Genomic DNA, 144,179 nt, shown 5'->3' on the forward strand with positions numbered 1-144,179 from the left:
TCCTCCTGTGTTTCTTCCTCTTTTCCAAGATTTCCTCCTTTAATTTCCAGGTGTTTTTTTTTTTTTTTTTTCTACAGCAGCTTTGAACTTAATTCTTTGACATTTCAAGGCAACAAAATTGCTGTTTTCCATTTGAATTTTAGCCACTCTGTAAAGTAAAAACTGGGGTTTTAGCCACTCTGTAAAGCATATGCTTTATGCTTTCAGGGTGAAACTGTACCAATGTGAATCTCATCCTTATTTTATTTTCTTCAGTTTCTGCCAGAGTTTGTTTGTTTTCTGATGTTTTATGATGGTACTTTTAAAATATTTTTCTAAAGCTTACTATTTTTATCTGCAGAAATATTAGTCTGATATAAGCTTGTCTACCATTGCCAGGACCAGAATTCTAAAGTGTATTTTATGAAGACATTATCCAAATAAGTCATTGATAGAGGTTTTAGCAATATTGCTATTGGAAAGCATTTTGCTAAACAAAAATCAGAGACACCATATGTCTGACACATTTTTTAAAAGATTTTGTTTCATTTATTTTTAGAGAGAGGGGAAGGTAAGGAGAAAGAGAGGAAGCGAAACATCAATGTGTGGTTGCCTCTCGTACGCCCCCTGCTGGGGACCTGGCCCACAACCCAGGCATGTGCCCTGACTGGGAATTGAACCAGCGACCCTTTGGCTCACAGCCCGCACTCAGTCCACTGAACTATACCAACCAGGGCTCTAATCATTTTTTATATTAAAGTAGCAAGTTAATTTTTTGATTCAAGTTATTTGTTAAAGAAAATAACTAATTTTGATTATGCAATACAACACTGAGTCCTGCATACTGAGTTTGCCCTCAAAGTGCTCTACTGAACAATAAACAGATTGTGTGACATATGTTAAGTATTAAATATTTTTAAAATAAGATTTTTAACTAGGAAAAAAAGGGGTTGTTGAAATTTGACAAAAACATTCTTATTTCCAAAACTGACATGTGATGATGTATTTTGACATGTGATAGGTTTTTAGGTACAAATGTTCTGTATTTATGATGATATTTTCCTGTCTGCATACAATAACATTATCAATAATGAGGTTGATTTGGGAATCAGTTAATGAGCATATAAAAACTTGTAATTAGAAATAGAAACTTAGAAAATGTATAAGAAACACAGGTAATTTTCAATTTGTTTCATTCCAGTTGTTTGTAGAAACCAGAATGACTACATGATAAAACACAAGGTTGCCCTTTTACTCTCATTTTCCTGTCTTTTTTATTGTGGTTTCTTGTGGTTGAGAATTTTAAGACAGGTGAGAGTTTAAGTGTATATTGCATTTTAATAAAGAGAGAAACCAATGCTGATTGTAGAAATTCTTTGTTTCATGAGCTATCTGCAAACTGTTCTCCTAATGTAAGGTTGTCACTGGTTACCTGGGTTCCTAATATACTAGAAGCTCCCCATCCAGGGTGGCTTCTCTAAGTGATAGGTAACATTCTGTAATTTGCAAAAGGGTTAGAAAGATCTTCTGTAAAAGATACAATGGTGGGATTCATAATTTTTCATCCTTTCTTGCCCCTCACAGACATTTCATGCACATTCTTCATACACAGAAAGCTCAAGACCACATACTATTATTTATCTAGGTCCAGAGAATGATATTAGGTATAAGTGATTACAAGATTAGAGAGTCACATTACTCAATTATTTTTGAAATGACTGAGCATTAATTTGTCTTTTTCAGCTTGGCCAGGTTTATGGCTTCTTTACCTTGACTCAAGGTTCAGACATGACTGGATACTCCTATTTTCACGAAGCTTTAGACCAGTATCAGGCTATCTGCTGTAGGACCCATCTGAGTGGGGGGTAGCAAGCCTCTTTTCAGTGTGGGCCCTTGGTGTGTTTTAGGTCAAACCTGGCCTTGCTGTCCCCTTGACTTTGTCCCTAGACTTTGATTGTCAATCAGTGCTTTTGGAGACTCCTCTGAAGTTGTTGGCTGGTTCTGTGACATACTGTCTACACCAAGTTTGAATACATTGGTTGTCAATATATGAAATTGTACTGATAAAATTTTATCAGTTCTAAGAAAGCTGGGTAGGGCATTCTCTGTTTGTGGAATTCTGACCACCTGAGAAATGTGTGAGATGGCCTTCAGCAAGTCCAGGTTCTAACTGTGTGTACCAGCCACACACTTGGGGATGTTTATTACAAAAGCATTTCCTTGGCTTCAATTTTATGTATTCTGATGTTGGTTTTATAAAAAGACAAAACAAAATTAAATGAAAAAACAAATATAGGGTAGCAAATATGTTGAGCAGTGAGGATAGATGAAATTCTTGTTAGGTTTTCCAAAAAGGAATGGAGAGAAGTTAGTACAAGGACATAAAGAACTGGCTGATTAGACAAAATAAGCATAAATATCATAGAGAAGTCATAAAAAATGTTTAAGCAAAGTTTTAAAAACTTGCATGAATGCCCAGAAAGAATCTTTCATTCTGGGGATAAATTGCTAGGCAGAAATTACAGTCTTTCTCATCCAGCTTGATGAATGACATCATCTCATATCACACAGCTTGTGAAACTGACAGGGACCTAAAAATGCCCTGTCAGGAGCTGTATCAGGGTCAGACCCCTACTACCAACTGGCAGTTATGCTGAGGCATTCAAAAAATGCTTACATAAAAATTTACCTAGAAACTTGGCAGAAATGTATGTTTTGGAAAATAGATTTAAGAAAGCTGGATAAAATATATCTGAAGCAAAATATTGTTTCTATTCTTTGGAATAAATAGGAGTCTTTAAAAAAGATCTGCTTTATGCACATTGCTGGGGTGATAGATACCACCCTCTCTGTGAAGCGAAGACCTTATTGTTAAAAGATGTATCTGGAGTCATGAGTCATGGGAACAGTCTGCTGACTTCCAATTCAGGGATTATATTGCATCTGGTATTCTTGAGGAGATGTTTGGAAGCTCCAGTTCCTGTAAAAGAATGTAGGCCTTCTGCCTCACTGGGCAGCCCTCCTCAGGACACACACACACACACACACACACACACACACACATACACACACACACCTCTCCCTTTAGAATGAGAACTAGAATTTTTGAACAATGAAAGAAAATGATATTTAAACTATTCTGATAAAACTAATGTGAGCAACATAAGAAGATTCTTAGCTCTTGGTAAATAAAGTTGGGATCCCAGAAAATGATTGTAAAGTCACTATAAGCTGAAAACACTGACATATTTTGCTTCTGTGGCCTCAAGACAATGAAATAAAACAGCAATGGAATGCAAGGAATCACTAAGAAAGACATGGGAAATGAAAATAAACACTATTTTGACAGTTTGTCAAACCTTGGAATATCATATATTTTGGTCATTGCATTAAAAGAAATAAAACAGCCTGGCTGGTGTGGCTCAGTGGTTGAGTGCCAGCCTTCTAATCAAAGGGTCACCAGTTCGATTCTCTGTCTAGGACACATGCCGGCTTTGCAGGCCAGGTCCCCAGTAGGGGGTGCAGGAGAGACAACCACACATTGATGTTTCTCTCCCCCTCTCTCTCCCTTCACCTCTCTAAAAAATAAAATAAATAAAATCTTTAAAAAGACAAAAGAATAGAGGAGACTTTGATATGCAGAGATCAGAGACAACCCCTTCCCTCCAAGAAAAGCTTAGAGGCAGATGAAACTCCAATCCATAAAATAGAACAGACTGGCTGGATAAACAGACTCACCAAGAGCAATTTACCAGACCCAAAGATCTTGTAAAATTAGGAAAGGTGCAAATTGGGACAAATAAAAGGGAGCTGCACTTTACACAATGCTTAGTAAGTTTTATACAAATCTTTACTTCAAAGTAGTACTCATGGCAACCATAACACCAAGAAAAGCTTAGGGCATGTGGATGAGTAACACCATAGTTTTGGGTATGAACTTTGGCATTAGATGGTCTTGAGTTTGAATCCCAGTTAGAGCATTTGCTATGAGTAACTTTAAGCAAATTCATTAATCTCATTGAGTTTCATATTTCTTGTGTATAAAACAGATGTCATGTCATTGTCTATTTCACTGGGTTGTTGTGAAGATTAAGTCCAATAATGGATAAAAACATGTAACACAGGGTCCAGCACATAGTCGGAGGTCAACAGAGGTTAACTAGCAATGTTATTCCTGGTAAGAGTTCCTGTAATGTGATTAGTAGAAGAAACTTTGTGGCTCTGATCCTGTGTAGAAATTCTTATATTCTAAAGTTAGCATAGGCAGCTAGTTGGGTATTAACAAAAGAGAAGGGAGAAAGCTGACTAAGCTTAATTAAATTGGAAGATGACAGCTTCCTAGACACCCCAAGGGACAGCCACATCCTCCAGCATCCTCCATGAAAGGGATGGTTAATTCTGAGCAAGCAGGAAAGACCTGCTCTCTGTCTCCCTGGGAAATAACTTGCTGTTAGCCTGGATTACTGGGGGGAAGGAGAACTAGCAAGGGGAAATTCCTTTGCTGGGTGCATGAGTAGTAGAAGCCAAAATGGTGACATAAAGGGGGCAGGATTCTAGCCAAGAAAGGGATTGGATAGGGGGTGGTGGATAGGGGGTGGCACCCGCACAAGCCCACAATTAAGAAGATTGGTGAATTTGAAAGAAAGCTTATCTTTTCCCAAACCCAAGGAGATACAATCAAGGCTTAACAAAGGCCTCAGGCGTGTTGTCTCCTAGCAGCCTCATGGACCAAGGTGCGGTGCCAGTCGTGGCTGGGCGCCGTCGAGCCTTGGTGGTGGATGTGCAGACAGGGAAGTGAGACACAGAAGTTCTGCATCTCTGAGCTCTGGTCCCCCTGGGTCTGATGGGCTTGGGTGCGGCCCGGCGGCCCCTCAGGCTGGACTTCTTTTGCTGAGCCACTGAGTGGTAGACGACACATCCGGCACGTGGGGCAGTCCTCTGTTTTTGCTCCAGTGAGTCTTGCTACTGTACCCCAAATCCTGCTATGTGTGAGTCCCTGAAATTCCTTTCCCATGACTCTGTGAAAGAATCCTATTTCCTCCAACAACACGAAGACAGGGGTCAACACATTTTCTGTAAGAGACAGATTGTAAAAAATTTAGACTTCGTAGGACATACGGTCTCTGCCAAAAATACTCAACTTTACCCTTTAGCATGAAAGCAGCCAGAGACAATCTGTAAATGAATTGGTATGCTTATGATCCAATTAAATTTTATTTATGGACAGTGCAATCTAAATTTCACACAATTTTCAGGTCACTAAATATTTTCTTTTTTCTTTTTTTGTCTTTTTTTCAATCATTTAAAAATGTAAAAAACCGTTCTTCTCTCCTGGGATATACAAAAACAGGTGGTGGGCTGGATTTGGCCCAGGGCTGGAGTTGTCGCTCTTGGCTAAATTAATGAGGGGGTTCTGAATTACCAACCCCAGAAGCACCACTTTGGCATGTGGATTATTTTGAGCTGAAGGCAATCAAAACTCAGCTGACTCAGGAAAAGCTTTTTTCCTCTCCCTGGCATACCAGGAAGAGAGCTATTACCAGTGATAACTTTTTAATCTGAGAGACTTATCTACTCTGCAGGGCAAATATTTATTTACCAAATATTTGCTCTTCTCACCTTCTTGCGAATTGCCTTTCTCCCTTTGAAGCCCCAGGTCCCTATCCCATTTTTTAGCTTCAATTGCCTGGCTGCCTTTTGAGTCTTATATCTTTGTGGGGTTCCCATACACATAATATCATTTGTTTTTCTCCTGTTAATCTTTTTATTACAGGGGTTGTCAGCCAAGAACCTAGAAAGGTAGAGAAAAGATTATTTTTTGCTCCCCAACAATAATAACTCAGTTTACTTGGTTTTAACAATATCAGAAGCAGTCCTCAGGCTCTCTAGTTTTGTTCCGCTCCCTCGTCGTGTCGGAGGACACGCACACGCTGCTACCTGTGCTGCACGGCATCTCCGTGTCAGGTTACAGTGAACTGGAATGTCTCTGGAAAAGAACAGGAAATTTCAGGATTACATAGTAGATTCTGACCATCCCTAGGCCAGTAGAGTAAGGTAAGGAAAAGTAAATTAGAACTATGAGGACAAAGAAAATTATAATAAATTTTCTCTTGGTAATAAATTCTGAAAATGACAAATGTGAAATATTATAGAAGCCATTGCCAATCTTATGTCTTTCTGTTTGTGATTCAGTGGATCATAAGACTGGATACGCAATCAACAGCTGAAAAATATTATGATAATGAAGCCCAAGATTCTGAAGGTAGCTCTGTAAACATCTTTTAAAATGGTCTTTCTTATGACTAATGCTAGGACATCTGCAGCAATGTTTGCAGCAAAGGACAAGATTTATTCTTGATATGGTATTTCTGTTAGTGTGCTTAAATAAATTTCCCTTTAAAACTGGAAACTGTAACCCTCTATTACTACAGTATTTTGGTGACTCATGTGTGGGAAATGACACTTCCCTTCACATACACTTTCCCACCCTTCAAAGTGAATGGAGATCCAGTAATCATGGCTGAGAGCTGGAAGCCCAGGGCAGTGTGGACACATGGGAGGAAACACGGTGGAGGATTTTCTGCAAACCTCGATCTCCTCAATATGGTGTGCTCACCGCTAATATACCCACCCATCTCCAGGTAGTTAATGGGCACCTCTTAACAAGGTTGACATGCATTAGGCTCCACAAGCACAGCATCCAGGGCCAACAATGTTTTTAAGGGTCCATAAAATGTTTAACTTCTTTTAAAATCAGAAGAAAAATAATAACTCTTAGGTTGAAAAACTTTTAAGTGTATAATGCTAACATATTTGTCCTTTATACAAATACAAGAGTAAAATATCAATTTTAATATTTTTATGGAGGAAGAGACCCATGAAAATAAAGTTCTTAGGGCCCTCAAAAGTCAAAATGTGGCCCTGCCTTAGCTCTCCGAAATGAGCTGCAGAGGAAAAGCAGAAAACATAAGTTACATTCTGCTCGCCTTTCTTAACCTTACTCCTTTGGTTTTAGCCACTCTATGTGGCCAACCAAACAAAATGGGGAGAAGGTGTCCTGGATCTCGGCCCTGAGGTTCTAGCAAGCTACTGAGTTAAATATCTCCCAAAGTGAGCTTTAAAGGGTGCCTTCACCAAAAGTGCCTCCTGACAGACTTATGGTGCAAAGTAGGTGGCATGGACTCAGTACAGCAGCCTCTCTGTGTGGAGCAGCACCTCAGAATCCTAGGAAACTGGAAGCAATTCTGAAACTGTGGAGCCAATCTTTAGGAGAATGTCTGGCCAGGGGCTTGGTACACCGATAAAGGGTTCCATATGCACAGAGCCTCCTGAAGCTGCTCTAGATTGACTGGGTCCACTCCCTCATCATCTCTATAGGCTGCATGTAGATCTTTTAATTTGAGACTTTCTGGACACAGTTTCTGAAAGGTGAATTCATTCCAGAAAAGAAAAGAAGACAGAGGTGGACGTTAGGGATGGGCAGTGTAAGCAGTGTATGTAATGCAGATGGTCCCTATACTCACAAAGGGTGCCCACCCCAGTGGGTGAGTCATCTGGCATCAGCACTTGGCAAGTGCCCGGTGTGTGATGGGAGACTTGGACAGCAGGTTTGCCTGAAGCTCAGGGACTGCACTATGGCCTAGTCCTATACAAGACCTCCTCCCCTGCCTCCAGGGGCTAAAGACCCTAGAGCACACTGTCTGACCCTGGCAACACTGGCTAGTGTCCATTTTAAGAGCAACAGTAGTAGCCATGTCACAGTTTGCACAAGCACCTTGCTAGTGTGTGTGGTTTTGTGGGGGAAAGTGGAGCAGGGAGTGGAGGAGTCTGAATCCTCAGTCACCATGAGTGGGTCAGCTCTTCTTCTCTCAGCCAGCTGGAAGAACTGGTGCTCCATGAGGGTTCTGCAATGGGGGCTTCTCCAAGAAAGCTGGTGGTGGCAGCTCAAAGGCAGGTGGATCACCAGTGCACCCTGATGGATTGCTGTATTTCCCAATGTGGTAAAGGTTACCACTGGAATCTGTAATCTTTGTATGTAAGTTGCTATGAAGAGAGACAGCTTTTTATAGTCCACTTTATGGGAGTGAGGATGGTTGTAATTTCTTCCAGGAGGCAGTCTCTATATTTATAAATCAAGAGTACACTTCTGTAATTTTGTTTAAATGAACTGAGAATAATTCAGTAGCATATTTAGGGGCCTCTTTTTTCATGAACCTGGTTAGGATTTGGACGATTGGTCTTGAACCTTTTTTGCCTGTGGCTTCCAGGAATGGTGCTGCTGGTGATGCATGCCAGTCCTCACTCAGTGGATCTAACAGATCAACAGGCACGAAAGTTGCAAGGTCAGGAGCCACACAGCACGGCTCTCCTGAGGCAGATCTGTCACTGCCCAGCCAATGCCATCCAGGAGGGCTGGGGTGGCAGAGTGAGCCTCAGATCAACCTATGCATCCGTCTGGTTTATATAGGACATGAGACCACACCCTCCACGTTATAGGCAGTGGTCACCGCCCACCCTTCCTCAACCAGGAACTTGCCTTATTTCATAAGGATGATAACCTCCAGAATGGAGATCATATCCCAAGTGGCTGGCAACTTGACATCATCTGTACACTTTAAACAGCATTCCTGGAGGACCAACTGATGAGCACAACTGTCAATATTTCTGGTAAAGCTCATTGTAATGTCTAGATTGGGTCTTACAATCACCTCCTTTTTTATTCGCTTGAAATGGACACCATACAGGACTGCCTTGGCTGTTTTTAATAGCTTTTTGGTGCATTTTACCTGCTCTGCCATATTAGTTGTTTTATCCTCTCAGATACTAATAGTGTATGGCACCACTGAGAGTTGGGCTGCTATGGTAGTTTGAGTGATAAGGATTTGGAAATCACTGATAAGGCTTATTTGCTTTCAGAAACTGGAGAAATTGTGGGCAGGATAGGAGAACAGAACCCTGAGTTATGCAGATGACTGGCTTTGGGCATGAGAAGTGTGGGTTGACAAGGTCAGCATTGTAAACGCAAAACCTAAAAGCCTCTGTTTTTTTAATGCCAGAATTGCTTCAGCTATGGAGAGATTTTTTTGCCAAAGTGGTGGCCCTATGTAAAGTTCCCAGCTGCATACTAAAGGGAGCACAGAATTGGTGAACCACATGTGGTTTTGACCACAAGGGGTGGCTGCAGCATCCCCCAGGCACAGTGTGACCAAGCGTTGTGGAGAAGCAGAGTCGAAGCTGGTTCAGAGCATCCTGTGACTAAGAGATAACAAACATCCTTCAGAAAACAAAAGAATGCCTGAACTTTCACTTTGATAAACTAATTGGAAATGAAGAAGAGGATGGGGTTGCCACAGAGATCCTCAGAGACTGCCAGGGTGGCACCAGGGTACACCTGGGGAGCCAGAAATGGCGACCAGTTGGTTGGTTGTGGAACATGAATGAGTAGGTTCCTGTGCCCCATCCTGAGCTCTCTCAGAGTCTCGGTGGGGCTTTGGTCACAGTGTCCCCTAGTTTGCTTCTAATGTGACTGGGTGGCTGTGGGCCTCCAACACAAATCCTTTAATGTGTAGGAGATCTCAGCTCATGAGAAACTGATTTGAATCTTGATCGATGGAAGTAACTACCATGTAGGTTTAGCTTTGACAAAGAGAGACATCTGATAAACAGCTGCACTGTACCCTAAGGGGAAGCAAACTTCAGCCAACCCTGGAAAAGAAGCAGACCTTGTTTGGGGGTAGGCTGTGTGTATTAGATTAACTGTAGATGTTGGTGTGTTTCCCTGCCATCTAGTTTCAAATTTCCTGACTCCTAGATTTTCTAGAATGTGTTTTGCAAACTGTAGTTCTTAGCCTATAAGTGGATTGTGAAATCAATTTAGTGGGGCATGACCAACATTTTTGTTTTGCTTTAAAATTTTTGTTATGGAAGATATCGAATATATGAAGTCTGAGAGAGAATAGTATAATGAACCGCCATGTGCCCCACACCCAATTTCAACAGTTACCAACTCATGATCAATCTTGTTTCACCTGTACCTCACACCTCTGTCTTAGTTATTCTGATGCAAATTCCAGACCTCATAGCATTCATCTGCAAATACTTTGTATATATGTATCCCTAAAAGATGATGATTATTGCCATTTTTTAAAATCGTATTTATTTATTTATTTATTTTTAGAAAGAGGAGAAGGGAGGGAGAAAGAAAGGGAAAGAAAGATTGATCAGGAATCTCTCACATGCCCTTAATTGGGGACCTGGCCCGCAACCCGGGCATGGGCCCTGACCAGGAATTGAACCAGCGACCTTTTGGTTTGCGGAACAATGCCCAACCTACTTAGCCACACCACTCAAGGCTGATTGTTACCATTTTTAAATGTCATACATGAAATAGAAAATAGAGAGTGAAGGTTAAGTAATATTTTATTAAGCTTTTGTTTCCCTTGTGTGTGTGAACAATCTGTATACTTGGCTGAAATAACAATGCATGTCTTATAATAAGTCTTCAGGAAAGTTCAAAGGTCATTGTTTTAGAAAAATATTCTGAAGGACCCATCCTCACAAGCAGCCTCAGCGTCTTCCACCCAAGCCCCTCCCCTCCCTTCAGGGATGTCAGAGGAGCATCCCACTGAACCCAGTAGGAGAGAAGGGGGAAGCATGCTGGGTGGGTTATGAGTGTAGAAGGTGACCTGCAAAGCTTTCACTAGGGAGAATTTGTGATGAACTTAAATAAACTTTTGCAGCCTCCCTCTTCCTCCCCTTCTAGAGAGGCCTTGGAGCCTGGCTTTGTGTTACTGCTGAGAATAAAAGATGAATTGAAAGAAGCATAGAAAGGCTCAGTGTGTCTTCTTAGTGAGCAGAAGAGGGGAGGTAGAAACAGCCACCCCTGGGGGTGTTCAGAAGGAGAGTTTGTGCAGAGAGAGTGGGAAGGTAGCCAGGAGAGATTTCTGAGTGGCTGCTGTAGAGATGGGAGTGGAAGGCTGAGGAGGGACTTTAGGATAAGTTGCTGTGAATCATGCCATACACCTTGGTTTAGGCCTGTTTAAAAAAAAACTTCAGGAGAGTTTTTAAATCCTTTTTAGTGCTTTTTGGTTATCGAACTAGTTCTTCACTGACTGCCACCCCAGGAAGAGGAGACTCAGGTTGTGTGGGCTGGAATTGCCTACAGTCTCTTCTGCCCCCTACACTATAGACTTGATTTTCACTCTTCTTCAAACTGCAGTTCAGGGAGCATTGTTTCCAGAAAGCCCATCCACAGGGCTCCTATATCCCCTGTGCCTATCTTGTTCTCACACTTCCATACCCCATGGAGTTGAATAATGGTTGTAGGCTGGTCTCCTCCCACTGGGCCATGAACAAGCCAAGGGCCAGGACCCTGTCTCACTCACCACAGCAGTCCCTGGGCTGCTAGCATGTAACTCAGTCTATGGTATTTCTCTGTCTTCAAGGAAACGATCTTCTCACTGTGGTGGGGGGTGGGAACAGGGCTTGTTGTCTCAGGAACAGCAAGTAAAAATACAATTTGGAATAAAAGTAAAAATTAAATTTGTGGTATGGACAATGCTGTTAGCTCTATGAGTTTAGAACAGAGAAGATGGAGCCATAACAACCACAGTAGTAAACACTTCTTAGTGATTTCAATGTGCCAGGCACTGCCTTAAGTACTTTACATATATTAACTCATGGAATCCTCACAAGAACCCTATGACTTGGATACTATGATTATTCCCATTTTGTAAGTGAGGAAAACAAAGCACAGAGAGGCTAAGTGAGTTGACCATGATCCTGCTACAGATGAAAGGTGGAACTGTACAATCCAGCTCCAGACTCTGAGCTCTTAAGCATGACCATACACTGAGTGATGGGCAGATGCTTTATGGAGGAGGACAACTTAAATCACTGAGAGGAGAAAGGAGGTCCTTCTGGGCCAAATGCAAAAATGCTGGAGGGAATGATTTTGGTGTGTTCATTGTTTATGAAGTAGTATCCTTCAGAAGAGGTGCTGGTAGATCAGTTTAGAAGAGAGGTATGAAGCCTGCTGAAGGGGTTTAGACAGGATGGTGCTTTGGGCTGAGAAGCCACTCAAGTCTTTGGTTGGAGAAGTAGGGTGATGAAGGCCACTTCCTAGGAATATTTAGTGTGGACCATAGGCTAATGGGATTGGTGTGTATGTGTGTGTATGGTGAAGAGGATCGGGTAGGGGAGAGTAGGGGGTCAGACAGAAAACCATCACAGGATCTAAGATGAAGGCCTAAAAATCTGTATGACACAAAGGTGTTCATCTCTGCCACCTCCCCACTCCCTGTTTTTCTATCTTTCTCCTTTTTCTCCTTTGATCTTTGCTTAACTGCCATGCCACCTTCTCAAAGAAATGGTTCCCGATACATGACTGAAACTAGGTTACCCCCCTCATTATTTTCCTGTAGCACCCAACACTTTTCTTTATAATCCTTACTACACTGGTGATTGTTTCATTTGGTCAGTTGGCAGATGTTTATTGAGCACCTAATATGGGGCCAGGCACTATTCTGGGTATTGGGAAGGCAATAGTAGACAAAGACAAAGCACCTATACTACTGTAAATGATAGCTGAGAAACAGATAAGTTAAAAATACATTTACATGAACCCTGCTTTCATGTAATCAGTGCTATGCAAAGCATTCCATCATGCTAGGTTGGGTAGTCTAGAAGGAGACACTGGAACAAAAAGCTGAACAGCAAGAGTCAGCGAAGCTGAGGCGAGGGGTTAGTAGCTGGAGCAAAAGCCTAATGTGAGAATGAGCTTGGCCTGTACCAGGACTGAAGTAAGACTTCATAGCTAGAATGTGGTGGGTGGAGGTGAGAGTCATGTTAAATGAAGTCTGAGAGGCCAGATCATGGAAATAAGGACAGAGAGTTTAGAAATAAGGATACAAAGATACAAGCTTTCTAAGTACAATGAAAACCATAGGTGAGCCATTAAACAGAAGAGTTACATGATTCAATTTATGTGTCTAAAATATACTCTGCATGCTATAAGAAAAATGGATTGTGGAGGAACAAGAGTGGAAAGGAGGAAGTTTGAAATTTCAGCAACCTGGTGAGAAAGGATGGTGGTTGGACCAGGATGGAGATGCTGAAATTGAAGAGCAGTGGGTATGTTTTGGAGGTGGACTCAATGGGTTTGCCTGCTGGATTAGATGTGGGGGTGAGAAAGGAGAGCAATCAAGGATAATTTGCTTAATTTAGTGATGGAATTGTGAGGAAGTCATTTACTGGGACAGGGAAGACTGTGAGGGAGGTTAGGCTACAAACAAACATCTAGAGTTCTGTTGGGTCATGTTAAGTTTGAAACATACTAAACTGAGGCGCCAGGAAGGTGGCTGAATAAATAACAGTCTGTGGTCCTGGGAATGGATTGAGGCTGGAGATATGGATTCCTGGGACCATCATCCTAAGGATGGTATTTCAAGCCAAGAGCCCATTTGAGATCATCTGAAACTTGCTTGCATTCTGATGAATTGATGGGGGAAGAGGAGGAGGAGGAAGAAGAAGAGAAGAAGAAGAAGGAGGAGGAGGAGGAGGAGGGGGAGAAGGAGGAGGAGAAGGAAAGAGAGGAGGAGGAAGGGGAAGGGGGAGGGGAGGGGGAGGGGAGGAGAAGGAGGAAGGAGGAGGAGGAAGGAGGAGGAGGAAGGAGGAGGAGGAAGGAGGAGGAGGAGGGGAGGATTTGGTATCTAGCTTGTGACATCAATCCATTTATCTTAAAGGTAAAGTCAAATTCTCAAATGCATTTATTTTTAGAGACTAGTAAGTCTACTTGATAAAATTAATAGCAGTTGCTGCTTTATCCCTACATGGAGTGGAACCATGAATTGTTCTGCATGGGTTTCAGTGTCTACTTACATCCAAGGTTGTTCTGGTTTAGTTCAGGTTCCAGCCAGTGACAGTGCAGGTGGTTTCAAATGATTCTCATACATAGCATCATTCACATACCCCACTGTAATGCTTGATTAAATTTCAGAAAACCCTAAAAAATAATAAGTTTGGTTTGGTTCTGAGATTGAAAGAAGATGACAGTTATGCCAGATTTAAAATTGTGTTTGGGCTGGAGTCAGTTATCTGGCTCGTTCAATCATTTTCTTTTTTCTTTGCCAATTAAGCTAATTCCCAGTTACACTTTATCGGAGTCTCAGCTCTCATTGAAAAATGAGATTTTTATCTTTGCAGAGTTAGAAAAGGGAAAGCATAAAGCAGAGGGGCTGTTGAAAGGAAAAGGTGACTTCAGCGTCAAATGACAGGACTGCAAAATGAGGGTGTCAGAGACTCCAAAGAGGAGACAGCCAGGGGATGGAGAACAGAAGGTAGCGGAGCATGATGGGTGGGAGAGGAAGTCAGATTATCTCTGTTGATCTGATGTTTTCTCTTAGAAATCAGATATAGCAGCACTGTACCCTTGCATCCAAGGCAAATATTTATTGCATCAATTTATTTATTATGGAATCATACAGTGTATGTGCTTTTTTAAAAAAGATAGAAAAATTAAAGTGTAGTTACAACCCTTTTATATGAGCCAGAGACTATACATATGTTCCCGCTCTTACACAGACTTTTCATGTCTTCTGCTCCAGGCTCAGAGTTAAGACTGAGGTCCGAGGCTCAGATTTGGTCTTGAGTATGTGAACTGTTTCTGAAATCAATTAATCTTAGTTTAAATTGTATTTCCCATGTTGAGATGGCTTCAGACATGGGACATTATCATTGACGCTTACTGTGGATGCTGGGAATTGCTTCCAAGCTCATCAGTCCTCACCCTTCATTTAACAGATGAGAACACACAGTCACCAGGAACTGAGTGATGAACTTATTCACGTTATTTAAAAGATGGCGAATTTCATATGAGACTTTGTAAATAAAAATGTATAGATCCCTTCAAAAGATTGTTATTAGTCAATGCATTATTCCCCTTTTCACCATTCAGATAAACTCATCATTGTCATAAATGTTTTGAACTAAGTCATACCAAAATGTGATGTTTTGAATTTCACTTCTAATGTCTCTGAAGTCACTATTCTGGGCTTTGTAAACTTTTTGACAAAATTAGTCCTGTAAGTAAGTCTGAATAGAAAGTATCACCATAGTTGACATTGTATTAGTTAGGGTAACCTCACTGCTGTAACAAATAGAACTTCTAATCAGTGGCTTAAAACAATAGTTGTGCTGTTGGGAAGTTATTTATCTTTTTTTGTGGATCAGTTTCCTCATCTATAAAATTGGGAGCATATTAGCACATGTTGCACAATGTTGCTTTGTGTATTAAATGAATATAAAAGGCCTTAGAATAGTGCCCAACACATAGCAAATCAATATAACTGGTTGTTGAATGAAAGGATGGATGGATGGATAAAAATTTGTTTCTTGCTCACTCACAGGCCAGCATGGGTACAGCTCCTGGTCTGTTGGTTTCCCCTGGGCTCATTTAGAGGCCCAGTCTCCCTCCTTCTTGGGACTCCATATTTCTTGAGGTATTCAGGGTGGTGGCATCCAGCCTCAATCCCCGCAGTGGCATCCAGCCTCAGGAACTGGGTATGCCCTCCCTTCCCTGACATCAGGTTTGGAAACGATCTAAAATTTGCTGACTGGGGAAAGACCCTGAATGTGCCGTCACTACAGAAACAGACCTTTATCTGAGAGATGTAGACCTCATTGGGCTCTTCTGAGAATTGTACAAAACAGCGTTTATAAAGTGCCTGGCACAGCACCGAACACATGGTGGCCACTACTAGTCTGCCATGGTTCGTTTACATTTGTTTTCTCTATTTTAGCTGTTCTCTCATTCTTTTTCCTCCTTCCCCGGCCTTTCTTAACAGGTGCATGTACTTGGCATTATTTTTGTTGGCATTTAATGACACTTTTCGAGGGTTAGATATGTTAGAGTGTTTTCTCAGCACGTTTCTCCCTTTATCTGTGCTTTCTCAATTGTTTTGCCTCTGGAAGAAACCTGCTGGATAAATGTGGGTGTCAGACAAAGGTCTCCTCTTCCTTAGCAGAGGTGCTAATGTGGCTGAGCTTTCAAGCTGAGTTCTCCTTACTCCTTTCTCACACGTGACTCCTGGTACAGGATGAGAAACAGTGATGGGGAGTGAAAGAGGGTGTAGAAAGGGAGGTTTTATGTTCTTATTTGTTTTTTTCAAGGTGATTTATTTTTAGAAGTACTGTAATCATTTAATGATAAGAGTATTTTGTAAAAAAATTCCCCCTAAAACCTTTGTAATCATAGTTACAATTTCTTGGCTGCTTACTTATATCCATTTTGTGTGGATTTCGTAAGTTTTGGCTTCAGATGGAACATTATTCCTTATTTCCAGGTGCTTGCAGGAGGTCAGGCCTCATGGGCAGGCTTCATGTGTCACACTACTTGGTAGTTTCTAAGACTTTCCCCTCAAAAGCAGTTTTAGTACATTAACATTATAAGGTACAGAGAATTCAAACTACTGTCTTTGAAAATCTGCAGAGCTCCTAAAATGACTACAGACACTTAGACTTAATGTGTTGCTAGAATGATTGAAGGAGTTGATAGCCAACAACAATGTCCCAGTTACCTCAATGACAATGCAGCCAATGTGGTTATTTCCCCAAGGACGTAGTGCAATATTGAAAGTACTATGGTTCAGGTCTCACCTGGACTCAGAGTAGACTCTCTGGAGATGAGATCCAGACACAGGCTCGTTTTTATTCACGCTCCCAATCCTAATGGGTTGCCAGGGTTGAGAACCATTGTGGTAGACATTCATGATTCTTCCTAAGTTCATATAAGAGGCACTGATTATTTTATTTTTCTACTAGCGGAGAGTGTACTGCCCATTTATTATATATACGAGAAGGCACATAAAGGTGGAATGCCCGAAGACAGTAGGAGCTGGATATCAAGTCCACTCCCTGCGTCAGAAGTCCCCACAGCGTTTGCAAAGCCAGGTGAGATTCACCTCTCTGAAGCCCAGGATCACCTAAGACTGGGGAACGAGGTTGGGTAATGCTGCTGGTGTTATCGCTGAGAGTTCTGAGACCGGAGTGTCTGTGGGGGTTGGAGCACCATAATCATAATAGGTGGCTTAACCTTGACATCTAAACCGACTATATTTTGCTGTTATTGGTGAGCCCTCTCCCCTCTCCCTCACCCTCTCATTAACCTTTTATTTAACTGGTCATTGTGATAAGCAAGGTTTACTAATCGTATTTCCACCCTGATTAGATCCTCCATATTACTCAGGAAAATTTGTAAAGGATAGCTATTGGAGGGAGGTGGTATAAGGAGTAAGGCAGTTATTTGCTCACATGGGTGGATGTTTACACAAATATTTTCTAAGCACCTGCCATTTTCTGTGTCCAGGTATTGTGCTCAGGACCAAGGCCAGCAGCACCTGCTAGGAATTTCAAATTTCTAGGCTCCTCCCCAGACCTACTGAATCCTGGTTCCTGGCAAGGGATACTTTTTTTTTTTTTAAGGTAAAAACATCTCAGAAAAAGATATAGTGACTTAATTTATTAATGAGGGGATCGCCAAAGTGGTAAAGTTGGTTCAAAAGAGGACAGGAAAAACTGCCAAATGTAACCAGAGGGGAGGGGGAAGGGCGATAATGGAGAGGGATCAGGGGAAGGGTCATCAAGGAACTCGCACAAAGGACACAGGGACAAAGCCAAAGGGGAGAGGGATTGAGGGTGGGAGGTGGAAGGTGGGAGGTGGGGCGGGCGAGGTGGGCAGGGAAAAGTGGTGGCAGGAAAATGGAGACAACTGTACTTAACAACAATAAAAAAAACTACATATACAACATCAAAAGAAAGCAATAGGTTTAAATGTCACTGGAGTAATTTATTAAACCAGAAGAATCTAAACATTTATATTTCAGCTATGGGAAAAATAATATTTTGTAATCTTCTCTGTTTAGTACGATTATAAAATTATTTTTATTGTGTGTTCCTTTTGAAATGTTTTTAATTTGGTTTAAATTAAAATGTCATTTAAATTAACTTCTCAAAAAAAGAAAAAAGAAAGAAAAAAATGCTGGAATAAGATTGCAAGGTTCAGTACCAAACTGGTTAATGTCTTACAGGAACCCCAAAACCTTAACCTTTGTCTTTATTAATTTATTTGTTTTAATTGAAGCTTTCCTCTTTATTGGCTACAAATCATTATCAACCTTCTACAAATTAATATATTTTTTAAAATTATTTTATTTTATTTTATTATTTTTAGATTTTATTTATTTTTATTTTTAGGGAGGGAAGGAAGGGGGGGGAGAGAGAGAGAGAGAGAAAGAAACATCAATGTACGGTTGCTGGGGGTTATGGCCTGCAACCCAGGAATGTACCCTGGCTGGGAATCGAACCTGGGACACTTTGGTTCCCAGCCCGCGTTCAATCCACTGAGCTACGCCAGCCAGGGCTACAAATTAATATTTAACTTTCCAAAATCTAGCTTCTAACCAAAGGATAGTAATAAGTCAAACAAAGTGACTTTCTTTTTGGGCCTGCGTGTTAGATAATGCTTGAGTATGACTTAAAAAGCTGTGGTTATCTTGTTTAGGATGCTTTTTAAAATTCAGAAAGGACACGGATCTAGAAGCACATATTGCAGTAACATGTCATAGGTAATGATAAGAATAGTCAACATTATGGAGTGCGGGGCACAGTTCTAAGTATTTTCACATGTGAGCTCTTTTAGTCCCTGTTACAATGCCAGGAGGCAGGCAGGCCTGTCACTGTCCTCATTTCTCAGAGGAGGAAGTTGAGGCAATATGTCTCGGAAGCCTGTGTGCTGACCCGCCTCCCATGAACAAAACAGCTATGGGCACAGTAAGGTATCTGTGGTGTGTGCGTGTGTGTGTGTGTGGATTTGATTGAACTGGAAATATAGGCTGATGTTGGAATAAGATACAGTCCAATTTTTCATTTCTAATCTAAAATTTGAATCAGGCAACAAGATATAATGTGACCATTGTCTGTTATGTGGACTGCCTGGAAACCCCCAGAGGGTTTGTTTAGACTGCTAGATATATATTGCCAGTAGGGACCACCACTCCTGGTAATCACACCTGGTGTGTTAGCCTATTACACTGTCATTCCCAGTCCTGAAGCTGAAGCAGTTATCTTGGCATGCCTAGTAGAGACAGACAAGGGGAGGGAGATTTTCATGTACATTATAATTCAGTGGGATGGGTTTCAGTGTTCTCAGTGAAGAAAAAAAACACACACCAGAATTTCATTAGAATCTGGCATCATCTAAGGGTTTGCATGCTGAATTAGAGGGCTTTTTGGCTTGATTTAGTAATAGAACTCACTTTAGCAGAAGGCCCAGAAGAGTTGTTCTTTTCTTTTTTTAAGATTGTATTTATTTATTTAGTTGTTAGAGAATGGGGAAGGGAGTGAGAAAGAGAGGGAGAGAAACATTGATCAGTTGGCTCTTGCACATGCCCCATCTGGGGACCCCTTGCAACCCAGGCATGTGCCCTGACCAGGAATCTAACCAGCAACCTTTCACTTTGTGGGAGGATGCTCAACCAACTGAATGATGCTGGTCAGGGCTGAGTTGTTCTTTTCTAATTAAATAGATCCATAATCTAATTGTGTAGAAACACATTAGTATGGAGTGGAAGGAATGCTGCAGCCTGTAACACCCAGTACCCTGTCCCGCTGTTCTGTCTCTTATAGCTGGAACACGCTTGAAGCTGGCATTACGACTTGATGAGCCAAATTGTCCTCTCCAGCCTCCTTTGTTTTGTCACTATTAGTTGCACGTGCAGACCTGTTTTCATATGTAATTGCTCCCATGAGGGGGTAATTGCACCCAAAAGTGCTTGGTTGCACCAACGGCAGGAATAATTAGTAACAAAAATGCAAATAATTGTAGGCATCCAAATTGCAGTCTTAAAAAAGGGACACCCGATGGAAGCTTAGCTAAAGATTTGGCCTGCTGTCTTCTCCCACTGGAAGTGTATTTGTTATTTGAAACCAATATTGTAATCGCTGGACCTGTTTGACTTTCGACACCTCGAGGGCCTCTTGGAAGTGGTGTACATTACAGGACAAGTGAAAAACCAGACTGATTCCAAGTGTCAGCTCATTTGGGAACTAGAAAGTGGAGTAACTTTGAGACAAAATTATATTTGGTGGGTGGAAGCACAGGCAATTGAACACATGCATTTTCCCTTTATTTTTATTTTTTGAAAAATTATCATAATTTATTAAATTATGATAAATTATCCCATTTTTGGATATAAAGATGTTATTTATGTTTGTTAGGTTTTCTTTTTTCCTATTTTTATTGTTGTTCAATTACAATTGTCCCTATTTTCTCCCCATTACCCTCCTCCGCCCTACCCATTTCCACCTCCAAAATTCAATCCTCCCCCACCCCTGTTGTCTTTGTCTGTATGTACTTTGTACATGTTCCTTGGTGACCCTTCCCCTCCTATCCACCCTATTACCCTCTCCCCTCTGGTCACCGTCAGTTTGCTCTTTATTTCCATGTCTTTGGTTGTATTTTGCTTGCTTTTTTGTTGATTAGGTTCCAGTTAAAGGTGAGATCATATGGTATTTGTCTTTCACTGCCTGGCTTGCTTCACTTAACATAATACTCTCTAGATCCATCCACGCTGTTGCAAAGGGTAAGAGTTCCTCTTTCTGCTGTGTAATATTCCATTGTGTAAATGTACCACAGTTTTTTATCCACTCATTTACTGATGGGCACTTAGGCTGTTTCTAGCATTTGGCTATTGTAAATTGTGCTGCTATGAACATTGGGGTGCATAGGATCTTTTGAATTGGTGTTTCGGGATTCTTAGGGTATAGTCCCAGCAGTGGAATTACTGGGTCAAAAGGCCGTTCTGTTTTTACTTTTTTTGAGGGAATTCCATACTGTTTTCCACAGTGGCTGCACCAGTCTACATTTCCATCAACAGTGTACTAGGGTTCTTTTTTCCACAACCTCACCAGCACTTGTTGTTTGTTGATTTGTTTATAATGACCATTATGACTGGTGTGAAGTGGTATCTCATTGTGGTTTTAATTTGTACCTCCCTGATGGCTAGCAATGCTGAACATCCTTTCTTATGTCTATTGGCTCTATGTATGTCCTTGGAGAACTGTCTGTTTAGGTTCTTTGCCCATTTTTTAATTGAATTGCTTGTCTTCTTGGTATGGAGTTATGTGAGTTATTTATATATTTTGAAGATCAAACCCTCGTCTGAGGTTTCATTGGCAAATATGTTTTCCCAAATGCTTGGTTTCCTTTTCATTTTGCTGATGTTTTCTTTAGCCATGCAGAAGCTTTTTAATTTGATGAAGTCCCATTTGTTTATTCTTTCCTATATGTCCCTTGCTCTAGGGGACCATCAGTGAAAATATTGCTGTGTGGAATATCTGAGATTTTCTTGCCTATGTTTTTCTCTAGTACTTTCATGGTGTTGTGACTTATATTTAAGTCTTTTATCCATCTTGAGTTCATTTTTGTGTATGGTGTTAGTTAGTGGTTGAGTTTCATTGTTTTGCATGTAGCTGTCAAGATCTCCCAACACCATTTGTTGAAGAGGCTATGTTTACTCCATTTTATGCTCCTGCCCCCTTTGTCAAATACTAATTGACCATAGAGACATAGATTTATTTCTGAGCTCTCTACTCTGTTCTATTGATTTATGTGTCTGTTCTTATGCTCATACCAGACTGTTTTGATTACAGTGGCCTTGTAATATAGTTTGATATCAGGTATCAAACTATATTATCAGGTATCTATATCATGTATTTGATACCTGATATCAAACTATATTACATCCCTCATACTATATGTGATCCCTCATACTTTGTTCTTCTTTCTCAAAATTGCAAAGGCTATTTTGGTTTATTTATGGTCCCATATAAATTTTTGAAATATTTTTTCTATACCTGTGAAATATGGTATTTTAATAGGGATTATATTGAATCTGTAAATTGCTTTGGGTAATATGGACATTTTGATGATGTTAATTCTTTTAATTCATGAGTCTGGTATATGCTTCTACATATTTGTTTTCTTTCCTCCTTAATGTCTTTCTTCAGTTGAACACATGCATTTTTATCATAAGCATGAATCTCTGTTTCTCCACACCAAATCTGGGGAAAACAGAGTCACAGAAATAGTAATAATTAGTTTTCTTGATTCAGCCTCCAATCACAGAATTACAGGAACTCTGGCAACACACAATTCCCACCCCTGCTTCCCACCAAGTTATTCTCCAATACTGCAGGATTCTGGCAGCCCCAGTGAGGTGTGACCATAGTGTCTTCATGGCTTTGCACATGCTCCCTGTGACATCCTCGTGGCTTTCTCCATCCAGACAGCACAGGGCCCTGCCTGTAGCTTTGCCTCTGTGACTCTGGATAGCAATGTTGGGCTCCCAGGTTGCCCCTAACATTGTTACCATTTGTGTTGCATTCTGTAACACAGAGCACAAGGTAAGGAATAGTCTTTTTGCTCTCAAAGCCTTCCAGTGGTTTTATTGAAACACTTCTTTGTTTTTGTATTTCAACCTCCCCAACAAATGTGAGCCAGAAACTTGGAGAAGAGGGAATAGGAGGAAAGCTAGGCATGGAGGTGTAGCAGGAAGGCCGATCCAGAGGGCAGTGTGAACTTCACGCTCTCCATCACCCTTCCACTCACATTTGCACACACACACTCACTATCTTTTTTTTAAGGTGTCTCTTCCCATTAGTTTTTGTACCTTCATACAAATGGACTTTCAAATGAGCTCCTCTTATTGGTCCACAGTGTTCCAGAGGTACTTGGACATGCCTGAACTTTCCTGGAAACACAGCCTGAACTGTGTTCCCTAGGGACACCAGCCACAGTGGTACTAGTTGGCAGAGAGACATTCATCTCAAGAAGATAGGAAGGGGACCATTTATCATACAGTAAAATGTTTTACAGCACGAAAATAATAGCAAACTCCTATTGATTACAGGCCCATAGGGACCAATGTCACCAACAGAATGAAGAAAATAAACTCTGATGTGTGTATTCTTTAGCATTCCCATATTAACACAGCCTTTTCCTCAGGGAATGAGTTTGCTACATGAATCAATGTCAATCCAACCCAAAGAATGTGGAAGAAATAAAGACATGTATAATGCATTTCCCTCCCCTACAAATACACTTTTGTGTTGCTTGCAGGGCAGAGGTAGAACTTGCAACCCTTTGGGGTGAGCTTATTTGTTGACAAGAAATAACTTGGAGAAAACATTGGCCAACCTGTGGGCAGAATGTATTTAAAAACCGAAGGTTGGCCCAGCAGTAGGATCTCACCACTGCTGCTCTAGGTGTGAGCTCTTAGTCCACTTAATAATAGCTTTCCCTGCCCAGTGCTGGGGAAGAAATGTCGTGTTCCACTTACTCCCACGGTTTGTAGCATCTGCGGTGCTACTCCATCATCCTGCCAATTTAGCTCTCCCTCCTTCATTGCTGCAGGCAGCCATCATCCAAAAGGTTTACTTTGAAGATAAACGAAAAGGAAATAAGTGGTCAAAAGTGACTAAGATAAGGGGCTATGAAGTGTTTTTGCTACCACACAGAGAGGAAGTATATAGAAAAAGAGAATTGTTTAAGAATATTTAAGAGAGCTGCCCATATATGGTGACAGTGGGTTAGATGCGGTTGGGCCAGCTATTTGATTTGGGTAACCAGAGAAAGTAAGATCATCCTGAGTCCTCATAAATCCCCTTGGGGAGAAGCAGCTGCCCAAAGGCCGTCTCAGGCCTTTAAAAAACCCTATGACTGTTTGTGGAAGGAATTTTGTGCACAGGAGTCAGTCAGATTCTAATTTTCTACCTGAATGATCCGGCATGTAGTCGGTGGAAGGGTTTGACGTCATTGGCTCTCTGTGACAATGGCTAGCACAGAGGAAAATGGACATCTGTGGACGTTCCTGTTTTGCAGAGAAGGCCTCCCTCCCTGTTTGATTATGTTAGAATAAATTTACTCTGGGAATAAAGGTTTTAATTGCTTGCTTAGACTTTAAATCCAAATGTTATTGGGAGGCAGTGCTTAGCAAAAAAAATGACATTAAAATGTTAATGATTGACATGTACTTTTAAGTCACAGGAGGCTGTGGCATAAGGGAGCAACAGAGCAGAAGTGAAATCTGTTGAGATCTGTGGATAGGCTGATGCAGGCCTGTTGGGCGTACAGTGGTCATTTCTGAAGACTGTGAATGAGAGGGAGTACTGGGTCGGCAGGAGGAGAGGAGCAGAGCATGGCAGGATGTTATGGCACCTGTTGATTTCACCTGGTTAGTATTCTGTCTTCTTTGTCAGATTAATAGCATGCTGTTTTCTTCAGAGCACTCTGCTTCTCATACTCCATGTGGTCATGGAAGGATTATGGTCCCTCGTGACCTTTCCCACCTTCCTAAGGCCCCAGATATCCAATCAGAGGTCTCAGTTCTTCAGAGCACTGGCCTTCCTTATGACATGATGTATGAACATGGGAAAAGAAAAAATGTCTATTTTATTCTGGGGTTTCTTATTGTACAAATTACATGAACCTGGGTCTGCCAGAGGCAATTTCCCCAGGAGTGTGGGAGAAACTGCCAGCAGGATGGAGTCACCACACAGAGAAAAGCAGAATCAGGAGATGGAAAGACAAACACACACACAGCTTTGATGGCATTTCTAAACATGCTGGATCCAGCAGTACCTGAAGGGAGACACTCCTAGTTACGAGAGCCTCGACACAACCCTTTTGTTTTGAGAAAGTTTGAGTTGGATTTTTGTGATATGAAACAAATGCACAGGGAATTAGCAGGAGAGGCCAGTGGATTTTAGTAAGAGTAGATACAAACTTTGTTTTTCAAGGACCTACAAAATAAAAAACACATCTTTTGTGTTGCTTTGAATGTGACTTTGCTCTTGGATGGAAACATGTAGGTTTTGGCTTTACTGGGAAAGGTATTTAATCAATTTGTTCCTTCTTTTGTAATATAAGGCAAGTAGTAGCTCCTGTCACTGACTGGTTAACCCACGCAGAACCCTTAGGATGGTGTCTGCACGCAGGAAGTGTTTACACTTGTGCCTCCCACTCTCCTTGCATTTCCTTTCTCTCCTTGCTCTCCTCTCCCCCTCCAAGTCTCTATCCACCAAATAGGTGGAAGAACTAGTCTGGTAAAGGCAGAACTTAAAGCTGGGAAATAACTGAACTGGTGATGGCAGAAGCCTTTTTAGTGAATAGGGATGGAAGAGAGTCTGGCGAGAACACACATTCATGAAAAATGCTAAGTCTGTCACTTGTGGATTAAATACAAACACATCATTTTATTCATGCTGGCCCTCAATGTCTCTTAGCTAGTGAAAAGCCAGTGCCTGCACATATTTCCTGGTATAAGATTTTAAACACAATTTACAAAAGGTAGAGAATTCATTCAACTAGATTGCCCATGTTAATACCTTGGATCAGTGAACTGAGTGATCCTAGCAAGATACCAATATTAGCAAACCCAAAAAGTCATAGGTATTTAGGCTGATGATACTTTATTCAACCCAGAATTAAAGACACTTGATTACAAAATATTGGAGATTTAAAGTGAAAAGAAAATTATTTTCGGTCAGATACTTTATTCCTTTTATACTAAAATAATGCTATGGTGAAAGGCAGAGGCAACTTACAATGAAGCTTAATGCAGCTTAAATCGCAGGGACCCTCTGAGTATGGCCCTTACAAGGCCCTGAAGGAACATAAACTATGTATTCTCATGTTTATATATTTTTGTAATATTTATAAAAGTAAAATGTTTTTGCATTTTTTTAAAAAAAGAGATGCCAATATTCCATAAGCTACAGGCCCCATACAATTTGGACCCACCCTTGTTTAAGGCCCTGCACTATTACAGTAGGTTCCCTGGTATGTTATTAAGAAATCATTGGTAAAAACTTGGAAATAAGACCAAGAGAGTTTTATTTGGCTCATTGAAAGACACAGCCTTTCAACATCATGTTGGGGCATTGCTTTAAAACCCACCAGTGAGTATTTAATTGTCTAGGGCAATGTATCTTTATTTGACTCACTTTTTACTAATGTTTAATGGTCCCAGATTTTGTGAAATTACATGTTAACTTGTAGATTTTTTTTTGTCTGGTAGAGATGCAAATCAGTTTTGTCTGGTAGAAAAGATATTCTCAAAAATTATGGGTTTATAGCCAATTTTGTATCTAATCTAGCAATCTCTTCTATTGTTTATAATTTCCTGTAAATACCCAGTTCTTCCAACACTCTGTGCACCAGATTTACCATCTTAAGAGTTTCCTCATTAATGATCTAAATAAAATCTTTGACATGTGTTTACCTTATATTTATACAAATGTTATATTTTTAGATTTTTGAAAATTATACTGTGACAGTATGTTAAACTCTCTGAAGAAAATCATTCTGTTTATAATTTACTAAGACATGTACAAGTATATGAAACACATCTGTGTGATTACCTTTTGTGCTGCTCAAGATTCTGGCACAAAGTCCCCCACTTGAAGGAATGTATGTAACCTTTCTAAAGTTACAAGATAAATTATGACATTGTTTTAATTAAGTGAAAAGAAAAACATATCAGATAAAATTGGGCTTAGAGGAAAATTTATAGAATTAAAAATATGTTAAAGAAGAAATATCTTTAAGCATTTAGTCTAAGAATATTTAAAAAAGAGCAAATTAATCTGAAATCAAGCCAAAAGAAGAAAATATGAAAGAGATTGTATTTATGGTTACAAACCATTCAATAATGAATAATCCAGGCCCAGATGGCTACCATGATGAATTCTATCAAACCTTAAAGGAAGAAATAAGACCAATTCTATACAGTGTGTTTCAGAAATTAGAAAAGTAGGGGGATACTTCCCAACTTGTTTTATAAGGCCAGTATTACTCTGATACCAAAACTAGACAAAGACATTACAAGAACACGACAAACTAATATTCCTACAGAGCAATTTTCCTAGACATAAATGGCCTTCAACACAATGCTAGCAAATAGAATACAGTATTATAAAAACAGCTTTCTCTCCCTCTCTTTCCCCCTCCCCCTCTCAAAATAAATAAATAAAATCTTTTAAAAATAAAAATAAAAAGATAATAAATACATTATGACCAAGTGGGGTTTATCAGAGGAATTCAAGTCTGGTTCAACAATTGAAAATCAATCCGTATAATTCACCTTATCAAAAGAACAGAAAAGAGCCCTGGTTGATGTGGCTCAGTGGATTTAGCCCTAGTCTGCCAACCATAGTGTCACCGGTTTGATTCCCAGTCAGAGCACATGCCTGGGTTGTGGGCCAGGTCTCCAGTTTAGGGTGCATGAGAGGCAACCACACATTGATGTTTTTCTCCCTCTCTTTCTCTCTCCCTTCACCTCTATCTAAAAATAAATAAATAAATACATACATACATACATAAATACATAAATCTTTAAAAAAAAGGAACAGAAAAGAAACAGCACAAGATCATTTCACAGATGCAACAATGCATTGGAACAATCAACATAGATCCATAATAAAACTTTCAGCAAACTAGAAATAGAAGGGAAAGTCCTCAATTCGATAAAAGCCATCCTTGCCCTTAGGACCTAATTTTAAAATTTTATTTATTTTTCAATTACAGTTGATTTCCAACATTGTATTATTTTCAGGTGTCTTTTGACCTATGTTACACCTAATAGCAGAATACACATTTTTATTAAGTGCACATGTAACATATACTACAACTACTATATACCTACAGCTACCATAACATTTAATGTTGACAGACTGAATGCTTTCTTCCTAAGATCAAAGGGCAATAAAGTCCACTCTCACTACTTCTATTCAATATGTAGTAGAGTTTCTAGTAGTGTAATAAGGCAAGAAAAAGAAATAACATGCATATAAATTAGAAAGAAAAAAAACAAATTGTTTCTATTCATAGATATCATGATTGTCTACATGTCAAAGAATCTCCAAAAATCTACCCAATGAAAAAGCTTATAACTTTGCAAGATTCAATGTCAACATAAAAAAATTAATTCTGTTTCTATATGCTATCCATAAGTAATTCAAAATTGAAATAAAATATAACATTTGCACTAATATCAAAAACCACAAAACGTTTAGAGATATAAATCTAACAAAATATATGGAAAATCTGTATGAAAGAATTCACAACTGATAAGAATTCATCATCATAGACAAATCTCAAAAGCACTATGTTAAGTGAAAAAGCTGGACACAAAAGACCACATACATTAAACTGTAGTAACAGAAAGATATTAGAGGTTGCCAGGGTCCAGTTAGAGGGGGAGGCAATTGTCTGCAAAGAAGCACTGGGGAACTTTTTGGTGTGATCGAAATGTTGTAAAATCTTGATTGTGGTGGTGGTTATATAACTGTATATATTTTCAAAATACATAGAACTGTACACATAAAATGGTGAAGTTCATTGTATGTAAAATGTACCTGAATAAGGTCAATTTTAGAAAGATGCAGAGCGGGAGGCCCCTCTCTTTGCCACAGAGGATGGATTGATGAGGATAATCAAGATTAATTCTCTAGATGCTAATTATTTAGAGATAGAAGCTAGGGTTTAAAAAATTGAACTTGACTGAGAAATAAGGAGAAAGTCCAAAAAAAAACCAAAAATGAAAATACAAAAGCACATAAGCAGATGAATTACTTGACACAGACTTTGTGCCCTAAGATAGCTTAAAGACAAACCACAGACCGGTGTGACAGCAAGAGCAACCTGGCTAATAGGCCCCTTATTTCTCTCTCTGTCCCACCTTGGTCTCACTTGGATGCTGTGCTAAGCTTCTTGGGCTAACGCTAAATAAGGTAGGCTCATGTTAATACCACTGTTTCATATGTAGAATAAGTAGCATAGATGGTAGGTAGAAAATAGACAAGGGGAGGGCAAGAATAGTATGGGAAATGTAGAAGCTAAAGAACTTATGACACATGGACATGAACTAAAGAAGGGGAATGTGGGTGGGAGAGGGTGTGCAGGGTGGAGGGGAGTGAAGGGGGAAATGGGATAACTGTAACAGCATAATCAATAAAATGTATTAAAAAATAATACCTCTGTTTCAGTTTGCTAGTTGCATTTGTGGGGCTCCCTAGGACCTGTTCTGCTGTTGGCAGAATTTGGCTCTCAGCTACTTTTTGAGGCTAGCATGTCCAGGGGCCAAGTGGATCCAGTTGCTACTTGTTCACTCTTTTGGTTGGTGAGCCCATATTCCCATGAAGCATTCACCCAGTGGCCACTTCTTTTCTTCACATGATTCCACCTTAGTAGTGTTGTCCCATGCAATATTTTGAACTTGTACTATTCATCTAAAATTTAAATTGACATGGACTGCCTGCATTTTTTGTTGCTAAATTTGGCAACACTTACCTCAGGCCACTTCCCCTAGGATTCTACCTATTGTCCTTTCCAGATAATCTCTCCAAAACTGTTTTTCCTATATCTTATCCCTTAAGTCTACAGTGACAATATGTTTACACATCCAGAAACAAAAACAGACTCCTGTCCTACAATCTGGAAGAGGAGTTTGCCCTTTCAAGGTTCAGGCTAGTCAGAAGAATGGGGTAATTTTTCCCCTAAGCAGGTGTTCTGTCCCCTTGGCACAGGTAAGCAAAAACTGCCATGTCCTATCTCCCTACCTGTGGGAGGAATATTTCTTTTGGATATTTAGGGAGAATTAAATTAAATTTTTGCCTTAGAGTAGTAGCAATAAGGTAAAGATGTGATCAATCCAATCTAAGATTGATTTATTTCTTTCCCCCAACCCTCCTTTTGCATAGAGTTTGTACAGAAAGACCCTATACAATTTGACTTTTTTCCAAGTATGTCTGAATCTAGCTTGAAAGCAATTTAATACCAAGAAAAACATCCTGAATCATGGTATTTGGTTCAAGAACTAGAAATTCTTTACTGTCTGATTAGCGTTCAAAAGTGCTTTACTCATGAATAAACCACTAATTAAACCTCAAGCATAATCAACTGTATTATTTGAAATCTGTGAGCTTATATTTGCCATGTACTTGAGCATGTTTTTCCTTTTTGTAATTTCCCTTTATTTTTGTGTACTTTGTTTTATTTGTTTATTTTTATTTTTAATTGAATTTACTGGGGTGACATTCATTACTTAAATTATATAGGTTTCAGGTGTACAATTCTATAATACATCATCTGTATATCATATTGTGTGTTCACCATCCCAAGTCAAGTCTTCTTTCATCACCATTTATCCCCTCTATACCCTCTTCTACCTCCCCCACCCTCTTTGAGCACTTTTAAAACTCCCATTAATGATGAAACAAGACTGTTAATAAAACTAAATGACATGGCTAGGGTTATAGTGAGTCAATTATTACAGAGTACATGAGTCAGAAATTCTTGGTTCTGTAATTGGTGATGAGAAATCTATCTATCTGTCTCTCCATCTATCTATCATCTTCTGGTTCTCTACTTCTCCCAATACCCTACAAATCCTAAATTAGAAACATAAATAAAAATGCTTATGACTTAAATATTTAAGAATTGGGTTGAACAAGTCATCCATGGATTTGTCACCCAAGCCACATCAGCCAGGGAGACTTTTCTATTTATGATGGAGGCTCAATAGGGTAAACAGAAAATTACTGTAGTGGTTTCCAATAAGGAAAATAAAAAGAAATCGTGTGTGTATGTGTGTGTGTGGTGTATAATGAAGACAGACATAGATTTTGAGCTAGCACCTCTATGCCCAGAGCAGTTATGATGCAGAGAGACTCTACACTTTATTATAAACCTGAATAACACATCTTCTGGTTTCTTCAATCCACTTGGGTGGCTTCAGTTATGCAGTTAATCTCATGGCCTCATGTGCTCTCACACTGAATGGGCAGAGGTCCTGTTGTACCTCTGGTGGTGGATGCTGCTTTCTGAAGGAATTAGATGGTGAGGGGGAGACACGTTGGCTTAGTTTGGCCATAGCAAGCATTTTCTCCATTAATGATGAAGCATGAATAAATCAAAGGCCCTTTCTGAAAGTTTTGAAATAAAGCATTGATCTTAAGCTTACATTTAGGAAGGAAAAAAGAAAAAAATATTCTGGTTTCTCTTCATGAATCACTTAAACCAAAAAAGAGGTAAATTTGTGAATAGCATGCTAGGTAGACATTCTAATCATGAAAGAGGCAATATGGTGAAGTGACTGAAAGCAGAGACCCCGGAGTCAGGTGGCATGGGTTCAAACTTCAGCTCTGCTCCGTTTGGCCTCCATACCTCAGCATTCCTACTTATGAAGTGGGGTTCATACATTTACCTCATGGGGTTGTTGTGAGGATCACATGCATAATCTATAAAGAAACTAGATTAGTAAATACTATGTGTCTGTGTGCTGCTGTTATTTTAAGAGGTTAATGTGCTGAGAGTGACCACCAGCTTACTCTTCACCGCTCAGGCAGAGTCAGAGGGAATAGCCTAGAAAGCAGCAGGAGGGACTTCAGTTAGAAATAAGAGAACTTGGACAGTTCTTGTTGTTTTGTAAATTCTGGAATAGTATATAAGGAAGTTCTATGGGCTTGAAAACTAAATACCTTTAAAAACAGGGTTACTCCTTTGATCAGGGTAGTTTTCGTGAAAATCTGTTATACTAGAGCCATTTCAGGGTGAGCACCAACCTTCCTGATCTGGGTGGTTTGGAATCTCACACAGTTGTCACGGTCTCTTCTGGCTTTCAGTGAGCAATGTCACTAGTGGTAATGGTGGGTGGTTTGTCATTTCCTGAATGTACATTTGCCCTGGGGGTGGACCAATTGCATATTAAATGCCTGCAGAAGAGACTGGTACTGAAATAGAGTCAAAGTTGTTTTAATATTCCAGATGGTGATTTACAAAGAGCATTTTGACATTCATTTTGACTGTTCGGGATGATTTTCCATGTGAGTTAATGCCTTTGAACAAAATAGAAAGTATGTTAATGTTTTCCTAAACCAAGCTGTGTAACTTGATACATGTTCCTCAGTTGTTTTTGGGGGAAAAAAAACTGTACAGAATACACTGTACAGAACAATTAAAGTAAAAATGTTAAAGTAGGTTTTGGACTGTCTGTGAGCTCCTAGAGGTTTGCCACCAAGAACTAAAAATGATCTGTAGTCAGTGAATCTTTTGGTTGCAGTGATGCATCAAAGGATGCTTTCAGATAAGAGAAGTAAAGGATTCCAAGTCATGGGGCCTGGTTGGTTTTGCAGGTAACTCTTCCCTAAAAATCAATATACTTACAAATAAGCAAAAACACGTAATCGCTAAGAGTTATATTTGACTCCAGTATTGTCACCATAGAAAGAGTAATACAGCATTTAATCTGTGCTTGTATTCTATTCAAATCGTAGAATTGAAAGGACCTTAACGATATCAAGGTCAATCGTTTCCCCCATTTTCCAGATAGCAAAACTGAGGCTCCAAGAACATAAGAGTTTTATCCAAAGAAATACAGTCAGCTGGTGGCACAGCTGAGGTAGGAACTCCGAACCCCTGCCCAGCCCCCAGCTTCACCCCATATGGCTTCCCCTCGCCCTCATCATACCCCAGAAATGGCTGTCTTCATTCTGTTCCCTGACAGGCCAGGCTTGGTCCCACTTCAGGCCTTGGTACTCACCTCTACCTTGTCCCCACCCATATACTCCTGTGGCTCCTTCTTCTGTCAGGTGTCACCTCAATTAGGATTTTTTTGTATCATAATAATCTTCCCTAATAACCCCCGTCTATTGCATTGCCCTGTTTAATTTTCTTCCCAACCAAGAAATACTTGAAATCATTTTTTTTGGTTAATTAATTCCTTTTCTATTGTTGTCTCTCTGCCATGTGCAGGTGACCTGCCAGAGAGCTGGAGCCTTACCTGTCTTGCTCCCTGCTGTATTTCCTGCTTTTAGGATGGTGTCTGATACAGCATAGGTGTTCAATGAACACTGGCGACAATAATAATAATGAAAAGCGTTTTAAGAGTCCTCTGTTAATCTGGGTTTTCTAATAACATTGTACTGCAACTTTAATATAGCATGATAATAATATCTGCTATTTATTGCGGATGTGCTGTATTTTCAAACATTATGTTAGGCCTTTTTCAAGTCCTGCTTTATGTAATCTTCACAACAACCCCAGGTGGTAGGTGCAATTATTCTTGTTTTAGTGATGCAAAAGCTGAAGCTCAGAGAGTTTAAGTGGCTCAAACGAGTGTCAAACCCATGCTTGTCCAACTTGACAGTAATCATACCTAGGACTTGCAGCATCCTTTGTTTATGATATGTGTTCCCAAGTGTTCCATATCAGGGCAATATCAATAAACACAATTATAGGACACTTACCAGATTGTGAGAGCTAAGAACGGGTTTTAATTTCACATTAATAATGAAGCAGTCTGTTGAGAGTACAAAGATGCTTATAATTGCATCGATCTTTGAATGTTCAAGTAAACTTTGGCATCCTCACTTGTTTAGATTTTGATTTGTTTGTTGTGTCTGCTAGGGCCAGAGAGAGGAAAGGAGAAACAAAGTGTCTATGAGGAGAGAGCTGCTGACTCTGGCCTCAGGCCAGGAGGAGTTGATGCAAAGCTCTGGGTTCAGCTCTGCAATTGTTCAGGAGGCTTCACGCAAAGGACACAGGGTTGGGGGTTATTCATTCAGCTATGAATCAGGATCTAAAGAAGACTCGAAAACAGACCCACAGCCTAGTCTAGATTTCTGTTCTGACTGCTAGTTACTGACTGCCCTCTGCTCCCCAATCTGTGAATGTGGAGAGCTGTGCAAATGTTGACTGACAGTTTGGAAGATAGTTGAACATCGTTTTGGACTGGAGACTTTTTTTTGCTTTTTTCAAGGCTTTCTGCCTTGATTCTTACATACTGGACATTATTGGAGAAGGGTAGTGGGGTGCAGAGGAAATCAAACTGTTGTTCCCTTCAAGTTCAAGGATGTTTCCAGTCCACCCAGAGAGCACCAGGCAGAGAAATTTCGGGAGTGGTATTACTTGTTGAGTCAGCTGCCTCTACTCTTGGCTGTGGACATGGCTTCAGGCGCAGACTGTCAGGCACATTTGTGACCACTCTTGTGGGCAGGCACTGTGCCCCAAAGGCCTTCTCCCTCAGGTTACTCTGTCCCCTCCCACCCTGGCTCCTCAGTCCCTTACAACATGTTATCAGCAGTCCCTTTCTGCTAGCCTATCTCCTGTAGCACATTGTGCAAAGAGCCCCTTCCCCAGCCTGGAATCCCAGTGCAAAAGCCCACTTCCACAACTGTAGTGTGAAAAGGCAGTGACCACTGCATTTGTCGTTATCCAAATATCCCTTTTAGAAAAATCCTGCATTGAGGCCCACCCTAGTAACACAGGCATGTACAAAGGATACCCAAGGACTCAGTGGAAAGGAAGGAAAGTTCGGTTTAAGAACTCTCTAAAGTGTATATGTTTTTTGAGTGTGGGAAATAGAACTGCAGGGAGCAGGTCCTGAGCCGGCCTTATGCTCTGTGGACTGCTGGGTCATGCCAGACAGAAACTGCAGTGAAAGACATAAATTTGGATTTTTAAACATATTAATGATAAGAGGAGAACACAACTTGTGCATTTAAACATAAAATGAGAGAGGTGAAATATTTTTCCTTGGCAGACTACCTTGCACCTTTAGGAGGGGAATATGGAAGAAGAAAGCAAAGTGTGATGTTTTATTAATGAAACGCTGTGGCTTTCAGGAGGAAAACCAAGTGAAGAGCCCTGGAAAGAAACCAGGGTATGCTGACCGGGACCAGAGGTTCATCTGAGAGAAGGCAGTGTAGGATTGGAATAGACAGGAGGCTGGTTTAGGGAATTTCTGCCCGAGAATCCTGGGGTGTCAGCGTGCCTGGGGAGGCTGCATGTGTTTCAAGGTCAAGGAGTGAACATGGGACTTAGGAAAGGACTCATATATGTTACCCCAGGTTTTCAAGTGGTCAGGGCTGGGGAGGATAGGCAGACTTTTCAGGTGAGTACATGGAGCACCTGAGCCCTGGGTGACAGATCAGCCGTGTGGCTCATGGGAGTAGCACAGACACAGTAAGCTGCTCTCAGAGATGGCTGAGCCATTACCAGGGGTCAGTGGAAGCCTTAGCTTTGGGCAGTCAAGGAGTACAGTCTGGGTGAAGTGCTGCCCAGACTAGGGTGTACTGCCCAAGGTTGGGGAGGGGCCCAGAGGTCAAGAAGAGGTTCATGAATCCAGATGTCTGCAAGAAAAGAAGGGAGTCCACTTTAGCCTCCACAGGAACTTGAACTAAAGCACATCTTTGCCATACTTTCAGGGGCTCACTCCCATTCCTACCCTGGTAAGAGCTGATCTCTGAATATGCCGCTTAGGGAGATATGTAAAGCAGCTGGAGAAGCCCTTATTATAAAGGCAGAAATAGTGTGTTTCATTTTGTCAAGAGCTAGAACCAGAGGCTGCTGACTGGAAGGGACCAAAGGTGGGTGGTCTGGAACAGACTGGGATGGTGTCTGTTTATGCTAAGTTACCAGGATATCTGAAGCTATGGACCCATCACTTACCACTCCCTCTCACTTTTGCTGAATTCATCTACAAGGTTGAAGAAAACTCACAAAACGGCTCATTAAGATTCTTCTCTAACTTCAGAGAAAGTTAAGACAGCCCCAGATACCACAAGCTGACTAAGTGTGGGTGGTGCCAGAAGAAGGCACAGATGTGTTCCTGGTAGAAGGTCCCAGTGTGATCTTTCCGGAGGGAATGCACTCCTGGGACCAGGATCCGCCTGCAGGCTCAGCTTCCCAGTCCCCAGGAGCCAGAAATGTGCCCTGAGGCTGCTCTGTGAAGCACTCCTTGCTTGGGGCTTAAGAAGCTCCCCCTCGTCCCAGTGAAGAGTTGCCTGCAAAGGAAAGCTGCACAAATAGGCAGTGCCTTTCAGTGGCCTGATGTCAGATAGCGAGGGAAGCAGCTCAGTATGGCTTCTCTCCCACTGGCTTGTATTTTCTCCAGTGTTACAATGCAAGTGCGGAGTGATGTGTGAGCATGCACCCTAAATTATATCAGTTATCGCTTTGTGTGAATGTGTTCATCAAACCCTTGCCTGAGAGCAGGTTTGGACTTGAGGAGAGGAGGGGGAGAGCATGCATGCACTGGTCAAACTGGCTGGGGAAGGAGACCTGGAGGGGAGAACCCACAGGGAACAGTTGTTGCATGTTGGCGTCTTGATGGACACTTCTCATACATTGTCCTAGTATTTCCTGAAGAGAGTGTGAAGAATGCTAGTCTGGCAAGAGACAGGTCTCTAAATGTTTTACCTCACCGACTTTTTAGGAGAATTTTGAAAAATCATGTCCCCTCTTACACATTTTTAAGTTAACACCTAAAATTTTTCCTTGTAAGTTAAAGATTTTTTAATAGTGTAAAATATAAAACATTTGAACATAAACCCAGGTTAGGACTGATCACAACTGGTATAAACATTTCATAACATGACTTGCTCAGATAAATTTTGACTAGCTTATTGAATGAAGAACAAGTCTGAAAAAAGCATTTAAAATTTTTATTCATTAGATTTCTTTGCTACATCTCAAAATTTGCTGATCTCAGAAAACATCCCAATTACAGGCTAGAGAATATACATCAGAAACCTGCGCCACTTCAGCTACTCAGAGCATCTCAGCATGCCCCAAACACCACATTAATGCAAAGCTTCAGGCTTAACAAAAGTCTGTGTAAGACAGGGAACCTTATGGGTTCCATGATTTAACATTAAAGGAGCAGGCAATCCAGGATACTTGTACCACAGTGCAAAGCCTCATGTTAAGATTTGGGATGAGTGAGAGAGCAGGTTGTCACTTATAAAGGAGAGAAGACCATAGTATTGGCAAGGCAATCTTAGTATCAAGTAGATCAGTTTTATTAAAAAATATAGACTTTAGACCTGAAAATTGATTCCTTTTAAATGATCTGTATCCCTTGGGAAGTCTTCTGCGCTCCTGAGGTACCTGTACCCCAGTACCAAGTCAAACCTTGTATATAGCTCCATGGCTGTAGTAGTCCGAGGTTAAGTTAATTTGGGGAATGATGCCAACTTCCCTTTTTGGCTTCTTAAAGGCTCTGAGAGGATCTACAGTAAAGAAACACTTAAGGTTAAACCTTCTTTAACCTAGAGTTTTCCAAGTGTGCTTATTTATTTTTGTTTAACATCTGTTAGCATTGCCACAAAACCTTTTGGAATAGTGTTATTATCCACATTAAAGAACAGATAAAGAAATTGAGGTTAAGTCACTTGCTCTAGGCACGGGTCTACAGACTTTTTCTGTAAAGGGTCATATAGTAAAAGTTGTAATCTTTGACAGTCTATGGTCTTTGTATTGCTACTCAGCTCTGCTTTTCAGTGCAAAAGCAACCATCAATGAGTGCGCCTGGCTGTAGGTTCCAATAAAACTTTGTTACCAAATCAGGCGGTGGACTGGATTTGGCCAGCAGGCTACATGTAATTTGACAACCCTTGCACTGGACCATATACCGAAAGGGATTTGAAGTCAGGTCTGATGACTTCACCATGTAACATCATTGTCCTCACATCACTCTGGTGAGGTGTCATGGAAGGACACCAAGTAGGAGGCTGTGGCACAGGACACACATGCATTCTCTCAAGCATTTTGCCAAGAGCCGGCCCCTCCCAGCTCAGCTGGTTCTGAGTTCAATCTGGGTCTCTCCCTCAGGGTAACAGTTTGCCTTCTGTCTCCTCCCATCTTTAATAAGAAATAGAGAAGGATCTCAAGGCCCAAAGTCGAAGTATCCCCACAGGCCTCAGTTGCCAAGTACAGAACAAAGTGCACAAGTCACCTTCCAGGTCAAACCGACACCCAGGCAGGTCTGGGCTCCACGGGGCCCATGCATATTTCTCTCTCTTACTGTTGAATAGACTTGTCCTTGAGTCAAGAGCTTATGAATAGTGTGGGTAATTAGATTGGCCATTTTTATTTTAGTTCTTCAAAGCTTTCATAATGTTAAAAAGTATTCATAAACCTTCTGCTGTCAAGGTACATGTTATTTACCTGGGAAGGGCTTGCCACGTGTGACCTGCCCTGATTGGAAGCCACACTCTTTCGTAGGGCTGACCTTGGGAAGACTCTAAGAAAATTCATTTCTGGACAGAACCAAATGATGATTATTATTATTTCTGGGGCAGAGATTGCTCCCTGGAAGTGGAAGTCATCAGAGCATCTGCAAAATGCTGGAGTGTTCAGCAAGCCCTCATCATGGAGGTCTTTTACAAAGACCTTTACTACGTTGTTAACTTCTGCAACAATGGAAAGAACTACTTTCATTTTTCTGAAAATGGTAGAAAGGTAGAATGTGATGCGGGTCACATCATCATAGCCTAGAGCTGCCATACTAAGGAAGTCAGATTGGATACTGCAGACAACTGCTGAAGAGGGGAATGACTGACTGGCTTGCCTGGCTGGATATACATTAGGAGAGTTCCTCCAGGAGTCAGGATGAAGGGGAGGACAGTGGGAGGGTTTTATGATAGTCTAGGAGAGAGGAGATGGGGGCCTGCCTTTAGGCTGTGACTGTGGGGGATGGGAAAGAAAGGATAGGTTCAAAAGAAGAGAGTCAAGGATCACTCATATAGCTAGTGAAACTGTAGGTCGAAATAAACATTTGAAATCAATTGAAAAATTGGTTTGACAGTAAAATGCTAAAAGCAAACAAAACTTTCCTTGGGAGGAGTGGAAAAGATTCCAGATCATGACTAAGCTAAGCAGGGGTTGGGGAAGGGGGTTGTGGGGGTTAGGGGGACTTCAGTCCCCACACACTCTCTGAGAGGGTCTGCTGAGGTTACTCCGTATTGTGGCAGGTGTTGTGCAAATGCAGCTTCCAGCCTCCTCTTCTATTTCCAAACATATCAGCAACCTGAGCCCCTCCCACACAGAGATTTGGGAGCCACCCTTACCACTAAGCACTGTAAGTGCATGGATTTTGCAATAAGCATGATACTCTTCAAAATGAAGATCACTGACCTTGGCTTCTTGCTTAAATATAAATTAAACAATCCTTCTGCTTTATAACCATTACCCCAACCACAGAGTAATATCTAGATGAATTACTTCCTGAAACAAAGAACAAAAAAAGTGCCTTTTACAACATAGAGTGTCAATTACAAAGCAACATCACGAAGAAGCACTCATAGCTTAGTTATGACAGACTATTTCCAAAATAGCCTCTGAGACAACAATCTTAAATATGGAAATCCGCCTGCAAAGGCAACTGTCTTTTCTGCCCTCTCAAAGTGTGCCAGGACTTAGAGACTGTGTCATAGATCAGTGCTACCAAAACCAAGGGGCAAGGACTTCTGGTAATTGCTACCACTTCACCGATTGTTTCCAAGGCATATCAGGCCTTGGCAGGGAGCTGCAGGCCGACTCATTGCTTTCTTTGAAGCCTCTCTCCTTTGCTCTGGCCAGTTCATTAGCTGCCAAAAGGCTGCAGCCTGGCCGCCCTGCTGCAGCCACCTGACACCGCTTTGGGCTTCATTCCTGCACCGCTGGAACTGGATGGCAAAATCAGATCCAAGTCAGCGTTACCGCGGGGACTGCAGAAGTACCTTGTCCTCAAGTTTTAGTGTTCCTCCGCATTCGGATTCTCCTGCCGCCACCCCCATGACATGTCTTCTGAGCTCCAGCTTATTTCTGCTGACTGCCCGCCACAGACCAGATCGACGTGGGGCTTAGATACTGGCCTCTGCCCTCAAGGATAGAAAAACCAGCTGGAGAGAGAGGAATGTGCACATGGAACACTCTCTTAAGAGCACGTGACTCTATGTTCTCTGGTCTCACAGAGAGGCCCTCTCCATGGGTCAGTGTGGGCAGACGTACCCAATCAGAGGTTCGATGTGAGAAAATAAAATATTTCTTCCTGGGGGTCATAGAGAGCCTTCTGTCAGGTGCATGTGAGAGTGTAGACAAGTGTGGATAATGTATAACTGGCTGGTGTTCAACAGGGAATAGGAAACCCTCCCGTGCTGGGACAGGATACCTTTCAGTAAGGTGGATCAGGTCCTTTTTATGTCGTATAAATGCTAGTTGTGGTTTGAGGGAATTTTAAAATTGTTTGGGTGGCTAGACCCCAGGATCACAAAAGGCCTCTCCGGAAGACTAGGTAAATGTGTGTGAAGGATGGAACAGGTGTCTATTTCTATGTAAACCTGAACAATACGGTTCCAACAAATCCTACTCATGTTTTGTTTCTCGTCCTCCCCTGCAAGGGGTTCCTTCCTGCAAGGTGACGCAGGAATGAAACCAACAGAAAGCGTGAGCAGAACTCCCAAGGAGCTTCCAGTTCTTTTTCTTCATCCACTGATCTCTCCACACTGATGAAATCATATTTATGGGGGGACACCAAAAAACCAGAAATTTATTTATAAAAATTGTGTATTTATTCTCACATGTTTAAACTTAAGTCACCTTCAAAATACTCTCCATTTGCTGCAATACACCTATCGAGACATTTTTCCCCCCTGCTCAAAATGGTTTTGAACTCATTGATTTTGACACCTTTTAGTGCTTCTGCCGTTTTTTTGTTTCACCTCTTCCACATTAGCAAAATATTTCTCTTTGAGGATTTCTTTCATCTGGGGAAACAACAAAAAACGTCACTGGGGGCCAGATCAGGTGAATAGGAGGAGTGGGGTATGGGGTCATGCCATTTTTGGTCAAAAACTATTGAACACTCAGCGTGGTGTGGGCAGGTGCACTGATAAATCATCCATCTTGAAATGGGCAAACGTGTTGAAAGAGTCTTCAAAAAAATTCACTAAAGCTGAATTCTGCCTCTCACAACAATGCCATCTAGTACACTGATACAGATGGGTTCCTAGAACACTTACCTAGCAGGGGAAGCCTGTACTGTAAGGGCCAGTCCTCCAGAAGGTAACTCCTTTTTGGGGTGGGATTCCCACTTGTAAGCCCCTAGTGAAACTTGTTCACACAGTGTTCCTTTCAGACTTTTGTCCTGTAAGGGAGAAAAAAGGGATTCCAAAGAGCTGATTTTACTTTTATTGTTGGAGGCGTCTGAGTTCTGTCTGTGCAAAGAACATTCCACTAATTAGTCAGCCAGTCAGTGAGTTAGGGCTGCTTGGCTTTTAAGGGAATAAGCATTGTACAGAGTGTAAGTACCACTGACAGTTGGGATTTCTGCTTTTAGTTTGCTAACACTGAGTTCCTCTCTGTCGTGATCAAAAAAGTCCAGCCCTTCTGTGGTTCCAGGCAGCAGTGAACATTAGAACACAGGCCTGTGTGTGGGATGGAAGAGGAAACCATCACAAGACAGGTCTGGGATAAACTGCAGGGCTGAGCAGCGAGAGAACAGACTTTGTACAGATACCAAGGAGTGAATCAGAATTTTTTGGCTCATTTACACCAGTCATTTGCGCTGGCTTGGCTCATTGTCCTTGGTCGTCTTTAACTTTTTCCTCTGTTCTCATGTGACTTGTCATAATCAGTAAAGTGTAGCACATGGGTTTAGAATCAAACAGACATAAGTTCCAATCCAACTCTCCCTGTCTCCTAATCTAAGCCTCAGTTTCTTCATCTGAAAAATGGGGATAATAATAGCATCTAGGGTTACCGTGAGGATTAGCCACAGTAACGGATAATGATTTCCTGGCCAATTACCTAATCAATGATGGTTACTCAGGAGTTTGTTGCCCTCCCTGGTCCTGATTTTGCTGCCAATTGCTGTGAGACTTTTAGCAACTTATTTAAATGTTCCTGGCCTCAGTTTTCCTTATCTTTAAATTGGGTAGAAGACCACAAAAATGCCTGCTCCCTGGAATGTTCTCAGGTGTGTCTGGACAGATGTTCCTATTGTTGTGGATGATGGCCACCACTCTCACACCTGCCCGATAGCTCAGTGGTGGACTTCACAACCACGGCCATTGTGCAATGGAAGAGTGTCAGGCTTCTGTCTGAGATGTCAGGAAGTATGTCTTTCTGGAGGTGAGAAAAACCTGTGTACATACTCTTTGCATGTGGATATCCTGAAAGCAAATAGTAAAATTGTTTGCCTTTGCAAAGTGTGATGGTTAACATTTATGTGTCAAAGTGACAGGGCCACAGAATGCCAGAATTCCTGTCAAACATTATTCTAGGTGTATCTGTCAGGGTTTTTCTGGATGAGGTTCACATTTGAATCAGTGGAGTGAGTAAAGCAGATTGCCCCACCCAATGTGGTGGGTTCCATCCAGCTGAAGGCCTGAATAGCTCAAAAAGGCTCAATCTCCCAGGACTAAGAGGGAACTCCTTTTGACTGATTGCTTCATACTGGGATGGCAGTCTTTTCCTGCCTTTGGATTTGAACTACAACATCAGCTCCTCCTGAGGCTTGATCCTACTCACCTTCAGACTGAAACTTACACCATCAACTCTCTTGGGTCCAGTTTGTAAATCTTGGGACTTGTCAGTTGATTCCTCAGAATAAATCTTTCTCTCTCTGTGTGTACATATATATATATGTGTGTGTGTGTATATATAAATATATACCTACATATAATGTCTATATATATAGTGAACTCTCTCTATATCTCTAATATGAACTCTATTGGCTTTGCTCCTCGGGAGGACCCTGCTATAGAACATCTCTCAGGTGTCATCTTCCCTCTCTCACTGCTTCTGTCTTAATCCAGGCTCTTCTTATTTTAAATACAAACAACAGCAGTAAAACTGATCTTTTAGTTTTTAGCCTTTGATGAATCTTTCTAACATTTTAATTACCTCTCGTCTTTTTGATACAAAAATACCCAGTGGTTCCATCACATCCTAGACAAACCGAGGACCACTCAGTCTGACATTTAAGACCCTCTAACTGGGCCCACTTTATTGTACTTCCTGCCGTCCCCCTCACAAACTCCTCATTCATCCACTAGGATCTCATTGCTATTTTTCAAAGACAAGGTGCATATTCTCAACTCCCAGCTTTTGTCCATGCCATTTGTTCTGCCTGGCATTCCTTTGACTTCAACCTATCCGAACTACAACCTCATTTTATTTTTTAAAAAATTTCATTTACTTAATTTTAGAGAGAGGGAAAGTGAGGGAAAAAGAGAGGGAGAGGAACATCGATGTGAGAGAAAAACATGAACCTGTTGCCTCTCATATGTGCCCTGACCAGGGACTGAGCCCACAACCCAGGCACATGCCCTGAATGGGAACTGAGCTGGTGACCCTTTGCCTTGTGGGATGACCAACTGAGCCAGCTAACTGAGCCCCATCGGTCAGGGCAACATGCCCTGGTTTTAGCTGTGAGGTCATTATAGCCATTACACCACTGGTTTGGGAAGCAAGTGCCTGAATTTCCGAGCTCCAGAATGGCCACAATAAGTGGAACAGGGAGGAGAAGCAGAGATGATAGGGCAATGATCTGATAAATCTTTGAGATGTTAAAGTTATGGCAATAGCATTTTTTTTTGTTTGTTTCTTTTTTCAAAATCACATTGGATTTCACTGAAAGACATGTTCAGGAGATATGTTTCTTAAGACTTTCTGTTTCATAGGCATCTGACAATCTTCTCCAATTCTAATTTAAAAAGTAGGAATAGTTTTTATTCTAGTTAGAAAAGAGTAAGGAATGAAAAGATAAAACTAAAAAATTAAGATTGGAAACAAAGATTTAGAAAAGTAACAATTACCTTATTACCCATATTTCTACAGACATTACTACTGATATTTCAATGTATATCCATTTTGGCCTTAAAAGTGACATTTTAAAATTTTTTTAAAAAGAATTATATCATGTATATATTTTTTAAAGCTTTTATTTATTTATTTTTAGAGAGGGAAGGGACGGGGAGAGAGAGAGGGAGAGAGAGAAACATCAATGTGCGGTTGCTGGGGGTCACGGCCTACAACCCAGGCATGTACCCTGGCTGGGAATCGAACCTGCAACACTTTGGTTCACAACCCGTGCTCAATTCACTGAGCTATGCCAGCCAGGGCTCTCATGTATATTCTTTAATACATTTTTGTACATTATATTTAACAATATTGTGAATGTCTTCCATATCAATAACTATAGATCTAAATAATAATTTTAGTGACAATTTAAGTGTATACTGGAATGTATTTAATCAATTCTGTATTGATTAATATTTAGCTTATTTCAATTGTTCAGTTTCATATACTACCCCATCATGTACCAATTATCTTCTTGAAAGAAATTTTTCAGCCCTGGCTGGTGTGGCTCAGTTGGTTGGAGTGTTGTCTCATAACCAAAGGTTGTGGGTTTGATTATAGGTCCAACCACACATCTAGGTTACGGGTTTGATTCTCGGCCTGGGTGTGTACAGGAGGCATCCAATCAATGTTTCTCTCTTATATCAATGCTTCTTTCCCTTCCCCTCTCTCTAAACACAATGAAAAAAAAAATGTCCTGGGGTGAGGATTTAAAAAAAAAAGAAAATTTTTCAATGTATGGCAGTGTAATTTTTATAGTAGGTTTGGAAAATTGTATTAATTTTTAGAAAGAAAATTTGTAGGTGTTCAAAAACAGAGGCAAATAGAGAGATAAGCAAAAAGAAAATAAAATAACTCACAAGTCCATTCCCTAGAGATAAGCTACAGCACTCCATCCTGGAGTTGCTGGAACACTTACTGCAGTATTCTACTGATTTTCTACTTTCCTGTGCCCAAGTGGTCAAAATTTTATCTGGACACTCATGTTGTAAAACTTATTGATGCCTTCACATTTTACACATTACTATTTTTCTTTCAGGGCTTATATATTAGGTATTTCAGCAAAATCAAGATTAATTCTAGCATGATACATTACAAATGTTAAGAGGGAAAAATCATACTTCTACTGCTCCATGTGTTATCATCTATATATTTTTAAATTTTGGCATTTTTATTGTATTTTTCCATTGTATTTATCCCCCCACACCCTCTTCCACCTGCACCCGCCCCCTCCCTGCTACAATCACCACACTGCTGTCTCTGTGCACGAGTTCTTTCTCTCTCTCTATTTTTCTTTCTTTTTTTAAGCTTCAGGTTCCTGACTTGGAAGATGGGACAATGCCACACTGCTGTGTCACTGCTCTCCAGACACACAGAGGTCATCATGCTGGGATTATGTGTTAGGAACTTTCCACCCACACACATCATTGGCTTTCTGAGGAAACAGTCTAGCACTTATCTCTGGATCATTCCATCTCTTTATCTCCTTTTTTATTGCCCTCCATTACCCAGCACTGTGCCTGGTGACACCCTGAGTTCAGGGACCCCTCTCACTCTTCTTTAGATTTCACTCTGTGTAGCATGGTGCCTGACTTATAGCAATTTGAACCAAATTATCCATTGGAATAATAATGGATGATAAGAGAAACGGAGACACATGACTTTCATGGGACCTTGTGTGTTCATGGGGCTTTTTCTCCTCTTAAAAAAGGTTAAAAATCATATTTTATAATTGTAGTGGTATAAAGATGAAGATCATTTGGGCCATATGCATCAGTATATTATTCCATTTTCTTCTGCTTTTTAAAATAAATAAAACACTTTCATACTCACTGTGTCTAATGGGTAAGGTGCCCATCTGTGTATTGAAAGCTAAGGTCAAATATATGCAATTCCAGAGAGAAATTCTTCTGGAATTGGCCAGAGTTTTTCACTTTCCCACTATAAGAGCTTGCTATAGTTCAAGCTATCTGCTTATCCATATTATTCTCATGAAATAATTATGCCATCCCTGTGTTAATTACTACTATGATTTCTCATTTTACAGAAAAGTAACCAAGAATACAGGCACAAAATTAAAGCTGAAGTCATTTGGTGGGGCTGGAGGAGTTTGCATTTATCCTAATAGTTATGAGGAGACAGTAGAGGGTTGTTAGCAAGGACTGAGAATCATTGCAAAACTGGGGTATTAACAGAAGCAAGAAATCAGGAGGGTACTGGAGATGGAGAAAAGTGGCAGGGTGGAGAGATGATGAGGAAGTTGAATGTTCGGGGCTTGGTGTCCAGGTGGATGTCAAGGTGGTAACAGAGAGTTTGGGGTTCGTGTTCTAGCATCTGAAACACCCTGTGATCTCTCTTCCCTGCATCTCTGCATGTCTTTTAACTGGACCCTTCTTCCTCCCTGTTCACCCAAATCACGCTGTTCACCATTCCACACTCAGTGCAGGCATCTTCTCCTTGGAAACCTTCCACAGCTGCCAGAATCCAGCGGGAAGGAAGTGACTAGTTACATAGGTGTGAACAGGGTTCAAAGAAACCAAAAAGTGGTGGTACAGCACCCACAGCTGGTACTACTGTTACCATCCCAGTGGCTAGAAAGGGTCAGGGGAGAGAAGTCTCTAGACCCCAGAGGAAAGGGTTGTATGGTGAAATCCACTGGGCAGGAGCTACATTCTTCAAGAGGTGGGGGCGAGGGATACAGCCACTCTGCAATGACCTGAAATGAGGAACTCCAGAGAGTTAACACCCCAGCCTTGCCCTCATCCCTCTCGCTCATCTCTTGCTGGGGCTTCCCATTCGTCAAGTCCAACTAGAAGCAGCAGGCACTGAGAGCACTGATGTCATCCCTGCAGGCCAGCCCCCAGGGCACAGAGTGGGGAGAGTGGGAGGGGGAAGACCCACACACTTTCCCTGCCTCCCTGCCTCCAGTTCCAGCCTTGGTCAGCAGCCTCTCCTATTGGGCCCCACAACTCTGTGTGGTTCCCACCTTCACAGCCTTGCTGTGTCCCCCACATCCCCCAGGCCCCATGCACACACATGCACGCTGGACTGTGCATTCCTCATGGGACTGTCTGCCCCATCTTATTCATCTTTGTATCTTTCATGCTTAACACAGAACCTAGCACATAGCAAGGGCTCCAAAACTGTTGAATAAAAATCCCTTTTTATCAAATGCAGATTTTGTTTAGAAAGTAACTTCTTAGTCTATTATCAGCTGGCACCTCAGGAGGGTTTATGGCAAGAATGAACAAGTTCCAGTATTATAGGTTTGAAGTTAATGTCCTCAGAAGACGTGTACTTTTTGGGTTGATTTCTTTTTTTCTCCTCCCTCCTTCCCTCCCTCCCTCCCTTCTTTTTCGTGTCATCAGCCAACTAGCCTGCAGCAGCTTTCCTTATGGGGAGGATGAATTCTTACCAGAAATTAACACATGTGGGCAATGACTTCTTCCTTTTGTAACAGAGCTAAGGTGCAGTACTGTAGCTGAAAGCAACAACACCATTTCCTGCAAATCTCTGTAGGATGGGTTACATGGAAAGGTGCATTGGGAAATTAAATTACCAGGTATGTAATTGCAGTAGCACAGAGCTCATAGTTGTTTGAGAGTCTGCTGTGTTTCTGGAAAGAAACAATGTAGCCGTCAGGCATGAATAGCAGTCCAGGCTGTGGACCCTGGCAGTCTATCCCGCCTGCCTTGCTTCTCTATGTTCATGGCCATCCCAGGTCACCTCCTCTTTCTACCTGTCCTAACCGAGAAGTAGGGGAGATTGTTTTGGGAGCAATTTTCATCACAACATACTACTCTCTAGCTTAGTGTTCAAACCCTTTTGACAAGTGTTTCCCACTCCACCCTTGGTAATGTAACATGTCCCTTGTCATTGGTTCTCAGTCATACACCTGCCACTCCTCTTGCTGTCTATGATTAAAAGCAAACCTCTGTCTTCACTTCACTGTGAATACTCACCACTCCCCATACTTAGTAGGCACTCAAGGGGGATTTCTGATTAATAATTCCACTTAGCCATTAACCTACTCCATATAAGTCACCATAGTAACCCCACACCTTGCTAAAAAATGATGGCAGTAGTGTGTAATGACTTGGTTTCTTCAGCCACTCATCCTGCAGATGAATGACTTTGTCCCCCCCGCCCCCCTGCCCCCCACCACACACGCCACACAAAGCCTGGAGAGCTCTACACACCCTGAAGATTCAGAAGTGCTGCCAGTGCACTACCTGATTCCTCTCTGCCTTCAACCAGAATGTTAAACAATCTCCTGTTTCCACGCCGCACAGAAATAGAGATTGTTCTTCAACTTCAGAAATGTCCTTGGCATGGAATGTGCAAGCCTACCAGTCATGGGAATTCTCTCTCTCTCCACCTTGCAGGGCTGAGGCTGTGATCTTGGTGGTCCTATTCAGGACACCCACCACGGAGTGAATCTCTGTCCCGATTGTCTCGTGTTAAGAAGGGAGTAAATGTTCCCCCAGAACCTGAAGCCAAACCTACAGGAACTCAAGGACTCATTCCATTTTTCCTTCCCTGAGATCCTTCCCCCAGGCAGAGCTGCCATGTCACACATCTCTAGGTAAGGGGTGCTCCCAGGTGGTCAGATGTGGTGGGCCTGATGCCGAGCACTGTCTTGAAATGCAGCGAGCCCAGTGACTATGCTGTATGTCTTTGCTCCTTCAGATGCACTCTTTCATCTTCTCTACTCTGCTCTGGGTCCCAGGAAGCAGACCTGTATGGATTGTATCAACTCTTTGAGCCTCCAACTTCCCATTGGATTATGGGAAGCACTGGCAGGAAATGCAAAGGTAGGGCAGGAGGGGATGGCCAGACAACCTGCAGGTTGTCTGCAGGTTTGTGGGTTTGCAGTTGAAGGCCACAGCTCCTGCCATGCAGCCTTTCCACTCAGCTACTTTCTCAGAATCCTGGCAAACACTCTGATTACCTCAGTCTTTCCAGCACCAGGGGACTGTGTTAGCCCTTGTTACCTTCCTCATTCTAAATGGTTCCTTTAGTAACCTCTTTTCACTGGACGCAGTGTAAGTGTGCCATCCCTGCGTTCTGGCTGCAACCCTGACCTATATAATGGTAAATAAGTCAGGGCTCACAATAGCATGCAGGAGAGACAGACAACAAACACAATAGCAAATACAATTTATAGAATGTTCCATAGTGATAAGGGCCCAAAAATGCTAAAATAGGGTAATAGAAGGAGAGGATCTAAGGGAGACGGCTCCTTGCCTAAACTGGCCTGGGAGGGCCATTCTGACGAGATGACATCAAACCTAAGAATGTGATGAGAACGACAGCTGCACAAACATGTGAGGAAGGAACATTCCAGGTGGGGGACAACAAATGCAAAGGCCCCCTGATGGGGAAAAGTTTGTACAGGATGGAACCTAGTAGATAAGAGAAAAGGAGGAGAGGAGGTCAGGGAGATGGGCTTAAAGGAGTTTGGATATTATCCTAAGAGCACTGACAAGTCATTATAGAATGTGTGGCAGGGAATTTGTGATGGTCACTAGACTGACAGGAATCAGAGTAAACAATGAAAGGGTTTAACTGAAGAGAACAGAAGGGGAGGACTACAAACCTAGGAGTGGGCAGGGTTAGGAAACCCAAAACGGTGGTGAAGCACACAGGGACTTGCAGCAGAGGGAAGCTGTCACCAGCCCACACCTGGAGGGGCTGAGAGGAAGCTTCCCTGGCGTCTGGGAAGAAAAGGAGCCATGCCACGGTGGCCACCAACAGATGTGTCAGGTGGTGACTCCCAGAGTCTGTTAGGAAGATTTGTAGAGTGGAGATGGAGTGGGGTTAGGACATGGCCCAGCCACATGAGGGAAGAGTGCCGGTGAGGATGGGTGACACAGGAGATCAGAAGGAATTTCTCTTCTGATGACCACCATTATTTGCCAGCAAATATTTGCCAGTTCCAATATTTGCTGGCAAACCCTAACAGTTTCCATGAATGATACCACCTTCAGGATTCAATCAGGAAACTGAGATAGTTAGGGGAAGTCAGGAACAAGCAGCAGGGACTGGGTAAAAGGGCATGCCAGCCCACGGAGGTGGTTGGGGGCCAGGCATTCCACTGAAGTGTTACACCAACTGGATTCAGGAGGTCCCTGGAGCCAAAACACAGTGTCAGGGATGATTTGTTCAGTCAGCTTCCCAGACGTGCAAAACTTCCCCAATTACTTTTACTGATGTGCTCCTATTGCTGATGGCGGCCAGGAAAGGCATCAGATGCTAGTTTGGGCTGAAGGGAGGCCTGGCTGCTTGGCACGCACCTACGTGCATGGGGAGGGGCGTCCTTCTACTGGCCCGCCCAAGCTGGCAAAGAGAGGTGGCGTCCAAACCTTTGTTCCTAAATATAGAGAGCACAGGGCTATTATTATGACTAAATTGTAGGGAAAGAAAACACTTTGGGAGTTACTCAGGAAAAGTAAATGTATATAGTTTTTTTTCTCCTCTCTTCTGGCTTCTATCTTGTAGTAAGATATATCTAAAAAACAACAACACCAACAATAACAAAGAGAGTGTTTCTCTCTTAAGCAACCTCAGCGGCCCTCCACTCACATTGACCTTATATGGTGGTTTCCAAATGTTTTTAGCAGCAGAACTCTTTACAAACAAAACCTGCCACAGAATCTTGATATATAACACAGGCCACAGTCCTGAGCCAGTTCCTCGACCCCTGATTCCAGCCAGTTCTAGCAGGGTCATCCTGAGTGTGTGTGAGCGTCAGTGAGGCTCATTGAGGTATAATTTGCATACAGTAAAATTCACCCTTTATAGGATTCCAGTTAGATGGGTGTTGGCACAGTCTTGTAATAATACCACAATCAAGACCCTGAACAGCTCCACCACCACCCAAATTTCTCCATCCCCCACTAATCTGTCTGTCCCTGAAGTTTTGCTTTTCCAAAATGGCAGATAAATGGAGTCATACAGTATGTAACCTTCTGTGTCTGGGTTCTGACACTTGGTCTAACGCCTTTAAGATCCATCCATGGCTTTGCATGTATCAGTAATTTGTTTCTTCTTATTCCTACACAGAAGTCTATTGTTCTTGTGTGGTTTCCAATGTTGTTGTTTAGCTTCTGATTCTTTTCTATGTAACATAGAAAGCTCTCTATTCAAAGAATTTTCTTTCTTCCTTAAAAATACTGAGACTGAAAATGCACATATGGAATGAGGACATTTGACCCCAGAAGTGTCACCACTATGCCACATTTTTACATCAGATAAAAGAGCTGGCTCCCTTAGCATCCCAAGTACCTCTGACTCTTCCCAGGACCAGAATTCCTGGGAATTTTCTAATTGAAGCTAAAGAGTACTGCTTGCTTTTAATTTTTTTAAAATTATAATTAACAGATGAGTCTTTAGGCTGGGGAAAGAATGCAGGGGAGTGCATTTGTTCAGAAGTAGGTGGTGGCTGCTAATGGCCTTCCCAGGACAAAGAGATGTGGCCCAAACACAAATTCCATATGAAAACTTCCCCTTTGGCCACTGTTCATGTGGCCACAGAGTTACATGAATCTTTTGGATTCTCAGTTCTGCTGTCTGACAAATAGCTTTTGTTTTCCTCTCAAAGACCATGCCACCCTCTGACCACATCACTAAATTAGCACCTGTGTGTGGAGAATGACGTGGGGGAGGAGGTGGAGTGGGGAAGTGCTCAAGGCCAAGTCAGAGAGTCTTGGGTGTCCTGCTCCAAAGTTTGGATACTGCCCTATAGCAAACAGGAATAAGCAAAGGGGTCCGGGTAGAGGAGTGTCAGTATGAATTCTGGAAATCCTTCTTCTGTCTAAAGGAGGGACATCTGTTGGAGGATCTGCCGTGGTTCCCATGAGAGACAATGATCGGCAGGATGATACAGAGAAGAGACTCCATTCTGGGGATACATGGGATGTAGAATTGACAGGAGTCAGGAAGAAGGGTGAGAGAAAGGAAGGTGCAAACAACTTCATTTAGCTGCCTCAGTAACACTGTAATGTGGGTGTCATTATGCCCACTTTGCAGATGGCAAAACTGAACTGAATGAGGTGAAATAACTTCCCTGTTGCTTACACAGTCAGTAAGCTAGAACACATAGCACAAAGTATTGAGACACTGCACACAGGCATTACTCAGGCATGTGTGACAGAAATGCATTTAATGAATTGTAGAAAACTACCTTAAATAAACCAGAAACTATGCTTTGGGGAGAGTATCCTTGAGTCATTGGAGAGCGATATTTGGGCAATATATATACTACCAGTGAGATTTTAAAAGGGTTTGCCCTGTTCTCATTCTCTTCACTCATCCTCTGTCATTTTGTCCTTCCTCCTGCATCTGGGAAAGAGAGATTTGTATAATAATGTGTTAGCATTTGAGGGCATTTCAGGAAGCCTGCTGCCAGCTGCCTCTTCGGACACAGACACATTCCCCCACCATTATTTTATTCTTTTTGGGTAAGTGGCCTCCTCCCCACTTCCCGACTGCTTTGGAGATAAAAGACGACAGTGAGGAATTTACCCTTTCCCCCATAATATTGTGGCTGTAATTTAAAGCAGCCATAACTCATGTACAGAACTGTGACTATAATATCATGGAGAAAGCCATCATTCAAAACCCAAAGGAAGAAACGTGGAGTCCTGTTTCTTCCAGCTATAAATTGCCTCAAAATCAGCAGTCAGCTGCTGGCATAACCAGACAATGGAAAGTAAAGTTCTGAAAAGTCACCCATGGTAAATTGGTTTTTGTTTTCCTTTTCTCCCTTTTTCCACATCTTCCCTAGAGTCAACATAGTTTTCTGTATTGGAACATGACCAGGACTAGATCATTGATCCTTACTGAGCTAGAATGTGACTTTCCAAATTTGGGTGATGTCCTAAAAGATTCTTAGAGCTGGATTAAATTTGCAGAGACTAGAGCTTGGTCAATTTGGCTTGGGTAAAACCAAATAGTTCTGTGAGGATACCAGTCTGGATTCTGCCAGGAGCCATGGTGTCTGTTTTTCTATTGTTCCTAGGGCAGGGTGTTCCAGATCAGTAATTTCTCCCACCTTGTTCTGGTCCATGCTTCCCAGCTGTGGGCAGATAGAACAGTCTATGCTATGGTAAAAATTCACTGCTCTAGTCACACTCTGGTGAGCTCACATAAGCATTCATGAATCCCCTAAAACCTGCTCTCCTCATGTCCTGCCATTGTTAGCTCTCTCAAGTATGCATATTTATACATGGGTATGAACACCTTCCATGCCTTGAGAACATTCTGGATACTTTTTGCTCATTATATTATCTCCTTTAATCTTTGCTATAACTCTTGACAGTTAGATATTATCATTCTCATTTTATAGTTGAGGAAATTAAGTCAATGAATGAGTCAGTGAGTAAGGAGAAGAAAAGTTCTAACTTAGGTCAATGGAGCTCATCAAGCAGGTGTTCTTGTCTCTCTTGGTTCACAATTCTGTCAAGGGGTAAGAGGTATAGGACCTCTGTTAGAAAAAGGAGACAAAATTATCATAAATGCTATTGAATGTATAAATGTTTAAATCAAATATTACCTATTTCTGAGATATTATAGAAGTTCATAATTTCCTAATGTGCTTATGCCTCCAGACTTGTGAGTTCAGGCTCTAGGATTAGATGGCTTGAATTCAATCTCAGCTGTCACTTCTTACCAGTGTGACTTTGGGTAATAAAATCAGTAACTTCTCTGTGCCTAGGTTTTCTCTTCTTGAAATGCAGATTCTAAGTAGTATTCACTTTTATAGGGTGGTTTTGATTTTTAATGAGAATAACTGATGCAAAATGTCCAACACAGGCATGGCACATAGGTTGTGGGGTTGACTGTTACACTGGTGGCCCCAAATGAACCATGTCTCTGTGTTTGAGTCCTCATGTAGTACCTGCCCTGCCACTGTCTCTGCACTTGGCTAGGGGACTTGCTTTGGCCAATGGGATACTAGCAAGTGGAATAGATAAAGAGTCTTTTTTAAAAAAGATTTTATTTATTTATTTTTAGACAGAAGGGAAGGGGGGAGAGAGAGAGAGAGAGAGAAACATCAATGTGTGGTTGCCTTTTGAGCACCCCTCAACAGGGACCTGGCCCAAAACCCAGGCATGTGCCCTAAGTGGGAATTGAACCGGCAACCCTTCACAGGGCTCACAGGATTCACAGGCCAGTGCTCTATCCACTGAACCACAAAAGCCACAGAGTCTTTTATTTTTTGAAGATTTTATTTATTTTTTAGAGAGAGGGGAAGGAAAGGAGAAAGGGAGGGAGAGAAACATCAATGTGTGGTTGCCTCTCATGTGCCTCCTACTGGGGACTTGGCCTGCAACCCAGGCATGTACCCTGACTGGGAATTGAACCAGCAACCCTTTGGTTCGCAAGCCCATGCTCAATCCACTGACCTACACCAGCCAGGCACAGAGTCTTAATAAGTGGGTGCACACAGGTGTTTGTCCCTTTGGAACACTTGCACCTGGAGCCTTGAGCAACTATATAAAGAAATTAGGCTAAGCCCTGGCTGGTGTGGCTCAGTGGATTGAGTGCTGGCCTGTGAATCAAAGAAGTTAGGCTATCCTGTTGGTGAGACCTCCTGAAGAGAGAGAGAAATGTCATGAACAACCCTAGGTGTTCCAGCCATCCCAGCTGAGGCTCCAGGCAGTCATCTTGGATATTCTAGCCCCAGCAGATGCCATGAGGAGCAGAAGAACCACCAGCTGAGCCCAACAAACCCATAAAACCCTAAAAAAAATAAAATATTGTTTAAAGTCACTGCATTTTGTAGTGGTTTGTTACACAGCACTGAGATAAAATGCACTCCATAAATGTCAGCTGTTTTTAAAGTTATCATTATTATTCATTGACTTTTTAAAAAAAATAACATTAAGACATGGAAGCTATGTTCCTCTTTTAAAAAAATTAACATTAAGACATGGAAGCTATGTTCCTCAGTAACTCATTCACTCAGCAAAAATGTACTGTGTTCCTACTCTGGGCAGAGCAACGAGGTCTTGTCTCCCATTTTTAAAGTATGGTGTTTTCTCCCCAAGTGTTCCTTCATAGGAATTTTGAACTCTTAGAGTTACAAAATAGAAAAATTGAAATATCTCTTCCTGTTGCAATTATTATTTATTGAGCAACTGCAATGTTTATTCATTTTTTAAACATTTTAAAAATGCATGAGGGAATTAGTAAATAACAAGACCTTATTTTTTACATATGGATTCTTCTTGATAGGAAGTTCAAAGATACTGAACACTACATCAAAACCATAGACTCTCCTAGATGAAAGGGCCTCTGTAAGGTCAGCCAGTCAGTTCTACTCTAGGTAGGCTTTCATCTCTGCTCCCCTGAGAGCTTCCAAGGCTCCTGTTTTTAAAGTTCTGGGAGCAGTGAGCCCTGGGTAGCAGCCACAGAGCCCTTCCTGTGCAGGGCTGGTGTTTTCAAGGGAAACAAGGGGCACTGTTAACTTTGCCTCTCTTTCAGGCTCCTACATTATGGGCTGCTGTAATTTAGGGTCATGTTTGTAGCTGTTAAGTACCATTTGGTTGAAAGTCATCCACTCCTTACCAGTCACACACAGCTTCTACTGGGCATACAAACAAAATGAGTTAAAATTGTGCACAGAAGAAGCTTACCCTTCCTCCCTGCGGTTCTTTCTTTGCCGGGACCTACTGGCCTTCCTTCATCCCCTTGAAGATTGGTTGGATTTCAGTTGTTTACTGGACAAATGAGTTTTGGCCTTGCATTATTTCCCCTCCTAATGTTTGCATTTTTAGCTATATATAGATATAGATATCTGATATATGTAAACATATATAAATCACCCAATTATAGAATTAAAGGTTTAGTGCCCTATTAATCTAATTTCAAAATCAGAGAGACAGAAAGTGGAGTCTATTCCAATTCCTCACATTTATTTGCTCAGTCATTTTAATTTATGAATGGGGGTAGGAGTGGGGGTCAGAAAGGGACCAGGAAAAGCATTTGGCCTGGAGACAAACATTCACAATAAAACTCAAATTTAGACTTTTGACATTGTTTCCAAATGAGATTATAAATAGTTATAGACACAGATGCTTTTCATTTGACTCTGAACTTATGTCCCATGATTGAGCTGTGTTACCTTTTGGGTGCTATGAACTTAATTAAAGAAAAACAACTCTTTTAATTACCTGTGAGTGGCACAATTATATGTCATTGTGTTTTTTGAATTAAAATTACAATGTTAATGTAAACATTAAAATATACCACAGTTTTAGGATCCTGCTTTGATGGTTCCTTAAAGTAACAATAGCTAAGTATTTATGAGTCTTTATCATGTGCTAGGCACTTAGCAGGATACTCCACAATAAGCCTGTGAAGTAGGAACTACCATCCCAGTTTACAGCTGAGGAAACTGAGGCTCAGGCACCTTAAGAATTATGCCCAACGGTCCACAGGTGATTAAGCACAGAGTTGGGGTTTGAGCACAAACACTCTGGCTGTAAAGCTTAGGTGTCCAACTTCCCAATCTGCTGTCTCAGTTTCAAAATGCTCTGTGCATGGAGAGGGCTCCTTGTGTCTCCTAGAGCAGGAAAAGAAGGAGAAGACAGGCATGGGAGTGATGCCAGAAAGGACGGGCCAGGCACGGCCTGTGGGGCTGCTGAAACACCATTTGCAGCACCTGCTGGAGCAAGGTGGGTGAGTTTTCAAGACTCTCCCAGTCCCGAGCCTGTCTCCCTGGCAGTCTCCCAGCCTTGGCCCTTCACTATGCTCCTGCTCCCTTCAGTTTCTCCCTCTTGTTCCCAGCTCTGTCCTCAACATTTTGACCAAAGATTGCATATTCTGCAAAGATTGCAGGTCAAAGTCCTGCATATGGGGGTCCTGAATCCTTCCTTGTGCATGGCATTCTCTCTCTGGCCTGAACTGCACCCCACTCTCAGATCCTGTCTCTGGCCTTGGGCTCCTCTGTAGAGGCCACACCAGCCCCTGTGTTAGCTGTGGAAAACCTGGAGCCAAGGATTTCTGTTATCTCAAGGTTGGACCTGGCCCTCCCAAACCAAGGCTCCAGGGAGTGGAGGAGTGTGGGAGAGGAGAGCAGCCTGCTGGTGAGAGGAGGGCAGGGGGCACAGGAAGCCCTGTCTGCACACTTAGGGCCTTGTAAGGAGGGGAGTGTGGGGGAGGTGAGTATCTACATCGTGGGCTGTGTCCTAGAACTCTGCTAATGCTGCAGCAGCTGATATTACTTCTGTGTGCATGGGCAGTGACGTGGAGACAATACCATTCACTGGGCTGCTGGCAAGCCTGGGCTACACAAACATGCCTGGTCTCAGCCACTGGAATCATGGAAGTCCATGGGAACAGATGTTGCCGGCATTGCAATGGCCTACAAAATGTTGAGGCCTGAAAAAAGTAATTGGTTAAGCAACAGAAAAGGAAATCATAAAATACAAGTAGATGTCTAATTAATGGCCTCTAACCCATAACAGCATATCACCAAGTCAGCCACAAGTCAACTCATGTGTAGATAATATGTATTTAATATGGAATGTGAGTGATTTCCATGTGATTTAATATGTTCGCAATGTTTTTAAACTGACACTGACATCAAAGGGCTAGGCCCCTCTGAGGAAGCTAGCAGCAGGGACAGGATGACATGTATTGGAGGATTCCTATGGATGGGAGGTCACAGGTGGGCACCATAGATCCTTAGAAAGGCAAAGTGAGACAAAGCATCCCTATCAAAGATGCCCATGTGTTCCCCAAGTGAGCCCCTTTCTTTGGCCCCACAAATCATAAGTAAAATTCCAAAATTTACAATCTTGGTGCAATTGAATTTCTTGCAAGGAGAGTAGGTCAGGGATTGGAGGAGAGTAGGTCGAGAGTAGGAGGGTGGAAGTTGCCTCTCTCAGGATCTTTGAAACTGAACCCACCCCCACCCGTTCCTACCTGTGTGTCTAACACCTTCTTGTAGTTTCAGGAGCCACTATCTGACTCCAGGACAATGGCAAGTACCTCCTACAGTGTCTTCTGCTTTCTTCTAGTCTTCTTTCCACAAAACAGACACAATAGTCTTTAAAAAGCATAAAGCAGAGCCCTGGCCAGCGTGGCTCAGTTGTTTGGGAGTCGCCCTGCAGACTGAGAGGTCACAGGTTCAATTCCCAGTCAGGGCACATGCTTGGGTTTCAAGATGTGTCCCCATTGTGGCTTGTACAAAAGACAACCAATCAATATTTCTCTCACACATTGATGTTTCCCTCCCTCTCTTTTCCTCTCCCTTCTTCTCTCTCTAAAAGCAATGAAAAAAATGTTCTCAGGTGAGGATAAAAAATTCATAAGGCAGACTCTTCAGCCCCCACCCCCCAACACTAAGAATAAACTCCCATCTCTTTCCTTGGGTTTTGACAAAGTCATTGGTGATCTGGTCCCTGACAGCTGCTCATCCCTCATTATCAGCCCCTCTTTCCCCGGTGCAGCAGACCTAGCCACACTCACTCTCCCTGTGTCTTCTTCACTGAGGCCCCCAAAGCCTTAGTGGTTCCCTTTGCTTAGAACCCCTCCCTCACATCTGCCCGCCACCAAGCTGAGGTCACAGGCATTGGCCAACCTGTCAGGAAGGACTTCCTTGACTTCACCCAGGGGAAATTCACTGCCTGTACCTTCTCTACATCACAGGGCCTCATACTATGCTGTTTCATTTTCCTCATCAAACTTTTCACTATCTATAACTATCTTTTCATGCACAGTATTCTTTTACTTTTGTTTGCTTAGTATTCTTTTACCTTTGTTTGCTTGTTTGCTTATCTCCCTCCTACTAGATGTAAGTTCCACCAGGACAGGGACTTGCCTGTGGTTTTCACCATTGCATTACTATTGCTTTATAATAATACCTGGGTGTTGCTGGTGGTGGATAATTGCTTGTTGAAAGCATGAGTAAAACAGTAAATACATGAGCCTGAACTGATGTGGCCCATAGGAGCATCAATATCATGGGGATCTCTGAGGTCCTTGGATTGGAGGTCAACTAATTTTAACTAAATCTCCAAGGGATCTTCAAGGAACATCTGGTTTGTGTAGGTATTTACTTATACCATATCTCATTGCAAAAGAATTTGCAGTCATTTTCAAAGCTACAGGGCAATAACATTTTAAAAAAGGAACTAAGCATGGAAAAAAACTAAGATAAAATGAGGGCAAGATAAGCAATTAAAATACATATCACAAAGTCTTTTCTGCCTTGCCAGAAGTAGACTGCAGATTTAACTTAATAGCTAGTGGCAGCTCATCTACACTAAAGTTCTTAAAAGGGAGAAAAGTGTAAAGCTTTACTTATTGAATTTTTACCTTAGCCATGAATCATAACAGCTATGAGATGTGTTTCCAATTAATTTTACTGATCTTAGTTATAGCACTAAATATGACTTGCTGTCAATCAATATTTATTGAACATCTGCACTCAAAAGGTTTACACATTCCAATGGAGTCACATGTCTTTCTCATGTGCTGCCATAATAACCTGTCAGGATTCTGATGAGTCAAAGCATTTATGAGGAGTTAGGCCTGCAGGAAGGACAGCTGACAAGCCCCCTGGGTAATGTGGGCCTGTTACAGCCTACTCCCAGTCAACAGAAATTCTTACTTGAGTTTACTTTATAGGCTCCTTAATAATATTGAGGTTCATTTTCTTCAGACTGCCTTCTCAGCCAATTTTTCCAGAGTAAAGACTTTGAATTATTTTTTTTCTGAAATCTATATGTTTTTCAAAATTTTGTTCATCTTTGTTTCTCCATTTGGAAACTTTTTGTGTTCTTTCTCTCCCTCTTTTTTTTCCTCTTTCCCTCTTTCTTCCCCCTCTCCCACTCACACATATTTGAAAGATGGTGCAGCAAAGTGTTGAAAGCCACTGAAAATTCCATGAGTCATGAAATACTGGCCACGTTGTTTAATATTTTTTTGCCTCAGTTATCTGTTTGCAAAACTGGGGCAGGGGTGGGGGTGTATAATTACATTTACCTCCCAGAGAGGCTGTGAGGCTTAAATGCATTTGTATATGTCAAGTGCTTAGAAAAGAGCTTGACACGTGGCAAGCACTTTGGGAACTTTAGCTATTATTATGATTACATGACATTCCCTTTAAAATGATCCCCTCCCCTTTTTCTGTGTTCCTCGGCAGAAACTATATTTATTCCTGTTGTCTTATATTTTCATTTCTCTGAACATTACTAGAATTCCTTCCCCTCTTCTTTGCTTAGAAAACTCCTAGTCATCTTTCAAAACTAATCTTTTGTGTTTCTTTTGAAACTTGAATTGACGCACCTGACTCCTCCTCTGGTCTTCCCTAGCAGCCTATGCCTACCTCTCAATCACAGCATTGCGAGTGCCATGAGGTGTTATTTGTTAGCTTATCTGTCTCCACTAAGGACTGTTGAGACAAGGGCTGGAACTAGCCCCTAGGTGTCTTCAGTGTCTTGCACATTGTTTGCTACATAGTGGTTGTTCAGTTCAAGGCTGGTAGATCTAAGTGCAGAACTGGTGCCGTGGGGAAATCCAACAACAAAAGGACAGCAGTACATTTTTTACACATTTTATACCTAAGCAATTCAGTGTCATGCTTGCTTTTCTACTGGGGCTAAAAGAAATGACTTATTCTTATTCTTTATAATTTAAGGATTTTAACTCATTATTATGGAAGACAAAGCCCTATTTCTCTTGTAAAATATATTTCAGGAAGCAGCATAAAGTGTTGGATAATACTCTTTCTGGGCACTCAATTTCAGCTCCATTTCTGCCCGTCCTAGCTGTGAGATTTGGAGTAAATTAGCTCCTCTTCCTGGACTTTGGTGTCTGCATTAGTAAAATGAGTGTTACAACGCTCGCTTGTCTTTCTGTCTCATTGCCTGTGAACATCAGGTGTGATGGTACATGTGAATATGCACATCACCCCTCTGCAGATGTGAGATAATATGTTATTTGGGGAGAAATATTATTATTTAGACACAGTTAGGCACTTATCCAACTAAGGAGTCAAAAACTATTCTGGCTGCAATGCTAACTGGAGATAATATTCCTTTTGAATCAAGATTCAACTGTAAAGCAATTTGCCCATACATATTTTCAGTTACACCATTTCGTTAGATGTTAACATAAACGGCACTGCTTCAGGAGGCAGGGTGCTAGTGCATCTCAGAGCCATAGTATCTCTGTGGGGCATGTTGAATTTTCCTAGTGCAGATGATGAGTATGTAATTTCACCAAAAGAAGGTGGGGGCAGGGCTGGACAGTCTGGGCAAAGGCCAGGGTGCACACTCCAAACACAGTGCTGTGTGGATTGTGGCTATTTTTATGTGGCAACCGAACCACAAAAACTTACACGCATAATGATTTGTCAGCCAGAAGACATCTACATGCCAGTCCTTTAATTTTTCTTTGCTGCTTTCTAATTTTACTCTGATAATAACAAATGAAACCATAGCACTCCCATCAGAAACCAGAGCATGTCCATGAATAACTAACAGACTACATACAGTTTTCCCAGTGAATGTTCAAAGCCAAACGTGGGTTGGCTTTTGTATATAAATTGCCAGTGCGCCTTTTCCATTCCGGTGGGAGTCCTCCGAAGGGAACATTACAGCTGTGATGAATAACAGTCCCTCTAAAGAAGCTGGCATGAGGCATGCGTTTCATCCCACTGAGTGGAACACTATGCCTGTTGCCAAATGTGCCATGTCTCCCACGATTAAATAAATATATACATATGTCACTTGGCTTTGTTTCCAAGTTCTAGGTGCTATAGAAACCAAGCACTTTATTACTATTGATAATGTTATAGTTATAATAGATGCAAAGCCAAGGAAGGGTGGTTTGTCCTTAGATAGTGCATTTGATCAAATTTCCCACTGTTTGTTACTTAATTGTTACTCATAACATCCTTTAACTCCTTGTGTACCATTACAATAAATGGTAGTATTTTTTCTAATATAAGTTACATCTATGCAGTTAATATTTTAATTAGTGAATCTATAAATATAATGTTTACACCACAGACAATAATAATTAACATTTATTATTTGCCAGGTATTTTCTAATCATGATTAGTCCCATTTTACAGATGAGAAAACTGAGGTTTAGAGAGGTTAAATGACTTCTCTAAATGAAATAACTAGAATTTGAACCAATACCGTTATGTTCTCAAGCTTTTCTATGTAAGTAAAGCATAAAAGTGTTGTTCAATAAATCATTTTTCTTTTTTTCCCAAGCAGTGACAGAATCATAACTCTTTCTACATATAGACTTTTCTTTAGAGGCAACACTCATCAATGATCTCTCAATAATTGTGGTAAGATGTTTTCTTTCTTTTCAAAGTGTTATTAAAAAATAACTCAGGGTATCAGTTAGAATTAAATAGGAGACTATGAGGGCAAATATACAGTTTTCTGTTTCTTTTGAAAATTGCATCAGATGTAAATTTTTGTTGTAAGATATCATTACCTGGCCTCTGGATTATTCCCATAAACTTTAATCTATCTTTCGACTCCACCCTCCTCACCCCACCACTAACCTGAAGGAGTGCCCAGAAGCTTCAGTTTGATGGCCTGGCCCCCAGCCTCACATCTACTCCATTTCCTCACACTTCGCCCCACCCCCAACCCCCACCCAGCCCCAGTGGGCCGGCCGATTTCCTGTGGAATCAAATCCCAAATCCTCACGTCCAAGCCATCATCAATGTGGCTTCATCTTACTTGTCCATTCTTATTCTCCACCATTCAGCAGCTTTTATCCCGACTTTCAACTAAAGCCACTCCTCTGCCTCTCGGACACACGCTGCTCATTCCTGGGTCCACCTTTGCCTATGCAGTCCCGCACTGTGGAATGTTCCCCCAGTATGTGAAGAAGCTGCAAAACCCCTTTCTTCTTTGTTTTCCTTTGAACTTTTTCCTATTGCATATATAGTTATTAATAGTTGAGCTATCAATTATTCCTTTATTGCTGACAGGTAAAGTTTGGACCACCAAATATTATTGTCAGTTCTTTAGGGACGGGTCTCAACTTGTGTTTCCTTTTTGTATCCTCTAGAATATGCAGCACAATGCTAAAGAAATATTAGGTGCTCCATGTGTACTCATTAGGGAATAAATATTAGAATTAGTCAAACTTGGATTTTAAAATCTTGGGTTTCTAATTTGTAATGCACTTATTAACTTTATAATAATTTTATTTCAGTAATGTTCTAAAAGAGTGATTTTCAACCTTTTCCATCCCATGGCACATAAACTAATTACTAAAATTCTGCAGCACACCAAAAAATATACTTTTGCTAATCTGACACAAAAAAAATGGATAGAATTTTGACTCATTCATACCAGATGCTATTATCATGTTGGCTGTTGTTATTTTCTCATTTGACAGTCGAAGGGAAAACATGCCAGTGCCCCTGACTAAATAAATAGTTAGGTATTGCATGTTTTAAAGATCCTTGCTGCACATCAGTTGAAAAATGCTGTTCTAAACAATCTGAAGTGTAAGAGTAAGTATTGAGTTACATAAGGAGTGACACACCCATACAATGAAATACTATGCAATCATTTTAAGCAGTGTTCTTGAAGAAATATTATGGTGTCAAATTCTTTGCACTATACTGGTAAGCTTTTAAAATGTTATAAAAAGTATATATGGAGTAATCCCAATTTGGAAATGAAAGCTTTACTATTAAGAGGATATTAAAGAGTACTAACTGTAAAGGAAAAGACTGATAAAATAGAGTTAACAAATACCTTCTGTTTATCAAAAGATACCTTTAACAAAGTATAAAGGCAAGCCTGACAAGAGAACACAATCTAAAACATAAAAAAATAATTTCTATAAAAAAGAAGACACCACCATTTAAAAGTGAGCAAAAGGCTTGAACAGGAAAAAAGAAGATATTCAAATGGTCAACATCAAATGAAAATGTGTCCAACATCATTCATTATTGGAGAAATGTAAATAAAAACCGTAATGAGATGCCAGGACACACCCACCACATGGCTAAAATAAAAAAAAAAACAACAACAACAATGACAAACAAAACCAATAATATCAAGTATTACCAAGGGCATGAAGCAACTATAACTCTCAAACATTACTAAAGGGAATATAAATTAGAACTATAATTTTGGAAATTTTTTTTTACTGGAGGAGTTCCAGAGATCTCTGACTTCTTCCAATTGGGCCACAGACGTTGGCTTTGGACTTCCCCCCTTTCTGGAACTCCTCACAGTTCCCTTGTGATGGACCCCTTGTTTCTTTGATTCATTGAATTTGATATTTCTTAGTTCATTTCCTATTTTTCTTGGTATATATATTCTTCAATAATTTCCTAAGAAAGGATTGATGGGAGTTAAATTTTTGAGGCCTCCTAGAATTTTGATGGCATTTCTCCACTGCCTTCTAGTATCTGGCATTGCTGTTAATAAAGCTGAGGACATCTTGATTCTAGTTCCACTGAATGTAAACTTGGAAGAAGTGGTTACCAGAAGCTTTTAGATCCAGCTTATCCCTGGTATTCTAGAACTTTTCAATGATTTGCCTTAGTTTGCCACCGCACCCCCCCCCCCCCCCCCATTACCCCTGTCGTCACTATCATTGGCTTCCTGGAGCCCATTCCTTTTCTAAAACTCACACCGTTCGGTTCTGGAAAATTTTTGTATAATTTTCTCCATCTTCCACCATATATCCCTTGTGTTCCTTTTTTGGATTAGAGCTGGCTCTTGAACCTTCTGGGTATTTATCCTTTTTTATTTAATTTTTAAATTTGTGTCACTCCTCTTTGTTCTACTTGCAGTAGATTTCCTTGACTTTATCATGTCACTTTTACTAAAATTTTCATTTTGGCTATTGTATTTTTAATTTCTACGAGTTCTTCCCTCTTATTTGATTATATCTTTTTTCCCAGGTTTGATTTTTTTAATAAATAGATGCAATAGCTTTTTTCTTGGAAGATATAAATATTTCCGTGTTTTCTTCTGCCTTATTCATTATCTCTTATTTACCTACATTCCTTTAGTCTGTATACACATATTCCCCACTTTTTGAAAATTTGTTTTACATCACTTTGCTTTTATGAAAGACCTACATTAGTACAGTTGACACTCAAATAACAAGTTTGTACTGTGCAGAGTTTTTTCAATAAATGCAGTTGGCTCTTGTTCTTGGTATATTCAAGTGTTTTGCCTCTGCGAATTCAACCAGCTGCAGATCAAAAATGGTATTTTTGAATTCCCAACCAGGGATTCCCAACTGGGGACTCACAACTGTGTATCAAAAATACTGTTTCAATCCGAGGTTGACTGAATTCATGGGTGAGAAGAGCCCACTGTAGAGTTAAAAGCTACATGCAGATTTTTAGCTGCATGTGGAGTTGGTGCCCCTACCCCACACATTGTTCAAGCGTCAACTGTACCTGTTTGTGCTAATTGAAAGAAATCCTAAGAGGATTTTTACTTTTACAAAAAAAAAAAAACAAAAATAAAAACAGGCAAAAAGCAAAAATAGAGTTCAGAGCCTATTTTGGAGCAAGCTGTCCTAGAGGCAGCTTACATTGATAAGTGAAAATACATTGTGATACATCATTTCTACTTTATATGGGCTGCGTATTTATCATATCATTCCTACTTTTACTATATGTTAGTACTATTTGGTATGATTTGGTAGGTTATTTTTGGGAGTCTGGGAAAGCTCAAAAATTTTCCACACAAATTAATGATAATTGCTTCTTCGCTTTACACCATTTTGGGTTAAGAAAGGTTTCCTAAGAATGCTCTACTTTTGCATAGTGGGGGAAACCTGTATTTGTTTTGGGGTCACTCTCGTCCACATGAAGCATTTTCTCGATGTTGGTGATCCTTGACCTTTGTTTATATTTCAGGGGGAGGAATCAAAGTGTGTGAAAGCTCTGGGCCTGGGAGCAGTGTGCACCACCTATTGGGCTTCTCTGTAAATGAAAAATGGAAAATTTTAATGAACACTGTCCCTGAAATGATTTCCAAGGAAAAAAGCAGGCCATTCAATATCAAAGATTCATGAATAATGACAATTCTGTTCATGAAAAGAATGATTGGGTAGCTGCAGAGGACACTGATTATATTGTAGACCCTATATTCTGCACAGAGATCCTCAGTACAGCAGCTCCACAGGTCATAACAAAGTATAATAGCTCTTTGGTTCCAAACAGGTAAACAGAGCTTTTAAAGCAATTTTTTCTTTTTTAAAAATTATTTTATTGTTGTTCAAGTACAGTTGTCTGCATTTCCCTGCCACCATTGCCCCCGACCCCAGCCATCCCCACCTCCCTCCCCTGCTGCCACCCCCCCTTGGTTTTGTCCATGTGTCCTTTATAGTTGTTCTTTTTTTTTTTTTTAATATTTTATTTATTTATTTTTAGAGAGGGAAGGGAGGGAGAGAGAGAGAGAGAGAGAGAGATCAATGTGCGGTTGCTGGAGGTTATGGCCTGCAACCCAGGAATGTACCCTGGCTGGGAATCGAACCTGGGACACTTTGGTTCCCAGCCCGCGCTCCATCCACTGAGCTACGCCAGCCAGGGCTTATAGTTGTTCTTGATAAAGCGATTGTTAAGATGAACTGACAGAATATTTAAGAATTTATTAGTTCCTGATGAAAAATTTTGAAAATCATACTTTAGGGACAATTCCCTAAAGATAAGCATTACACTTCCTCATGCTTATCTTTTCTTTTTAGTTTTAACCATCTTACAAAAATTTACACATAAAAGCACCTTGGCTGCTTGAGAGTTCTGTGCATTGTTGCTATTTTTTCCTTTTTACCTCATGGTTTCACTTCACTAGTAAATAAAACTGTATTAAACCCAAAAGAAGCAAATGAGAAAAATATTTCTCAAGGTTGTTTTTCCTGTCTTGTTAGTAGAAAGTCTTCAAAATAGGATATTCTTAAAAATTTTCCAGCAGATATTGAATTCACTGAGATGCTTAAGGGAAATGAAACTTGTAAATGTCATCAAAGCCTCATTAATTAGCTTCTATGTACTTATCATTAAATCATTTTTTCATAATGGCCTCATTAATTCATCACCCTTGTTTTTTCTCCCTTTTCCTATTGTTTTATCATTACTTTTGGTGACCTCAGTACAAAAAAGTACATTTGGTCTTTGTTGTTTGCTAGCTCTCTGTCTGATTTACCTGGGGGAAAGAGGTAGAAAGTCACAAACAGTGACTGCCTGGCTTCACACAGGTTCATGGAGGATGGCTCATTGATAAATAACAGTCTCATTTTGAAGGGAATTACTCAGTTGGTTTTTACAGCTTGACTTTCTGCCCAGTGAGGTAATGGCAGAAAATTTTCACTTGCCTAAAGATGATTCCTTGTATGTTATATCAGGAGCAGAGGGTCCCAATTTAACTTGTAAGGTACAATTTGAAATATTAACATGGAGATAGTGCAGCCAGTAGACAAATTGAAGTGTCTTGGGGAATTAAGACAAGGTCACCCTGGCTCATAAAGTGCAGTGGCCCTCACTCTTAGCTGCACATTAGAATCATTGGAGGAGCTCTTAAGCAAATGCCCAAAGGTGGGCTGCATTCCACACCAATGGAAATGAAGTCTCTGGGAGTAGAGCTTGCACTGTGACAACCTGAATATTTAAAAGACAAAAGATTTCTATGATCTGAAGAAAAATCAGAGTATAGAAACTGTGCATTTAAAGTTCCCCCGTAGATTCCAGTACCCCGTGAGAGTTGAGGGCCACTGATATAATGGGACAAGATGCATTACACAGTGAACAGAAATAATTACGCTCCCTCTGTCTCCCCAACTCTGGGTCAGACACACTGTGGGAGAAGGTGCAAAGACATAGAAGACATGGCTCTCAAGAGATTTTCTGATCTATTTGAGAGACAAGATAAGCACACATGAAGATAACTGAGAGCAACACAAGGCAAAGTATAATCCTATGGACACTGTGTCTGCAAAGATTCTGGGACAGAAAGACCATTGTGGGTAGGGATAGTAAAGGACTCACAGGGGAGGTGTTTATTGGTTTAGGGCTTCGTGAGGAGCAAGGGAAGGGGATTCACTGCAGGTGAGACAAAAAGCAAAGCAGGGACCATGCTTGGGGTGTGGAAATAGTGAGAAGACTGTCCTGTAGTTGAGAGTTGGCTCCTTTTGCCCCCATCACTACCCTCTGCTAGGTGCTTGGCACTAATCTTTCCTGTAACTCCTCAGTGGGGTACCATTACAGATGAAGAGACTAGACCTCAGAGATTTAAGGAAACTACTTGGCGTCTAGTTCCCTTTTCTGTCAGAGAACTCAGGTTAAGCCTCCCAGTGAGCTAGTCCTGAGTGAACAAGGAGGAAGGTGGTCTGACCTTGAGTGGCGAGGGTTTGCAGGCTCAACGTGGAGACACAGGAGCAAAACGGCCTTTACTAAGAGCCAACCTGAGGCACTTGTCAGAAGCCCAGGTTAAGGTGAAGAGGCTGAGAAGTGAGGGCCACCAAAACCACCTTCTGGCCAGGAGCTGACCATTTGCAGCCCTGGGGACTGTGGCACCTACAGCCAGGCATTTCGTGCTCCTGGAGGCAGGCCTGGGTGTGAAGCAGCAAGTTCTGGCATGGCCCTCTGGATGCCACAGATATTTTGTAACCTAGAAAAAAATCAACATGCAAATATTAGCAATAAATGTTATTATGTAAATATATTATATAGTATTATTTTTTAGGCAACTTGTACCTCAGGCTGCCTTACCCCATACCTGACCCCCAAGCTTTAAGAAGATACTTTGGCACCTGGGGCAAACAGCAGGAGATGTTCTCCTTCAAATCAGTGTATATAATTCATGATACAGTTCACAGATGGGCATTATTAACAGTGCACACCATCTGGTGGCTTCCCACTTTAAACCATTACTCTTGTTAAGTAGATGTTAAGCTTTCAAAATCCTTATTTACAATTTATGTGTCTTCTAAATCTCAGCACCTGAGGTCCAAACCCTTTTCTTATGCTTGACCCCAAGGCTGCTCCTACTCCAGCCAGTAGGGGTGTGGCTCCAGCTTTTGGGGAGGGCCTTGTGCACATGCATAGGAATGAAAACAGCTAAGAGTTTAATGGTTTGCTTCTTAGCTCCTGAAAGAATGTAAAAGTATTTATCTTCAACCCTATGTGATGTGATGTGATGTGATGTGATGTGATGTGATGTGATGTGATGAATCCCCTTAAAGGACCTAGGAGGGAGGGCAGGCTCATGGAATCAAAGTAAGCAAGTGGCATAGATTTGATTGAATTTAGTGTGTGTGACTTCAAAGCTGAAAATTACTTTCCGCCATATTATATACCTTGGCAACCCAGACACCACACGCATTGCAAACATCAGCTATGGCCCTTGTCCTTCAGGGGGTTTCAGCTTAGCTATACAGGGCAGGGGTGGAATGTAAGAAAATAAGTAACAATTCCTTGTTGGCATCAGATTAAAGCCAGACAGGATGAAGAGACATTAGGTGCTGAAGTAGATCAATTCTTTAGTGATTCTCTTTGGAACTTACAGATCTAGATTATTCAAGATTGAGTTTTAATTTCTATGATGTATTTTTTAATATATACATTCTTAACAGGTGTTACAGGTACATGCCAAAATATTTAAATGATACAAAAGTATATACAGTGAATAGTAAGTTTCCCACCTTTCTCAGTCATGATCTTGGCAGAAAACAAAATTCACTTCCAGAAGTTTCAAATTCATAGATATTAATGAAAGGACTCCTTACAGAGAAGGGGGCAGGGCCAAGGGAACAAACAAGAGATGTGGGGTCCCCAGAAACTAGCAACAGCTGAAGAAGGAAATGGTGTCAGTGAAGCCCAGTGGGAGCAGGGGCTAGCTGTGGACAGACGCAGCTGTTCCAGAGGCTGCACCGAAGTGGGGAGAGAGCATGGAAATCTCTCAGTCTTTTTACTCTCAGATCTGCTGCTAGTGCTCCCATCCGCCAAACCCAAGAGGAAGTCACCCGTCAAGGGAAACTGGGTAATGATGGAGGCTGTGCAGGACAGACTTCCTCTAGGAAGCAGAGAAAAGAAAATGATCTGGGGTGGTGTTGGGGTTGGGGAGGGACCCAAAGAACAATCAACATAGCACTCCTGGCCCTCAGCCCCCAAGGCAACTGTTGGCCTTTTCCTTATAAGCATCCAGAATCAGTCTGTGCATACACAAGCTTCAAGTGTATGCCAACCCATTTTCTATGTAGGTAGTAGTGGACTCTTTCCCCACTTCCCCTGCTTGTGTTTTTTAGTCCCTCAACTGTTTATCTTAGGTTGGGGGCCCTTTAGTATCCACAGAACTGCCTCATTGTTGGAAACTAGAAGTTCTAAAAATGTGTTCCCCAGATGGGCAACAACAGCGTCACTGAGAACTTGTTAGACACGTAAGCAAGTTAGAAAATCTGAGAATAAGTTGTGCCTTATCAAGCTCTGTGTATTATTCCGATGTGCCCTAAAGCTTGGGAACCAATGTGTAGACCTGCTGCATGAGGCTGAGGCCTCACCCTATCGAGGCTGCTGGCTGCTCATAGATCAGTGCATCTGAGGACGCACTGATCTCTGTCCTCAGAGAACCACATTGGCAGGCATTTATGGCCACATCTTCCCACTGCAGCTACTGTGCAGGGGGCGGGGGGCAATGAGTAATTGATTCAGTATCTGATATCAGCTCTCAGTGCAAACTACAACCCGCAAACAGTATGGAGTGGGGAAACTCACTCTCTTCCTTCCGACACATCTCTTTTTCTCCCTGTCTTTTTGTATATTTAGTTCTTTGGATGCAGACACTGTGTTTTAATATGTTTGATTGAACATGTGACGCAATAGAAGCTAAATATATTCCTGAAGATCCACAACCACCACATGCTTAGTGTTGGCATCTGCTTGGAGCCCACAACTGTGGTACTTGTTACCCACCCTGGTCCCCAGGGCACTGACTCCCTCAGGAGGGCCTGCCAGGCATTGCTCCGCTGTTGTTCCATGTGGCTCACATACTCGTAGCGTATAAGCCAATGGCCTAACAGAGTACAGAAGACTCCTCGTCCTCTGGAAGCTTGCAAAACAGCCATAGGCTTGGGAGGCACTTATGGGCTTTGGGACCCTAAGACCCTCTATGTGCCTTGGTTCCCCCACCTGTAAAATGGCAGTGACAGAAAAAGGCAGGGCAGCTGACTTGCACAACTTGGGAAAGCAACATTCAGGCAACACGTGGTGTGAGTAGCATGCCCTGAAGAGTAACGGTTGAAGGAATGATTAAGCATGAGCCCCTTCTGGTGCCTGATGCTGGGCTGAAAATCCTGCTGTGCGGCTGGAAGCGCACTTTGAGGTGAGTCCAGGCTCCCTTTCTTACCTGATGTTTTGTGACGCGGGCAAGCTTACTCACCTGGAAGCATCACTTCAGTGTGTCACCTAGAGCAGTGGCTGGCACGTATCTGTTGATATGCAATAAATACTTGTTGAAAGAATATACACTTATGACTCTCAGTTTCTTACTCTGTATAATGGGGATAACAATACAATTTATCGCAAATGGATAAATTCAGATCAGTTGAGATTTAGATATTTTAACAAATGTTTTATAAAGCCTGGCATAATGAAAAGAACTCAGTGTGCACAGCTCAAGTAAACATGTGTCATGGGAAAACTTGAATAAATTACAATGTTTTGGGACTTTGGGTAGCACGTCCTAAGTTATACTCCAGACACGGGGTCCTTTTAGGGGCAGAACATTACGTAAGATTGAATTTTCATCTCTATAAAAGACTGTAAAAGCAAGCGAAAGAAGAAGAACCATTTATGACTGTGGGCACACAACCCTGGCTCTATGTTAGATTCACATGGGTAGCTTTAAAAATTTATAATTAGGTTAAATCCCTGGGTCATAGGTCCTGAACATGGATGTTTTAAAAAACTATTGATTTGAAGGTGTAGCTGGAAGTGAGAACTCTGATTTCTGGGTACCTTTACATGCCAAGTGTTGTGTCTCCTGTTAGACAAATATCATCTCCTTTAGTCCTCACAACAACTCTACATATCAGATATTTTACTCCCATTTCAAAAGTGAGGAAATCAAAGGTCAGAGGAAAAAGAAATTATCTCCAAGGACACAAACCTTGAATGGACCCTAGCGTGGAAACCTAACCTAGGACCATCTGACTGTGAAGTCAGGGCTCGCACCACATCCTAGAAGGATCCTGGAAGAAGAGCATTGGAAAGGGGCATTATGCCCAGGGGAGGGAGCCAAGGGAAGGCTCCAGGGACCCGCTGAAGTTGGGCGGTCACTGGAACAAGTGCAGCAGCATTGCCAGACAACGAGGTGAAGTCCAGAGCGCCCTGCATTGTTCCCCACCTGTCTCCCACTGGGCTGAGGCTGTGCGGTCGCCTCGCTGGCTTTTGTTCGTGCAGGCAGGGCTCAGCAGGGTTGGACAGTGTATGAGGGGGACCCCCCCCAAAAAACTGGAATTATCTTCTAGAAGGTGGGGGCCTTGTAATGCAGGCTTCCCCCATTAGGTGAGTGTTCTAGGAGCCCATCTGTATCAGTGTACCAGCTGGAATTGTTGTGTGAGGCTGCCTTCAGCTTCAGTGAATTTTTTTTAAGACTCTTTTAACATGTTTGCCCACTTTGTGATGGGTGATATATGAGCACACATGCCCACACCATGCGGAGTGTTCAGCAGTTTTTGACCAAAAATGGCATGACCCCTGTGCCCCACCCTCCCTATTCACCCAATCTCTCCCCAATCGACTTTTTTTTTCATTTCCCTGGATGAAAAAAAGTCCTGGAAGGAAAACATTTTGCCAAAGTGGAAGAGGTAAAACAAACAAACAAACCCATCCCCCCCAAAAAAACATCAGAAGCACTAAAAGTCATCAAAATCAACTAGTTTAAACATTGTTTTGTACAGTGGAAAAAATGTCTCAGTGCGTGTATTGTATCATATAGAGAGCACTTTGGAAGTGACTAAAGTTTGAACATGTAAGAATAAATACACAATTTTTTTATGTATTGGCAATGGGTCATTGACAGCAGCAAGTACAGGAGTTGTTTTTCTTTCCAAATAAGTTGATATTTCCTGGTAAAATGGCAAGGAAATTCTTGCAAGTGTCAGAAATGGAGTTTCTTAGTCTATTTCTAGCTAAGAAAGATTGGTTTTGTGGCAATAATTAACAACTTCCAATGTGAATCAAATCTAAAATGTTTACAAAACGTCAGAGTTTGCAGCCCAGGCAAACTGGCCTACTTGCACATTTGTACTTGTGAGATGGACTCAAGGATTTTCTGTTCTAGAAACGAAATCTTTCACTTGTGAATACCACCATTCTGCAACCAACTGTAAAAGTTGAAATCAAGGCTTGGATGGAGGCAAACCCAATGTTTTCCAAAGTTTTTGTTGGTCTATGAAAGAATTATATCCTTTTCCCCTTTAAACTGCCTTCAGAAACAATTACAGGGGGTTGGGGGTGGGGGAGGGGATTGCACTTATCAGTTCAATTGCTTGGCTCTCCAAGCTGTATGTTTGAGTTGTTTGGCCAGAGTATACTTCAACAATTGGATAGGCAAATGCCAAAACCTCTGTGAATAAAATCTCTGCACAATTAATTTAGTAATCATGTAAGCAGTTTGGACTACCCATAGCTTTTGCAAATTATCACTGAATTACTAGAAGTGATCTAATCTCTCTGTGAGTACCCTCATCTGTAAATGGAGGAGGTTGGCGGGGGACTTGATGATATTCAGATAACTTTCTGGTCCAGAAATTCCATACTCCTCTGAAATTCTAGTTATTGAATTGACACTTTAGGTCAGATTTAAAATAATGTTTCTAAAACTAAGGACTGGACTCTACAGTAGGGTTTAAAATGTAATGATGAGTATCAGGAACAGCAGACTTCAGAGCCAGCCACACATGTGCCCAGATCCTAGGATGTTCTGCCATTTCCCTAAGCCATCCCTCAGTGAAATGGGAATACGTGACAGTTACATTATGCCGTTATTAATTATAAAGATTAAAGGAGAGACTGCATAAATAGTACAGTGGTACATAGTAGGTGTCATTATTGTTACATGATTAATGAGATGGTCTGGTGTCCTCAACAACCTAGTTTCTCTCTTTGCCACACACCACTTGGATTTTGAAGATAAGGAATTATATTGAGAAAGTGAGGCTGATTAACAAGGAAAAGGGGGAGAGTCTCATAGATGGAGAGGAGGATGACAGCTGGGTTGGGAGATGAGGGGGTGGAAGAACAGAGAGAAAAAGAAAAAGAGCTCACAGACCTGGACAACAGTGTGGTGATTGCTGGGAGGAGGGGGTATAAGGAGGCTAAATGGTAATAGAAAAAATACAACAAAGGTTAAATTAAAAAAAAAGTGAGACCGGAATTAGAATATACCAGAAGTTTCTTTTATTCTTGGTAGTATGAGGAGTGATAGCTGAAAAAATGTTGAGGATGACTAATTATAAAAAATTAATTTAGAATTACTCATATCTAGGTTGAATGTATACTTCTTGCTGAGGTTTAGGAGCCTAATAACACCCCTTCCTTCCTCTTCCAAATTTGGAATCAATTGAGAGGTAGCCACAAACTCACACAGGTGGAGAGCAAAGTGACACTTTGCTACTGGTAAAGCTGGCTTGGCGGACATAGCCTAAGCGTGTAGCACATGGACCCTGACACCCCACCTAACTGAAGACTGAACCACTACAGGCTTTCCCTGCAGGGCCTCGCTTTTCTCTGCTCACTCTGGCGTTGTAGAGTCAGCCTCCCTGTAGCTGGGAGCACTGGGTCCCGCTGAGCATGTGCAATTCCTTCTCCCAAATGTACCCTTCAGGTAAGGTGGTTGCCCCAGGGGAGAGAGTGAGGGCACATAAACTGCAAAAGGGAAACTCTCCAGCTTTTTTTCTTTCCTCCTGGCAAATGGAGTGGTTAATCCAGTCCTTCTATCAAAACCTAAGAGGAGGCAGGGAAGAAGTGTCCCCCTTGTTCACATTTCTTATCTTGGATCTGCATGCTTTCTCCTTCTCTGGAACGGTTGGAATGCCTTATCAAATGAGAGTGAAAGAGAATTTTATTCTCTCTTTTTAAAAAAATTTGTGTTGATCTTAGATATGAGAATTTTATTGGAAAAGATCACACCCACACACACTTGGCTGCTACCATGTACGTATTAGTTACATATTATTGTGTAACAAATTACCCCAAACACAGTGACTTAAAACAACAATAAATATTTTTTTATCTCACATAGTTTCTGCAGGTCAAGAATGGCTTAGCTGAGTGGTTCTGGCTCAACATCTCTCATTTGGCTGCAGGTTTGTAGTCATTTGAAGCTGACCAGGGCTGGAGGAATTCACTTCCAAGATGACTCACCACAAGGCTGGGTTAGCAGGCCTTGGCTCCTTGCCTCTCAGACCTCAGCTGCTCGAGTGTCCCCAGGACATGGCAGCTGGTTCCCCAAGAATGAGTGACCCAAGAGAAAGCAAAGCAGAAACTGCAATGTCGTTCATGACCTACCTCTGAAAGTCACACTGTTATTTCTGCAGTGTCTTATTCATTACACAGGTCAGCCCTTTTCAAATCTGAGGGTGTGTGAAGAGTAAGAGGTGGGAGTAACTGGGGCCATCTTGGAGGCTGGCTACTACAGCAGGTGACTCACTGGAGATTCAGTTCTGTTTTTTTCACTTCTAGCAAGAGAGCAGGCAGTGAATCCCACTGGTGGTCTTTGAGATGTATTAAAGCTACTTCTCCCTGTCACCCCCAGGTAAAGTGTTAATCAATTGTAAATATAGGCTGAGAAAACAAGATGCCAGGCCTGTTGGGATATGCTTTAATACACAGATGTGGCAGTGGGGGATTTCTAGGCATTATTTTCTGAGCATTTACTTTGTACCTCTGTTTACACATGGGAGCACACTTTCCCCTTGCAATAGCCTGTGAGGTGATACCTATTTTTATATTCATTTTATAATGCAGAAACTCAGGCTCAGAGACGTGGAGTAACTTGCTTTAAGTGGGGAGCTGGGCTTTGATCTCAGACTAGTTACCTTCAGGTCACTGCCGCTCAGACTGACACATCTGAATCCCCTGGGGTCCTGTTGAGATGCAAATTCTGTTCTGGTAGGCTTCTGCAGGGCAGGCAGAGGCTCTGCTTAGCTGACCCCCCCCCAACCCCCCCACCCCCGCCCCCTGCCACCCCACATGTGATGTTGACACTGCTGAAATGGGACCTATCAAGACTGGAGTGAGGAGGGTATAGGCACCTCTCTTGGGGACTGCTAAGGGTTGAGGACTTCCAAGCAGAGGGGAACTGTAGCCCAGTCCCCCTAATCCCCTCTGGAGTCACCTTACAGTTGTGAAGAGGGTGGTACAGAGGAAATCAGCCTGAGGGCTTATCTCTTCCCAAGAAAAGGAAAAGAAGTAGTTTGAGAGGCTCCACTGGGCAGCCAAGAGTTGCAACCATGCCCTTTATGAGGCCTCTGCCCTTTTCCTGGGGCCAACCTCTCCTAGTGAGCCACCATCTTGAGGTCCCTGAAAGCCAGCTGCTTGGGACCAGGCAGGAAACTGCATTCCCCAACCTCACTACACAGCTTTCTCAGTGAAGGCTTCCAAGTCAGAGAAGGAAGTAGGGATGACGGCTCTGTATGTGGGTGTTGGGGAGCTGAAAAGACAGCCCCAGCTGGGCTGGGGAACTCTCCTTTTCCTCTTCTTGTTTGTCCCCTACAACTATGACAAAAACACAAAGCTTCTAAGTATGCGTAGTACCTCCCAGAGAGACAAGATAATGAGTATTTTTCTGAACTCATCCATGAAGTTAACATATAATACATTCTTAATTGCATTTAGGAGCATTTATTCAGCTGAGTGTAACTAGTAATTTCAGAAAATGCCCAATAATACTGATGCTATAGCACACTGGGAGTGCTTTGTGCCAAAAGCTCCGAGCATTTCCTCATTTTGGCTTTGAGGACAATGCTAGCTCTTTGCTCCAGAACCAAATCTCCTCAATTCCTGTGGACTCTGTGTCCAACCTTCATTGCTCTTTGTTTTTGTAAGGCTAGGACCTGGTGGTTTACTTTCTTTCATCTTCAGATCACTTCAGTCACCCCCCAACGTGATTTCTAAAAGAAACTTGGGTAGGAACTTGAGAATCAGGTGTGAATAACACTCTTCCCCTCACAGCAACTCCTCTCCCCTCCTCACTCACAAAGCCCAGAGCCAGGAAAGAATGGAGAAATGGATTTTTACTTTCCCTAGGACTTCCCAGCAAGCTCAGAGGAGGCATGACTTCAAGCCTCTCCCAGTCTCTAGAGGCAGAAATGCTGCACCCCTCACATTGCAAGGAAAAGGTGTGAGCCTCTCTAGCCACACAGCAGAACACCAAAATCTTAACCTTTCTTGAGAAACAAGCTGACCAAGGTTAGAGAAGTGAGTCAGACATGCCCAGCAGTAAATGTAAAACCACAAGTAAACCATGTTCCCAATGAGCTAAAAGTCTTGACAGCAGAAGGGTCCGAACCTTTTTGATTGTGTTCCCTTAATACGTATTTATATCCACTTATGGATATATATGATGTGTATAACCATTTTCTTGTTTTCTTATCTCCTTTTTAGAGAAGCATCTCTTTTAAAATTATTAATCTCTAAAATGATACTCTCCTAGATTTCTGCACACACACCCCTCACCAATTTATAGCATTAAAAAAATCAAGTCTTAAGCATTTCATAATTATAATAATGCCAAGCACAATGCTAAGGATTTTTTAATGGATTATCTAACAGTATGCTCATCTCAACCATGTGTACAATATGTAACATATACAGCACTGTATGTTGTCATTATTTTACAGATGAGGAAACTGAGGCTTAGGGAATACTTATATCTCACAAACTCTGAGTTCATGAGTGATGGTACAAGAGTTGAACCCAGGCCACCCAAGTCTTGATTTCCTGCTCACCAGCACAGTGTCATATCTGCCCCCGCTTTGCTTGTTTATTGCAAATAATCCTAAAAATGAATTCCCAGAAGGCATTATCAGAATGCGGCTGTGGTTGTTTAAGTTACTGGGATTTCCTTCTCTCCGGTTCTTGAGAGAAGCATGTTCAGACATCTGGAAGTCAATTGGTTTTGAATCAAGAACAAACTCCTTGATATCCATATGGAGATTTGCTATCCTGCCTACACTTTAAATTAACCTTATTGATAGATTTCCTGCCAAGCTTAGTTTCATTTATTATGCATGTTCCTTTTGGTAAGTGGAAGGAAAAAAACATGTGCAAATTATCCTCTAAATAAAGCAATGTATAAGCCAGGCTCATAAATTTTCTAAAGTTTATTTTTCAAGCTCTTCTGTACTTTTTGGGGGATAAATGTTTATTTAATAAAAAGAAAAGCGATATCTTAAAATAGGGATTTTTAGTAGTAAACCAGGAGGGGATCTTTTTTCTCTTTCATTCATCATTGTCAGCTGAAGACATTCCCAGCTGTTAGCTAAGGGTGAAATGTATGGTTCAAGACGGGTGAGCCACGTCACTGTTTTTCCTGAGCTGAAAGAAATTTTACCCTGAAATCCCACCCTTTCTGGATTCTAAAACATGACAGCAGGTGAATGTATTACAACAGTTGGGCCTAAGTCTTCTGTAGGGCTTCAGGTCAGGGTCAGGAGTTGCTAGAAGTAATGTGGGGAATGTGTACTCTGTGGGGGGGTTTCATCTCGGGGTGAAAATGTATATCTCAAGGGAGGGAGAACAAGGGGATGTACTTTCATTTGATCTTTCTTGACATTACCTAAGACAACCAGACAAAACAGTTTTCTGAAAAACTCTTGGCTTTTGGTGATCTGGGAGGGAATGTTGAGAAAAGAAATTTGGGTTAGTGGTACTCACAAATGACTGCATTATAACCAACTGTCCTATCTAATCCAAACTGGAGTTGGAAGGAAGGGGAGTGGTTTCCAAAATAATTCACAGCTTAGAGGTTTCTCTGTACAGCTTGGAGCACTAGAGCTTTCTGTCTGACTGGGGGAAATAATGACCCAGCTGATCAGGGGCATATGTGGGCTTGCTCAGAGACTTTCCGATGGAATCTGTACTGCAATGGTTTCAGACCCCATGCTCCCTTGTATAACAAATATTTGAACACCCTTTTTTATTATCTTGAAGTGAAATTTATATATTACACATTAAAAATAAATACAACACCCTATTATAAAAGGAAAACTAAAAGGAATTTTCAGTAAAATATGAATGTCAATTTGCAAATACCCAGAAAAGACTACTGTTATAGGATAATTTTAAAAAACAGGTAAAATCACTACTCTCATTCAGATATAAAAATGAACAAATGTATGTTCTAAGTAACTCATAACTGAGGAACTAGGCAAATGTTATAACCTGTTCAAAAGAAAAACCAAAGAATAGACACATCCATGGATCAGGAACATTGAAATGTTGTACAAATACAATCAAAACTAGTTTCCTCAACAGTGAGGAAGAGAAGTCAATTGAGCCTCTACCAGAAAGGACAGAATTTGGATGTCTGCAGACAAAATTATTTTGCACTGTTATCAGTTAGCAGCATTTTACAGAGTTGTAAAATAGTTCTCACAAAATCAGAATCAGATAATCCAGAAGGGTATGCTATAGACAGAGCACACTTTTCCACTTTAGTTCAATTTTTCCCCATACATTATCCTTAGTGAAATAATCAGACATTTGCCACTACAGGTAAAAAAAACAAAACAAAACAAAAAACACAAAAACAAACCTGAATACAGCACCTGAGTGTGTCAGACTACACAGGCAGACTGACTCAACTGGTTGAATTGTTACGCCAAATATATTGAAGGGTTATGCTTTCAGGTAGTTTCTGAAATGGAGACCAACTTTTGGTAAATTTCCAAACACAGAAATTACACTCTTCCATCAATTTACACAGTAACTGAACTCCTAGAAAATTCAGTGCTTATTAAGACTATTTGAGAACACTTTTTAGGCTTAGGTAATTATAAATACATTTTTCACCTATATGAGTATCTGGCAGGCCATCCCAAAGAGGCGAGGGATATGGCAAATTCTTTAGTGTGAGGGATTTTCCTGCACATTGCAGGGGATCCGCCACCCTGGCTAACCCACTGAACTCAAGTGGTAGCCTCCAATCATTGTGACGACCAAAACAAAAAGTGCCACAGGTCTTTGACACACTCCCTAAGGATGGAGTTGCCCGAGTGGAGAAGCACTCTCTTAGCTGAAACATGCCCTGGGACCCATTGCTTCTGCCCCACCTCCAGTAACACCATCTGCTCAACCAGGCAGCTGGAGAAAGGCAGAAAGGAGGGTCTTGTTGAACAGGGTTATAGCAGAAATAATTTTGAACTTAAAGAATTGACTCATCTTGCTGAATCCCTCTCTTCCAAGTTTAACTACCCAACAAGTTGATAGACAAAGGAGGTCCCTCATTGAAAGTAAATACCCACTGAAGTTTGCTTCTGCCTTTCTGAAGAGTTCTTGTCATAAGATCTGTTGTATAAGGTGGGGTAGGATGAGGACACAGGCAGAAACTGGTGCAAATACCAAAAGGCTGGTCCTGGAGTAAGTGAAGTGTCCAGGGAGTGGTGACACCTATCCTGACTAAAGGGCAGTTGCCACTCAGATGCAGTGCAGGGATCTTCTGATTTTTTTCAAAAGAAACAGCAAATCTGAAATTTTTGCATGCAATTTTTCAGTTTTTACATGTTGGTTCATATATATGTATGTGGTATGTGCAGTTGAATAGGTAGATGCTTAATATGTGTACATACAAAACATATATACACAGATAACATCATTTATATGATGACTCCTTATAGTGAGACTCATGAATGATAGTGACTACATCTTAGGAATGGACTAGGTCTCTGCTTTGAATTGAAAGGAAAACTATGAGGTGGGTGTTTTACCCCCATTGCACAGATGAGGGAAAGTGGACTTAAGAGAATTTAAGCCATTCACCTAGAGTCACACAGTATGCAGCGGGGCTGGGTTTTAATGAGGCTGTTCTGTCCAGATACCAGCTTGGCACCCAGCCTGTGAAGAGACCACAGGATGTTGCTTTCTTCATCTTTAATGACTCAAAGACAAAAACAAGCAACAAGAATAACTTCTGTTGGAGTTCACATTTATGCATTTCTTTAAGTAAAATAAACATTTCTTAAAGCTTCTTGATCTACATCCCTGTCAGAAGCACAGGGAGCTTTCTGTAGAAGAAAGAATAGCTGAGTTTTGATAGTGTTTGCAGTGAGATGAGTGAGTTCTTTGCTGTATTAGCCTGCCATCCATCAAAGCTGGTGCCGAGAATGACTGAATCCCTGGGGGTTGCCTGTGAAAAAAGTTAAAAGCTTTAATTGAAAGAATCTCTGACAAAGGGCACAAGTCACTTTCTCATTGGGAATTCCCATCTTGCCCCCAGATGTCCTGTGCCCTGCCACATGCCAGGTCCAGGTCACTCTGATGTACTTAAGCCTTAAGCCCCTGGCAGGGCCTTTGATGATGCTCAGCTTGGAGTCCTGCAGAGCCCCCAAGGGGAAGAGACACACTGGGAGAAATGTCAGCTGTCAGGGTCTTACCTCTCTTCAGTGAAAGTCTGAGAATTAAAGCAGCCTTGTGACAAAGAGGGGCATTTAATATTTAAAATGCCCTGACTGGAATACTTGCTCATATGATGAAAAAGATGGGCTTGTAGCCACCTAAGGGGTATTTGTTGTGAGAAAACAGCCCCAGTCCATCAGAAGCTTTTCATGAGCTTCCTGAAAATCCTTTACCAGTTTCCTTTTCCTGTTTGTTTGCTCATTCATTCATTCATTGCCCAGAGTTCAGGGGGTTGCCCAGGCTTTCACTCTATTCCCATAGCAAGATTTTTCCCCCCCCCAGATCTGTTTTTGGGAAGGTATCCATTGGTTTCCCCAGACTGCTGAAGGGGACCACAGAACAAAAGTGGTTAAGAATTTTTGAGTGAAATCCCTCATACAGAAGCTTGCAAACAAGCAAACAAACAAACAAACATCCTACCCAAAAAGGTTTTCATAACACCTATAATGTATGCTTATTAAAAGCAAAGTAGGGAGAAAAAAGAGAGAAGTCTTGGCGATCCCACTTAAAAGTGTGTGTGATTCAGGGTAAGTCCCAGGAGAGCATTAGCAGTATCCATGAAATGTTCCCTGAATCTAAGGAGAAGTTAGGTGAGGCTGACCCCTCCATCTGTTACATTCTATTATTCTTACAGAGTCTGCCACAAGGTGATCACTCAGTTTCCCAATCTTCCTGTGGATAAAATTTCTTTGGTTGATAGATAAGACTGCTAAAAGTTATTATCTGTATTTAGAATAATACATAAATAGTTTAACAATTATACATCAATATATATTCTGAACTTAAAATCCAAAGTAATTTAGGACTGTTTTCTATATGTATATTGCAAATTGTGTACCGTTCTGTGGAGCCCTTAGTATGCTCAGGGAGGGAAGCAGAGAATATAAATATGGGAATGAAATGCGGGGGAGCACAGTCGTGTAAATGAAATCCCGCCTGTCTCTGGGAGCATAATTTCATGAATAAAGATGATCCAGCATCTCTGAACTATGTGTTTTAAGATTAATATTTCTCAATAGTACTTGTCAAAGTGAGTGGCAGTAGAATTCATAATAAGTACTTTATTGAATTACATTTAGTTGAAATATAAGTGTAAAAAGGCACCATGAATTCTCATGTCAAATTATGTCACCCTAAAGTTAATTAGTTTTGCTATGGTTCAAAAAAATTCCTTTTAATTTGGCAAAATACAGGTTTGTGTTTCTAACAATTCAATCATTACTTAATAAAATTTACTTTTTAGAGAAGTTTTAGGTTCACAGCAAAATTAAGCAGAAGGTACAGAGAGTTCCCATGTAACCCCAGTCCCCACACTCGTGCAGTCTCCCCTGCTGTCAACACCCCTCACCATGGTGGTAAGTTTGTTAGAACGAGGGAACATAGGTTGACACATTATCATCACCCCAAATCCATAGTTTACATTATGGTTCATTCTTGATGTACACTGTATGGGTTTTGACAAATATATATATTTGCATATATATATTTACATATGCATTATTGTAGTAGCATACGGAGTAGTTTCACTGCCCTAAAAATCCTGTGCTCTGCCTGCTCATCTCTCCCTCCCTCACAACCACTGGCAACCATTGTTCTTTTTATTATCTCCATAGTTTTGCCTTTTTCAGAGTGCCATAAAGTTGAAATTATACCATATGTAGTCTTTTCAGATTGGCTATTTCCACTTAGTAATACTCATTTAAGTTTCCTCTGTGTTGTTTCATGACTTGACAGCTCATTTCTTTTTAGTGCTGAGTAATAGTCCATCATCTGGATGTACCACAGTTTTATATCCATTCACCTACTGAAAGACATCCTGGTTGCATTCAAGTTTTGGCAATTATGAACAAAGCTGCTATAAACATCTTTGCACAGGTTTTTGTGTAAACACAAGTTTTGAATTCATTTGAGTAAATGCCAAGTTCATTGCATACTGGGCTGGAAACTGAAAGGCATCAAGGGCACTGTTTTTAAAGTTCTAGAAAACTAAAGCACAGTGGTCAACAGCTCTGTTGGTTATATTGCCCAGCCTCTTCATCTCAAATTGAAATCAGAACAGACAAGCTCATTTTTAAGGGACGTATTTTTCTTTCCTTTACTGAGCTTCTTTTTAGCATTTACTGAATATTATTTTAGGCAAAGAAAGAAAATATACTTTTGCCTCTGATTTCTGGAATCAAGAACCTACTTAGCTATTTTAAAAGATCATTTCATTTTTCAAGAAAAAATGGAAAGGAATCAGCAGGTTGTGTTTGTACATTTCCATTTCTCATTTCCTTTTATGTCTATTTCAAATCCAAGCCCATCAGCCCAGAATATAAAATGACACCAAAAAATTTCATCAAAATTACTCTTCGTCCCTATTCTCTATAGGAAAAACAAATTCCTCCTTCTTAGAAGATAAAAATCTAATCTTCTAAGAATCAGATGACAGGTTTTGTACCAGTGGGTGACTGAGGTGGTGCCAATGGGCGACAAGTATATCCATGATGTCAGTCATTCTATTCATCACCCTCATTGTAATTATTTGTTTATTGGCTGTCTTTTCTGCGAGACTTTCAGTTCCCCAAAGTCAAGGACAAGGCCTGTCTGGTTACTACCTGGCATGTACTCAGTATTTTAATATATATTTGTTTAGCGTCATTGTAGCATTATTGTAGTAGCATACGGGGTAGTTTCACTGCCCTAAAAACCCTCTGTGCTCCGCCTGCTCATCTCTCCCTCCCTTACAACCACTGGCTACCATTGTTCTTTTTATTATCTCCATAGTTTTGCCTTTTTCAGAGTGTCATAAAGTTGGAATTATACTGTCATTGTCAAGTCCATATCCCTTCAGCCTCCCCCTCCTTCCCTTCTGGATGATTCGTTCCCCTCTGGGCTGTGGGTTCTAGTCTCTTTCCACGTGAAGGCATTCTTTAGCCTGGTTGCAGCTCAGCAGGTGAAGGCAGATGGAAAGTGTTAGAGAATTAACATCTCCAGTACAACTTGCATCCAATGAGGGTGGCAGTTTTTATCCTTCAATAGGACACTTTTCTACATGTGCCCCTCAGACTCTCAGGGGGTCTCCAGTGGGGCTGAGCCCCAGTTGCTTGCCAGAGTAAACTGCTCATTAAAACAGGATCATTGGGTGTCCTGGCTGGTGTGGCTTAATGGATTGAGTGCCGGCTTCTAAACCAAGAATCTTTTCTCTTTCTTAATCTCACCCTCTACTCCCTCAAAGTGTTTCCTGGGATCTCTTCCCAAATAAGTTCTTATAGTCAACTCTCTTACTGTGGGTCTGATTTTAGGAGAAGCATGGACTGGAATGTGATAAGAGAGGCTTGAAGAGGGTGTTGTGGGATGCAGAGGGGGAGGGGATTAATTCCAGCTGGCAATAATTTGCATTGTTTGAATGGGGTCTGGGTGGGCACAGTGAGTGCACCGGCAGGAAGGGTTGATTCACGCAGAGAAAACAAAGGCACAGAAGTGCTAAAGAACATATACTGTTCAAGGAACTGAAGGCAGTCCAGTCCGGAGGGAATGTGGACAGAAGAACATTCTCAGATGGTCCTGGGAAGTACCCCAGAGCCTTTCACAGTGAAACCAAAAAAGTCGGTGTTCTTGCAGCTTCTCAGTACCAGAAGCAATAAGTAGACACAAAGATTGAGTCTTTATGGGCGCTTTATTCAGAGGGCCAATGATCTGAGAAGATGGCAGTTATATACCTCAAAAACTATCTTATATCTCTTCTGAAGCCGACATTAGGAAAAAGTAGATAAAGAGTTTGGACTTCAAGGAAAAAGATTAATGAGATAAAGGGTGCAGTCCTGCAATTTTCCTAGCATCCCTTCATCTGCTGACCAGCTATTCTTTACCTGCATCCTGGTACATGGACTTCCCTCCCTGAAGCACAATGGATCCGATACCATCTTGATTGCTTGCTGTCCTCCTGGGGCACAAAGGTCAAATTGCTTGTGAGTTTCCTGGAGTCAGGGTGGGTCTGGTCATACTTTCCAGTTCCTGGAACAATAGCTTTCTATGTGCATTAATTACTAAGCTTATAAACTATAACTTTAGGCTAAAAAAGTGTTCAGCTCTTGAGTTCCCCATCAACAGCCCAGCAAGGAGTCAGGTCTCTCCTGCCCCTTTCATCCTACACTTCAGCTCTAGCTACTCACCCTTCTTATACTGGTACTTTGAAATGTCCAGACATTATTTTTTTGGTAGGAAGATCCAAATATAGATACACATAATCTATGAGAGCAGCCATATGGTAAGCACTGACCAACCCACTGAAGCATGGCTTTTTCTTTCTGCCTATAGATTTTATTTTATTTTTAAAATATTTTATTGATTATGCTATTAGAGTTGTCCCAGTTTTTCCCCCTCGGACCCCTTCCACACAGTATCCCCACTCCCTTAGGCAATTCCCACAACACTGTTCATGTCCATGAGTCATGCATGTAAGTTCTTTGGCTACTCTATTTTCTATACTATAATTTACATCCCCATGGATATTCTGTAACTACCTATTTGTATTTCTTAATCCCCTCACCTCTTCAACCATTCCCTTATACCCTCCCTCCATCTGGCAACCATCAAAATGCTCTCTGTATCAGTGATTCTGTCTCTGGTCTTATTATTTGCTTAGTTTGTTTTTTAGATTGAACTGTAGACAAGTATGTATTTATTGCCATTTTATTGTTCTTAGTTTTGATCTCCTTTTCCTTAATTAAGTTCCTTTAACATTTCATATAATAATGGTTTGGTAATAATGAACTCCTTTAGTTTTTCTTCTCTGGGAAGCTCTTTATCTGCCCTTTGACTCTAAATGATAGCTTTGTTGGGTAGACCAATCTTGGCTGTAGGTTCCTGCTTTTCATGACTTTAAATATTTCTTGCCAGTCCCTTCTGGCCTGTAAAGTTTCTTTGGAGAAATCAGCTGACAGTCTTATGGGAACTCTCCTGTAGGTAACTAACTGCTTTCCTCTTTCTGCCTGTAGATTTTAATTCATGTTTTCTGAGTTTCTATGACATGGTTAGCATTAATGTTTTGCATTTTCTGAGAACTTACAGTCTAAACACAGTGTCTGTGTCTCAACCCAGACAGGACACTTTTATGCTTTCAGTTAGAGGCTAATATTAAACTTAAAAGGGGGGGGGTCTAGTTTGTCCTGGAGTCAAAGAAAATAACCCAAGTTAACTCCACTTTGGAATGTATTAGTTTCCAAGCAAGTACAATGAATATGTGCAGTCTTGCTCATTTTCTCTCCCCATGTTCTGGAAATGGTTTCCCTGCAATGAAATGTTCTGGCAAGTCACTCCATCTCCAGTACTGACTCCATTATAGCCTCTTGCCATGATCAACAACTGCTAAATTGGTTATAACCCCAGAATGGGGTCTGAAAATTTAAAAATGGAGGTGTGGCAGGAGGATGGGAGCAGAGTAATTTGGTCATTTTCCCAGCATAAGAAAGTTAGTTTAGGAAAGACAAAATGAATACTTCTGGAACAGCTATACAATATGGAAAATAACAGAAAAATTAAAGAAATTATTAGAGCTCACAAGAGAATTTGGTGAGAGAACACTACTCATTTCGGCTCAGCATGAGCTAGTTTCCATTATTATGTTTTGCTCTATACTTAGCTTTGAAGAAAACCACAAATTACAATGGCTAAATAGAGCTTTTGAAAAATGGAAAAGAGCAATATTGCAAGTATAGAACAGTAGTGGGGTACACACCCTCCCTACCGTCTCCAAACTGGGACGGCTGTGAAGAACTCCCTCCCTCTTCCACCCCAAGGAATTTCAGCCATGTCCTTCATGAATTACATCACTATGATATTGTTTGGGTAATAAATACAGCTCTGTTTTGTTTTTAAACCGGGAGGTTCAACCAAAGGCTGGGATAGAAAGAAAGCTGCTGGGATACTTAAACCAGGTGAGGTAGTTGAGAAGAGATTAATTTAAGATATATCTAGTTGCAGAAAGGAATAATGATAATCACATTTATCGAGTTCTTTGTTTGACCAAGGCACTGCTCTGTAGCCATTATGTGTATTAACTAATCTATTCTCATACAAACTTTGTGAAACAGATACTGTTGCTAACCCATTTTATAGATGAGGATTCTGGGGCAGAGAAAGGCTAAATAATTTGCTCACAGTCACATGGCTGGTAAATGGCAGAACCAAGATTTTTTTGGTCTCAGAGCCTGTACTCTTGAGGATCACACTGTAATGCCTCAGAGATCATGCTATGAACTGACTGTTTGTATCTCCCTCAAATTCATATATTGAATCTCTAACTCCCAAAGTGATGGTGTTTGAAGGTGGAACCTTCGGGAGGTAATTAGGTTTAGATGTGGTCATGAGGGTAGAGTCCCTAGGATGGAATTATTACCCTTAGAAGAAGAAAAGACACCAGAACTTTTTATCTCTACCATGTGAGTTGGATGCAGTGAGACAGCAGCTGTCTGCTAGCCAGGGAGAGGGCTCTGAATCTACTGGTACCCGGGTCCCGAACCTCCAGTCTCCAGAACTGTGAGAAATAAAATGTCTGTTTAAGCCAGACAGTCTTTTGTACTTTGTTATAGCAGCCCCAAAAGACTAAACAGACCACCAAACTGTTACAAACAAGCTACCCAGGGAGTCAGGGAATTATAGGCAGAGGAGTTCTGCTCAGACCAGAGATTTATTTCAGGTGTTTCTCTGTGAGGACCATGCTTCCTGCAGGATGGTGTTGAGTCACAGAGGATGCTTGGCTCAAAGGTGATGTGGGATAGGGCCCCAGACCAGGAGTCAAATTTCTGTAGAAAGTTGGGTAAACTAACTGTTGGTACCTTTCTGATTATCAATGGTCACTTCATTCCTGAGTGAAGCAGCAATTAAAAGGTAAATATGCAGAAATGCCCATGTGGTAAAACCCCTATCCCTCTCATTCCTTGGGAGATGATACAAATCAAGATCTGTGTTAAATATGAAGAGTGCCCTGGCACAGTAGCTCAGCTGGTTAGAGCATCAGCCCAATATGCAAGGTTGCAGGTTTGATCCCTGGTCAGGGTACATACAAGAATCAACCAATGCATGCATAAATGCATCTCTCTCCCTCCCTCCCTCTCTCTCCCTCTAAAATCAATACATTGAAAAAAATTAAATATGAAGAAAGCTGTTTGAGGTGACCCAGAATGTTCCTCACAGCCTTTTAGAGAGTCCCAGTCCCAACTTACTTGGTTCTCAGTTCTTTTTTAGTGGCTGCATATTTAACGATATAAATGTAGTAACTCTTTCCAGACATTCACTGAGAATTAAAAGGCATTTCTTTATTAGCAAATTGTTGCCACAAAGAATAATGGTACTATAATATCCCTGTGCATTTGTGCTCTTTATGTATGGGTGATTTTACTTCTATGCCATAAGTCCCAAGAAGCAGTGTTTTTTATAGCAAGAGTATTTTAATTTGAAAGGTATTTTCAGGTTTGCTTTCTAAATAGGCTCTAACAAATCACATTCCACTGGTACGTAGGACATATTTGTCTTTCTTCCTTAAACATCTTCCAGGGAGAAGCCAGGTACTCACTTTCCCAACACCCTTTGCAGTTCGAGTATAGACATGTGAGGTAGGCACTGCCAGTTAGACACCACAGAGACTTAGTTTATACAATGAGACAGACACAGACCCTGTGCAGAATTCAATCTGGTGAGGTGTCTGCAGATACTTCCAACTTCTAGATATTCCTCACTCTGGAAATTTTGCTGCTTTAAGACAGGGATTTCTTGTCAACCCCTCAGTAGCTGAAATTGACTGATCTTCTCTTAAATGCATTCACTTCTGTTTATCCTGCTGCCTCTACCCCAGTAGAGGCTACCATGACCTCTTGCTGGGGCAGCAATGAACTTCCATCTGGTCTCCCAGTCCCTAAAGTGATTAGAGTCCATTTTTCACCCTGCAGCCTGAATAATGTTTCTAAAACTCAAATCTGAGCATGTCACCTCACTGCTTTTCAAACCTTTCATTATTTTCCCTCTGCCCCAGGCTGGAGTTCCCATTCCTTAGCCGGGCCCTAAAAGCCCTCGGGGAGCTGACCTTGGCTTCCCTCCCCCATGCACATCTGTCCTCCCTTCTCATTCTACACTCTAGTCACACTGCACAGTTTTCATTTCCTTGCTTGTCCTCTGCTCTTTCTCACTTCTGGGCATTGCTAACACTGTACCCTCTACTTTCTTCCCTATTCCTTTGCCTGCCCAAATTCTTGTACTCTACCTCTGAGTTTAGATATTGCTTCTCTGGCTGCCCGAGACTAGATTAGGTGTCCTTCCTCTAGGCTACCTCATCATCTCATAGTTCTACAATGCAACCTTGGTTCTCAAACTTAATTTGTTCTGGAAAACTGTTCAAGAAGCGATTTGTTAAAAAACTGAATCTCCTTTGTCCTCTGAGAGATGTGTGACTGATCATATACATATCACCATGAAAGGTCTGTTGGGTAGAGAATCCAGAGCCAAAGTCTTGTTAGACTACCAAGATATTTTTACTGTGAACAACTTGGTTGAGAACTGAATTGTTCAAGAACGGAGGTTTGACTGTATCTTATCTCTATTTCCCATTGAGTTACTTGAAGGTAGGGACATTGCCTACTTTGTTGCCTGTCACATAATCAGTGTCTAACACAGTGCTTGGCACATAGTAACTAATAAACAGAAATTTGATGAATTAAGTAAATAAATAGATAAGACAGACACTATTATCACCCATTATGAACAGGGTAACTGAGGTTTAGAGTGTCTATTTTCCTAATGCTATGAGACTAGTTAACAGTGGACCTGGAACTAGAACAGAGGTCTTCTGACTCAATATCCCTCAACTATCCCTCATTGCCCCCATCAAATGCAATCTCTCACTCTTCTAAGCTTAAAAAACACTGTTATGATATGCAAACACTCTGTAAGTTACGATCTCACCCTCTGCACTATGGACATTTTGGGCTACATAATTCTTTGTTGTGGGGCTGTACTGTGCATTGGAAGATGTTTAGCAGTATTCGTGGCCTGCACTCCCTAGATTTTAGTAGTATCTCCCTCCCCTTGGCTGTCTGCGGACATTGTAAAATGTCCCCTGGGGGGCAAAGTAGCCTTCTGGTGTGAACCAGTGTTCTTAGAATACTAGGTACCATTTGTTCAACTTCTACAGCTTTGGGTTGAGAATATAAGTCTCAACACAGTTTTCCCTAGGTAGAAAGATGGAAGGCAAGAATAGGCTTATGTCTAAGTAGTGACCTTGCATCTTTTAAGCCACAAGTCTATACCTTGGTATGCCTGTTTCCTCATCTGCAACACAGGGATAATAATGCTAAAAACTCAAGGAAGGGTTAGAGAGAATGCACATGAAGTACTCAGTAAATTGTGATTACACACACAACATTGGATTTGGTGGGAGGAGTGCTGTGAGTTTCAGTATCTATCTACAATGGAATCGGGTGAATTGGCGGCTACTCACACTCTCCTTCTCCTTTGTGAATTGTAATGCATTTATTTAGTATTTGACATATTGCGTTTGTCTACAAGATTCCTTCAAGTTTGAATTGCAAGTCTAGAAAAAAAATTTCTTCTAAGCATCTGCCTTTTTTTTTTTGGCTGACTTCTTACTTTGACAGTACAGTGCTGCTCCAGAACATGCTTTTTCCTGTTACATTGGAAATTCCACCCAGTGTAACTGCCTGAGGGCTCAAGGATCAAACTAAAGGGACAGTGCAATTCCTGCTGGGAGGGTAGAGCCCAGAAGTGCCCACTCCTCTAGCTTTACAGAGCTTCCCCTCTCTCCTTCCTCCCTCCCTCCCTCCCTCCCTCTGTGACTCTCTCCCTCTCTCCCTCCCTGGGACTGTAGAACTGTTTGTTCCCCTTCATCCCTAAGGAGATGCTCCAGGATGCAATCTTTTTTTTTTTTTTTTTAAGGTTTTATTTATTTATTTTTAGAGAGGGAAGGGAGGGGGGGAGAGAGACAGACAGACAGACAGACATCAATGTGTGGTTGCTGGGGGTTATGGCCTGCAACCCAGGAATGTACCCTGGCTGGGAATCGAACCTGGGACACTTTGGTTCCCAGTCCGCACTCAATCCACTGAGCTATGCCAGCCAGGGCCAGGATGCAATCTTTAACCACAGGGCTAGATCCCCCTACTTAGGTCTAACAATGTCTACCTTCTGAAATCTAAACCTGAAAATATAAGGAAATAATATCAACTGAAGACATGCATTAACATGTCCAATGTTAATAATGGCTCAAACCTGGAAATATCCCAGTGTCCCACACAGTGGAATGGATGGATTATGGTGAGTTTGGGTAGAAGAATACTACGGAGCAAGGAGAATGGGCAAACTGCGACTTCATGCAAATACACTGATGAATCTACTGTTAAATGAAAAAGGGAAGGCCCAGACTTGGCTGGTATGGCTCAGTTGGTTGGAGTGTTGCCCAGTAACCAAAAGATTGCGGGTTCGATTTCCAGTCAGGGCACATACCTAGGTTATGTAGGATCCCTGGTCTGGGTGCGTCTGAGAGATCACCAATTAATGTTTCTTTCTCACATCTATGTTTCTCTTTCCCTTTCTCTCGCCCTTCCTCTCTCTCTAAAAGCAATTAAAAAAAAAAAAAGAGCGAAGGCCCAAAAGAGTATTTTTGGTATTGGTGTATGAAGTTAAAAAGTAGCAAAATTAACCACCTCTGCTAGAGGTCAGCCTAGTGGAAGGAAGGATGGTGGTAACCTGTGTCAAGGGGAAGTGACAGGAAGGGTTTCTGGGTGCTGGTTACAAATGTGTGTTCACTTTGTGAAAGAAAATTCCCTGAGCTCTTCTCTTAGGACTTGTGCATTTTCCCATATATACATTATACTTAAATCAAGCACTCACTGGAAAAATACAATCAAAGAAAAAACAAAACCCTCAAATTTCAAATACTTTATTATTTTTAAAAAATCCTCTTACTTTAGGCCTCTCTCTCATAAGAAGATATAGACTTATAACGAAATTGCTTTAAGCTTTACTAATACTTTCCAGAAGCTAAAAGAACCAAAAGACTTGAGTTCTAGGTTCCACTTAATATTCCCATTGACTTCCATGAACTATGTATTGAGCACAGAATGTTACTGCTTTAATCCATCCTTCTCCACAGCAAGGACACTGAGGCCTAGAAAAGTGAAGTGACTTACTCAGGGCAACACGTTCTTTCACAATAAAATTGGCATTAAAAAGATCTCAAAGTGAAAGTGGCAATAGCCATTTGTGGCCCAAAGCCCCCATGATTTCTCCATTTAATAATGAAGATATTACAGAGAGAGAAGCAACTGAGTCAATCTTTATATAAACACAGAACTTTCATTAATCTGCTCCATTTAGATAAGAGGTGATGTTCTCATTTGGTTATTGTGACTCTTAAACCAAATTCTCCTTGAGTCTTAGGAAAAAAGATATAATAGGGAAGTGTAAGTTATGCTCCTGTCACAAACAGCCCCCAAATCTTTGTAGTTTAAAACAGCTAAGGTTTATAATTACGCCATGTGTCTATCCAATGTCAGTAGGAGCTTTGTTCCACTTCTTTACGGTTCCCTGTCTGGGAGCCAGGCTGAAGGAAAAGCCACTCTGGATCTCAGCTGGTCTAGGTGGCAGTGGAAAAAGAGAACACAGTAAAGCACCCACTGGCTCTTCCATCTTGTGTCTGCGGGGTACACACACAGCTCCCACATCCACCTCTCCTTCATAGCAAGTGTCATGGCCACTCCCAACCTGCGGCTGACAGGGAAGGGCAGTGCTACCTGAGTCTGGAAGGAGGAGGGCTGTTTCCAGCTCTCCTCGCTTAAGTTGTCGATAGGTTCTGCCACCATAAGCAATGTGGTATATAACAAAACCAGTTTTATCACAGGCCAACTGATAAAAACAAGAGTTAAATTCTCACAGCATCACATCAATGTTGAATTGAAGGGATGTTATTGCAGGACCCTGTATGTGGGAACAGCTCTAGTGGCTATCTGAAAAAGAAACTGAAGCTGAGTCTCAGGAGAGTCCCTATTTCCTTGAGCCTTTGACCATCATCACAATGACCTACATTAGTTAAGAATACAATGGAGTGAACACAACTCTGCAGAAAGTAAAACATAGACATAAAAGGCAGCACTGGCAGGTGTAAATAAAACTCTTTCAACCATAATTGAAAGGATTTTTACAAAAGGCATGACGTGGTTTCATTTGCCTTTCTGCAAGTAGTTTAGTGGGTAGAATGATCAATACTCCTCTCAAGTGCCCAGGAACCATTTTGACCAAAGGCAGATGCATAAATGAATTGCCCTCCAGGGCTATAACATTGAACCCTTTAAATGAGGGAAGCTTCCAAGGATGCAAACAGAACACATCCCTTGTGGGTGTGTAAGCACCAAACATCAATGAGGACAGAGTGCTTTCAAGTAGGAAGGGAAAGAAATCTATTTTGTTGGGGCTATAATCTCTAATGTTAAATTAGAAAGAAAAGAAAAAATAGTTTGACAGGTAATAGTTTGTTTTTCATGACTTTCTCCTTTTATTTTCTCTGCACACAAACCTAACCATAAAATCATCAGTACTGATAAGTTGTCACTTTCTCCACTGGGTTTCAAAGGATATTGTCTTTGGCAACTAGCAAATAAATATTTTATAAAAGAGTGTCTAGTTAAAACATACATTTAAGTGAACACTGGTCAGAAAGCAAAACTGGAATAAAAGTACCAGTCTATTAAAAGCAAACAAACAAGCAAGCAAAATATAACCAGCAACACTGACATAGAGAACAAACTGACAGTAACCAGAGGGGAGTGGGGAAAGGGATAATGGGGGAAAATGGGGGAAAATGGGGGAAGGGCTGTCAAGGAACATGTATGAAGGATGCATGGATAAAGCAAAAGAGGGCAGGTTCGAGGGTGGGAGGCAGGGATGGGTGGGGTGGGGGGGCATGGTGGGGTGAAAATGGAAACAACTATACTTGAACAACAATAAAAATGAGTAAGTAAGTAAGTAAATAAAAATTTTTAAAAAACCCACACGTGTGTACAACACAACTTGGCTAGCAGGTGCCAGTCCATGGGTTTTCTCTGAAATGAAGAATCTTGTTTATGAGCTATCATACTTCAAATAATGCCAGGCCCAGAGCTCTGCAACTTGAAATAACATTACTATCTATAATACATCCTTCTGGTACCTCTGTAGTAGAAATATTGTTAATGTACAACTGCCATATAATTTGTTAGCTTCAATGTCCTAGTGTTTGTGTGTATCATGGTACAAGACCATATATGGACTTACAGTTGCAACAAGGAATACAATTGATCTAGGTTATGAGTTATCTTCCTAGTCTTTAAGTTCTAAAAGCAAAAATTTTGGACGAAACTATTAATTTCAGTGTGGAATGCAAATGTGAAAAGGTGGCATTCAGATATGATTCTAGAATGTTGAATAAAGTTTCAATATTAATGGCTTTTAATAAAGATACAAATTTTGAGGGTATACTAGGGATGTGGGCTCCTGGAACAGAAGTCCCAGTAGGGCTGACAGCCAAGGGCAGGTAGTGGTCAGCAAGGCCAGGCGAAGGCTGGGGATGGTGTGAGGAGTGGTGGTGGCAGGAGGGCAAGGGGAGGAAACAAAATAGGAGACAGTCCTGCCTGTCAGAGGCAGTGCAGGTACATGAGAGCACTCCCTGAGAAAAATGGCTCTGACATGCATCCTTCCAATCATACTTGCATGTCACAGTCCCCAATAGAAGACTTGTCTTTCTGGAATTAGTGTCAGCTTGATTTTAAGAGCTCTGTAGTTGGAGATAAAGGTTGGCCTTCTGATCTATCTTGGACGTCCAAGGGGGATCTCGACATTCACATTTGTTACCTCGGTGCTTGAGCTTGGTACGTACAGGTGATTAATAAATATTTGTTGAACAAATGAATGTTGAATAAAAAATGTGAACAGGAAGGAAAGTGGAGCAAATGGTAGTGACACATTCTCTGCCATCTGATGGCCCATCTTCAACAAATCACTCATCCTGGTCCAGCACCAGGGTCATTACAGCAACCTCCTTAGCAAAGTGGGCGCCTGTCAGAACTGCAGAAGGTTCGTTTAATCCTGTGCCTGGGTTTCGTCCATGTTGTGAGTCTTCGTTCACATTTCACTTTTAGTTTTGTTGAAACAATTTTCTAGGCCCAAGATAAAGCTTTTCCTGCCAGAGTGCCATGTCAGCAAACAGAAACATAGGTCGCTTTCACGTCCCTCTAATGCCCACTTGACCAGAAACACAGTCTACCAACCCTCAAACACCAAGCCAACTCTGGGTCTTCTCATTCCAAACAAGGCTGACTATGTGGCGCTCGCTAATCAGATACTTTGTTTTTCTTTCTTGTTCTTTATTCTTTACCCCATAAAACTTCCAACCTTCTACCCTATTTTGCAGTTCTATGAAAGGGAACTGTCCACCCCATGGAGTGTTAAATAAAGTTTGCTTGCATCACTTAAATTGTCTTCTTTATTCCTCTTTTAACAGTTCTTACAAAGGAACACAAAACACTTTTGTTAAAATCCATTTGTAGTTGGATTAAAAATGTCAATACCTTCATAACACAGAAGGAAGACCTAAGGTACAAGTATAATTACATGAGGAGGAAGTGTGGAAGTAGGTTAGCAACCTCTTAAATTACACTGATCTTACTATTGACTAGTGAAGAGCGAGGAACCTAATTTTGTAAATGCCACAAGCAGTGGAAAAGCGCCCATGTATGACATTTCAAATAAATTTGACAATGATTACATGTTGAAACTGTAATAACTGTGGTCTCTCAGCAACTGTGCTCATCTTCAAACACCTAGCTAAAATCTGGAGCAGATGAACATTGCAGTTTGAAGCTGAATATCCTTAGGTTAATATTTTTTTATTACCAAGAATATAATTTCAGAAGGGACATTGATTTTTTAAAAATAGTTTTCAAATACTCCCATCTCTAATATATGTCTTTTTTCCCTAAAGTACACATTGGAGACATCGTAATATAACAATAAGCATCTTTGCAAGTTTGTTGTGAGAACACTACTTGAGAAGCAGTATTTTCAAAATGTGTTGCGTTCACCTCTAACAACGCTCTTGCCCCTTTGCTCTCTGGCCAACGGTGCACATCTTTATGTTCCTGACTGCATCCATAGTGGATGCAAACATGACACAAGACATTTCTGGGAAAGAGACAGCCTGGCAATGGGGTCAAACCAAACATCTTGCTGTAAAATTTCAATTTCAAAAGGATTCTCCAAAATTCTCAGCAGCTGTTCTCACTTTAGCTGTACACTAGAATAGTCTGTGAAGTTTTTTAAAAACATGGATACCCAGACTCCACAAAAGACTGTAATCTTACGGGGGTAGGGCCCTAGCATTTGCTTTATCAGAACCCCCATGTGATTCTAATTCAGCGCTATGGTCTAAATGTCTGTGTCCTAATTCATACATTGGAATCCTAATGCTGAATGTGATGGCGTGAGAAGGTGGGCCTCTGGGAGGCCATTAGGTCATGGAAGCAGAGACTCTCATGACTGAGATTAATGCCCTTATAAGAGAGGCCCAAGAGGGGGCCCTTCCCCCTGCCAGCAAGTCAGGACACAACAGAATTCTGCAGCCTGGAAAAGACCCTCACCCGGCCATGCTGGCATCTGCTCTTGAACTTCCAGTCTTCAGAACTGTGAGAAATCAATTTCTGTTGTCGCTGATGATGTTTTTCAGATCTAACCGTCTGTATTTAGAAGGCACAAATACCTGTTAGCCACGAAGTAATAGATTTATGATATCCTCAAACTTCTCATTTTCTCATCACCTTCCTAATTTTTGGCACATTTGTGTATCGTGTATCCCAGTCTTCCTAATTTTTTCCTCTAAATTAAATTTTAAACTTAAATATAAGTAATTAAAAACAAAATTTCTTATTACAATGGTGAATAGAAAATTAGTACCATTTACCATCAAGAGAAGGCAACTGAGAAAAAATAAGCAAAAACAAATACCTCTCATATTATTCAAATCAAGTCAGGCACAGTTATTTGCCCAAAGGCCTCTAACCAGAGACCTGCTCTCTTTTTGTTAACAAGGGAGTGAAGAGAGTCTTTCCTGTAACCACCCAGCACACATCCCCGTGCCAGGGAGCCAGATCTAATGTTTAGGGATGCTCTAGGCTATTGTGATTTTCAGAAAAGGCCACGTGAGCCAACATGTGCTGATAAAAATGAGAGAAATTTCCTGGAGGCTTTTGGGAAAGAAAGATTTTCTCTCTTTTGGAAACTCCTGGGAGAGAATGCATCTTTTCCTCTGGATGTTGACTGGGACCAATGCTGGGTGCAAATGCAGGACCTGGAGATGTCCTAGCCATCAAAAGAGCCACTTCCAGCCCAAGTTCAAGGCCAGCATCCTAGGGGCCCCCAAGCCAGCAGGGCAGGCCGCCAGAACTCCACTCTCCTGCCATACAGGCTGTTTTCCATTAATCACTGAGAACATTTTGAGTTGGGCTTTCTGTTGCTAGCAACTAATTACATCCTAATACAGGGAAAGAAGAAAGTGTTCAAAGGCAAACTAGCACCCAACAGAGACTTCCTCCTTGATATAATCAGGGAGTAATATCCTTATTGATTCAAGGTCATTTAACACTACGTGTATCCATCAAATGAAATCATCTTAGTGGCACACAGCCTTCACTTGGGAAATAGTTTTCTTAGGTTGGAAGAGATGATGGATCAGCAAAGCTGCAGTGGGCTATGATTAGCTTATGTTCTTCATAACTTTTCTCAATAAGAAAATCCAAAGTGCACCTTCTAGCTGCCCTTGAATTTCTGCAGGCATCTTTGAAAGCATGGACTAGGAAAGGGGGGAGAATAAGTTCTTGAAATAGTGTCTGTGCTTCCCCTCTGGCATTAAGCATGGAGCTCTCTGAGCGTCTCCGAGTTCACTGGGACTCAAAGCGCGACCTGCTGATTAGCAGCATCCATAGTGTCACCTAGGAGTTTGTTAAAAATGTAGTCTCAGGTCCCACCCAGAACTCCTGAATCGAAATCTGCATTTTAAGCAGATGCTCTTTGATTTATATGCACATTAAGTTTTGAGAAGCACTGTCCTAAATGCACATCACCAGCTTAGAGCTACTTAAATCCTAAGCAGCTGATTTATGCAGAGCCCGGACTCATTGACATGGGCTTCCACAAGTGGAATGCCAACCCCAACTTCCAGCCCACGACTGTTTGCTTTGTTTTCTTCCTGTGTCCTCCACAACTGATAGGTAATCTCCAAAGAAGCACCAGTTTCCATCAATTCCTTGGGGTTTCATTTAATACTAGCGTATCTCAGTCCATCACTAGAACTCTCACCTTACAGGAGTAGAAGTCAGAGATACCAAGCAAGATGAATGAATACCTTTAAGGGTTTTTTTTCTTGGCTAGTAAATTTCTTATATACTATAATTCATTCATTCATTAATTCAAACACAGATTAAACTAATTCTCTATGTCATTTCTAAAGTACATCTCCCGGATTTTTAAAATCAAAGTTATGATATGGTGATTAGCAGTCCCTGGAGACCTTTAATAACTAGTAAGTTCTGAGCTATCCTGAAGGAATATTCAATCAAAATCTCTCCTGCCTCTATGAAGTTTAAGAAATTAATTTTTTCTTAGTATAACAGTCAACAGTCAGTTAAGTTATGTACCAATGGCCACTAAGGGTAAGCAAATGCAGGCAAAATTTAAAAAAGAAAGAAAAATATCATAGCCCCTTCCTTCCAGCAGAGACCTCTGTACTTCATCTGTACTTGGTCTTCAGAAATGATATATATATAGTACCTTAGTGACATTGAGGGTAACTCTTTGCATCGGTGAAATAGGATCAGTGGTACTGAGGATTCCATGTGAGATGACAGAGAAAGGGAAGATAACGCCAAGTCCATTTCTCACCAAAGGGAAATAGAAGTAACCAGTGATGAGAAAGGGAGAACTGAAGGGAAGTGGGCAGGGCTGAGATGCTGATGGTTCCTGGAAAGAAGAGGGGGCTGGGGCCAAATGTTGTGGGCCCTTGGGATGAAGTTAGAAGCACGGGGAGGGGGCGGGGGTAGGACGCAGCAGGCTGAGGAGAAGGAATGCCCCATGATGAACAAAGAGGGAGGATTGGGCACAGGGAAAGTCTCTGCCAGCCCTAGGGGAGTTCTGGAGCAAAGGTTGCCCTTTAGAGGAGTCCTGCATTGTGCAGAGAAGGCAAGGCCTGTGTAACCCATGGTGCTGTGCAGTTACTGGCTTGGCCCTGCTAGGAAGAGTGTGGCCTCAGCTCAAAGGCTGAGAAAAAGCCTGAGGGAGCACATGGCTGGACCTGTTAGCTAATTGCATTCTTGCATCTGAATGGCAAGTTTCTTTCTTGAAGGGAGATCCAAGCTGCATACTCTTTGGCTGGACAAGCTGGGATAATGGAAATCTACCCCCTTCCCCCCTCACACACACCCAGCCCACGGCCAGATAAATTTAGAAAGATGCCAGAGCAGCAGATACCATTGCCTGGCTTGCAGGAGGTTCTGTGCCTACAACATGGTATGTGAATGTTGGAGTAGAAGTGGCTGCGAGGTGTTGAGGCAGATGGACCTATGGTAGTTTCACAGCATCTTGAGCATCCTGGATGGTTTGGAGAAAAGTTAAAAGTTTCTGAGCTTCGGGGAGGGGGACAACAGTGCAGACAAAGACAGCAGACTGGCAGAGACTTCCTGGTTGGGCTAGGAGGAGGCAAAGTGTGTGGACAACTGCCCAAGGTCATGGGCAGTGGGTGTAGCTGAAACAGAGTGATGCCCAAGAGCTGGTAGCAGCATTTATACCTCAGTGGGCAGCTAGGTCAACAGATAACTGTGGACTAAATTTGCACCTCCCTGGGAAGTTCACCTGCACTCAGATGCTGCTAAGTGAGAGTGACAGGAAGAAACAAATATCATGAACTGGTGGAGTGGTTACTAAAGACAAATGGAATTTTAAACTAGAGAGACTAACTTACCTTGAAATGATGTAATCAAGTTTTCTATGTATGAGTAGAAACAGAGAAGTGGAGGCTAGTTGAGTTCAATTATAGAAAGTAATTTATAAATTACATTTCTGAGTTATGTAGTTTATTAAGTTTCATCTCTGCTACACATGTAAATTTTCATATCACTTAATTATAATCATTTCCCTTTTGGAAATCAACTCTTAAAAGTAGAAAAATTATGCAAAGTTTTTAAAAGTTTCATATTATTTATAATAATAAAGTGACTGAAATGCCTAGCAGTAGGAGAAAAGTTAGGTAAATTATAGTACATCCATGTGATGGTAAATTAAACTGCTAATTTACAATGACATTCCATGAATATGCAATGGCATACAACCATTTTTCTATTAAATTGGTCAATGGAACAAGCAGAATGAGTTGTTCTACAGTATCCTTGAACCCTTTCCATCACAACCCATGGTAAACCATTCATTTTGCATGTTGACCCAGGACACCCGTACAAATTTTTATTACTGACTCCAAGTTTGCATGGACCAGTGCTTGCCTATGCTGGGTGCGATGCATTCTGGCACTGTATATAATGCCATAACCTTCGAGTTGGTCCTTTTCAAATCTAGCTAGACCCACCACGTAGGTTTCATCCCAATGATGGAAAAGAGCAAAAAAAAAAAAAAAAAAAACAAACATAGGTCCAGAAAATGTGCTTGGGACTATGCCAAATTATCAGCAGGGCTGGGACCTCAGGAGATTCATTGTTTCCAATTTGTCTCTAATAAACATATACTACTTTTTATAATAGAAATAAAATCACCATAGTAAGTTTTAAATTGTTTCCAAGGTTTCTCCAGGCTATTTCAGTTCCTGCTTATCTGGTGAATTCACTTTTTATCTCCAGACCAACTGGTGAGCCCCAAGCTGAGTGGGTCTGCAGCTTCAGCCCTCCCGGCCTACCGCTTCCTATGGCCATCGCAGTTTGGCACATTTTAATGAGACTGATGTCAGTTACCAGTATTCTTGACTTCTTTTTTATTCCTTCCTTCCTCCCTCTCCGCACAATTTTATTGAGTGCCTGTTACGTTCCAATACTATTCTGAAAGCTGTATAAAAATTCTTTTTATATATTTGAATTTTTCTATAATGAGCATGTAGTTCTTTCATAATCAGGAAAAACATACATGCTGTGTTAAAAGAAGACCTTGAGACATAGACCTTGCCTCCGAAGACAACCATAGTCTAGGAAAGAAACAGCCATGTGAACAAATACGTTGATGTGGGACTTCCTTTCAGTCCCTCACCCACCTCCTGCCCCAGCCAGAAAAGTGGCTCTCTGAGGAGCTTTTAATTGTCAGGGGCTAAGTGTTTGTCTCTCTCCTTTCCTAGGATACCATACAATTTGTCTGACTGCCATCTCTGCCCCCTACTCCTTAAATCTCCATTTCCATTTGTTGGTTGACAGAACGAGGAGAGAGGGGAGGAGGAAGGGGACAGGGAAGGACAGAGAGCAGCTGGATAGCATGCAGTCCAGCAGAGGCCCAGCAGTGGACGGGCCCCTTGGCCGCAAACACCTGATTGAGGTTAGTGTTGGGGTCCTGTGGTCCCCACTCAGGACACCCTTTTAACGCGACACCTTTCTGAGCTTGAACACTGTAACAGGACTAGGTGATCGATCCATCAGCATTTATGACCCTAGATTCCCAGGCATGTCCTGAACAGCTCGGTCCGTGACCCCTGGAGGAACGAGACAAGATCCACATTGGTCTGGCACCAATGGCTGCAGCCAGATCCAGCTGGTTATTTTGAGGCTTTCTTAGTTAATGAGTAACATCTGCTGGTAGCTTCTATTCAGGACATTAACTTCTGACTCTGGGATTTCCCCAAAGAGGTTAAAAAATCAAGTGGGCAGACAGAAAGCTGGATAAGCCACTGGTGAAAACTGCATAATACTCCTAAGTCCATGCTTCAGCGGTCGCTGCTCCTGGAGAACCATTGATTTATCCCCCTCTTGTCGAAGGAAGTCTCTATTTGTTTTCCAGTCATGGGTGGCCTGTCAAAATTTAATATAATGCTAGGGGCAACCATCAGTCACCGGCATTTTAACTCGGCAGTTCCTCAACGTCTTGGATTCTTGTCTCCTGCTATAATCAGAAAATTTTCCCTCAGCATATTCTTTTAATAACCCCTCGGACATAGCGTGGCAGGTTTTGACACGCACAATCATCCTAGAATCAGCAGCCTGAGGTTTGACTCACCCTGTGTCAGCCTTCCAGGGCCCGCGTTCCCCCAAAACGTGCTCTTCTGATACTTGGGGGCTGTACAGGATAACAAATCAGAGACCTGGGAGGCAAGTTCCCGGTTCCGACAAACCTGGTGACAAACATTCCTCCGCAGCGCCTCTTTTGTTTGCACCTCATGACAACTGTTCTTTTGGCAGTTTTATAAACAGACTGCTAAAATGCCACCTTTTTAGAAGTGTGAGCAGCATGTTAGAGAGGACTGCAGGGAGTCAGACAGACCAGGTGCAGTCACGGCCTTAGCCTGAGCTGGCGATTTGACAACGAGCAGGTCGTCTGTCAGCAGAGTTGGCCCAGACTGGAAAATTTCAAGGTACCGTCCTTCATACAGACAGAAAAAACGACATTTCTAACCTTCTGAAAGTCAAACATGGGGTTTCCGCGTGCATTTTAGCTTTTGTGAACGCCTCTTGGTCCTCTTTGTGAATAGCAGGGAAGATGGCTCAGCACAGGATGCAAATATAATCTTAGAACTTGGAAACAGGAGGAGCCAGCTGGGCTAGAGTGGGAGTAATCTTCACCCTCCTGCCTCCAGCCATGTCTCTCTTAGGAGCAACAAGCTCTAGCTCCTGGAATGAAGCAGGCTCAGATAAAATTGGGTATTTACCAACCAAAACAGCCCTATGCAGAGTGAGAATGAATTGTCTTCTATATCATGCAGTTGGGATCCCCAAAACCTAATGTAATGGGAAGCAAAGGAAAACATTATTTGAATGCGTGCTTGTTCCATTAATATAGCTATTGGGTGTAATGGGTTTAGATCCTTCTACTCCAGAGAGTGGATGGAGACCACTCTGCTTTGCTCATCATCACATCACTGATGAAATTCCATCTGAGTTCCAGAAATTTCGAGGCTTATAAATATATCTTAGTTGCTACATAGGACACACTGAAAAGTGAGAAAATTAAAGTCTTAATTTGTTTAGTGAGGAAAAACACTAGATGCCTAGGGAAAGAACAATGCCCAGGACTCAGCTAATGGGAGCTGGTCTTTCTGGCAGAAAGCCCGTTTTCATTCAGAAGTCCCCAAGGCCCCTGTCCAGCAGGCCCAGAGTTTTCTCAGGTAAATCAAGCAATTCTTGGTGCTAAACTTACTTGCTTTGTTTTTGAATGCTTCAGATAAGCCAGTTTTTAACTGAGGCTTGCAGATTACCATCACAACCCTTTGCTTCCCTTTGGTGATGAAAGATGTGAGCGAGAGCCATGCTGTCTAACACAGTTGCCACTGGCACATCAGGCACTTGAAATGTGGCTGCTCCCAACCAACATGTGCTGGAAAAATACCATGCACATTGTGTTTCAAAGGCTCAGGACACACAGAAATGGCATGTATCCCGATGATTTTGTTGTATTGACTGCATGTTGAAATAATCGTATTTTTGAATAAGTGTATTATTAAAAGTTGTTTCACTTGTTTCTTTTTTATCCTTTTAAATGAGACTACTAGAAAATTTAAAATTACATATGTGTATTTAAAATGGACAACACTGTGCTGGAGGTTTAATTTCAAGCATAGAAAGAATCCCCACTTCCCTTCCCATGCCCCTTCAAAACTCTTCTTCTTTTGGTCTAATTCTAGTCTTTTTAGTGAGATGCAAAGTTTTATTTTATTGTTGTTGTTGTTGTTTTTCTTGCCACAATTAGGACAACTTACAAAATCCAAAATTTTTTAAATGAGCAATGGTTTCCCAGTAGCATTGCACCAAGGCAGCCAGGCAAGACGAAGGGACAGTCTCACCAAGAGGCTTTCAGTTCAAACATCGCATTTCCTTCCCCACCTTCTTCCCATTCCTTCCACCTCCCATCACCCCAGCAGTGCACAAAATGGAGGCCTCTCCATTGCACAGGCCTGACATAAACAAATTATTGTCTGAGAGCCAGGTTTCCTAATTTTACGTCCAGTGGGGCTGCATTCCCAGCAGACAGAAACTACCATGGGCTACGGGGACACAGAATGAGCAAAGACACTGACCCTGGAGGCAATGGGAAGGACACGAAGCCCATCATGCCAGCGTCCAGCCACTCACAAACATCTCTCTCTGAGAAGATCTTGTCTGCTCCTAAGAAAGGCCTGATTCCAAATTTTTTTCCCAGATAGGATTATTTCAATGCTCCTCACACATTAGACATGATTATGAAAGGTATTAGGTTTCTCTGGCACTGACTCTGCCACTTAGTTTGTTAATATTCCTCAACATTAGTGACATTCCTTATACTCAGCTACACTAATGTGCAAATGACTGATATCGGAGCCTATGTTGGGATCAGGATTTTTCCCCCTCTTCTTTCATAATTGTTTGACTAATGTACACAAACAAAATGTCATAAAAACATTGTTACATCTTAAAATAATAGCACCACCACCCTAAGACAGCTTTTAGTTTCTTCATTTCTTTTGCCAAGATTATAACTAGCATGAGTAACTAAGCAGAAGGTAGTGTCCCTTGCTGAGAAAGAGAACAATGGAAAATAGGTAAATATGTGGGATGGGGAAGCACCATTTTGCTTAATTTTGGACCTGCTGCATTTGGGACATGCAGGGAGAGGTGGTGAGCAGGCAGGGGTATGTTGGGTGTGTGGGTCTGGAGCTCAGAAGAGAGGACTAGGCTGAGGGTGCTAACTAGAAGGTGGTGTGGGTATTAGACAGTAAATGGTACTGGTGAAGCTGCCTGGGAAGCAAATGCAATGTGAGAAGAGAATGGGGGCTGGAAACAACTACTGAGGACCCACAACACATCCTGGTGAGCGAATGAGAAAGGAAGCATCTGGCAAAGAAAACTGGAAAGGGGAGCTGGGAATGGTGGGGGGAAAATGGGTGGTGGTGAGAGTATGGCCTCATAGAAACCAGAAGCATTCTGACCATGTGCCACTCCTTCACATCAGGGTAGATGCCCCATTTTATTAAAATTATATTCACCTGTTTCGTTTTATCCTTTTAAAGCTTCTTCCCATGTTCTACTTTCCTTCATATACTATGAGTATTTATATAATTGAGTGATGCATATGTTAATGATAAATATTTAATGAGCACCTACTCATTAAATCCCAGGTGATGGTGATGTTGTTGGTCTGGCTCCACATTTTGAGGACGACTGGTTTAGAGCACAGTTCCTAAATTCCAGCCCCACTTTGTGGTACCTGGGAAGTTTAAAAATCCTACCTGATATGGTGGAGGTGGGGGGTGAGGCTTGTACATCAGGTGATTGTACAGCAAGGGCTGAGAGCCTCTAATTTACACTATGATGCCCCACTTGAGAAAGGCAGGTGGGACAATTGATTTTTTTTTCATTTTCAAGCAGGAGTGGATACTTACCTAATTCATTTGGACATTCAGTTTCCAAGAGTTAGTTAATTATATCTGTTATATCCATGATATCCTTGATATATTCACTTATCTGACTTTGTGATTATTTTTCCAGATTATCATAGAATATGATTTTCTAGTTCAGAAGGAGTTATGGCATTTGTTTATCCAAAAAGACCCATTTAGACAAATTTGCAATTTAAAGGGACATTTGGAAATGTGGTGTATTTCACGTCATTAATAGACATGACACAGTTCATTAAGCCCCACCAGTAAGTCTTCACTTGAAAAGTTTTATAACTTCCTGGTTGGGCTGAGGGGTAGGGTGGGGTGAGGAGGGGGGCGGTCTTTGTGTACTTGAAAACCATTTAACTTCGTAAGAGTTTATATTTTGGAACCCACAGAATTTGCTTGTAGGTTGCCTGCATTAAGGACTTAATAGCAACCAAGACAAGAGTGCTTCACGGTGATTTTTGCATGCAGGAAGCCATAGTTTATTTCTTCCATCTCAGCTGATTTATACTTTGCTAATGACTGCTCTACTATTGACCTGTTTTGGCTCCCTCTCTGTAATTTTGCTCTTTTTTGAGTCATTTATTTTTTTAATTTTATTTATTGGTTGATTGATTTTAGAAAGAGGAGAAGGTAGAGAGAAAGAGAGGGAGAGAAATGTTGATGTGTGAGAGAAACATCCATGGGCTGCCTTCCATACGCCCAGGGTGCCCACTCTGGCCAGGGCTGTAAGTTTGCTCTTAACTATTCCTGTAAAACCAGATTACATTAAACTCCCTTCAAGGGCCATCCCCACATTTTCCTCCACTTTTTCTTTCTTCCTCTCTCTTTCTTTCTAACATAATAAAACCTGTTTGTGGTGTTATTTAAGAGTGTAGACTTTGGAGTCTGAATGCCAAGGTTTAATTCCTAGCTAAAGTACTTTTCTTTTAGGGCAAATTGTATTACTTCCCTGAGTTTTCATTTCCTCATCTGTAAAAATGGGGGTATCAAAAGACACAACGTGTGTGAATGCTTTCTGTAAACTGTTAAATAAAATACAAATGTTCATTGATTGATTGCTACTGATGTGCTTACAGATGTAAAATTCTGGAAAGTGGATTTTTATGGATAAGTGAGATTCATGCACATATTTTCATTTCAGTTAGAATGGAAACAAAGATACTGTTCTCCTGTGTTTAACCATCCTGGGACCAGGCTTGCTCCAGGAAATACTTGCTCCTTGAGGGTAAACTAAGCACAAGTTAAAAAGACTTGTCAAGGAGGAGAGTCACAGCTTGCCATCAAGACTAGCTTTAAGACCCTCTCCTCCCCGCCTAACCAGCCACAGCTATTGTGTTGTAAACTCTGCCTCACCCAAGCCTTGCCTGCCAAGTCATTCATCCCAGGCCCTAAGATCCTCTGAATATCCTCCTGCAACTTACCCCTTTTGAGACACTACCAGGATGGCAAGGTGATGTGTTCTCCTACAATAGGGCTAAGAAGTTTAGTTTTTCTTTTATTATTATTATTGTTGTTGTTGTTGTTTTCTCTCCTTTTTTGAATTTTAATTGTTGTTTGAGTACACTTTTCTGTTTTTTACTCCCATCCCAGCCCACCCCTCAATGCTCCCCACCTCCCTCCCATTTCCATCCCCCCCACCCAGTTTTTGTCCATGTGTCCTTTATACTTGTTCCTGTAAACCCCTTCCCCTTTTCCCCTGAAATTCCCTCCCCTCTCCCCTCTGGTCACTGTCACTGTCAGCCTGTCCCCTATTTCAGTGTCTTTGGTTATATTTTGCTTGTTTGTTTGTTTTGTTGTTTAGGCTCCTGTTAAAGGTGAAATCATATGGTATTTGTCTTTCACTGTCTGGCTTATTTCACTTAGCATAATGCTTTTCAGTTCCATCCATGCTGTCAATAAGGGTAGGAGCTCTTTCTTTCTTTCTGCTGCATAGAATTCCGTTGTGTAAATGTACCATAGTTTTTGATCCACTCATTCACTGATGGGCACCTAGCTTGCTTCCAACACATGGCTATTATAAATTGTGCTGCTATGAACATTGGGGTGCATAGGTTCTTTTGGATCGGTGTTTCAGGGCTCTTAGGATATAATCCTAGCAGTGGAATTGCTGGGTCAAAAGGCAGATCCATTTTTAGTTTTCTGAGAAAATTCCAAACTGTTTTCCATAGTGATTATACCAGTCTGCAGTCCCACCAATAGTGCACTAGGGTTCCCTTTTCTCCACAACCTCTCCAACACTTGTTGTTTGGTGCTTTGTTTATGATGGCCATTCTGACTGGTGTGAAGTGGTATCTCATTGTGGTTTTAATTTTCATCTCTCTGATAGCTAGCAATACTGAGCATCTTTTCATGTGTCTCTGAATCCTCTGTATGTCCTTCTTGGAGAAGTGTCTGTTCAAGACCTTTGCCCATTTTTTAATTGGGCTGCTTGTCTTCTTAGAATGAAGTTGTGTAAGTTCTTTATATATTTTGGAGATTAAACCCTTGTCTGAGGTATCATTGGCAAATATATTTTCCCATAGAGTTGGTTCTCTTTTTATTTTAACACTGTTTTCTTTAGCTGTGCAGAAGCTTTTTATTTTGATGAGATTCCATTTGTTTATTCTTTCCTTTATGTCCCTTGCTCTAGGGGACATATCAGTAAAAATGTTGCTGCGTAAAATATCTGAGATTTTCCTGCCTATGTTTTCCTCTAGGACTTTAATGGTGTCATGGCTTATATTTAAATCCTTTATCCACCTTGAATTTATTTTTGTGTATGGTGTAAGTTGGTGCTTGAGTTTCATTTTTTTGCACATAGCTGTCCAGTTTTCCCAACACCATTTGTTGAAGAGGCTATTTTTACTCCATTTTATGTTGCTGCCTCCTTTGTCAAATATTAATTGACCATAGAGACTTGGGTTTGTTTCTGGGCTCTCTGTTCTGTTCCACAGGTCCATGTCCCTCTTTTTATGCCAGTATTAGGATATTTTGATTACAATGGCCTTGTAATACATTTTGGTATCAGGTATTGTGATCCCTCCTACTTTGCTCTTCTTTCTCAAAATTGCAACAGCTATTCAGGATTGTTTATGGTTCCACATAAATTTTTGAAGTGTTTGTTCTATGTCTGTGAAATATGCCATTGGTACTTTAATAGGTATTGCATTGAATGTGTAAATTGCTTTTGGTAGTATGGACATTTTGATTATATTAATTCTTCCGATCCATGAACACAGTATATGTTTCCATTTGTTTGTGTCTTCCTTGATTTCTTTCTTCAGTGTTATATTGTTTTCTGCATGCAGGTCTTTTATCTCCTTGCTTAGGTTTATTCCTAGGTATTTTATTTTTCTTATTGCTATATCAAACAGGATTTTTTTCTTGATTTCTGCTTCTGCTGTTTCATTGCTGGTATACAAAAATACCTTTGATTTCTGGATATTGACTTTTTATCCTGCTGTTTTGCCAAATTTGTTTATTAGGTCGAGCAGTTTTTTGGTGGAGTCTATAGGATTTTCGATGTACACTATCATGTCATCTGCAAACAATGACAGTTTTGTTTCCTCCTTTCCAATTTGGATGTCTTTTATTTCCTTTTCTTGTCTGATTGTAGTTTTTCTTTATTAACAATTTTTTTCTACTGGTCTTTTGGCAAATTGACACAATCCTATTGAAAATCTTTCTAAAATACAGTATTCCAACTTTCTTCTGTGGCTGAGATGGCTTAGCGTGAGGAACATAAAAAATCTTATCTATTTCCACATTTAATTCAATGCCTTATGTAATCTTTTAGATCCTTAGAAAAATGTTTTATTAATTTTTCACCCAGACACATAGCTCACTAAACAATGACAGTTGGCTCTTGAACAATGGTTATAGGCACCTACCCCCTCGCAGTCAGCAATTCCAGTATAACTTTTGACTGCCCAAAAGCTTCAGTCTCCCCATGGATTCTTCAGGGGGATTGGCTCTTCCCCATACCAAAATCTGCAGATGATTGAGTCCTTCATGTAAAACAGCAGAGAAAAATGCACACAGTTGACCATCCACATTTGAGGGTTCCTAACTGTAGATTGAAAATATTTGTTGTTTTTGATCCGTGGTTGGTTAAATCCTCAGATGTGAAACTCCATGGATATGGAGACCTGACTGTATATTTATTGAGAAAATGTACATATAACTGGACCCAAGCAGTTCAAACCTGTGTTGTTCATGGGTCAAATGTATTCCAAACCTCTGGAAAGTTGAGACTCGGTTAAGTGAGAGTAGAATGCAGTAGTCTTCAAAGCTGTCTGCCTCAGAACCTCTCACAATGGGGGGCTTCTGGTGTTTAGCCAGGACTGAGATCCTCTGATTTTGTGTATCATTAATTATGGACAGTGGAGGTTCTCAAACTTTAATATGCATAAAAATCTGAGGAGTTCATTAAAAATGCAGATTCCAGAGCCCTATCCCCAGAGACTCTAATTCACAGGCATAGGGTGAGGCCCCAGAATCCCCACCCTATGTTAAGCCAGCATCTGTAGTCTTCTACAGATCACAATTGAGAAGTGCTGATTAATGTAGAAGAAGTAAATCCTCATAGCTGAAGGAAACTGGTTATGATTGAAATCTTTCTGCTGTATCAGAGAATGAGTTACCATTTCCTGAAATAATACTTTTTTATTTTTGGCTTTAGTTTTCTCATTTGTAAAATGAAAGTACTAATATTGATTAACCATTAGGGATTCCCCATTGTTTTCTGTGCAGGACCCTGACAAGAATATGCATAATAAAAGAAAAATTGGCAATTTTATTAATTCAGATCCTGTTTTCAATTCTATTGTTAATGCCGCTAAACTTCTTTAAATTCTCTGTGTTGCCTTGAATAGAAATCCATTCTCCAATAACAAGTCAAAGTATGCAGAGGTTTCTCAAATATACTGTTTGATTTTTGTTCATCTTGGAATTTGAACTTAACCAATATTTTTATGTTTACAAATATAATAAGCACACCATGTCTTAAGTTACAAATAAACAATTGAGCTTTTTAAAATGCTAGGTACTATAGGATATAAGTAGAGGAGATGTGAGAAGTATAGAAGAATTATAAGGTAATAAATAAACTGTAATAAATAAAAAAGTTATGGGTCCAAAGGATTGGTGACAAATCTGTAAGATGGCAGTTTTAAAAGGTGAAATTTGTGGTATGTGAATTATATCTCAATAAGTCTGTCCTTAAAAAGGCACATTTTGAGAGCAACCCCACTAATGATATCTGTGTAAAAGAACTGAAATCGGGGTCTTGAAGAGATCTGTACTCCCACATTCACTGAAGCACTACTCACATGATATGAAAGTGACCCAAATATCCTTAACAGATGAATGGATTAAGAAAAATGGTATATGCACTCAATGGAATATTATTCAGCCTTTTTTAAAAAGGAAGAAATCTTGTCACATGTGACAACATAGATAAACCTGGAGGACATGCTACGTGTTATAAGCCAGAAGGACAAATACCACATGACTGCACTTAAATGAGGCATGTAAAACAACCAAATCCACAGAACAAAGAATGGGATGGTGATTGCCAGGGGGTGGGGGAGGGGTGCTGTTCAGCTGGCACAAAGCTTCCCTTATGCCAGGTGAGTTCATTGTAGAGCTCTGCTGCACAGCTTAGTGCGTAGAGTTAACAACGCCATATTGTGCACGAAAAGTCTGTTGAGGACAGATCTCATGTTAACAACAATGACAACAACAACGAGTCACAAGGAGACTTTTGAAGATGATGGACATAGCTTTAACAATGATGGTTTCATGAGTGTGTGCATATGTCCAAACTCATCAAATTTTGTATATTAAATATGTGTAGTTTTGTTTATATCAATTATACCTCAGGAAAGCTGTTAAAATTCATATTAAGAAAAATATAATAAAACAAAACAATAAAGACAGAAGTTTATTTCTTTTCCATATTAAGAAAAGTACAATAAAACGAAAAAATAAAGACAGAAGTTTATTTCTTTTCTATATAAAAGCAGTCCCAAGATAGTCAATTCAGGACTGACATGCTCCATAGGGTCAGGGAACCGGGCTCTGTCAGCCTCAGCCTGTGTTTCATCTATTGTTCCATAGGGCTACTCGGTTACTCAAGTTTCAACCACCACATCTGCACCCCAGCCTGCAGGAAAGGGGGGGGGGGGGCAAAGATAGAGGTCTTTCCCCTAAGGTACTTCCCATAAATTGCAGGAATTACTTCTTATACCTCATTGGCAGAATTAAGTCACATGGCCACATAGAACTAAAAGGGACACTGGGAAATGTAGTCCTTATTCAGAGCAGCCATATATGTATGTCTGGCTAACTTTTAGTAGGAAAAGAGTGTCTATTATTAAGGAGGAGGGAGAGGACAAACTAGCAGTCTCTGCTACATGAACACTTTGTACAGGGCCTTGAAAATGTGGTTAGAATAGTTTGTATTTAATTCATCAAGCAATTTGGAGACAGCAGATTATTCTCAGGCAAAATGTGACTTTATTTTAGGAATATAAAATCTTTGTCAGTGATGGGTTGAAATGAGGAAAAACTAGAGTCAGGGAGACCAGATTGATGACCACAACAGACAAAGTAAAAGGTAATGTAATGTAGAGAAAGTTTAGGGCAGCAGCAGGAGGATGAGAGAGGACACACTCATTTGCTAGAATAGAACCAAAGAATTTAGCAACTAAATTTAGTGTGTGGATGGGCAAGGAGGTGAAAGAGACTGCCAAGACTTCCCAGAATTGGGATTCACAAGAGGCCTAGTAGAAAAGTAATTAAACTAAATGGGCTCCCACCTCTGCAACAAGAAAGCAAAGTGGGGAGCTTTTCTGGGTGCCTGGTACCAGGAAAGCTGCTCAGGCCTCTGGGAACATGCAACTCAGACTCTGAGCACCACTGGGACAAGCCGAGGGGAAAATACCACTCCTTCTTTTGAATCTCCTGCAGCAGGAGGTAATAAATATTTATTAATATCTCACATTTTAAAACTCTCAAAGTATTCTATATATAATCAGATCTATCCTCAGCCCCCAAGATGGGTAATGATTATATAATAATCAGGCCCTAACATTAAATAACTAACATTATGTACTATTCAGTGGTTTTAAAAGTATTTTTAGAAATCCATTTAAGCCCTTAATGGTATGGTCCAGTTGGTTGAGTGTCATTCTACAAAGTGAAAGGCCGCTGGTTTGATCCCTGGTCAGGGTACATGCCTGAGTTGCAGGTTCGGTTCTGGTTGGGGCGATGTTTCTCTCCCTCTCTTTCTCCCCCACTTCCCCTTTCTCTAAAAAGAAGTAAATAAAATTGTTAAAAATTAAAAAATAATCCATTTAATTACTTCCTTAAATGCAATTTCCATTTCACATGTGAGAAGACTAAGAAATAATCATGCTAAGTAACAGTCTTGTTGGTGGGAAGGGATGATGCTGAGATCTTAACTGAAGTCTTCCTGACCCCTAATCCCATGGTCTGTCACTCTTGCCACACAAATGAGCAGGAAAACAGTCATTTCTGGATTGTGTGTATGGGCACGTGTGCTGTGCATGTTGGTTATTGCAAAGAACTGAGAATGCTTCAAGGGATTTGGGAATTGTGATTTGAACTTCCCATCTTCAGAAAAATGCCTCCTGTGGGGATGGCTACTTGGTGTGCCCTGTGAAAAGAGAACTATCTTTCTGGATGAAATATTGAGACCTGCTGATGTTTCCAGCCTTCCTAAATCTCTTGTACACATTCTCTTGTTTGGTGTGGCATCTCGCTCCTTGTGCTGCCCCTGATCTATGCAGGCCTTTCATGTCGCTCCCTGAACTTGCTGAGACTTCTGGGTGCCTCATGGCCCACCCACATTTCCTTAAACTTTTTCTACCTAAACTCATAAAGATTTAAACCATGCTTTGAGCCTCCTTAAGATAATTCAAACTTTGCTAAACTAGAATAAAATATATCCAGTAAATAAACATGCAGTATACTGCACTTATTGATAATATGAGAAATTTGGGAATAGTCCAAGTATCTCATAATAAAGCTTTATATACCCTACTTATTTATCATCACAAGGAAATTATGGTACAGATATACTCAATGAAATGTTATTTATTTTTGAAAAATGGTAGTTATAATGACTACATAATCACACCAAACAATATATATAGAACAAAGTGGGAGGAGGCAGTTAAGAACTTGAATATACCTTTATCCTGTGGAGGGGACCCAAATATGCCACCCCAAATATGCCATCTTGGCATAATAGTTGTTTTGAGCTGAAGACCATTAAGAAGCAGCAAACATACAAAGGGTGCTTTGCCCTCCCTCCATCTGTCCACAGCAAGATAGAAGGATTCTGTCCTCCCTCTGTGAAGGCTTCCCCTCCCCTCTCGTGGACCAGGAGCCAAACAGCCCTTATCACAGGAGACAGAAAGCAGCACAGAGACGAGTTTGCACAGACAAATCTTACTGAAACAACCATTATATCCCGTTAGTGTCCCCATAAACTCACCTTCCTACAACTCACCACCCCCAGGAGCCCAAACGCCTTCCCCTTTGCTTTGCACTTCTCTACAGATTTATCTGATCTTTTGTTAAAATGATGTATAAGCCCCAAATCTTGGCCACCCCTTAAGTTACTCATTAATGAGTTCTTCAGTGCACACATAAATTGCGCACATAAAGAAACTCTTATATTCTCCTGTTAATCTGTCCTTTATTAATCTAAATGGCCAAGCCTCTGGCACTGAACCTAGGAAAAGAGGAGAGCAAGTTTTCCCTCCTCTACATGTGTCCAGAAAAATGGAAGAAAGGAAATACACCAACAGGCTAACATTGGTTGCATGCCCTATAGCACAAACAGAAAATAAGTTGTGTCAAATCAAAGCAGCATTTTGTAAAAACTGCAAATTATTTGAATACTGGCGTCTCACCAGTTACAAACAGATTTGGTTCAGGTGTTGCTCAGTAATAATACTTAAGGAATATTTTAATTTAGTACTTGATAAAGAAATTGGAATTTGATGATAATGATGGAATCCATGCTAGGAAGGAAGAAATATACAGTTTTACAAGAGAGCTAACAAAATCATGATGAAGTATAAGGTTCCAGAGTCAGATTATTTACTGTTTACAAAGCTTTGGGCAAGTTATATAACCTTTTGTATTTCAATGTTCTCTTCTTTAAAATGGCAATAACAGTAACTACCTAGCGTTATTGAGGATTAAGTAATACTGCCTGCATACAGTAAGTGCTCAGTAAAAGTTATGAGGCATCCTGATAATAATTCTCTCTTTTTTTCTTGCTAAGAAAATGTTAATAATCATTAGGCACATGTAGCAAGAGAATGGCTATATCATGTGTTTGGCAACTACATTGGTCCTTCCATTTGCTTGATTGCCTAACACTTCTCCCTGGGTGGCATCGCCCTGGTCTGGGAGCTCTGTGGTCTCTCCTTTGGGTGTAAAATTAACTCCACTATGGGGTCTGAAATAAAACTGATTTTCAAAATGCAGGAAAACAGACATCATGCTATTGCCTACAAAACTCTGCCATATATCCTCTTTCCCACTCCGTAGCACACCAGGGCAGTCATGACTTCGTCAGGCATGAACAGTGGGTAGGGTGGAAGGGCTATGTGTGAGTCAGCAGCAGTAGGCAAGCAGTATCATCATGAGGACGACAGAATAGAGCACTGGGCTAGCAGTCACCCTCTGCCCCGAATGAGCTTTGTGACTGTGGAAAAATGTATTCACTCTGATCCTTAGTCCCTCTCCAGGTAAAATGAAGGGGCACTGCTGGGTAGATTCCTTCCAACACTAACATTCTGTGAGCCTACACAGCCCCTTCCAGCAACCACTTCCTTCGAAAAGGCAAAAGAATCTGCTGATCCTCATACCGCTACTGACTCACTTGATCCTGGGCAGATTACAATGTCCCCCAAACCCTTTCTTCACCAATAAAGCCTGACTAACTCTCAAAGCTGAATTCAGCTAGGTGCTGTGGGGAGGAGCTGAGTGCCCTGCTTGTGCAGTGTGGGACTCTGCAGGTACTGGTTGTCATCATTGCTCTGGGATGCCTCGTTTTTGAGAAGCTTTTGTGCTGTTTACTCTGCCTCGCTCTTTCTCCCAGCACCCTTCTGAATGGTGCAGGCTGCTGTCTCCCTTTCATTTTCTGAAGTTCAGTTTACTTTTTATTTCAACTTGGCGATTTGGTGGTGAAAGAGAGGAGATCCTATTTCTTCTAGTCAGAGCTATATTTTCTGAGCACAGCTGCCTAGACCTATTCAAAATAAAACAAGAGGAATTATGAGGTCATGGGCAAGTCTCCCTCCTGGTGAGAGAAGAACCCAGTGAGAATTTAGTGTCTGGAATGTTGAGCCCAAACAGGCTTATGGGGTGGATGGTGCATGCTGGTGTCTTATCAGCTGATGGGTAAAGGGGGAGCTCTTCTCTGGGTGCTGGATGGGGCTACCTCTAATCCTTGCACTACCCCCAAGCTCTCATGACTATCTGAGGGCTAGAAGAGGCCTTAATTTTTGTCTCATGGCATATTGGAACTACAGAGTCTCCAAGACCCATTACACAGTAGTGACAGCAAAGCCCCATTTCGCACTGCTTGGAAAAGCTGTAACACAAATGGCTGTGCAGAACACTCTGCAGGAGGCCTTCTAGGTGGACTAGGGACTTTGTCACTTAATATTCCCGTGTGACCAATACACATGTGCAGACTCACATGCAGAGCAGGTGATTGGAAAATGAATGTTCTGTTTTCCAAGGCATTTGAAATATTCACTCCAGGGCAGAAGATAGCAGAAAGTACAAGTCTTATGATCTGGTAATAAGAGCTTTGTGTATACAGTATTTATTGAGCTCTTATGATATGCCAGACAAGGAGGAATATATCATTTAATGTCCGCTGTAATCTTATCAGGAAGGAGCCACTTCTATCTACATTTTATGAATGGGAAAATAGATTAGAAAATGTAAATAACTTTTCCAAACTCACAAAGCTCCTAAGCAGCGAAATAGAATTTAAAAAGAAATAGTCAGTCTATAGAGCCTGTGTACCTGTCAAGAAAACCGGAGTACTTCCCCACATGTGGCCACTGTCCCAATGACATGGTTAATGCCATCTATTCTTCAATGGATTTTATTCATTATAAACTAAGAGCCAGGATTTTGGAGACTTACTGCCTGGGTTCAAGTCCCAGTTTTACCATCTATTGACTGTTGCAATCCTGGGCAAGTTGCTTAACCTCTGAGCTTTAATTCCTTCATCCATGAAATGGGGATAGGAATAGTACCAAGCTCATGGACTGGTTGTAGGGATTGAGTGAGACAACACATGTAGAGCTCTTAGAACATGATAAATGCTAGCCCTTCTGATCATGTATTAGCTAGTACTAATGACAGACACTTATTGACTGGCTACTGTGTGTCAGCTACTAGGTTCTTAGATGTAGGCAGAGGAAAGGGACAGGATCTTGTGGCTAAAAAGATAAGTTATGGGGAGGAGAAGAGAGGTATTTAACCGATTATGAAGTGTTATATCCATAGTGAATCAGCAAGAAAGGAGTGATAGGAAGTAGTGAAGCTACAGAGGAAGGTTTGGAGCCAGACTCAGCAGGACAAGAAAGTCATATGTGCTAAAGAGTAGGGACTTCATCCTGAGTGAGCGACCAAGAAGCTGGGGCATTTCAAAAATAAGGGATGGTACAATCATTTCAGAACTCTACTAACCCCTGCTCAAGCCTTGTTTAACCAGAGGTGAACATAAGAAAAGATCCAACAGGAGAGGGATCATTCTTATGAAACTTTTATTTGCTATATTTTAAAAAATTCTGTTTGGAAGCTGATCTGTAGATTTTATGTAATATAAGAAGATTCACTGTACAAAAAAAGTGCATTTCAAACCATGATATATCCTGATTCCATATGCATCTTGCAAGTTACTTGCATTGACTTAATACATTTGGCACCCTCTAGCATGTAAAACAGAAGTTATATAAATAGTAACATGGCCCATGCTGCCAGGGGCTCCTCTTGACTCAGACAAAGATGACAATGTATTCTGTTAAGAATATGAGATAATGCAGGAGGCACTTTCCTCATTGTGTATGCCAGAGAATGTTTGAACCGGGGGCATAATCTCCAGGGAACAGGAAAATTTTAAGAGTCAAAGCTAGTGTTGGCTTGTTCTTACGGCAGTAAACCCAACCTGTTCCACCGGTTCTGGTCTGCATAGCTGATTAAATGGCCAGCATGATCAGCCAGGTGTTCTCTGCTATGCATGCTCAGTGCCAACACAGAGAGCTAAAGGAAGTGGAAAATGCCAAGATACCAACAAAATAGCCAAAGATTCAGCATAAAATATTTATCATAGTGTTGATTATGGTAGTGAGAATGTCTAACAATTGGTAAAGTTTTTGAAAAATATTATAGCACATCTGTAACACTCCCCACTACATAGTTATTAAAACTGATGATGTTCAAGAGTACGTAATGACAAATGAGTACGTAACGACAAATGACCCCCAAGTGGGTCATGCCATGTCATGATGTTTAAAAAAAACCCTTCAAAGTGGTGTGCACAATAAAATCTTATTTTTGTAACAGAAATAAAAGGCTCATATTTTAATAGCTCTTATTTCTAGGTGGTATGATTATAGGTGATTTTTATTTTATTCTTTGTCTTATGAGTACTATATAATTTTTCTATAGTGAATGTCTATTAATTTTGTATCCGTGGTTATTCAAAAAACCACACACAAGAAAGTCACCTTTCTCTTCCTCTTCCTGGGCATGGCCTACAAAAGTGGCAGCCACCTCCTATTTGCTGCCCTCAGACCCCTCCTGAAGTTCAAGGTTGTCCAAAATGAACCAGAAAGTTCATCCAGCAACAGTAAGACTGATTTGTCGACATTAAGTGTACATGGCAGAAGCCAGAGGCATTAACAATAGGGTACAGAAAAGATTCAAGGGCCAGATGGTGATAGCTAACACTAGTTATGGGAACAACCAGAAAACAAAGCACATGCTGCTAGTAGCTTCCAGAAGTTCCCGATCCACAGCATCAAGAAGCCCTTGAGATGCTAATGTGCAACAGATTTCATGGTACTGCGATTGCTCACAACGTCTCCTGGAAGAACCACAAAGCCATCGTGGAAAGAAAAGCCCAACTGGCCATCAGAGTCACCAGCTCCAACACCAGCCTGCACAGCAAAGAAAATGAATAGACAGCTCATGTGCACGTTTCATTTGTGGTAACTCAAACTATAACAACTCTTTCATTTGCATTGTCCTCTTAAAGCAGAAACAAAAACCAAGACAATTTTGGTAAAATGGAATAAAAATAATATTTGTAGGTGCTAAATACATGTTCCTTAGTCCTCACGACAATCCTGAGAGATGGTTGTGGTTGAAACCAATGGTATTCTACCAAATATGTGTGTTTCACAGCATTTCCCAGACTCCCTTGGAGTTGAATTGATCATTTCTGGCAGATGGAATACAGGCAGAAATTATGTGCCCTCTGCCAGCCTCCCACAGTCCTTTTTTGGTCTGTCTTCATTTATACAACTGCTAGCAAAAGACTCCAAGTTGTGCCCAGTGAAAGGAGCCCAGATGTTCAGACAGAGATGCTCAGGAGAGCCATCTATTTCCACCCACACGCAGAACAAGAAATAAGCTTTTACTTCTTCCAGAAAACACTGAATGCCAGATGACATTGGTGCTGTGGGAGAACGCAGGGGCCTTGGGGTCTCTGTGGAGGACTAACAGCAACATCAGGGCCACGGTCAGGGCTGGGGATGTGCCAAGGCCCTGGTCACAGGGCTCAAAGCCAAAAACAACAAGTGGATCCCCATCACCAAGCTGGGCCTCCTGGTCAAGGACATGAAGGTCAAGTGCCTGGAGGAGATCTATCTATCTCTTCTCCTTGCTCATTGAGGAATCTGAGATCATTGACTTTTTCTTGGGGGCATTTCTCAAGGATGAGGTTTTGAAGGTTATGCCAGGACAAAAGCAGACCCGAGCTGGCCAGAGGACACAGTTCCAGAATTTGTGGCCATTGGAGACTCCAATGCACATGTTGATGTGGGTGTTAAGTGCTCCAAGCAGGTAGCCACTGCCATCTGTGGGGCCATCACCTGGCTCTCTGTTGCACCTATGTGTGAGGTTACTGAACAAGATCAGCAAACCCCACACCATCCCTTGCAAGGTGACCCCACCCCCAGGGCACTGGCATTGTCTCAGCCCCTGTGCCCAAAAAGCTGCTGATGATGGCCGCTATCAATGACTACTATACCTTTGCCAGGGGCTATACTGCCACCCTGGGCAACTTCACCAAGGTCACCTTTGATGCCATCTTCAAGACCTACAGATTGTATCCCCGACCTCTGGAAAGAGACTGTTCACCAAGTCTCCCTATCGGGAGCTCACTGACCATCTTTAAAGACCCACGCCAGGGTTTCTGTGCAGAGGACCCAGGCTCCAGCTGTGGCCAGCACATAATTTTATACCAGAAAAATAAAGTGAATTAAGCCTGTTTTCAAAAAAAGAAATAAACTTTTACTATATTAGGCCATCAAGCTTACTATATTAAGCCATCAAACACACATTATTTTGGGCTGTTTATAACAACAGCATAGTCAGTCCTACCTCAACTAATACGGGTTCATACTATTATCTCATTTTACAGATGAAGCAAGTAAGGCTCAGAGAGATGGAGTAACTTTTTAAATCACAATGTTATACAGGGTAGAACTGGGATTCAAACCAATGCTTGTTACAGTCTAAAGTCACAGACATAAAGTCAACTTCTTCATAGTTATACCTTTTCCCTTGGCTACCTGGGTGGGAAGGCAAAAGTGCTTCCAGCACATGCTGAGTTTTAGAGTGCTTATCAGGCATACCTCTGAACAGATGGGGGTATTTATTATAAAGCCTGAGGTACAAAAAAATCATTTGAGATGCTGGCTTTTAAAATGTCAGTTCTAGTACCTCACTCTCACAATTCTGATTCAGTAGCTCAGAGGAAGTGACAGGCAATCTGCATTTTTAACAAGCACTAAAGAACAAACCTAGTGCCACAGTCTGGGCTTATGCGGTAGTTGATCTCAGTGGTGGGTAAGCGCTATCCTTCTGGCTCCCCAGCTATGCTTCCCTCCAATGTCTGGGGATGTTCCTCCTCCCTTGGGGTCAATGTGTCAGAGAAAGTCCACCACCCACCACAGAAGCTTAGATAACAATTTCACACTTTACCTGGACTCAACCCCTTAAACACACCCACCCCAGACTTGGAACAAAAGTGAAGGAAGGGAGAACTGAGATGAACCATGTGCCAAAGATTTTAAGAAGACCTATGGTGAGGTTTTAGGACCATTGTAAATATATACCCCCAAGCCCAATTCTCCTGCCTCCTAGCAATTTCTGTGAGCCACCCAAAAGCCCTTTTAATAAATCCACCATATTTATTTATTAGGTCATTTCAGCCTAAATCCACTACAGTGGATGGCCTGCTGTTTCTTACTGTTAACAACTCTGGCTGCTATTTCATTGTGATCCACAGTAGTACAATCTCCACCATCTCAAAGTAATTTCAAAATATCTGCAATTCTTATTGTTTAAATATAGTAAAGGCCATATAGCTAAACTGTAGCAATAATTTGTAAAGCTGACTTCCTGCCCATCCGCTGGCTTCGTACCTTGCACACCTGTTAACACTTCACCATCACCGCCACCACCAACAAAGTCCTCCCCCAGGACTCTAATGAGGCCCCCTTCTTCCTCTACTTACCTCTTTGTCTCTCAATTCAGCCACAGAAAAGCCTTCACCGAGCCTGTCTGGCAGATGCAGATCTGTCAGAGGGCACTGAATGATTAATGCTGAACAGGGAAAGGCAGAGTCCACTTTGATGAGCTTGGAAGAAAAACCCTGGGAATTCTTATGCGTTTATACTTTTTTGTTGCCACATATCCTGAAAGTGAGCAGAGTTACCTCACCCGTTCTTCTATGCTTTACAGTGTCTTAGAGTGGGAAAGTGGGATTACACAGGGAAACCCAGTTTCCAGATAAGTTTTGTTGTGCTGCTTATAAGAGTCTGATAAGCAAAGAATTAGAATACACAAAAACCAAACGCTTGTACTCTGGAGAACCATAAGGTGCACAGACCTTAGGACATACACCCACTTGTGTCAGATGTGTAAATTTCTTTATTTTTCTTGAACTGTATTCATATGTTAGCTTTCATCCTGTCTGGTGGCAGAAACTTCATCTCAATTAATTCAGTGTCCCCCTTCTCTCTGAGGCTGAGCCTCAGTTCCAGGAGGCTTTGGGAAGGACACTTGGTTCTTGGTGGCTGTGCACTGGGCTGCATCTGCTTAGATGCACAGCATTCTCTCCCTTCCTTGCTCCACACACATCCTGTTACCTCAGCCCCTTTTCTGAGCTCTGGGCCTCCCCTACTGCTCTCTTCTTGCTTCTCTCAGGCCAATCTTGGGTCCAATTTGGTGCATCCCCCTTTTTCTGTCTGGAAGCATTTGGAAATTCTATGAGGCTGCTATAGGCCCACAGCCCACAGCCCACACCCCACAAAACTGCTTTCAGTCGTTTCTCCTGCTTCCTACTGAGTACAGTGTACACTGGGGAGGCTTCTCACTCCTCAGATTCCCATTGGAAAGTAAGAATAGACACCTTTTGCCCCTGGACCCCTCAAATCGATCTGCAGTTCCTACCATTCCCACCCTCACTTCCGCAGGATGCAGCACAATGAGGCAAGGCACAGGGTACCTCTTCAGAGGCCCAGCTTGTCATACTTCCCTCCAGTCCTCTGTTCCTGTCAATCTAGGGAATTCTGTAAAGCTGGTTCTGAGGGAGGGAAAAACTGGCTCTGAGTCACTATGTATTCTTTGGAATCATTTGTCCTAAGTCTTGTGCTCTCTCTGGCCCTTTCGTGGGTGAGGCTTTGAGAACTACAAAGGCTTCTTTTCCTCTCGCTGTGTCACTCCTGCTGGAGGCAAAGTACACTGAGCTTGAGTGGGAGGAAGCACCATGGGAAAATCCTGGAGCCCAGTAGGGGCTCAGTGGTGAATATCTTAAAATATTATTCCACCACATGGATCTGATATGTAATGTTTGCTGAGTACTGAGGGCTTTTTTTGGCCCTGGCTTTTTATGAATTTCTAAGAACACCACACTTCTACTCAGCCTCCCGTATTAGACAGTGATTAGACTGTAAGACATTGTGTTCAGGTGGTCAGTATAACTGATACCTTTGATCATGTCCATTTATTTATTTATTTAAAGTTCTTATGGCCAATCTTTTTAAAAAATTATTTATTATTTATTTTTAGAGCGAGGGGAAGGGAGGGAGAAAAAGAGGGAGAGAAACATCAATGTGTGGTTGCCTCTCACAGGACCCATGCTGGGGACCTGGCCCAAAACCCAGGCATGTGCCCTGACTGGGAATCAAAGCGGTGACCCTTTGTTTCTCAGGCTGGTGCTCAATTCACTGAGCCATGCCAGCCAGGGCATATCCATTTATTTAAAGAACAGACATGATTTTATCTTTATATACCATACAAGTACAACTTTTGTGTCCATTGAGATTAATTGCTATAAAATGAAGTACTCCATTTCCTTTTTTTGAATTTCACCTAAATGGCATCATATAGTGTATACTTTTTGTGTGCCTATGTTCTTTTGCTCAGCTCATATTTGTGAGAGCTCTCATGTTGCTCTGTGTATTTTTTAAAAATTACTGTGTAGTATTCTATCGTATGAATAGGCCAGAATTTATTTATCTGTTCTTCTGTTGATGCATATTTGTGTTGTTCCTAATTTGGGGTTATTATGGGGAAAAAACTGCTATGAGCATTTTTGTACACATCTTCTGGCAGACACATGCTTCATTCCTCTTGGGTATACATACCTAGAATAGGATTGCTGGGTCATACCATAGTTATATACTTAGCTTTAGTGTACAGTGCTAAGTCACTTTCTAGGAGTTGTGGGAACTTAGACTCTTACCAGCTGTGTATGAGAATTCCAGTAGCTTGACATCCTAACAAAGAAATTTGTATCATCAGGTTGACTAAGCCTTCTTTGATGAAGGTACCATGAGCTCATGAGGACCATGACTTGGACAAAGAAATCACTTAATAAAAGAAGTTGAAGGGCAAGCCTGGACACACTGAAGAACCAACCTCAACACAACCTGCCCTCACCAGCACAACAAAATACAGAAGGTGGTGGACAGAGTGACCCACATTTAACCAGCTGGCGGGAAGGAACCACCAAAGAAAGACTCAACAACAATCAAAACCCAAAGGCAAACACAAAGCCAACTTAAACAACAGCCCAAGACCAGCGAGCTTGGGGGGTCAAGGAAACAGCACCACTGAAACTCACTGCTACTCTACTAAAGAAGTTCACATCATAAACCCAGGGAGCCAGAACAGATCAATATAAGAAGCTGAGGTGAACAAGAAGAGTCTCACAAACAATGGGAAGACAAAGAAATACTCCCCAAATGAAAGGAAAGGAGGAAGCCTCAAAAAGAATGCTAAATGAAACAGAGGCAATTCAACTATCAGATATTGAATTCAAAGCAGTGATTGTCAGGAAGCTCAATGAGCTCACAATGAGCTACGAGAAACTACAGGGAAGCTACAATGAACTCAATGAAAACTACATCAGCATAGAAAAGGAAATAGAAACTCTCAACAAGGGCCAAGAGGAAATGAAGAATACAATCTCTGAAATGAAGAACACAGTAGAAGGAATGAAAAGCAGGATCGATAAAGCAGAAGATCGGATCAGCGAGCTAGAGGACAAAATAGAAGAAAACACCCAGAAAGAGCAAGAAAGGGAAAAGAGGCTCAGAAAGAATGAAGAGGGATTAAGAGAAATGCAAGACAATATGAAACGTAATAATATCCGTATAATAGGGATACCAGAAGGAGAAGAAGAAGAACAAGGGATAGAAAACCTAGTTGAACAAGTGATGATGGAAAACTTCCCTAATTTGATGAGACAAAAAGTCACACAAATACAGGAAACACAGAGAGTCCCAATTAAGAGGAACCCAAGGAGGCCCACCTCAAGACACATCATAATTAAAATGGCAAAATTTCAAGACAAAGAGAGAATCTTAAAGGCAGCAAGGGAGAAGAAGGAAGTAACATACAAGGGGGCCCCAATAAGGCTAACAGCTGACTTCTCAATGGAAACACTCCAAGCCAGAAGAGAATGGCAAGAAATAATCCAAGTAATGAGAACCAGAGGCCTGCAACCACGACTACTTTACCCAGCAAGGCTCTCAATTAAGATAGAAGGCCAAATAAGAAGCTTCTCAGACACAAGAAGTCTAAAAGAGTACACCTCCACTAAACCAGCTCTGCAAGAGATGCTGAAGGGACTGCTTTAAGGAAAGAAAGGAAAAGAGAGAGTGAGAGAGGATCACACGTACATAAAAGGCAATGAATAAGTACCTATCAATAATAACCTTAAACGTAAATGGATTAAACGCTCCAATCAAAAGACATAGAATAGCTGATTGGATAAGAAAACATGACCCACACATATGCTGTCTACAAGAGACCCACCTCAGGATAAAAGATCTGCACAGGTTGAAAGTGAAGGGCTGGAAACAAATTTTCCAAGCAAATGGACAGGAAAAAAAAGCCGGGGTAGCAATACTCATATCTGACAAAATAGAATTCCAAAGAAGGACGATAAAGAGAGACCCAGAAGGTCATTTCATAATACTCAAGGGAAGAATTCACCAAGAAGACATAAATATTGTAAATATATATGCACCCAACATAGGAGCACCCAAATACATAAAGAAAATCTTAGAGGACTTCAAGAAAGATATGGACAGCAACACAATTATTGTGGGGGATTTTAACACCCCTCTATCAAAAATGGACAGATCTTCCAAACAAAATATCAACAAAGATATTGAGGCATTGAACAATACACTAGACGAACTGGGCTTTACCGATATTTACAGAACCCTCCATCCCAAAGAAGCTAAATACACATTTTTTTCAAATGTACATGGAACATTTTCAAAGATTGACCACATGATAGGACACAAAACAAGCCTCAACAATTTCAAAAAAATTGAAATCATACCAAGCAATTTCTCAGATCACAAGGGACTGAAACTAGAAACCAACCACAAGGAAAAAAACCCAAAACACTCAAATGCATGGAGATTAAACAGCATGCTATTAAACAATGAATGGGTCAAGAATGATATTAGGGAAGAAATCAAACAGTTTTTGGAAACAAATGAAAACGAACTCACAACAACCCAAAACTTATGGGACACAGCCAAGGCAGTCCTGAGAGGGAAGATCATAGCGATACAGGCCCACCTAAAAAAGTTAGAAACATTTCAAACAAATAACCTAACCCTACGTCTACAAGAACTCGAGGAACAACAACAAAGACAGCCCAGAGCAATCAGAAAGAAGGAAATAACCAAGATCAGAGCAGAATTAAATGACATAGAGACTAAAAGCACAATTCTAAAGATCAATGAATCCAAGAGTTGGTTCTTTGAAAAGATAAACAAAATTGACAAGCCTTTAAGCAGACTCATCAAGAAAAAAAGAGAGAAAACCCAAATAAACACAATCAGAAATGAAAGAGGAGAGATTACAACAGATACCACAGAAATACAAAGGATTGTAACAAATTACTACAAAGAGCTGTATGCCAAGAAATTTGAAAACCTAGATGAAATGGACAAATTTCTAGAAAAATATAACCTTCCAAAACTCAATAAAATGGAAGCAGAAAGCCTGAACAAACCAATAACAGCAAAAGAAATTGAAGCAGTAATCAAAAAACTCCCAACACACAAAAACCCTGGACCAGATGGTTTCACAGGAGAATTCTACAAAGCATTTAAGGAAGAACTAACACCTATCCTTCACAGACTATTTCAAAAAATCCAAAAAGATGGAAGACTACCAAACTCTTTTTATGAGGCCAACATCATCTTAATTCCAAAACCAGATAAAGACACAACAAAGAAAGAAAACTACAGGCCAATATCACTGATGAACATTGACGCTAAAATCCTCAACAAGATACTGGCAAACCGCATCCAACAGTACATTAAGAAGATCATACACCATGACCAAGTGGGATTCATTCCAGGTATGCAAGGATGGTACAATATAAGCAAATCAGTAAATGTAATACATCGCATAAACAAAAGCAAAGACAAAAACCACATGATCATATCAATAGATGCAGAAAAAGCATTTGATAAGGTACAGCACCCATTTATGATAAAAACACTCAGTAAAGTGGGAATAGAGGGAGCATTCCTCAACATAATAAAGGCCATATATGAGAAACCTACAGCCAACATTATACTCAATGGGCAAAAATTAAAATCTTTTCCACTAAGATCAGGAACAAGACAAGGATGTCCACTTTCACCACTTCTATTCAATATAGTACTGGAAGTTCTAGCCACAGCAATCAGACAAGAAAAAGAAATAAAAGGCATCCAAATCGGAAAGGAGGAAACAAAACTGTCACTGTTTGCAGATGACATGATAGTGTACATAGAAAATCCTATAGACTCCACCAAAAAACTGCTTGACCTAATAAATGAATTTGGTAAAACAGCGGGATACAAAGTCAATATCCAGAAATCAAAGGCATTTCTGTACACCAACAATGAAACAGCAGAAGCAGAAATCAAGAAAAAAATCCCATTTGAAATAGCAAAAAGGAAAATAAAATACCTAGGAATAAACCTAACCAAAGAGGTAAAAGACCTGTATTCAGAAAACTACATAACACTGAGGAGAGAAATCAAGGAAGACACAAACAAATGGAAACATATTCCGTGTTCATGGATTGGAAGAATTAATATCATTAAAATGCCCATACTACCAAAAGCAATTTACACATTCAATGCAATACCTATTAAAGTACCAATGGCATATTTCACAGACATAGAACAAACACTTCAACAATTTATATGGAACCATAAACGACCCCGAATAGCTGCTGCAATTTTGAGAAAGAAGAGTAAAGTAGGAGGAATCACAATACCTGACAGTAAACTATACTACAAGGCCACTGTAATCAAAACAGCCTGGTACTGGCATAAAAACAGGCACATAGACCAATGGAACAGAACAGAGAGGCCAGAAATAAACCCAAGCCTCTACGGTCAATTAATATTTGACAAAGGAAGCAGCAACATAAAATGGAGTAAAAATAGCCTCTTCAGCAAATGGTGTTGGGAGAACTGGACAGCTACGTGCAAAAAAATGAAACTCGAGCACCAACTTACACCTTATACAAAAATAGATTCAAGGTGGATAAAAGACTTAAATATAAAGCGTGACACCATTAAAGTCCTAGAAGAGAACGTAGGTAGGAAAATCTCAGATATTTCACGCAGAAACTTTTTTACTGACTTGTCTCCTAGAGCAAGGGACATAAAGGAAAGAATAAACAAATGGGACCTCATCAAATTAAAAGCTTTTGCACAGCTAAAGAAAACAGTATCAAAATAAAAAGAGAACCAACTGTATGGGAAAACATATTTGCTAATGATACCTCAGACAAGGGTTTAATCTCCAAAATATATAAAGAACTTACACGACTCCACTCTAAGAAGACAAGTAACCCAATTAAAAAATGGGCAAAGGACTTGAACAGACACTTCTCCAAGGAGGACATACAGAAAATCCAAAGACACATGAAGCGATGCTCAATATTGCTAGCCATCAGAGAGATGCAGATTAAAACCACAATGAGATACCACTTCACACCAGTCAGAATGGCCATCATAAACAAAGCAACAAACAACAAGTGTTGGAGAGGATGTGGAGAAAGGGGGTCCCTAGTGCACTGTTGGTGGGACTGCAGACTGGTACAACCATTATGGAAAGCAGTTTGGAACTTCCTCAGAAAACTAAAAATGGATCTGCCTTTTGACCCAGCAATTCCATTGCTGGGACTCTATCCTAAGAACACTAAAACACCAATACAAAAGAACCTTTGCACCCCGATGTTCATAGCAGCACAATTTACAATAGCTAGGTGCTAGAAGCAACCTAGATGTCCATCAGTAAATGAATGGATCAAAAAACTATGGTACATTTACACAATGGAATTCTATGCAGCAGAAAGAAAGAAGGAGCTCATACCCTTTGCAACAGCATGGATGGAGCTGGAAAGCATTATGCTAAGTGAAACAAGCCAGGCAGTGAAAGACAAATACCACATGATATCACCTTTAACAGGAATCTAAACAACAAAACAAAACAAAACAAAAAACTAGCAAAATATAACCAAAGTCACTGAAATAAGGGATAGTCTCACAGTGGCCAGAGGGGAGAGAAGAGAGAATTTCAGGGGGGAATGGGTAGGGATTACAGGAACAAATTTGGAGGACACATGGACAAAAACTAGGGGTGGGGGGTAATGGGGGGAAGGGGGGAGGGTTGGGTGGATGGGCTGGAACGGGAGTAGTGGGGAGAAAACTGTACTTGAACAATGATTGAAATAAAAAAAAAAAGAAATTTGTATCATCAGACTTTGAATTTAGCCATTCTTGTGGATTGTAACCCATTCTGATGGATTATCTCATTGTGGTCTAAGCAGTTGCCCAAGGAATAATAATGTTAACATCTTTTCATATGATTATTAGCTACTTGGATATCCTCTTTTTGAGGTGTCTGTTCAAGGCTTTTGCCCATTTTTATTTAGGTGTTTGTCTTTTTCTTATTGATGTATAAGGGTCCTTTATATATTTGTATACACATCTTTTGTTGGATATGTGCATTGCAGGTATATTCTCCTAGGCTATGGCTTGCTTTTAATGAGCTAAAGTTCTTAATTTTAATTGTGCCCAATTTATTAATTTTTTATGGGGTGTAATCTTTGTATCTTGTCTAATAAATCTTTCCTCAATCCACATTGATGAAATAATCTCCTATGTGCCTATTAGAAGCTTTATTTCACTCTTCACATATAGATCTACTATCAAATTAATAATCTGTGTTTGATATTAGGTAAGACAATCTCTATTTTATCCATATGGATATACAATTGCTATGCCACCATTATTAATAAGATTGTGCTTTTGCCATTGTGTTTTTATCACACACAGAGTAACTGTGTGTATGTGGGCACATTGCTGGACTCCATGGTTTATTTTGGCTTATTTGCCTGTCCTCAGGCCAGCATCACTCTCTCCAAATCACTGCAGCTTTACGGAAAATCTTCAAATTTGACAGTGTGAACCTCTCAACTTTTGAGCTTTTTCTTGAAGATTGCCTTGGCTATACTAGGCCATTTGTATTTCCATATGAATATTATAAATTAGTTAATTTCCACAAAAACATTAACTGGAATTTTGAGTGAGTTTGCATTGACTCTATAGATCAGTTTGGGGAGAATTGATAATTTAATAATATTGAATGGTCTAACCTAAAGCAAGATTGCTGGCTAACTCTATATAGAATTATCATCTATGAATAACAAGTGTTACATCTTCATTTCCAGCCTTTATATCTTTTAATTTTTTTCTTACTTAATCCACTTGCTAGATCCTTCAACATAAAGTTTACTAGAAGTGGTGATAGTGGACATCCTTGTCTTATTTCTGGCCTCAGGGGTAAGGAGTTCAGTATTTTATCATTTATTTTAATGTTCACTATAGATATTTCATAGGTATTTTTATAAGATTAAGGAAGTTCCTTCCTAACCCTAGTTTCCTAACAGATTTTATCATGACTGATTGTTGAATTATGTACATGAATTTTTGCATGCACTGAGTTGATCCTATGATTTTTGTCCTTTATATGTTAATTTGGTGAATAACATTGATTATTGGGTAGTAAACCACTTTTGTAACTTTATAAAACTTTAACTTTGTCATAATGTATAAAACTTATTTGTCATTGGATCCAGTTTACTAATATTTTTTTGCTTAAGATTTTAGAATCTGTACTCTTAGACATAATGGCCTATAACATTTTTTTCTTAAAATATCCTTGGCAGTTTGGGTGTCAGGGTTATTCTGTCCTTATACAACTAGTGTAGAATGGTTTCTCCTTTTGTATTCCTTCTCCCTTGAATGTTCAAAGAAAATTTACCAACAAAGCCACCTGGGAGTGTAGGGGTATATATATGCATATCTATATCTATATCGATATCGATATCTATATTTTTTTTTGGCAGGGAGGAGGAGTTGGGGAGAAGGAGGTTTTCAATTACAGAGTCAGCTTCTCCAATCCATAATCAATGGAGAACTATTTTGTTTCCTATTTCTTTCATGTAAGTTTAAATATTTTGTGTTTCTCAAGGAATTTGTTCATTGCAACTATTCTGTGAATTTTTTAGCATGAAGTTGTTATATGGCCCTCTTAATTTAAAACAAAAAATATATATATATTTAGGCTCTATAGTTATGTCCTTTTTATTCCCCTAACATTGGTAATTTGTGTTATTTTTTTCTCCTTGATCCTGTGCTTGGGGTTTATCAATTTTATTGATCCTTTCAATGAATCAATTTCTGATTTTATTTCTGTTTTGTTTCTACAACTGTTTTGATAATTTCTGCTCTTGTCTGTGTTTCCTGTTTTTTGTTTTTTTGGGTTTTTTTGTCCTTCATTTGCTTTTCTTTTTCTGGCTTTTTGGGATGGAAGTTTCAATGAATAATTTTCAAAATTTCTTTGTTTTAAAGCTAAAAATTTCCCTTAGTCACTGCTTTCCCACAATTTTTGATGTGCCATACTGTTATTTTTAATTTTTTTATTTTGCATAGATAACTCTGGCACATGGACACGCATGTACAATGTATATGCAGTGAAAAGTAAGCCTCACATCTGTTTTACAGTGTGATAGGAAAAAAAAAATTTCTCCAACTTAGATTCTGGGGTGTCCCACATTTTGGCATCTCTGGGCCACACTGGAAGAAGGAGAGTCACCTTTGGCCACACATTAAATACACAAACACTAATGAAAACAGATGAGCAAAAAATGGTTTTAAGTAAATTTACGATGTTGTGGTGGGCCACATTCATAGCCATCCTGGGCCACATGAAGTTCACAGGCTGTGAGTTGGACACCCCTGGTGCCACCTTAAGTGAAGATACTTTAATTAAAAAAATTATTATGGGAGTGTCAACAGGACTAGGGAATCAACAAAAGAATGTTAAATCACTATTGATTCATTATCAAGAGGACATCAGCATCACCTCTAGGCATGAAGGAGCAAAGTAAGGAAATAGTGTTGCTAGAAGCTGGTAAAAGCTAGAATGGTGGGGACAGGGCCCTTGGCGGGTACCATGGTTGTGGAGGAGCAAAGATACTGCCAAACAACTTCACTGAGCAGAAAGGAAGTGGGGCGAGAAATATCCTGGGCACTCTCCTGTGCTTCCTTTCATCTTCTTCTGCTGCTTCTTTTTAGCTGAATCCAAGCCAGTCTTTAGGTGGCATCCCCAGGACACAGAATAGGTCAACAAAAAGGGGTGGAGAATGAGAGGATGGGGGAAAAAATTAGTGGAACCATCAGGGGTGTTCAGGGGTTAAAGAATGAGGGTGAAACTGTAATATAGCTCTGCCCTGAATTGCTAGGCCTGTTGCAGGATGGAAGCTGTAAGGAAAGTCACTCTGGTCATGGGAAGACCAAGAGTCAAATGACCCTTGACTCCACTGCAGAGAAAAGTAGGATCTGGAGGGTCACAGAAGATGTAACCGGGACAGAGTATTGTCCTGCTAAACTCTGCCCCAGAGTGGAATGTGTGCCACAGCGGTACACACAGTTGTACAAGGACTAGGTTTTATAGAACACTGAATCACATGCTGAGAAATTTATTTCTTTTTAAATTATCCTTCAATCCATCTGATTAAATCAATAAGAAAGTTTCCCAACTGCCGTGGCATGGATCTTACCTGTGAGAAAATGCGCTTCGTAAAATTCAGATCATATGCGGTCAAAAACTGGCAGACCATGATTGAAGTTCATATTGATGTCAAGACTTCTGATGGTTATTCGCTTCGTCTGTTCTGTTGGTTTTACTAAAAAAAACACATCAGATTCAGAAGATTTCCTATGCTCAGCATCAACAGGTCCACCAAATCCGGAGGAAGATGATAGAAATCATGACCCAAGAGGTACAGACGAATGACTTGAAAGAAGTAGTTGACAAAGTGATCCAGATAGCATTGGAAATGACATAGAGAAGGCTTGCCGATCTGATGACGTATTTGTTAGAAAAGTCATAATGCTGAAGAAGCCCAAGTTTGAACTGGGAACACTCTTCATGGTGAGGATCGCAGTGCAGGAAAAGCTACTGGGGGTGAGACAGGCAGTCAAGTTGAATGAACTGGTAGATATGAGCCCTTAGTCCAAGAATCTGTTTGAAATTCAGACATTTAATGGTGACAAATAAAAAATCCTATTTGTGATAAAAAAAAAGAAGAAGAAGAAAGTTTTTACTTGAAAGTAAAACAACTCTGTAACAAAAACAGGCCCTGGTTCAGAGCTTTTGTTAAGCAACAGGATCAAGCTGAAGTTAATAACATTGTTTGGTTTTCATGGCACTTATTTTTCAAGTTACTTCCAGTTTATAGAAAATTATATGGGTTTTCCATTTATGGGAATAATATAAGGTTTCCTTTGAAAAACTCAAGTCAGTTGGAAGAAAATTCTAGTAAGTAAGAGCACAGAAGGTAATCAGCTGTGGCAAACACAGTGAGAGGATATTTGAAAGACCAAGTTTGGGAAACACAGCTCAATATTACTGTGAGGTGTTTGTCACCATCTACTCAAAGACTTCTGTTCCAGATCACAGTGCTCCAGAGCCCTCTCTGTCTTTGCTGAGGAAACCACTGGCCTCCCTGGGAGACAAACCTGTACTTGGTGTTAAGATCGTAGCTTTTCCTCATGCAGTTCTTTAGGTGTGCACACAGTTTAAACCAATATCCAGGGCTGTTTAAATATTTTGTTGGGGTTTTTTGTTTTGTGTTGTTTTGAGACTAACAGGCAAGTCTTTCTCTTTTCTTTTCCTTTCTTTGTTTATAAAAAGACACATCTTCCCTCTTTGTTCATGTCAATTACGTTTGAAACAAAGACAAAATCCTCATGTTTCCTCCCTTTATTTTCTTGCCTAAGTGAAACTCTGCATGGTTTATCTAGAATGGGCAACATGGACCATTAAAATATTACTGGTTTTACCAAATATATGTCTTCTGTATCTTTTTTAAGGGGTGAGGGGAGTAGGCACTTGGCAGAAGAAGTGGGGTTCTTGCGGTGTCTCAGGGAAAGCATTCCAGGAGACCCACAAGGGGGGATGAGGTTTGGCAAGATTTATTTGGGTGGAAGTAGAAGACTGCCCCTGTGTCCCATCTCCCTCCATCCCACCGTGAAAAAGTCCAACCATGTCTTCTGCAAGGCCAAAACAAAGGTCATGTCCAGAGTCACTGCTTCATATTAAAGCTTGGTCCTTTGGAGCCTGCAGGCATCTGCCGAGTGGTCTCAGGCCCCATCCAGGTGGCAACACTCTAACATGCCCACAGGCAGTTAACTGAGGCCTGAAAGGCTTATGCCACAGAGAAATTGTGCCTTGTAGGTGGCCACCAGGACTGGACCAGTCTAGTGAACGATGTTGTTTTCCTTTCTTTTTTCTTCCACAACTGTTATCCTTCTGTAAAAAACCTTAAGGTATCTTATCTTGGGTCCAGACCACTGGGTCAAAAGATTCATTCTCTTTTACCTAATAAGGAAACATGTCTTTGCTTTCTTAACTCAAATTCTCGGAGAACATTCAGAGTGGCGGAGAGCTTAGAGACCATCTAGGTTATTATCCAAATGTCACCAAACTGGAAAGCCCCCGCACTGGGCTGCTTCCACAGCACAGTCATTGCACACTTGGACGATGGAAAAGCGCTGATGTCATTTATGATGCTAGCAGTTGGCTGTCACATGGTCATGATAAGGGGGTCAGGGGCAGGTTAACTGAAAGCATGGGGGAAGGTGGACAGGAGAGCACAATGTGACAAATGCAAGAGAGGTTCAGGGTAATGGAAACAGTGCTAGGCTGGCATTAGCTGTGTGGCCCTGGACAAGCCATTCATCTCCCCAAATTGTCCTTATCTGAAATAAATCATCAAAATAGTTAAAGCTTACAGGATTCTTAGTACTTTAAAGGAAGTAGTCATGCCAAATCCTAACAACTATCCATAAGAAAGATCTTGCTATTTCCGCCACTTTACAGATGAGGAAACTGGGGTGCAGAGAAGGTTACTTGCCCAAGGCCACTCACTTGGACCCGACAGTCTGACTCTCGAGTCTGTGCTCTGACAACTGAGGGAGTCAGATCAGATGGATGCTAAAGACCTTTGCCATCTCTGCTATTAATTTTCTCTCCTGCTACATTGGGATGATAGAGTTGGGAAGATTATGAGACAACACACACAGTGCTCAGCACAGTGCCCGAGTCAGAAGTGCTCAGTGAATGTCAGCTGTTACTATTGTTCATACTTTACCATCACCATTGCCGTTTTGTGAAACAAATCACTTCTGTCGTCTCGCAACAGCTGCCTGAGTGCACAGTTAGCCCAACAGAACTGATTAATAAAGTCAAACAACAGTCAATTCAGTCATAAAATCAAGGAAGCCTAAATTGATCTGCAGCGACTTGTCTAGTTAAATAGTCTTAAACAGCGCTGTCCAACAGAACTTGCTGTGGTGATGGATGTGCTCTACAGCTGTGCTGTCTGATGTGGCAGCCACTAGTGGCATGTGCCTGCTGAGCACTTGAACTGTGTCTAGTGTGACTGAGGGACGGGATATTTCATTTATTTAATTTTACTTGCTTTAACCATTTTATCTCAATAGCCACATATGGTGAGGGGTCACCACATTGGGCACCTCAGAAGAAAGCCTATCCCTTGGTGAGAGGGCAGCCAAGAACCCTTGGTGAGAGGGCACTACAGTGTCAGGCACAAAAAAGAAAATTAAGGCTCCATCTGGCCACAACTCCATTGTGTTACAGGTACTTTAGAGAATCATGGGTGTTAGAATGCTCAGGCTTCAGAGGGTCCTCTCTACCTGGAACGTGAAGTTACGTCTTTTAGGGGTGGTGGGCAGAGTATTGGGAGGAAAGAAGATCATTCCACTTTCCTCACTGGGATGCCCCCAATTGATTCTTTGTGAAACTGAGTTCTTCATTGTTGATAGAAATTGTCTGGGACTGTGGACAGTTCACACCTGTGCTGTGACAGCACTGTGGCACTCCGTTTTTCAGTTGTTCTGCTTTACTGTGTACACGAACTAAAGAGTGACTTCAAGTCATGGCTTGAATATGTAACTAGGAAAAAGATGATCAAAATGGATGATTAAAGAATCATAGACTTAGAGAGGGACATCTCATAAACCTGTCCTTTACAAGCTGACATCTTTAGGAAAACCACACATCCATTTCCAGGACACAATGTGACATTGTGCCTTATTGTTTGGACTGACTGGCTTTGGATCAAGAGGAGCGGGGCAATCCGCCAGGTGTTGCTGGTGCCACCCTGATCCTCTGAGGATCCTGCCCATGGTTTTTGTTGTTGTTGTTGTTTTTAATGAAAGAGTTTCTTGATGCTATGAGGATATTAGTGAACTCATTTCAGTAAAGGTGTGTAAGCATGTGACTGCCACCCTAGTATAAATTAGTAGGCCTTATATCATGTTCTGACTCTAAATATTTTGAGCAATAAAGAAGCCCCTCCCAAATAAGTATTGACTGGGTGAATAATTCAATGGCTGCCAAAATTTTCAGAAAATGAAACTGAAATCTAAGGAGGCTTGCTTGTGTTAAGCCAATTTTAAATGACAGTAATTAAGAGAGTTTTCATGTAGGAAGGGCTTTGTGTCAATTGAAGTGTTAAAAGCCACCACCAGAGACACAACAGTCTTATGCATAAAGAATTCTTTTTTGCTGCCTGTAAATCATGCTGGCCAATGTTTGAGTAGTGAATGCTAACACGGCAGCCCGCCCTGGCATTTGCCCTTACTCCACCACTGTCCTGTTGAGTTCACCTCCAAGAGTGCCTTGCACCAGGGCTGCGGCTTCTCCGGCTGTCTGCAAACAGACACCAGGCCATCTGCCCTCTCGCCTTCCACCCAAACACAGCTGCTGGGCCCCATCCCAGCTCTAGCCATCTGGAGGAGGAACAAAGGCCCCCCTCTCCTCAACCTTCTCCTGGATGCTCAGGGAGATCGAGGAGTCTTGGCACTTTCTAGGCTTCTGCGAGGAAGGGAAAATAGAAGCAGCAGCCAGATCCTCTATTCGTGGCAGGCAGCTCCTCCCTTCTGATCGTCCCAGTCAGTGAAAACCTTCATTTACGCCTCACACATGTCTTGAGCTACAACAAGTGTCACATCCTGGACCAAGCTCTGGGGACTCAAAGATGAGACCCAGCACTGGCCTCTATGAGTTCAGGCTCTGGTGAGGATGATGGACATGTGCACAGCCAAGTTTACTGCTGGCAGAGTGAAGGGGTTGTAGGAACCCAGCAGAGGGATCCTTGACTCAGGTGGAGGGGATCAGAGAAGTCTTCCCCTGAGGGGTGACATCCATTCTGACATCTGGAAATGAGTCCACAGTGGGTGCCAGCAAATTCAAGTGGGAAAGGTTGGCCCCAGTGGGAAATCTGTACAGTCCTGCATGATGTGAGAAGGAGTGTGAAGAAGAAGGTGATGAAGGGAGAGGCAGGACAGGGAGAACCAGGTTCTGGAGGGCTTCCGTGCCCATCAGAGAACAAGGTGTAGGCAGCAAAGGGCTGTGAGTGTGGGAGGGTCACAGTCAGCTTTGGGATTTGGGAAGATTTTTCAGATGGTAGGGAAGAGCAGGGATTTGAGGCAAAAAGACAGAGGAATCAGAGTAATCTATAGGAGAAATAATAGTGGCTGCATGAAGTGATAGTGGAAATGAAGAAATTTGAGGGAGAAATCCTTTCTAAAAATGTTAGCTCTAAACCCTCCAAACCAGTTCCCAAGTAATTCTTAAGTTCCTAGTGATCTCAGCAAAATAGAACTCAAAACTATTCTATCTGGACCTCTTCTCAGATAGGAAAGAACTTGATCTTACAGGGGCAGCTGCTGCCTAAATGGTCCTAACAGCCACCCAGCAGCAATAAATGGTAGAAATGGCATTTCAGGCTACTCTCAAAAAAGATATTTACCAAGAGATACCTGACTTGCTGAAATGGCTGAAATCCCAACTATAGCATTTACCTATAAGTCCCATTCCATTGGATCCTCAAAGGCAGCTGGAGATACCTCCTTTCTGAAAGCAAGGTGTTCAGCTGGCTGCAGTCAGTTCTAGCTGCCTTTGGCATGATAGGGAGCTAACCAGGGCCATGGAGGACAAGCTCATGGAAGAGTTGTATGTAGGCCCTGCCTCTTCTCCCTCCTGCCCTCGCCGTAGGTGCAGATGCTGTACATCGGAGGCCAATAGGCTCTCAATTTTTTTTTCTTCTCTTCTCTTCTTGTTTCTCTCTCTTTTTAATTAAAGGGAAAGAAGGCAAAGGCCCTTTCTGTTACAATGCCCTTCATCCCTGGCCTCCTTAAAATACACAGAGTAGAATTTTAAGAGCATGCACAGAGAATCAGAAATGGAAAAGAAAGGATTGAAATTGGCTGTGTTTAGAGAAGCAGGGACCAGACATTAGTGACAGTGTGAATTATGATAAAAGAGGAAAGACGAAGGCCCTGGCTCCATCCCTTAGACCTATGTGATGGACTCAGCACTGGCTCCAAGAGTGAGAACCTGAGGCCTGGCTCACTGCATAAAACCTCAGTTTCTAGCAATAAAAAATACTTCCAAACATTTTATTATTGGCAAATAACACCATTTTAAAAAATGTGAGGCATGGAGAATTATAGTAGGTCATCGATCTGGTAGCTCGAATAAAATTCTCTTTAAGAAAGTTAAATCTGTTTAAGTCACTGAAAGCTCACACCATCATTTTTCTTTCTCAGTGAGGAATCTTAATTTTCATTTTGAGGAGTTCTTTTTTACTTTTAACACATAAAAATTTTAAAATTGCAAATGCTAAAAATAACCATGGGTAGATTTTTCTATTTCTCTTATTCAGTTTCTCAGCCCCTGTAACACTGCCACTTTGCTCTAAGGAGAGTTGTTTGGGTTTGCTTGGTAGGTTTTAAAAAATATTTTTTTCTTTCCTTTTAATTCTTGCATTTTAGGACATCTTTTGTTATAAATGTTACCTTAAATTAGGCATTATATAAAGAGTAGATAAGCTTGTTAGTTCAGCTGATTCATGATTTCTTATGTAAAAAGCTTATCAGCAGTTTTAGAAGACATAATAAGTTAATATTATAACCTTCCAAACAGATTGCTGAAGGGCCCAAGAATTACTACCACTTAATGCCTTAATTGGGAAAGTTTTTTTTTTCTGGTGTTATTCTCTTATTTTAGGGAAGCAAAGGACTATTTTTTGAATGTCAATCTTGTTTTTAAAATTCATGCTGTTTTCAACCTTCTTTGTGTTGATTCCAAGGGCACTGATCTTTGTAAGGTCCCCTCACTTCCCTGGGTCTCAGTGTATGTGTTGTGAGAGGAAGAAGTAAATGAGAAGTTCTCAAGTTTTAGCCCTATAGTTTCCTCAGTTAAGTGCTCCTTCCTCATTCTGGTTAAGAGAATCCATACTTTTTGCTCCAGTGCAGTTTTGAGAGTCCCAATGCCTGTATTCCTTACATCTACCTCCCTCTTGCTGGGGGCTGACTGTAACTGCGGTCCTTGATCCACATTTCTTTAGCCAGAGAACCCTCCACACAATTTGCCCTCTGAGAACCCACATACTTTTGTTGTCCCAGCAGTGCAAGTCACATGACTTCCCTCTGCTTATCTGGAAATTGCTCAGTCAAAAGATTTTTCAGCATTTCTTTCACTTCATTTATTCCAGATCCCTTAAATCCCATTTTGTTCTCATGCTCAGAAGCTCAGCAGATGGTTTTCTAAAAGGAAAAACATGTTGTGGTGTTCAGTTCCCCTTTCTTACATCCCTCACTTAACCTGTTCTTGAAGTCTGTTTACCTCCTACCCACTTCTAAGCCTGTATATACATTTATTTTAAAGTAGTGACCCTCTGAGCCACAATTTCTTTTTCTTTTTTGCTTGAAATATAAACTCCCAAAACAAATTCTGCAGGCAACACAGTTCTACACCTTCAGACAATGCTGAGGTTTTCATTGTAATAGCCATACTTGCTTTCTATAAAAACCAAGACAAAAAGAAAATGCTTTAGGAATCCTCAAATCCAGTTTTCTAGGAACAAAACATAGATGCACAAAATCAAGGTATTTTAGAGAAAAAAGAGTCCTTTGAGATGAAGTGTTGGAGTGTCCCCATTTTACAGATGAGAAACTGCCAGTCTGCAGCTGGGAGGCTGAAGATCCTGTTAGCAGTTGTAGCAGTGTCAAAACCAGAGGCAGAGATGACATCTGCCTCCCAGACCAGAGTCATCTCTACTTCAGTTTCTTCAGCTGCAAAGTGCAAAGTGTGACATGACTGTAAATGAAGTACTGGTATGCAAGAGGATGTTGAATGGTAAATGACTTAATATACATAAGTACTTCAAACAGTGCCTAGGACAGAGTTAATGCCCCATAAATGTTCATCCTTAGCAGTATGAAAGATCGATGTTGTAGGGAAAGAATGCCCTATAGTCTCATTGTGTGAATTTTGTCAAAACCATTGCAATTTTTTTATCTTATGGAGATTCTATTAAAATAATGAAGGATAGGATTTGGCCCCAAATGATGATACTGATAAATAAATCCACCAACATAAAATAAAATAATGATAATTTTAAAAGAAAAATATCTAGTATTACAATGTGTTTTATAAGGTAGATGCCCTTACCAAGGGCATAAGGAAATCCTTCATAATCTGGTTTTTTAACATATTTATCAACTTTGGATTTTGTGGCAGTGTTTATATATGTATACATATCTATATATCTATATATCTATCTTCCTCTACTAATATTCCTTAGTATTTTCCCCTTTTTTCTTTCCCATCTTGATTATTTTCTACTGAGAAACAAATCTAGTGCCTTCTAGACTTACAAAATGTTCGTGTATTTGAAGTAGCAATCTGCCCTGTCTATAACCCAATAATGCTATCTGTTGATCAAACATGCAACTCTGCTTTTAGTTATATTATCTGCTCCCTTATCTCTCTGATATTTTTATTCTTAAGCAAGAGTAAATAGGATGATGGTGATAAATCTTCAAAGAGGAATGTCTTAAAATGAAAAGTTCTAAAATGTCAGTATGTCAATACACTTACAACATAACATTCATGGGATATAAATAGAAGGAGAGTAGAGAGATGAAAATAACTAAGTTATTTGCAAAGTGGTAGAAAACATGGTATACATTTAGAATTCCCTTTCAAATGTCAAGTTTGTGAGAATATGTTAAAATGTATGGCTATTTTACATATGCATAATAATTTATATAGGTCCTTAAGAACATCAGAATAATTCTGGGTAAGTTTGGCCATGATTAAAGTGCTGCACTGTGTATTTGTGTTTATTTTCCACTTGGTAAAATAACCCTGTTGTTTCTTCTGAATTAAAAAAAAAAAATCCATATACACCAAGGACACTCACATACAGCTTTTATTTTAGGTCTTTTTCAAGACTGGGTTCTCTTTGAAACAGTCTCTGAGATGAAGTTTAGTGTGCAAGATGTTTATTCAGTAATGCTCTTGGGATCAACATGTCTACAAGGGGAAAGAAAGCCTAGGAAGAAAGCAGGCCCACTGACTACCTGACAGCCTCAGCCAACGCTACATGCAGCTCTGGGGCTAACATGGCCATTCAGCGGTGTCCCACGTGAAGTCACAGGGCTGGGCTTTTCTGCTTCTACCTTGATCAGTCAGTGGATATGGGCTGCCCCCAAAAGGGCCTGTTCCTGGGTGAGAATATTCTTTGATACTGAGGGAATCCTAAAGAAGCTGACAACTAAAGGCTGTTTGCCAAGCCAACTGCCCTCCTAGCAGCAGAGGCAAAGTAATCCTTCCGTTAGGAGACATCAGGAGGGCCCGTCACTGAGACCACCATGGGTTTGGTCCTAACTAACTGCGTGTACTTTGGGCAGGTCACTTTGCCTCTCTGGTTTTAACTTTGTCTCCTACAAAGGGCCTGGTTGGATTAGATAATCTCCAGGATATTTTTTTAGGTATAAAATTCTAAATTTTAAATAATCAAAATAAATATTCAATGCCTGTCTTCTGTCTTGTGTTTAGCAAATGTAGAAAATAATCCTGTCACACACACACACACACACACACACACACACACAAGTTCTGTCCAGAAACTATCTGGCCAAGTAATATGAAAAATAGAGATATTTATTAAAGAAGATACAAGATACAAGAAACATTGTACATATGACAATGACTCCTCAGTCCCCTTCAAAGTAGGCACCTAGGGACCTCACACAGTCCTCCCAATCACCATCATCTGCCCCATTATATTAAACTGAATCTCATTGAAGGTCTGAAATCTCTTACCTTTCAAAGGTGATTTTAGTTTTGGGAAAAGTCAGAAGTCATGGAATGCCAAAGCTGGGCTATAGGGAGGCTGAGTCACCTGCACGATTTGATATGTTGCCAAAAAATTCTTTAGGAGACGCGATACATGAGTGGGCATGTTGTCATGATGAAGCTGCCAATCACCAGTTGTCCATAGCTGTGGCCTTCTGAATCATGAGAATAGTTTCTGCAGAGGAATGTTCAGGTTTAACGTCAAAGTTGACACAGATTCATTGCTTTACTGGCTCAGTCATTTTGAATGCAATGGCCACACAGTACACATGCTCACGCAATGGTATCTACCACCCACTGACTAGTACAGAGAAGTCGTCATTGTTCACACATGCACATCCCAATCCACTCTTGTTAGCTGCCAGGTTACACTGATGTTGCACAAACCGTTCTTGTTATATTAACAAAGGTTGGCCTTTTTCCAGACAAATCTCATATACATATATAATAAAAAGATATTCATGTGCATACATATGTATGAAAAATCTTCTTGTTCCTTTAGTCACGACAAGAGTTTGGATGGAAAGTAAAAGCAAGAGGAAAAGTGGGAGTGATTAGAAAAAAACTCTATTCTTGGGCAACACTGAATAGCTACCAAGGTGGTCATATAATGTGTGCCTCGAGTATAGAAAACAAAGATAAGATTGTTTTCTTAAGGCTTTAGATCTCTCTACCTAACAGTGATGAGTTTCCTCTCTTTCTTTCAGATTATGGTGATTAGGCCCAATTGTAGGAACATTAAGGGGATAAGAAGTACCCTTCTTATTTCTTCCTTTATCAACCAGCCCACAGGATCTTCCACCTCCTCCCCAGCTAGATTTTTCAAGGCTCGTGTGGGCATCTGCAGTGTGGAAACCAGATGGCAGTTTTCTTGAATCTGCCTGTTCTGTTTAAAAGCCTCTCTGCAAAAAGCTCCCCAAAGGAGTATGCTCCAGGTAGGGACAGCATGAGAAAACAGTGGATTCAGGTCATCTGAGAAGATGGGACCCCTAACTACCAGGTAGACGTGAAGACTGTTTAAAGACAAAACTCAGTGAGGAGACTTTCAAGAGTCTATCACTGGGTAAATCATGCAACATGGTGAAACACATCCAAGAAATAGATCTCTGGTTTTCTTCTTTGACTATAAAAGGATCACTCATTGTAGATAGGGGCGGATTGGTAGGGGGAAGTTTTGATGTCTAGTAGAGCTTACCATTTCCTAGTCTTTGGGGCATACCTTTGTCTCATGCTGAGAATCTCAGGATAGATCAATTTGGTTGTTAATTTTTGGTTGCTAAGAGAAAATGGTTAGGGCAGCATGTATGGTAAAGGGAAGGGGAAATACTACAGGATTCTGGGGTAAAGAAAGGGTGCTCTGTGGGTTTTCAAATGCTAGTCTGCAGTCTGGGATCAAGCTGGCTGCTTCAGAATCTCTTGGGAAGCTTGTTAAAAATAGAGATTTCTGAAATCCATTCTCAAAAATTTTGATATAGTAACAAATTCTGTTTGATTCTGATATGCAGTTAAGTTTAGGAACTACAGGAGTATTTAGAATGTAACAATCACATTAGTTATTGGGATTT

At 41.1% G+C, this 144,179-nt stretch overlaps 1 pseudogene; it reads left to right on the forward strand.

Annotated features, from left to right (window-relative positions):
* Positions 1 to 7,888: 7,888 nt before the first annotated feature.
* On the forward strand, positions 7,889 to 120,526 carry LOC114488123 (annotated as a pseudogene).
* The last annotated feature ends 23,653 nt before the right edge of the window (positions 120,527 to 144,179 follow it).

Source organism: Phyllostomus discolor, chromosome 2 (assembly GCF_004126475.2).
Source record: "Phyllostomus discolor isolate MPI-MPIP mPhyDis1 chromosome 2, mPhyDis1.pri.v3, whole genome shotgun sequence".
NCBI classification, from domain to species: domain Eukaryota; kingdom Metazoa; phylum Chordata; class Mammalia; order Chiroptera; family Phyllostomidae; genus Phyllostomus; species Phyllostomus discolor.